A 144179-nucleotide genomic window follows, 5' to 3' on the forward strand; every position below is an offset into this window, starting at 1 on the left:
AATTGCATATACTAGCTGCCTAATGAAGGTGGATTTTTATAAGTTAAATTGAACATAACAGTTCAGTTTGGCTCACACAGAATGTATTTGTTGTTGTTCAGTTGTGTTAGACTCCTCATGAACTCATGGACAATAGTATATCAATATTGTTCATGGGGTTTTCTTGGCAAAGATATTAGGGTGACCTGGAGTTTTCTTTTTCATTTATTAAAAATTTGTTCATTTATTGATGTTTAGTTTTCAACATTCATTTCCACAAGATTTTGAGTCCCAAATTTTCTCCCTAGATCTCCACTCCCCCAACCCCAACACACCGTGCATTTTGATTACCCCTTCCCTCAATCTGCCCTACCTTCTATCACACCCCTCCATCTTTTCTTGTAGGGTAAAATAGATTCCTGTACCCCATTACCTGTATTTCTTATTTTCTAGTTATCTACAAAAACAATTCTCAACATTCATCGCTAAAACTTTGAGTTCCAACTTCCTCTCCCTTCTTCCCTCCCCACCCATCCCCACTGAGAAGTCAAGCAATTCAATATAGACTACACATCTGTAGTTATGCAAAAGACTTCTATGATAGTAATGTTATGAGACTAATTTTATTTCTTTCCAACCTATCCTGCTCTCCATTTGTTCTATTCTGTCTTTTGACCTTGTCCCTCACTAAAAGCTTTTACTTCTAATTACTCCCTCCTCCCATTTGTCTCCCATCTTATCATCCCCCCACATCCCACTTATCTCCTTCTTCTCTACGTTCCTGTAGTGTAAGATAGATTTTCATACCAAATTGAGTGTGCATGTTATTCTCTCCTTAAGCCAAATGTGATGAGAGTAAGCTTCACTTTTTGCCTCTCACCTCCGCTTTTCCTTTCTTTTGAAAAAGCTTTTTCTTGCTTTTTTATGTGAGAGAAAATTTGGCCCATTCTATTTTTCCCTTTCTCTTCCCAATATATTGCTCTTTCACCTCTTAATTTTATTTTTTAGATATCATCCCTTTCTATTCAACTCACCCTGTGCCCTCTGTCTGTGTATATATGTGTGTATAATCCCTCCAACTACCCAGATACTAGAAAAGTATCAAAAGTTACAAATATTATCTTTCCACGTATGAATGTAAACAGTTCAGCTTGAGTAAGTCCCTTATGATTTTTCTTTCCTGTTTCCTTTTACATGCTTCTCTTGATTCTTGTGTTTGAAAGTTATGTTTTCTATTCATCTCTGATCTTTTCATCAAGAATACTTGAAAGTTTTCTATTTCATTGAATGGCCATTTTTTCCCCCTGAAGTATGATACTCAATTTTTCTGGGTAGCTGATTCTTGGCTTTAATCCTTGTTCCTTTGACTTCTGAAACATGATATTCGAAGCCCTGCAAGCTCTTATTGTAGAAACTACTAGATCTTGTGTTATCCTGATTGTATTTCCAAAATAGTCAAATTGTTTCTTTCTGGCTGCTTGCAAAATATTCTCCTTGACCTGAGAACTCTGGAATTTGACTACAATGTTCCTAGCAGCTTTTCTTTTCAGATCTCTCTCAGGAGGTGATTGGTGGTTTATTTCAATGTTTATTTTGCCTTCTGATTCTAGAATTTCAGGGCAGTTTTTCTTGATAATTTCCTGAAAGATGATATTGAGGCTCTTTTTTGAACATGGCTTTCAGGTAGCCCCATAATTTTTAAATTGTCTCTCCTGGGTCTATTTTCTAGGTCAGTTGTTTTTCCATTGAGATATTTCACATTATCTTCTATTTTTTTCATTCTTTTGGTTTTGTTTCGCAATTTCTTGGTTTCTCATAAAGCCATCAGCTTCCATCTGCTTCATTCTAATTTTTAAAGAACTAGTTTCTTCAGTGAGCTTTTGAACCTCGTTTTCCATTTGGCTAATTCTGCTTTTTAAAGCATTCTTCTTCTCATTGGCTTTTTGGACCTCTTTTACCATTTGAGTTAGTCTATTTTTAAAACTATTATTTTCTTTAGCATTTTTTGGGTGTCTTTTAGCAAGTTGTTGACTCACTTTTCATGATTTTCTTGCATTGTTCTCATTTCTCTTCCCATTTTTTCCTCCACCTCTCTTACTTGATTTTCAAAAATTTTTTGAGCTCTTCTATGGCCTGAGACCATTGCATTTTTTTTTTTGAACATTTTGGATGTAGAATCCTTGACTTCGATGTCTTCCTCTGATGGTATGCTTTGTTCTTTCTCATCTGAAAGGATGGAAACAAATAACTGTTCACCAAGAAAGTAACCTTCTATAGTCTGATTTGTTTTCTTTTTTGGGCATTTTCCCAGCCATTTACTTGATTTTTGAGTCCTTTGTCAAGTGGAGGGTATACTCTAGGGACCTTCTAGTTCTCAGTTCCTCCAAGGTGGCACAATCAATGGACAGGAGTTTACTCCTTTCCTGCCCTGCACTCTGATGTGGGAGCAAACATATGCTTTTCTGCCCAGAATCTGAGAGTAGAATTCCTTTTCCTGAGCCTCCACCAGCACAGCACTGCTCCTCCTCACCCCAGGCCTGCCACTCACAACTGAGACCCAGATAAGCTGCTCAATTCCCCCAGGGTCTTTGGGTGGAGGTTTCCAAAAATGGATGCTGCTGCCTCAGTGTCTGCTGCCACCCTGGGGCCAGGGCTGGGGCTGGACCCTGCTATCTTGTCACCCAGATGAAAGAGCTTTTTCACTGAACATTTTTCAAAATTAATTAATTAATTAATTTTTCGTTTTCATCATTCATTTCCACAAGATTTTGAGTTTGAAATTTTCTCCTCATCTCTTCCCTCCCCCCACCCCCAAGGCACCATGGATTCTGATTACCTCTTCTCTCAATCTTCACCTCCCTTCTATCACACCCCTGCCTTCACTTATCCCCATCTTCCCTCTTTTATTGTAGGGCAAGATAGATTTCTATATCCCATTACCTGTATTTCTTATTGCCCATCTACCTGCAAAAACAATTCTCAACATTCCTTTCTAAAACTTTGAGTTTCAACTTCTCTTCCTTTCTCTCTCCCCACCCATCCACACTGAGGCTATACATGTGTAGCTAAGGAAAAGACTTTCATAATAGTCTCCCTAACTACCCAAATACTGAGGAAAGAGAAATCATCATTTGAACTGTTTACATTCCTACATGGAAAGATAATATTTATTTCTCACTAAACTTTGAAACTGAGTTAGGCATTTGTGGGTTGAGAAATATGGGAAACTGCAGCTGTTGCCCATGATTCTGTGCCCTGAAGCCTGTTTCAGTCCTATCCCTGCCATGTTGCATCATCAAGGCTGTACTGCACTCTGTCCTGGGCCTGGTGCAACAGACCTTTCTTGTAGGTCTTCCAGGGTGTCTTGGACTGGAAATCTCTTTCACTCTGTTGTTTTGTGGCTTCTGCTGCTCTAAAATTAGTTTAGAGTTATTTTTACAGGTATTTTATGGACTACGGGGATAGAGCTAGAGCAGGTTGTCCTTCTACTCCACCATTTTGACTCCACCCTCCTGGCCTGCAGTATTCTTCTATAATGATTTAAGGGAAGCATCATTTAAGGGATTTGCCTAACATCACACAGCTAGTAAGTCTCCAAGGCTAGATTTGAACTCAGGTCTTCCTTACTCCAAGTCCAGCACTCTGTGCACTAATATCCAATAAGCAATCTAGCTACTTCCAGAGGACATTTACCTACAGGGGCGTAATTAGAGATAAAGTAAGAAAGTCATACTGGAGTCAGAATATAGAGGGTCTTGCTTGCCCAAATAACTATAGGCATTTTGGGGTGTGACTACATAATCACAAAAGAAAGGAAAACTTTACTTCTCTTTGGGGAAGTAATCCTCTGTGAGAAACAGAGGAAGGAATTCTGTTTCCATAGATGTGACATATACACACAGTCCCAGCCTCAGGATGGAAGTGAGAAGTAACTAGTTCCAACCAGACCTGTCGCTTGGTAGGACCAGGATTCTGACTGGGTTAGAGGTCAAAAATTTGTATGCATTTTTAATGCATATTCGTCAAAATATTAGTCAAAACACCCCCAGGGTTGAGAAAGCTAATTTGAATGCACATGCAATGCATGACAAGGGAGCAGGGACATATCTAGGAGAAAAAAAAAAAAACATGCAATAAGTGGCTCAGGAAGTTCTATCCAGCCAGTGGGGAGCAGAGAATGGACCTCATGGTTGAGAATGTGAATTAAATGTTGGCTGCATCCAGCGCTTAGTGTGCCCCTATGTGTAAGGCATCTACTCTTGCAAGAGCATAATAAACTGCTCTCCTGGCTTCATTGGTTAAGGACTTATTCCTTTCTGAGCACATTTCTCATATCCTGCATTCAAGATCTACCTGTTTTGAATGGCCAAGTTGTCTCCACTCTACAGCTGTCAGTGCTTCCTCAGCAGGCTCTGGTGCCTCTAAGGTAAAACTTCATTGTTACAGTGTAATATTAATGGGAGTTAAAAGTTCTTTCCTGCCCACTAATTGGCCTCTGGTGGAGCCCATTGGGGAAATGATTAGGGGAGGCTTGTTTTGTAGGGAAGTGGACACCTTTTTGTTAATGGTTAATGAGGCACTGGGTCATGAGGGTTGAGATGCCTTCTGACTATGAAAAGTGCATATATACTCTGAGGTGAAGTTTTGCTTTGGGGGCTTACTCTTTTGGAAGAAGATTCATGTGCCAGAGGAGACTCTGGGTAGCCATTAAGGATGCTTCCCAAATAACAGATGTTGGTACTTCTTTCTCTGGTAATTCTGTATGTATGCAACGGTCAGACATTTGGATCTATCTGTTGATCTCTGATGTATGTATTGCTTATGGTTAGACAGTTAGATGCCCTGCCTGTCTTTATTTCTCTACTTGTAGTTTCTGTGTTGGTAAATGTGATTAAAGTAGATTGCTGATCCCTCAAAAGTTGATTTCCTTTTACAAAAGTAGATCTAAGAATCTGTGCTACCAGGGCATCCTGGATGTGTCAGGGTGCTTGTTGCTACATACCCTTGCTCAGTTATATGTAGCTTTGTGATGCAATTTGGGGTTTTGTTGGCGAAGATACTGCAATGGTTTGCCATTTCCTTCTCCAGAACATTTTACAGGTTAGAAAACTGAGGTAAACAGGATTAAGTGACTTGCCTAGAGAAACAGAACTAGTGTCTGAGGTCAGATATGAACCCACAGAGATGAATCCTCTACAATACAATTCCAGCAATCTACCCACTTTGCCACCTAGCTGTCCCCAAGGTAAAACTGAATTTGCAGATGACTTAGCTTGTTCAAGATTGGCTGAACTCTGATATTTTTGGGGGCATTTTAAGCAGTTAACCCTATTTCCCATTAGTAGTTTTATAAAATATATGAAAATCAGGAAAGCAAAAAACAATACTAAAAATCCAGTTGTTTCTGTTTTTGAAAAGAGTTAAAGACATCCATCCTGGACCTGGCAATGGTGAGCCCTGTCAGCAGGATACTTTGTAAATATCAACCTTTTGTCTACTAGAGGAAAGAGAGTCTGATTCTGAAAAAGTTCTATACCATCTCTTTACAAAGCACTGACCTGTTTAGTGCATTATTTATTGAACCTCTTATAGAACTAAGAATTCAGTGTTTATGATTCTCTGTGGTTTGTCACATAAAATATTTGCTCTTTGAATGTTTTCTCTACTCTAAATATAATTCTTCTTCAAAATCTCAAGATGCTTTTGAAGCTTCTGTTTATCCCTGAAACTTTCATCTTCTCTCTGTTCACCAACTTATAATGTCTTCTCTCACTGGAAAGAGAAAAGTGTCAAATGAAGAATTTAATCTTGTTGATGTAAGAACTTTCGTAATTTTGCAAAAGAAAAAATGTGTCAATCATTTATAACACAAGTATTAAATACTCCAAAAGTACCCATTTCTATGCCCATCGCTTGAGAAACCTGGGGTTTTTAACATGAAAACAATAGACAACACTTCAATGTTAAGAGGCTACAATCAAAGACCATCAGCTCTTTTTTATTTGTGTTAACAATGTCAAAAGAGAATAGACGTGGGTTGAGTAACGCATTTACAAGGTCACTTTGTATTGTTCTAGGCTCTTGAGGCCCAAAGATTGGGCAATAACAAAACTTCACCACCCCAAAAAAGCTTATGTTCTACTGGGATATGGTCATGTGCTCATCACCTTTGAGTCATTTATATTCAAATTAGGGATACTGGAGCAACCATTTGGGTCAAAGTTAGGTGAAGTTAATGGTAAAGGCACATGAAACTCTCCAAAAGGTAACATGGTATAATAGAAAAAGTCCTTTGGAGGGTCTGCATTCTAAAGTCTTCATCTCCAATGATGTTTCCCTCAAGAGAATAAATGTATACAAAATTGGATTAAAATTTGATAGATTGAAGGGACCTTTATAATGAACTTATTTAGCTTCATTAACACATATATGGAAACTAAGGTTAAATGAATTGAGATGACTTCACATAGTTATACAAGTTCCAGAATGAAAGGCAAGAGGATCACTCTCATTCCAACCTATCAGGCTGCCTTCTGTAGACTCCACTTGAGACTCATGCGTATCTAAGAGAAAATAAACATCTATAAGAAGACTAGACTTTTTCGTACAGTCATTGAACAATCACGTCCAGTGGTTCATAAATGAATAAAGAATCAAGTGACAGTGTAGAGAAGTTCATGTCTACATAATTTATCTGAATTGGATTTGGGAAGTACAACAAATTCTCTGTGTTACTCTATGATAGCTTTAGCAGCCTTGATTCCATAAATCTTAAAAAACCCAATAATTAATTATTTTTCCCATTATTTAAGACACCTCTTTCTGGGATATCTGCTTACCTATCCATCCACTACTTACTTTTTTTGGTCTGTATCTCTTTAACTAATTGATCCATATTTATATATCTATCTAATCTATCTATATTTGTCTGATCTTTTTGTCATCTGTCTAATCTATCTATTCATCCATTTTTCCATTTCTGTGTGTGTGTGTGTGTGTGTGTGTGTGTGTGTGTGTGTGAGAGAGAGAGAGAGAGAGAGAGAGAGAGAGAGAGAGAGAGAGAGAGAGAGAGAGTCTGCCTCTCCCCTCTTTAGCAAAGGACTCACTAAAACAGTTGTAAGATTTTAGACATAATTTTGATATTTTCAGTGTCAATGGATAAGTTTAAAGCCTACAGTGTACAATGTTCTCTGTATATTCAAATTACTACTGGTTCTCCAAAGGTATAATGCAGAATCAGTCTTTCGGAAGTTAATGTTTCAATCAGGCAGTACAGAATATGCACATCTAAGTAAAAACAAAGTACGTACCAAAAACAAAGGAAAATGAAAACCCTATTAGGGAGAGAATAATAGTGATAAAACTAATAAATAATAATAATAAATAAATAAATAATAATATATATAATAACAATAATAATAATAATAAATAAATAATAATAAATAATAATAAAACTCATCCACTAGGATGAGAGGTTGAGCTTTCCATGCATGGAGGACAAGCTGAGCAAAGACATGGTGTTAGAATAGTGTATACGTGGGGCAGTAAGTAGGCTAGTACGTAGTATATGAAGGAGATTAATATGAAGTAATTCTAGAAATGTGGGAAGCAGAGAGAAATACATTACAGAGAAGCAAAAAAGTGTAATATGAGATGTCTGAGGAGGCTGGACACTGTTGACTAGGGAAATGAGGGAAGACTTTATCAAAGTGATGTCATTTTAAGGATATGTAAAATTCAATAAGCAAAGTAGGAGGTTGAAGATATTTTCACCATGGGAAACATGAGTAAATGTATAAAGCTAGGGAAGTTTATTTTAGAAGCAAAAAGTCGCCCAGTTGTTGAAATATAGAAAGACTATTATGGAATAGGTCACAAAAGGCAAGAAGGTTGGTTCTCCATTTTGTAAGAGCTTTGAATTCCAAAAAAAAAAAAGAACAATTTTAATTCTTCTTGGTCTCTAATGGGGGGTCATGGAAGATTTTTCAGTAGGTGAGGGATATGATCAAGTTTATGAATAAGAAAGCTTATCTATTAATTTTTCACCTGCCCACAGTTTGGGGAATAGACTCCTTTCATATCTTCCTGGTACATATCATAATTCTATATTTAAACATAGATCTTCTCAACCAGTGTTGGTTCCTTGGCAGTTAAGACATTTTCCTAAAGCATTTTTCTGGAAGCAGAAAGTCAGGTCTTTCGTTTCTGTACTTCATATGTTCATAGTAAATGAGGTCACAAAATCAGAGGGATCTCTTCATAAGAGTTTGATAGTCTGGTAAACAGTTTGATGAAACAGTGCAAGCTGGGCATTACATATTTATAACAGCTGCACACTCTTGGGCTGCTATCAATCAGTCATACCTGAGTGAGAGCTTACACACAGACACATGTGTCTTTATTCAGCTGTTTAACTCTTCTTTTGAGACTAATAAAAAAAAAATTTTAAATATGGAAGTGAGGCCAAGTTGGAAGTCAATGAGTCATGTATTTTATTTTTATTCTTGTTGCATAAAATCTAGGATTTCTTTTCCTGAAAACTATTTTTGAAAGTACTATCCTATTTCATTGTTAAATAGCACACACATGTGTATGAAAAATGCAACAGTTTGGTGACCACAGTACAGTGTCCACTTCAGAAAATCACATCAATTATACATCTTTACAGAAAAAAAATCTATATGGGAATTCAATTCATGTACTTCCACAAGCTTCAATTTAACAGAATCTTTAGGGATCTAGAAATAGGAAACGAGATGGGTCCTGGTACCAAGCCATATAGGAAGGACAAAATGTATGAAGAATGCCCATGATTGTTGAGATGGCATGCAGATCAACGAGTGATCCATTGAGTTAGTCCATCACCATCTATATCTCGGACACATGTTACTGACGAATCTTGATTTGGGTCCATAATTAAAAAGGATTAGAATAGGTTCAACTGCATTTGGACAGTTGTATAATTCTTAAAATGAATAGTTTTTATTCATGTCCATCGTTTTAATATCACTTTGATTTTAAAATATATTTCTCTATCTCCCCTGCCCATTTATACTTTTTAACAAAGTTTAAAAAAATAAATTCAGCATAGCAGACACATTTATCAAATCTGATAGCCTATGCAATCAGGAGGTAATTTTTCTCATCTCTTTAGAGGTTATTCTGTCATGATACTTTATCTCCTCCTGATTCTCTTTGACTTTCTAGGATTTGTTACATTGTAACTTACATGACAATCTGAAATGTTTCTTTGTGCATGGTGCCTCATTGCCCTGGAATGTCTTTCTTTCCCTGTGACCTTTCCTGAAACATTTTTTCTTAATGCTAGACCCCTCATCCCACTAACGAGTTTCTCCTATGGGTTCCACTATAGGGGAAGACCAGATTGGTCAAGCTTTCTGCTTCCCCTGACTGTGCTTCTGACTTTTTTGTATAAATACATGGTAACTTCCTTTCCTTCTCCTTCTTCATCCTATTTTTTTTGCCTTTCTTTTGTGTGCACCTTAACAATTGTTATTAGAATGTTAGCTTCTTAAAGGCAGACACTTTTTTTTTTGCTTTTTTTTTTCTAGGACTCAGATAGCACAGAGATTCCAGTAGGTGCTTAAAAACAAATGCTTGTCGCTGTGCTTTACAGTGATTGATTAAAAAGAAAACTTTCCATTTCATTACTGTAGTAATTATGTATAATGTTTTGCCTTTAAATTTACTATGAATTTACTACCCATAATGACATAATTCTTCTTATACTTCTCTTAATTTTTAAGGTTCATCATTTCTTTTGAAAGTGCTGTATTCCACCATATTAATATATAATGTTTTATTTAGTCACTTCCCAATTAATAGCCGACTACTTTATATTCATTTTGATCCCGCAACTGTAATTTATTTTATCTCATTTCAACTTGTTTTACATATAAATATGTTTATATTTGTATGCATGTATTATATATGGGTTGTACACAAGCTTACTCACATGCAGTAAGGAGGTACAGTGCAGGAAGACTCATCTTCCTCAGATACTTACTAGATATATGCTACTTACTAGTGTGACACTGGGCAAGTCAATAAACCCCATCTGTCTCAGTTTCCTCATCTGAAAAGTGAGCTGGACAGGGAAACAGCAAAGCACTTCAGTATCTTTTCCAAGAAAACCTCAAATGGGGCCATGAAGAGCTGACATGGCTGAGACAACTGAACAATATATGTGTGTATACACATAGAGATATATGAACATAAATGATGACTTATCAAGTTTGTTTAGTGTTTCCAAAGCATTTTTTATCATCTATGAAATGGATTATATACAAATGTAACAAAACCTGGTATATTTTCTTATTATTATAATTTTCCCTATCAAGTGGTACTTTTTCTGACTTCATAATTTATTCACTAATTATTTAAAAATTCATCATTGTCTCCATTTAGTTCTGTACCCTTTGCTTGCATTCCTTGTATTAACTGGTATTTTCTTGTTATTTTGTGGAATAAACTAAAAAATTTGCTTAGTATTTCTGCTTTTCTACTTCATAATTTTTTTTCTATGTCCCCTTCACAATTGTCTATTGGTAAACTCATCATATGATGTTAAGCAAATATTTATATTCTATATTGTTACAACTTTCTTTTTTATGTATTTAATTTATTTAAGTGCTATTGTTAAGGATTTCATTTTAAATTTGTTTTCTTATTTAAAAAATAGAAAAAGCTTTTCCACCACCAAGGCAGTAGTAACCTATGAGAAATTTCTAAGATATCGCTTCCATCTTGAATTGGTAAAACTACAAGCTGTTGTAGGCCTGGATTTTCACTGAAGTGTGTTAATTTGATGGTGGGGAGAAATGCTTAAGAACCGCACCAAATGGACTCTGATGGAATTCAGTGCACACAGAAATCACTTAACAACACTGCCATGTGGATTCTGTTGTGGCTCTTCAATTCACAGTACTGGGAGAGGAGTTCCAGTAGAAGACTGAGCAATTTGACCTTCCCAGGGACCCAGAAAAGAGTGCAGAATTAAAGAAAAGTATCAATGTGATTAGAAGTTCCTTGATTTCATTTGCTTTGATATAATAATTTGAATTCATATAATAACTATTTAGCAGGGAAAAGGGTTATATTAAGAGCTTATGACCACGTGAGATATTCTTGAATATAAAATTCCAGCTACTGATTACCTTCTGTCTTTCTGTCTCCTTTTCTGGGCACATTTAAATGATTGTCAATTCTGCAAATGGCTATCGTGATCTGATCACAAAAATCTGAATTGGAGAATTCCTGAGTTTGAGTATTAAACTTTTGCCTCTTTGAATGAGATTTCTTAACAACATGTTTCTTTTGCACTAAAGAATCCTTTAGTGCTAAGGTGCAAAGGAGTGAGAAGATCTGAATCTTGCCAACCTTGCATGATTTCCTAAAAGTGCTCACATGTTAAAGATTTGAAAATAAAAACAAATATCCATTACTTAGACACATAAAGCCACTCTCTTTCTTAGGGGACTATAATGAATATAACTGGCTATTTTGGGAATTTATGTTTTCCTGTGTATCCTTTTCATCTGAAGCATTTTCTGTGGTGGGTTGAATTGAATACTTTCCTTGCCATATTATACGTGATGATATGATTGGGATATAACATGTAATAAAATTAATCCATAAAATTTTACTAAAAAATAAAGACATAACAAATATCTCTTCAACAGAATTAATTTCTTTCATTCAACATTTATTTAATAATTATAATATGAACTTAACTGGGACAATTTTAGTTGTTTCCAGAGCCTAGGAACATGACCTCCAATCTGACAGAGAATGTAAACTACCTCGAGTTAATGTAAATAGCAAAAGAAGCTCCAATTCTCTCATAGGAAAATTTGTATGTGACCTTGGGCCATCTCTGGCAATACACCTACCCTGTTCTGTTTCTATATGATACCTGCACTAGCCTGAGTTTGTTGCAAGGGTCAACAATTTCACTTTGTTCTTCTGCTGCCCAATACTATGGGCCTCTTGTGATTAAACTCCCCAAATGAACCTAACTAACCATAAGCAAACCTAATAATAACGAAGTTAGTTTGAGTGCCTCTTTCTTTGGTATCTCAATAATCTCTCAGAGGGTATGGCACTCTACAATCGGCATAATTAGGGTAGAATAGAATTGTTCTGTTGAAGAAAACTTAATATATGTCATACAAAAATTTTTAAAAGAAGATTTCTCTAGATTTTTACTCTGGCATGAGAGAGTAGTCAGTAAGAGACACCTACTCCTTATGGGTCAGTTCTCCAATAGTAGAATCTGGTCTACATGAGCTCAGAGTTCTTTGAGTACCCTGAACCACCTTGCATTCTAGAGGAAGGTGATAGTTTCCCTTTATTTACATGTGTATATGTCTAACTATAAGTTTACTCATTGTTCTGTGCAATGTAAGGCAAGTTCCTTGAGGGTAAAAATTGATTTTGATTTTATCTGTTGCAATAGCAAGGACCCTGGCATACAGAAAAGGGCCATCTGTACAGGTTCTTAGATTTGCTTTTCTGAAAGGAAAGCAAGTTTTGAGGGGTCAACAATCTATCGTAATCAAGCACATATATTTGCTGCGGATGTGCTGCCAGGGCTGCCAATTGTGAATGCTGAGAGATCATGAAAGAATAGACATGGGCCAGGCAAAGAGTGTAAATAACAGTTCTCATTTATTATACTGAGGGTAAGGGTTTATATAGTGTTTTTACAGGCAAGCAAGGAGGTTTATTCCCATGAGAACATTTTTGTTTACTTCTTATACTTTCCAATCTAGTTCCTCCAGTGAGACAACCTTGGGGTGCACAGGCAAGGTCAGGATATTCTCATCCATGCATATCATGAGTGAGATGGTGAGCCAATTTTCCTGATAATGTCAGCCCTCACGTTAGTACAAGTCTCAAGTAAAACCTGGACCGTACCTCACATCCTGGACTCCATCAGTACTGGCCCTCTACATATATTATTCACTTAGTTCAGGGGGAAAAGTCAGCACCCTGAACATCAGAGAAAATAAACACGGAAATTACAAGCAGAAATTACAAACAGAAAGACCAACAGACGGGGTTTCCAGCTGTTTGACCATAGGCAATATATACATCATTACCAGAGAGAGAAGCACCAACATCTGGGCTTTCAAAGCCTGGGGGTCCTTTCGTGGCTACCCAGAGTCTCATCTGGCACACCATCCTTCTTCAAAAAAATACTCCCAAAAGTAAAGCCTCACCTCAGAGTGTGTGTGTGTGTGTGTGTGTGTGTGTGTGTGTGTGTGTGTGTGTGTGTGTGTATATATATATATATATACTTTTCAGAGGGGGAGAGCAAGACCCTCATGACCCAGTATCTCATTAACAAAAAGTATCTGAGGCCTATTAATGGGTGGGAAAAAACTTTATCTCTTTCCCTCCACCCATCATTAACCTTATATTAACATTACATCTATATATCCTTGGTACCTGCCATCATGTTTCATGTATAAGGACATGAGTTAGATGTAATTTCATTCAAATAGGAAACTCCAGGTTAAGCGGATTCCTTTCACCAAAGTAAAGTGGCACTTTCTATTCAGCTTTTGAGCTTAAGAAGTTACCTAGGATGCTAAGAAGTTAAATTATTTGCCAAGGGCCTCACAGTCATTTAAGCCTCCCTAATAAGATTGTCATGGGAACAGTTAGATGGTGATTTGGATAAAGTACCAGGCCTAGAGTCAGAAAGAATAGTTTCCCTGAGTTTAAATCTTGTCTCAGACATTTTGTAGGCATATGACCCTGGACAACTCAGTCAATCCTGTTCGCCTTAGTTTCTTCATGTATAAAATGAACTATAGAAGGAAATGGCAAACCACTGCAGTGTCTTTGCCAAGAAAATTCAAAAGAGGTCATGAAGAGTTGGACAGGATTGAAAACAACTAAACAATAACAATTAGAATTGTCCCAGTATAATTCATATTGTAAGTACTAAATAAACATTGAATGAAGAAGTTTATTCTATTGAAGAGATACTTGTTCTGTCTGTATTTTATGATAAAATTTTATGGGTGAATTTTATTAAATAGTATATCCTAATCATATCCTCATACCTGTTATCTTGAATACTTTTTCGTAACAAAGTAAAACAGCTACAACAAAGAAAATATGAACTGTTTCTGTGCTTCTCATCCCCTGACTCTTTATGAAGTATGGGAGAACTCAATAAGCCCTTATGTTCAAAGAAGTGTGCTAAATAGAGGGAAAAAGAGAAAAAAATATATAAATAATATTGTCTTCCCTTTCTGGAGTTCATAGTTGTATGGTTTAGGAAAGCACATGTACAAATAATTAGAATAAAAAATGTCTTTATGAGAGATGCACAAATGTTGTAGAAAGATCCCTGTATCTTCAGGTAGAAGCTATGGGATTAATTCAGTCTACTATAATTCCTATATTACTTATGTGACCTTGGGAAAATCCCTCAAATTTTACAGGTCTGAATTAAATCATGTGTAAAATGAGAGCTTTGGGCTCAGTTGTCTCTAGTGTCCACCCCTGCCTTGTAGTCTATGATTCCAAGTGTCTATAAAGTGGGTTATGGGGGTCAAGGAATGACAACTCAATTTCAATTGAGAAGGCAGGAGTCATGTAAAGGAAGCATACGATCTGGGCTCCAAACAGGTGTGATTTGAACAGGTAACGTGAAAGGAGGTGCATTCTAGATATGAGTGATGCTGTGAACAAAGGCTGGGATATAGGAAAGATATGGAGTCAGTTATTTTTCATTGTGGTTGAAGTACATTGTATTTAGAGAGCACAGATAGAAGACACACTTGGAAAAGTAAGGAGGTGCATGATTACGGTGAACCATAAATGTCAGGCTAAGGAGTCTGTACATCATATAACTGATTGCAAATTTCTTAACACTAGCAATAGTTTCACTTCTGTTGTTTTATCCATAGAGCTTAATGTAGTTTGTGTCACATGGTAGGTGCTAGATATTTTATTGTTTATTCAAAGTATAGAGCATTTTAAAAAAAATTCTTCAGTGTCTTAAAGGACACTTGAATGAAAAGCTTGGATAGGAAAAAAAAATTATTGTTGCAATGACCTTGAACAAGATTATGGTAAGACCTTGCACTCTGAAAAATATTTTCTTCTATTTTTTTAAAGTAACATTGAAGCCAAGGGAAAACTATACTTTCAGTTAAAACAATTTTTGAAATAATGCGTTTTTCTTATATGCACATCAGTGAATATGTCCTTATCAAGATGAAGTTCATGTTTATTTTAATTTAGAACTTTGTAATACTGACTGTGGCTGTTGTTTTTTTCTGCCAAGAAAAGAAGGTAAGTGTTTTTTGAGCCTTTATGATCCTAAATGTTAGAAATTGTGTTTCAAAATAAAGCTATGATTGTCATTTGATTCTAACAGCTAATGCTAACGTGTGGATACATATATACATATATGTGGGTTTATATGTGTGTATGTACATGTGATTCTATAATCCTGTAAAGTGGCTTATATACCTATGAACAACCAAAAACTTACAATCCGTATGTAAGATTTATATCCCCCAGTTCTTTACTATTTTTCAATACTGTATTATAACCTTAGTGTTATATCCATTTAAATTAGGACAAGGAACATACCATGTTAGAGGAAGAAGAGATTTCTAAACTCATTTAGTTAAAATGTTCTCATGTTATATATGAGAAAAATGAGACTCAGTGCAATCAATTGTCATAGTAAAGGCCAGAAATAATTTAGGAACCAAGGTGAGACCTTTAATTGTGCTCAGGTCTCCTGATAATCTCATGAAATCAAGAAACAGGGGAAAAATTATATGATAACTATCAAACCATAAAGGAACAATCAAAATGGATTAAATTAGTTGTTAAAAAAGAGTTTATTGCACATGTTGGAGCAACTTCTTTTATGTATTTTTTCTAAAGATAGTCTTAAGAGCCCATTTTATAATTAATTGTGACTTCAATTAGACATTGTATATGTAGGTAGGTAAATAGGGAGAGAGTCATATACACAAAGATTGAAATAGGGACAGAGATAGATACGGTGTATTAACACATTCAAAATTAAGATACCTCTCCCCTCTCCCCCAAAATTAAACTTACTTTTTCTTTTACATATACCAATATGACATGACTGATTCATATTCACTAGGACACATTTTTATTTACCTTGTTGGTAGTGATGATGGATATATGGAAACCTTGCTCACTGTCTCATCTGACTCCAATTTCTGAGATGAATGACTGGCATTTTGGGAATAGTGCATTACTATGGGAAGACTAAAGTTAACTGAACCACATGTGTACCAAATCTGTGATCATGGATTCATTAGCAACGTGCTCTAAACAACCTAGTTTAGCAGTCAAACGCTGTAGAGTAGTTTTCATGTATCTACATCATTGGCGTCATCTAGATCAAATGATCATTACAAAAGCAAAAACACAAGAAAATAGCTAATATATGGCAAGAAATAAGTTGGACAGAAGAAATCTAAATATGTAATGTTTCTTTGAGGAATGGGGCAGAATTCTGATCTGAGGTGAATTTGCCTACTGGAGATCATTTAGTCTTTAGGAGATTTCAGGAACCTAATTCAGGTGTATACCAGCATGGTCACTCTTAGTTCCATATTATGATAATTCTGGGAGTTGATATTTCTTTAATGTGGTTATTCCCTAAGGTGATGTGAATATCAGCCCATTCATGCCACCATATGCTACATGAGGATCCTGACTGTATTTCTACAATACTCAAATTGTTTCTTCCTAGCTGCTTGCAATATTTTTTCCTTGACCTGGGAACTCTGAAATTTATTTTGGAAGCCTCTGATGGTAAGCGTTGTTCTTCATCACCTGAAAGGATAGAAGAAAATACCTGTTCACCAAGAAAGTTATCTCCTATTTTTTCCCTTTCTTGGGTATTTTCCCAGTCAGTTACTTGATTTTTGAGTCCTTTGTCAAGAGGAGGGTATACTCTGGGGACCTGTATGTTCTCAGCTCCTCCAACATGGCTCAATTAAGAAAGAGAAATTTACTCCTCTCCTGGCCTGTACTCTGGTCTGGGAGATAGCATAGATTTTGTGCCCAGGATCTGCAAATACAATTCCCTTTCCAGAGCCTCCACCAGCTCCACCACATCAGTCAGCACTCTTCTTCACCCAAGGATAGCCACTCAGGACTGAGACTCAGATCAGCATCTCAATTCCTCCAGGGGCTTTAGGCTGAGGGTTCCAAAAATGGATGCTGCTGCTGCCACTGCTGTTGCTGCTGCTGCCTGGGGCCAGGGCTAGGGGAGGACCCTGTTTCCTTCTCACCCAGGAGGAAAAGCTCTTTTGCTGACCTTTGAAGTGTCTTTGGTGTTTGTAGAGGGATCTGAGAACCCCCACTGCTGCTGAGGATTCTGTCCCAGATGCCTGTTCCCTTCATGTCCCTGCTGCACCACGTGGCCAAGGTTGGGCTGGGCTCTGTGGGCTGTGCTCCTCTCCACACGTCATGTGATAGACCTTTTCTGTTCTCCTTGTAGGCTACGTTGGGCTGGAAATCTCTTTCACTCTGTCCTTCTGTGCCTTCTGCTACTTTATAATTTGTTTAGAATAATTTTTTACATTTACTTTATGGACTGTGTGGGAAGAGCTAGAGTATGTGTATCTTTCTACTCTGCCATCTTGACTCCACCCCCCAGTAGTTGATTCTTGGTTATAATTCTAGCTTTATTTTCTGTCTGGAATACCAGATTTAAAGCTCTCAGATTATTTAATATAGAAGCTGCTAAATCTTGTTCTATCCTGTCTGTGGCTCCATAATACATGAACTATTTCTTTCTGGCTGCTTGCAATATTTTCTCCTTGACCTGTGAAATCTGGAATTTGGCTTAACATTCCTGGGAGTTTTTCTTTTGGTATCTCTTTCAGTAGATGGTCGATAGATTCTTCTAATTTCTATTTTACCTTCTGGCTTTAGAATGTCAGGGTAGTTTTCCTTGATAATGTCTTGAAAGATGATATCTTGGCTCTTTTTTTCTATCATGACTTGCAGGCATTCCAATAATTTTAAAATTATCTCTTCTGGATCTATTTTCCAGGTCAGTTGTTTTTCCAAATGAGGTAGTTCACATTTTTATTTTTTCTTTCTTTTGGTTTTGTTTGATTGTTTCTTGATTTCTCAAAAGTTATTACCTTCCATTTGCTACCTTCTAATTTTTAAGGAATTATTTTCTTCAGTGAGATATTTTTTTTCATTTGTCTATTTCTGCTTTCTAAAGCATTCTCATCATTGCCTTTGTAGAACACCTTTACCTTTTGGTCTACTCTGTTTTTAAGGTGTTATTTTCTTCAGTATTTCTTAGGTCTCCTCTACCAAGTCATTGACTTATTTTTCATAATTTTGCTGCATTATTTTCATTTCTCTTCCCATTTTTCTTCTACTTCCCTTACTTGATTTTCAAAATCCTTTTTGAGCTCTTCCATGATCTAAGACCAATTCATATTCTTCTTGGAGGCTTTGCATGTAGGAACTTTGACTTTGTGGTGTATTTTCTATGTGTGTTTTATCTTCCTTGTCACCATAATTAACTTTTATAGTCTGAGTTTTTTTTTGCTCACTTCTCCAGTCTATTACTTAAATTTTTGTGAACATCAGGGGTTTCTACAGCTCTTTTTAAAAATACTTCTAGGGGCCTGCAAGTTTTCATTTCTTCCAAGATGGTATGATCCACGGAAAGGGAGGTGTTTATTACTATCTGGTCTCTGCTCAGTGAGTCACCACAAGCACTCTTTTCTGCCCTGGAACTGTGAGGAGGGCACCTCTCCACTGTGGCTTCATGTCTTTCCTCGGTGTTAGCAAAAAGACCCCGGGTAATCTTCTGAATTCTTGTTTGACCCCTTTATCTCCTGTAGGTTGAGAGCCCCAGAAGCAGCTATTGTCACTGCCACTGCTGATTCAATCACTACCAAGACCTGCTTTTGGTTTGCTGTGGCCTGGGCTGTGCTCCATTCTCACACAGGTGGGACAGATTTTCCTCTTGACCTTCTAAGTGGTGCCTGTGGGCAGAAAAGTCTGGAAACCACATTGGTGCCTGTGATTCGGTTGTGCTGATGTCTGATTTTGGTTTGCTGAGATCTGTTCTAGGCTGACACAGCCTGAGATGGACTGCACTCCTCTGTCACCCTGGTACAATAAATGCTTCTTGGTAATATTCCAAGTTATTTTGAACTGGAAATTTGTTTCACTTCATCTTTTTGTGGCTTCTGCTGATCTAGAATTTGTTTAGAGTCATTTTTATAGGTATTTGGAGGGCTCCTGCCTGTACTCTGCCATCTTGGCTAAAAATTATATTTTTTAGAAGGACATCCTGAGACTTCAATGCCTTATCCAAAAGAAAAAAAAAACGTATTCTAATAATAAGCTATCATAGTGACAGAGTCTGGGTCAGCGTTCAGGAAGACTTTTGAATCAGAAGCCTTTCTGGAATGCTTTAAAACCTATGTCATTTTGCCTATTCTCAAGGAAGGCACTCTGTAAACATTCATTGAAGATAAAGTTGTCATTTTTTGCTATAGGCAGCCCACATTGAAAGTCAAAAACAAAGAACCTTCTAATTTTAGATCTTAGTCACATTTTTCCATTTAACTCACTCAATCATTAATTCAATTTGCATTGAGAAATATTGTACCACCAAAAGAATAGCCTTTCAGAGCAGAATTCTTGAGCAGACATAAAAGCTGTGTGGGCAGGCAGGGGAATGATAAGATTTGCAAGCAGCAGATGAGCCATTTAATGAAAACATGAAGTTTGTTCTTTCATTCTGGTGAGAGATAACTACTGAAATCTCCCACTTAATTGCCCCTCTTTCTGTGTTCACTTGGTATGGAGATCATTCTCTAGAGATTTTACATGGTGAGGTTAAGCCAGCAGAACAGAAGTAGGTCTGACTTTTGAATTATTTTAACAACAAGGGATTCTAATCAAAGGGCCAACAGAGGAACAGAAAAATGCCTGCCCCATGAATCTCAAAAAAAAAAAAATGTGGAGCCGCATTCTAAAAATAAAATAAAACAAATAAAGGTGTGAGACCCAAAGAAGAAGAAAAAAGTCACAATTAGCCTGTTTTCCTAATCAGTATATTAGTTTGCCTACTATATGCAATGACCTTGGCAAGGTACTCTCATGTCTCATTTTGTGGTGCAGGTGAATTAGAGATCTCCAAGACCTTGTCTATAGACCTAAAGCTATGGTACAAGTAGTAATGCTTTACAGTATAGTCCTGAATCATTTAGACTGTATGCCTAGTGGAAAAGGATCAACCTCACTCATTTTAGAGAGACACATAAGAATTTCAGCTATAGAGAAATGAATTTTTGTCTAGATTAAGGCATAAAGGTGGTATGCTAATCCATAAAATATGAAAATGAATAAGATAAGATATAGGATATTCAAAAGGAAAATATAGATTTTTGAGTAAGAAGATTTCAAAGAAGAGGAGAAGTTGAGTAAATTTTAAAAGACTGAAAAGATTACAAGATGAGGAAAAATTTTTTTGTGAGCTAGGCAGTGGATCTTTCAGGTGTAGATATGGGGAATTATATTAATGAATTGCTTATGGAGGGTCAAATCCTGGGAGCTTGTGCAATCTGATGTGTGAGAAGGTAAGTTAAGTGGATACTTAGAGAATCTACTTTTGGAAGCAAGTTAATAGAATTATGAAAGGGCAAGAAAACTTTGGGAGGTTAGTCATTTAGATAGGCAAGACCCTAGAGGAGGCAAAATCTATAAGGATAGGGAGAGGATTTGCAATTTTATTTCTATAGGGAACTGCTAGGTGAGCAAACTCCATCTATCAATGTAGATCAGCACCTTCTCTGTAATTTATGCTTAGTGAAGGGCCATGGAAAAATCAGAAGTTAAATAACTTGCTTACAATCACATATATATCAGAAAAAAAATAATTCAAATCTTGGCTCAGAGTGTTCTCCAGCTTTCCTGTCTCTCATTTAAACAGGTATGGAGTGGATAATGAAGCTAAAAAGTAGATGGGAGAAAAATTGTAAAGGTCCAGAATGTCATTGCATGGAGTTTTGACTTTGGCAATGGTGAACAATGGGAGGATTTTTTTTACAACTCCAAGAAGAAATACTTACCTTAGATATCTATCATAATGTTAAGAACACTAGCTCAAGTTAGATTTGAGGCTAAAAGCATCAGCTTACGCTTGGCTCCTTATGACAGCCCTGGGAAGCAGATATTGCATGTATTATTATAGCCATTCAATAAGTGAAGAAATTGTTGGTAGAACAGATTAAATAACTTGTTCATCATTTTACTGCTATAAAGTATAAGGGTTTGCTGACTCAAACTCACACTTTCCCCAAAACTCTGGCCATCTGTGTCTGCTTATAAACAGTACAGTGAATGCCCTCCTCATTACTAGAAAACACATTTGGAGGACAAGAAGATATGTAGACATTCATTAAATCACAAAATATTGGAGTTGCACAGAAACTCAGAGGTCACATAATGCAATTTATCTGACTCCAAGAAAAATGTGCAACCACACCAATCATATTCAGGTTTTGCTTACGTCCTTCTATTGAAGAATAACCCATCCTGCCCCATGCCCCAAGAACCTCATTCTATATGTCGATGTCTTTAACCATTGGAAATTATTTTTCTTAAATAGGGCTGAAATTCACCTCTGAGTAATTTCCAATTATTACTAGTATTGGCAATTTTCACCTAGTAGAACTAGTCTAATCTATCTTCCACATTACATCACTCAGATTGGAGACTCTCACTTTTGATATTGGGTGGCAAAAAGATAATGAATATTAGGAACACCTAGCAGGGTGGGGTGGAGAGAATATATTAAATGAAGAAATTAGAACTGACAAGGAGGGATTTCACCTATTTCCTATTCTACTTATTACTGCTTGAGTAGAAATCCAGGCAGTCAAGTTTATGTCAGCATGAACCTAAGAATAGTGTACATAGGTGATCCATATATGACAAGAAGCCTCATAGTTATTGAGAGTATAACTACATGGAATCATGTCCCCTAAGAAGAAATAGAGATAAAATATTATTCAATGATTTGGTCATGAAATATTTCCACGAGTAGAAAACATTTTATTTTTCCTTTAAAGAGTCCCTAGAAATTCACTAGTTAGATGAAAGTGAAAGGATTTCTGGCAGAACAGGAAAGTTATGGAAACTTAGAATATCATGGTAGGCAAGGAATATAATTCATTTGGGGCATAGAGTAAGTAAAAGTAGAGCCAAGGGAGGCATTATGATAGACAGAGGTGGCATAGGCAAGCATGTATGTAGTATAATTTAAATCAAAGAGATCCAGCCCCCTTCTATGACTTGCCAATCTTGTTTCGTTGATCTGTCAAATTCTCTTAAAGGGTCAAAATTATAATTATGCAGAGAGACCAAAAGTGTTTGGAAGTAGATTGCAGCCCCAAACCAATGATATGGTATGTATATACTATAAAACAACAACAGCGTATATTGCATATGTAATCTATTACAAATATGATTGAAAATTTCATTGTGCTTGTTTTGAAGCACAAAAGATGGATGGAAAATACAAGTATCATATTTATACACATAAAATATTAAAAGACTGAGAGAAATTTCTCTATTACATTGAGTAGACACTCTTGAAGACTAATGGAAGAATATCCATAAGAACTGCACGGGATAAGAAAATGGATTTCAGTCTGACTGGGTAGAAGGATTATGTACAACAATGAGACTTTGAATGATGGAAGTACAGAAGCATGAGGAAAGTGGGACTTTCTAAGAAAAATGTTTCTGTATGGAGTTGTGCATTTTAATTTGTGAAAAAATTGTTTTATGTAGGAGGTGGTATCACATTATTAAGAAGTCCTAAATATGGTACCCTTTCAGCTAGCAGAGTAGAAGGGTATAAAAGCAATGGAATACACCATGGGCAGTCTTGAGAAGTGAAGAGTCAAGACCAAGAGACATTGTCAAGGATCTAGAGCTACAGGGAAGAACCAGTATGACACTTCATTTTTCAGGGGTGTCAAAGTGTAAAAAAGGACAGAGAAAAGTACAAGCACTAAAATAAATGGGGGCCAAATACACATTTTACCAGCTTCTAAATTCACCTCACCCAATATGCTTACAGAAGCAACTTGTATAAGTATCAGAGGGGTGTTCCATACATCTACCTCAATAATTATAGAGGGCCCTCAAGATTCCTCAACTGAAATAATCAGCAAATCAGAAGGATGGACAAAGTGTGAATAAGGTCTAAACACATCTATCGAATCAAAGGTTTTATTCAGAGTGCTAAGTCAAAAGGTAAGTGAAATATCTTAAAACTAATGGATGAAAGCAAATGATGTCACACAGAAAACACCAAGAATCTCTTACATGTGTTTGAGAAGAAACAGTTGTAAAGCTTAGATAAAGACATGAACTGATTTAGAGTTCAGAAAGCCAATGGTAGACCTAGTGATAGAAAAGCTTCAACCAGACCCTGGAGAAGAAATTGCTCAGGGTGAGGGGAAAAGAGAGTCTCTGTCTCCTCTCTCCCATTCAACCTTTACAAGAGAATGACCTTATGAACTTTAGAAGCTAGCAAGACCTGGACTTACCACTGGTGTGCTAGCAACACTCCAAAAACAGTAGCATGTGCACTGCGGGTCCAGGACAAAGTAGAACTATTACAGAAAGGCAGATTCAAGACTCTACAGAGAACCACAAAAAGGTATAACTAAGCAGAAAGTCAGCATGTCTTCATGAAAGGAGAAAAGGAGTTGAGACAATCTAGAGCTGTAGATTTACCCTTTACTACACGAGCTTCCTAAATTGGAGCCCATTTTCCCTTGTATTTCATATATGTAAGTTGGGTAAGGTACGATGCCATTTGAGGAAGAGAGTGTGCAACTGACTATTCTTATAATACCACCACTAAGTACCTATTTTTAAAAAAGCTAATTAAGTTAGATTGGCAGACATTCAATGGGGAACATACCTTTTGGGGTCTGCTGGCTATACTACATGAAAAAATTTCAACACTTTAGAGATCTCTCACATCCTGAAGGGAGAAGTAGTAGCCTCCTTCTGGGTTCCTGACATTCCAGTGTGCATGTAAATTGGGTTATTAACCCAGAACATAGGTTGCTCACATATAGAGCCTACTTTATTCTATATCTATTTTCCTAGGGTAAAAATTGCCTGAATGAGATTCTAGTGCATGAGCTTCATGCTAATCGAGTAACATAAGATAAGCCGAATTACTGATTAATTTTAATGATCTAGTAGGAAACAAAGCGACAAATTCCATTCCTGTGAAACTTCTATTTGGCAATTTTAGCAAAATCAATCAAATCACTTCATACAGTTTTATGTAACAGCTGAAACTTGGCCAAGTCAATCAGCCAATTTTCAGGTGACTTAAGCTGTTTTGATTTTTTTTACATGATGGGCTGCTAAATTTAATTCACCAGAGTCAGGGATATTCAATATTGAATTAGCCAGAAAAAGAGAACTTTCCTGAGAACTTTCACTTTCCTGGACATATCTGGCAATATTGTGCCTGAGCCAAAGTAAATAAAGTTGACACACCTTACTTTCACCTCTGCTTCCCTGTCTTGTCACCTAAATTTCTCTTCTCCCCTTTTTCATCTTGCTTGCCTTCTATTCTGCTACCCAATTTGTACCTGGGCTAATGTTGTTTCCCCTCGTCTAGGCTTATCAGAGAACCAGTTCTTAAATAGTAGAGCCAACAAAAGTGCAAGATGTTCCATGGAATTTTCTTTGAAAGAATCACTTTAAAATATTGAGAATGACAGAGATAACAAATTCACTTGTACTCTGCCTTGGTCCAGAGACTTAGGGGTAGAGCAGCTGGCACTTTCTTCAGGGTCCTGAAAGCAGAACATTCTGATAACATGTGCTGTTACTTGATATTCTATGCTCTAAGAAGATAAATATCTGCTTAAAATAGGACTATAACAGATGGTAGACTCCTTCCTTGTCCTGTACTCCTCCTCCCTTAATAGCATCTTTCTTTAAATAAGTCTCATGCTGATATCCTTTATCCCAACACCCTTCATTCAGTTGAATGTGCACTTGGTGCAAGTTGCCCCAGAGTTTTTGCCCAACTGCAAAAATCCCTAGTCAGAAGTCTATCCTGTCTACTTCTAGAATATCATCATCATTTTTAACAAAGCATTTCATCAAGCGTAGTGCACTTCCTAGAAGACAGGTAACTTGAATTTATCAAGGGCAATTATATGTTCTCTAATTTTCTCTTTACTATCTCAATTATCAGTTCTCCATTAGTTCCTTGTATTTTGCCATTTCCATTGTGAAGGTCATCCTCTTTCGCAGAAAAACAGAATAAAAATAAGAGCTCAGTAGCTCTACCTTCTCGGTTAACCATTATTATGATCCTAACTAAACGAGAAAGACTGTATCCCTTCTTTGGCCCTTTTTATTAAATTTTATTTTATATTTTAAATCAACAAGCATTTTTTTCTCTACCACATAGCTGGGGAAGTAAGGAGGGAGAAAAACAAAAGTATTGAAAAAAATACACATCGTTAAGCAAAACTAGTTCCAACATTGACCATTTCAAAAAGTATGCATTTCACTCTCCACATTAGGTCCATAAATTCTCAGCAACTACATAGCTGTGGCCATACTCAACTTCCCTTCACACTTGTATCAGACACTCTTCTTTTTCATAAATTTTTCCTACTCATCACTATTTCCATTTGTGTAGCCCACTAGCTATTATACTTACTTTCTCTTACTTTTCTTCACTTGATTACCAAATATTTTTTTTCTTTCTAAAGATGACTTCTTGAAGATCTATTCTCTAATTCCTCTTAATCATCCTTATTTCTACTTGGTTATCATATATAAGTTTAATTTTTCTTGATCCCTCTTTTCTTACATGTAGAAGCAGATTTCTTACTAGTGTCTGGACCTAGAATTTTTCCTTCAAATTTTGCTTAGTTTCTCCCAAATTTTGCTAAGTTCCTTTTCTTTATACTCAGTCTCTGATCCCCTTTACTACTCTCAGCTTCTCCAAGTCATATGCTTGGTTTTCTTCTCCTTATTTGGCTCATGTTCTTTTTTGTTCCTCACTCATTTATCTGTCATCTTCTCCCTCCAAAAGCTAGGAAATCATAAAATGATGAGTTCATTTTTAGAAATGTTGTGATTGAGATGCTCTTTATTCAGGAATTAAAAAAGATATTATCAAAAGTCATTTAAAATCTTCACCAGATTAACAGAAGGGTTTATGTCATAAAAATGGTTTATAACTCCCACATAGATCAATATATGAGTAGGAGATAGGACCCCTGCAAAGTTGATAGGCCATGTGTGTGTTTAATTTGAGACTTTCCAATGACAGAAGCATTTACTAGTCACTTGCTCTAAGGTACATAAAATCAAATACATGGGATTACAAAGGAAATTAATCATATTTGAAATATAGATATCAACATATATTTTAAAAAATCTTTGACTCCATGTTGAGAACTTGTGTTCTACAGGATGGACTTTTTAAAAAAAATGATATAATGCTAGGCAGACAAACATATGCTATCTCATCCCATCCCATCATTTCTTATTATGGCATATAATTTCATATATGGTATCATATTATATCACACTGAATCTTTTATCATATATCATGTATATCATATTATCCAATCATATCACATAATATTTTCTATTCTATTCATTTAATCCTTGGCTTCTACCACCTGAAGGTAACTTGCCAGACACAAAAGATTCATTTTTTACTAGAAACTGGATGGAAAAAAAGTAGGATGGACTTGCCTAAGTCATAGTCAGTTTGTCATCAGAATGACTTGCACATAATTGAGGTAACAGGATAGATGAGAAGCATCTGTTTGCCTTGGCCCCAGATTCCTATGTGTCACTTGAGGGATGGAAAAGCAAATATACATATATACATATGTGTGTGTGTGTGTGTGTGTGTGTGTGTGTTTAACTCTAGAAAGCCAAAAGGACATGGAAGCTGCAGAAAATCAGGGGGATTTTTGGAATCCTGAAAAGAGGGACATCCTTGTTCAAATTCAGGGATGCAAGTAGGGTGAAAATAAATAAACAGATGATGTATAGGATGCAGGAGGCTTGCATTAGCCATAATTAATTACTTGGGGATATAGAAAGGGCATTAAAGTTAAAGTTGATTTACTTAACAATTCTTGCTTTTTCATTTTTTCTATGAACAAGCTCTTACAAGGTTAACTGTAGTGATTCCCACCTTTTTATGCAGTAGTCCTGTCCTGATTTTTCTCAAGTGATTTAAATCTGCTGGGCTGAAAATGAAAACACAGTTGTAGCCCTTGCCCCACTGTGAAGATCAGTGCCAAGATGTTGATAAAGTTTTCTTATGCCCTTTGGAATAAACAGTCACACAGATAGGAGGTATTTGAAGGAGAAGAAAAGGAAAGACTATTTTTTGCTAAAGGAATTTAAATCCCTCCCTGGAGTTTAGGTTAAGACACATTTTGTGTAACAATCTGCTTATGATTTAACTTCAAAGTGTGACTTTCCTTTTGAGGTCTGATACATACAGTACAGATGGAGATTTGGAGGAGGGGAATATGAAGACATTCTTTTTTTTTTAACCTCCTCAAATCTACAGTTATTTACTATGAACGCTTAGTTCTAGTGAAATGCTCTTTTACTGGAAGGGGGCAAATTCCCCTCCATTACTATTAAATGTAGTTCATTTAACACAATGCAATAGAACATAATTGAACAGTTGACTACTAGACTCATTTTAACTGAAACTCAGGAAATATATCAGATAAAATACTAGAGATATTTTCTGGTGACGTCTCCTCACTGATAATAAATGTTGCAAATAATTTCAGAAGTGACTTTCTTAATATCCACAGAGAGAAGTAAAAACTTTCAAAATTCTCATTCTTATTCCTTCACTTCCCTTTTCCAATTTAACTTTTTAACTACTGCTGTTCTAAGTACACCTGCCAGTGATCCCCATAGCCACTGCTTAGACTCACTGGGCAAAATTAAGGCTGAAATTATTCTTGAGGCCTCCAGCAATTTAGATTTTAACATACATACATATATACACACATAACCATGTATATGTATATGCATATATGTACATCTATACACATATATACACATACATATTGTGAGCATGCATACTTATGTGTACACACATACACATCCATGCATGCATAGAAACCCCTATATATACAATATGGTGCCATGTGCGTATATATATGTTACCATATATACATGCATTAATTAGATGTATTGTGTGCAAATGTAGCATATATGCATATGCAAATGTGTCCATATGTGACTATACATGTGCATGTATATATATATGTATATATATATATATGTATATATATATATATATATATATATATATATATACATATATATATATATGTATGCCAGACCTAGAGGCCTGTGGGCTACCCGAGTCTTTCTTACCTCACCTCCCGAGGTCTTCGGCTGGCCACGCCGGGTGCGCATATGAGAGAAAGGACGTTCCAGAGTCGAACAAGGGTTGAGCTTTATTTCAGGGTCTCGGTTACAAGTGCAGGGGATTCTTCCTTAGGAGGGAGAGAGAGAAGGATCTCCCAAGGAGGCAAAGATCTTACAATAAGAGATTGGAAGTAGAAGTATAAGTGGGGAGAGAGGGGGAGGGGAGAGAAGAGAGAGGAAAATGGGGAGCCTAGTAAGCTCACACGTGGCCCTCCGCCCAAGAGGCTTTTTCTGGCTTTCCTGGACCTACTTAAGCCCTCTGTCGCATAGTTTACATATCAATATCGAGCCTGTTAGGAGACAACAGGTGTGTCCAATCCGGGACAGCCTCAAGAGCAGGGAGGCTCCACCCATCACGTATCTCCCGGGAAGGGGCGGAAATACCCGAGCTAGCTGAGCTAGCTCGGTCTGACCTTCTCGATTCCCTGCTGTTTTCCTGGGGGGCCTCGTAAGAACTCTAAGATTTAGAAGCTCCCACCTTTACCCACCCGAGACCGTCCACACGGAATTGAACTTCCAACCTTCACATATGTATATATATATATATATATATATATATATATATATATATATATATATATATATATATATATATATATATACACACACACACACACACACACACACACACACACACACACACACACACACACACACACACACACACACAAGTGTGGGCACAGAAGCCAGATTCGTATTCATTGCATCATACTTCCTATCATATTAAAATACTTAAAATGTCATATCATTTTCATGAATGATTTCAAGAGAGACAATGTAGAATGGAGATATCTACTAGTCTTGGAGTCAGATGACCTAACTTTAAGTTTTTCCTGTGACTGTGAGCAAGTTACTTGAACTCCCTATACTCCAAGCAATTCTCTAAGAATAAGTTGTAGACAAGTTGGGATCTTTATCAGAAGATGGAAATTCTTCACAGGAATTTTCTCAGTCTGATGAAATTATATATCAAGATGGGGGAAAAGATTAGGGAAAATAAATCTTTTGACTTTTGTTCTCTGAAATATTTCATACTTATAATAATTTTCATTTCTATAATTCTTTAAAGCTTTCAAAATATTTTCCCCTAAATAAATCCATCATTTATCCCTATTTTATAGGTAAGTAAATTGAGATCGGAAATATTTAAGTGACTTATCCACAGTAAGAAAAGTAGCAAGTGGTAGAGGTAGTACATGAACAACCCAGGTGCTCTGACTCTAAACTTATCATTCTTTTCACTGAACTAGGTTAAATGATTGGCCAATAGCCACATAACTAGAAAAGTTCAGAGCCAGAACTTGGTTCTCATCTCCTCCTCCCTGGATCTTCTAGATTGCTCTTTATTTAAAAAATTGTAGAGCTCACATGACATGGAGGCTATGACATCATTATGTGATGGCACTGTCCCAGATATCCATTTATCATTATGAAATGTTGCTTTACTATCATTTCTATGTTTATTTTTTTCTCAATTTTTCACCTTTAGTTTCCCTTTGCAAAAAAGTCATCCTATTAGTCATTTTCTTTAATAGACAAAACACAATTATCCTCTATTAGCTTGTCTGATGTCTAAAGATTTCCAACAGAAAGAGCCCCTGATATGCTTGGCTTATCAAGACAAGGAACAAAAAACTTCGTGGTTGAGAATTGAAATCTCATCTTTCAAAACTTTCTACAGTTAGCTCTGAGATCCCAGAACTGCAGAATAGAGATAACAAATGTAATTATGGTTCCTGTAACATAAAAGAAAATCTCTGGAATCTTGGGTTTGATTTCTAAATTCTACTACAAATAACTATGACTGAAATGAGGAATGGTTAAATTATCATGCTATCTCTGAAGAAATGATTAAATTAAAATATTTAAAGTTAACATTCACTCCTCAGGGCTGTTGGGAAGTAGGCAGAAAGTCATATTATCTAGAAAAGTCTAAAGGACATAGATGCTACAAGTTCAAATGTAATCTCTTATGCTTACTACATGTGTCACCTTGTATACGTCATTTTATCTCTCTAAGCCTCTGTGCTATTCCTTCATATGTAAAAAGAGAGATTTAGATAAGATAGATACTTAAGGGCCTTATGACTTTAAATCCATGTTCTCTGTGAAGGCAGATTCAAATGTGAGAAGCTGTTAAGAATAAATCAAACCTACACTTTTCAAACCAGAGATTTCAATGAAAGTCACTTGTTTTATGAGGAATTGATTTTCTAGTGTTAAAATGTCATTTTATGCTATAAAATTGTCCCTTTTGTAGCAATAATAATAATGAAACCTTAGGGAAAAGGAATATTTTTTTTTTGCTTTGTTTCAAATGAAGATAATCCTTGAGAAAACAATTTTACCTTTCGATCATAATATACCATATGAAAGAACAATGATACAGAGCAAGTGTCTATATAGAACACTGAAACTTCACTTTATAATGGTGATGTCCTTTTGGTCCTCTTCGAGAATGAAGGACAACCTCCATATATTAATATAAAATGAATACTTAAAGATATTATACCATTTATATATGTGTGTATACTTTAGTGTATATGCATATACATAAATACATATCTCACACACACAGAGTCCAAATTTATAATTTAACCAAGTGAAAAGAAGATTCCAAGTGGAAGCTTCTTCCATCAAGGAAAATCAGCAATTCCTCCTTGTACTATAACTTTAGAAGGATTCCTAAAGAAATGGGGGAAAGAATTGGTAGTTTCAATGTGGTCTTTATGTGGTCCCCATGGTCCTTGAGTCCACAAGTTTGACTTGAACCCAGATCTTCCTGACTCCAATGTGGACTATCTATCTACTATATCATGGCTGCCTCATTTGATCCCTATAGTAGAAATATCTTTCATTGAGAAACAAAACACATTTCAAAAGACTTAAGGTTTATTGTGGGAAAACAAATTCCTAAGTTGTCATTGGGGAGACTGTCAGCTGGTCTTTGAGATCTACTGCTCTTATCTGGATAGATGTGAGGAAAGGTACCTAAGAAAATATTATCATATATATGAACAGGGAATAAATATCTGGATGATTAGGAGTAATAAGTAGTATATTTTCAATACTAATTAGGATCCATATAAGTATTTGGTTCTGGAAGGGAAATGAGAAAGAGAATATACAAAAATATAAGGAATTGATCAGAAGAGCTTCTGAATAAGACCTGGGAATTTCCAAATGGAATAATCTTTAGTTTCATTGTGACTCTTATAGTGTCAGTAGTTTATAACTAATTCCTAGTGAGTTCATTGTTATTATTGGCAGCATTTTAATCATATATTCATTATTATATTTTGGCCATTTAATCATGATGAGGGGCATTTTCTTCAAGAAATTCACTTAGCCAAGCTGATAAAAATGGGTGAAATGTTTATTCAAACATCTTCCTCTTATGCTTCCCTCAATATAACCTCACCTCCCCCCCAAAAAAACAGTTTTCTCTTTACTTGCACTTACATGGAAGAGCTGTCATTTTAGTCCTTCACAAAGTTGTTCAGACTTTTCAATGAACACAAAGATAAACCCTTCTGCTTACAAATACCATCAAAATATTATGAAAATATTACCAAATGTTATATTTGTAAATTATTAAGCACTAAGTCTGGCAAATGGAAGGAACTTAATACATGCTGGCTCCCCATACCCCTCCAAACCTTACTCATATTAAGGTCCTGCTGGGAAGTGAAAATAACAGAGAAAAAATGAGATTCTTTTTTCCTGTTGGTGAACAATTCCAGACTCTCCTCCATGAATAGAGTACTTCACTGCCAATCCAGTGCTGAAAATGAGACTTTCGTTCTAATAGGAATCTTCAGGCTCTAGTCCATATATAATTTTCTACTAAGGAACTGGTAGTATTAATTACCTTGCCTATATTGGTTGCCTTGTAAGGGTATCATCTCTTTGCACATGTAGATAGAAACAAAAACCTTAGTAGATATTTCATTTGCATACTTGTAATTGATTACAAGTGATTTATTTTCTTACCATTTCAACTGTTTTTCAGAACTATCAGTTATTAAGTCCCCTAAAATCCCTTTATCTCTCTCTAGTTTCCTTCTCTTCTTTCCCTAGCTCCTTTTCTGCTATCTCTATACATGTCTAAGTCTCCACATCCTTAAAAAAATTACCTACCCATATTACCTTCCCTGGAAGCTATCATCCTACATCTGTCTTGTTTTTATAAATCAGCTCCTAGAAACTGAAAGGAAAATTCAAACCTTTTTATACTTATGGCTTCCATTCCTTTCATCATTCATTTCTTAATTCCTTGCAATCTGTCTTCAGATTTCATACCAAAACAGAAGCCACTGAAAAACCAGCAATTGCTAAAACTACCAATAATCTTTTAATTGACAAATCTGGTGTTGTTTTGTCTCAGTACTTGTCCTTTTTGAACCGTATATTTGACAGATTTCAAATACAACCTTTACAATTTTTTATTATCTCACTCTTCCTTTTATTACCTCACTCCTGTCTTTCTCCTTGTTAGACTTAGAAGAAAGAAGACCTTGGTTTGAATCATGGCCTCACTTATTAGCTATGTGACATTGGACAAGTTAATTAACCTCTCCCAGTTTCAGTTTCCTGATATTTAAATGGAGATAATAGCACCTATCTTATAGGATTGCTATGATGTTCAAATGAGGTAATACATGTAGAGAGTCTTCATAAATTTAAAGTACTATGCAAATGCTAGCTATTACTACTTTTGCTATTACCAGGAATACAATCATAAATATCATCTCCTGGGTTTTTATGAAACTGTTGCTAATTCTTTTGTTTGCTGGATCATCATTCACTTCCTGCACACTGAGTAGGTATACCCCAAGACTTTGCTCTGAATCCTCTTCTTTTCTTTCTTAACACGTTCTCTGTATCCTACACTTCTGATGTTTCCATAGTTTCTATGTATTCAATAATAATCTCCACGTAGAAGACCCAAAATTTCTATATATCTATCTATAGCCTTCCTCCTAAGCATCAAACTTGTATTATCAAGTGTCAACTGAACATCTTCAACTCAATGTACTATCATCACTCCTCCCTCACTCTCTCTCTCTACACACACACACACACACACACACACAGTTCTGACAAACTTACCCCCTTTTCAGCATTTCCTATTTTTGTTCAAGAAACCATTGTTTTCCTTCCTCCTTTTGTGTGCTCTCTCTCTCTCTCCCCTCCCCCCATTCCATCATCTTAACCCAAACTAATCACTGAGGGTAGAGTGGGAACTGTCTTTCTTCTTATTAATTGTAGCCCCAGCATTTAGTGCAGTGTGTGAAACATGTCAGCTGCTTAATAAAAGCTTAATGTATTGAATTGGACATAGAGAGGCTGTACCACATCTGTTATTATGTTGTTTCCCTGGACTTTACTCCCTGATCATATACTTTCCTCCTCTCCTGAAATGATTTTGTATATTCTTCCTTTATACTTTATATATACTTCTTAATATCAGTAGAATGTAAGCTCCTTGAATTGATAGGCACTATTTTGTTAGCCATATTGTGTAAAACACAGTACTTTGCAAAAACAGTTCTTGAATTGAACGGAATTGATATCAAGACCTTTGAAAAGGTGATCCTGGATGACACCAACCTGGGAAGAGTAAGTATAAGAACTTGGAAATATATGAGTCTTGTTTGAACTCTGACTTTTATGAAATTGTTTATTCCTCATAAAGGTGCTCTTTTATTTTTTTAGTACCTGATTTCTCCTGATTGGACAAAAGCCCCGAATATATTACCAAATTCATTTATCATGGAAAAAAACTGCAGCCTTAGCAAGAATACCTACTGAGTATGAGGATCCTCTTGAATTGAACATGTCTTTTCACTCTGGTTTATTTTTGTCCAAGTGTAATTCTGAGTGTCTAGACCCCCTAGTGCTAGAAGCCATAGACATCCATTGTGAGCCAGATAAGATGGATGCTTAGTCAAAATAGTGACAGCACACACTGGTCCCTGCAGTTGGGGAGCTCTGTAGCAATTATGAATATGCATGTAGATACTGAACTAGGAGCTTGTACTATGATTAATCACAGTTCTAATAGAAGGGGAATCTTCATTTTAGTAGCTGAATTTTTTGCTTTCTCGTTGTCAACGAGAATTTAACTCATATAATGTTCATTTAAAGTGATTGTGTGTGTGTGTTTTCTGTATAGTAGTTTAATAGGAGAGGTATAAGATGAGAAGTTAGAAACATGTATTCTAATCATGGATTAGCCCTGATACCTGTTGAATTCAATAAATCATTTGATCTCTCCATGACTCAGTTTCCTCAATTTAAAGTAGATATAATACTTACCACTCTGACTACCTCACAAAATTTTGCTTTTTAATGGAGGTGATGTTTTATATACTTTATATGAAGTTATAATAATGCCACATATTTTCCATTTGTTTTTCAGAGCAGGAAGAACTTTTTTCTTTGAGATTATTCCCTGACTCCAGACTGCAAAGCTTGCAAACTATTAAATTCTGAGGAAATTACTTACCTAGAAACCATAGATAGATGCTTCAGTGGGTCTTTAATCCAGCTTGGAGATTCTCCTAGGACTCCTTATATTAAGGGATATTCATAGCTTGAATTTTCCCACAATTGTATCCCCTCCTCCCCTTTTAAGGAGAGACAACATCCAAAAACCCTTGCTTAATAAAAATATCTCTTTGGAGGTTCTTTTTCACCTTCAAAATAATTTATTTGGGGGCAAAGCCAAGATGGTTGTGTGAGAGCTCCTACTCACCTAAACTCTAAGACAAACTCCTTCAGACACCTCTAAAAAGAGAATCTGAACAAATTTATAGTGGCAGAATCCAATAGGAGACAGACTGTGGCAGATTTCAAAGCCAGGACAGACTAGAAGGTAGACTGGAAGGATATATTGCATGGGGCTGGAGGAGAGCACAGCACATAGGCTTTACCAGCATGGACCCTGCCATAGCAAAGCTGAGTAGGAAGCTCTGGACAATCTGAAGCATCAGTCTCACTGCAGAATCTCAAACATTTCGGTCCACAATGGCAGACCAGTGGAACTGAGTGAGAGAGAGCCACAGAATCCCAGGTAACTGCAGCAGCTGCTCCTGAGACTATCAACCCACAAATTAAATGTCTGAAAGCCACTTACTTGAACTTCTGGGAGCCAAGATGGTGGTGTGATAGAGAAATGCTCTACCCATCCTCATGTTGACCTTGAAAAACCCATAGAATATTTCCCCAGCAAAAATCCTGGAACAGTCGGATCAACTGAAAGGGTAAACAGCCTCTTAGTCCTTAAGGGTAGGAAAATGGCAAAGGGGGGTCCCTCTTGTTGTGGCTGAAGGGGACTAGTGCAGGAATAGAAATGTCCCAGATAGCCCCACTTCAGCAAACTGGAAGGAGATCCTGAGCCCCAGAGGGATGGAGCCAACAATCATCAACACCAGGACCCCAGGTTTGCCTCACCACAATAAGAGAAATTAGGAAGACACTAGTGTAAATTAGTGATAATTATTTTCTAGAGCTATAAAATTCATCTGGAAGAAAGAAAGGTCCAGAATATTGAGGGAACTAATACAGTGAAATGCTAGGGAAGGTGGCCTAGTCCTACAAGATTTCAAATTGTATTATAAAATAGCAATCTTCAAAACCACTTGGGATGGGCTAAGAAATAGAGGGGTAGACCAGTGGAAAATGGCAGGTACTCAAGACACAGTAGTCAATGAATGTAGCAATTTACTATTTGGTAAACTGAAGGAGCCCAACTTCTGGGATAAGAACTCACTGTTTGACAAAAACTGGTTGGAAAACTCATTAGCTGTGTGGCAGTAACTGGACATGGACCAATGCCTGACAGTGTATGCAAGAATAAAGTCCAAATGGATACATGACCTAGGTATAAAGACTGACACTATAAACAAATTAGTGTATTTGCCAGATTTATGGAGAAATTTTTGACCAAACAAGAGATAGAGAACATTATGAAGCGCAAAATGGATAATTTTGATTACATTAAATTGAAAAGTTTTTGGATAAACAAACCCAATACAACCAGGACTAGGAAGGAAAGGGAAAACTGGGAAAGAATTTTTGCAACATCCCCACAGCCCATAAAATACCTGTAAAGAATGAATCTCAACTAATTCTAGAGCAGCAGAAACCACAGAACAATAGAGTAGAGGAGATTTCCAGCCCAAGGTGACTGAGAAGGCTGACAGGAAAGGTATGTTGTACTGGACGCAGAGCGGAGCACAGCCCAACCTTGACCATGCAGTGCAGGAAGGAGGATTGGAGCAGGCCCCAGGGGCAGAAACTTCAGTGACAGCAGCTGTAGTTCACAGGTCCTTCAACCCACAGGTGCCAAAGGTCAGGGAGAGGGCTTTTTCAGGTGGCTGAGAAGGGAGCAGGGTCCCCCCATAGCTCCTGCCCCAGGTAGCAGGGGCAGAGGCCTCAGCAGGCAGTGGCTCCCACAGCAGGCAGCAGCCAGCATCCATTGTTGGAGGCCTAATCATAAAGCCCCTGGGGAATTGAGGAGCTGATCTGTATCTCAACCCCGAGGGCTGGCATGGCAGAACTGGAGTCAAGGGGTTGTGGAGAGGAAATTCTACCACTCGCAGATTCTGGGCACAAAAGTTTCTGGTTGCTCCCAGACCACTGTGCAAGCTTGACTGTGCCACCTTGGAGGAACTGAGATCTTACAGGTCCCCAGAGTATACTCTGCTCTTGACAAAAAATTCCAAAGTCAAGTAACTGGTTGGGAAAATGTCCCCCAAAAAGGGAAAAATAAGACTATAGAAGGCTACTTTCTTGGTGAACAGGTATTTTATAGTGTCTTTTCAGAAGAGGAAGAACAAAGCTTACTATCAGGGAAAGACATAACAGTCAAGGCTTCTGTATCCCAAACATCCAAAATAAATATTCAGTGGTCTCAGACCATGGAAGAGCTCAAAAAGGATTTTGAAAATCAAGTAAGAGAGGTGGAAGAAAAATTGGGAAGAGAAATGAGAGAGATGCAAGAAAATAATGAAAAGCAAGTCAACAGCTTGCTAAAGGAGAACAGAAAAATGCTGAAGAAAATAACACCATTAAAATAGGCTAACTCAATTGGCAAAAGAGGGACAAAAAGCCAATGGGGAAAAGAATGCTTTAAAAAGTAGAATTAGCCAAATGGAAAACGAGGTTCAAAAGCTCACTGAAGAAAGTAGTTCTTTAAAAATTAGAATGGAGCAGATAGAAGCTGATGACTTTATGAGAAACCAAGAAATTGCAAAACAAAACCAAAAGAATGAAAAAATAGAGACAATGTGAAATATCAAATGGGAAAAACAACTGACCTGGAAGATAGATTCAGAAGAGAAAATTTAAAAATTATGAAACTACCTGAAAGCCATGATCAAAAGAAGAGCCTTGATATCATTTTTCATGAAATTCTCAAGGAAAAGTGCCCTGATATTCTAGAACCAGAGGGCAAAAGAAATATTGAAAGAATCCACCAATCACCTCCTGAGATCCAAAAAAAGAAGCTCTTAGCATCATTGTAGCCAAATTCCAGAATTACCAGGTCAAGGAGAAAATATTACAAGCAACTGGAAACAATTTGAGTACTGTGGAAGTATAATCAGGATAACACAAGATCTAGCATCTTCTACATTAAGGGACTGAAGGGTTTGGAATATGATATTCTAGAAGTGAAAAGAACTCGTATTAAAACCAAGAATCACCTATCCAGAAAAACTGAGTATAATACTTCAGAGGAAAAAATTGTCTTTCAATGAAATAGAGCACTTTCAAGAATTCTTGATGAAAAGAGTGGAGGTGAAAAGAAATTTTGACTTTCAAACACAAGAATCAAGGCATGAATTAAAAGGTAAGGAGGAAAGAGAAATCATAAGGGACTTACTAAAGTTGAACTGTTTATATTTCTACACGGAAAGATAATATTTGTAACTCTTGAAAATTTCTCAGTGTCTGTGTAGCTAGTGAGATTATACATACATACATACATACATACATACACACATATATACACATTTATGGAGAGAGAGAGACAGAGACAGAGCACAGGGTGAGTTGAATAGGAAGGGATCATATCTAAAAAATAAAATTAAGGGGTGAGAGAGGAATGTATTGGGAAGAGAAAGGGAGAAATGGAGTGGGACAAATTTTCTCTCATAAAAGAGGCAAGAAAAATTTTTTCAATCGAGGGAAAAAGGGGAGAGATGAGAGGGAAAAAATGAAGCTTACTCTCCTCACATTTGGATCTAGGAAGGAATAACATGTACACTCAATTTGGCATGAAGACTTGCCTTACAATACAGCAAAGTAGGGGAGAAGGGGATAAGCAGATTTGGGGGAGGATGATGGAAGGGATGGCAAATGGGAGGGAGGAGCAATTAGAAGTAAACACTCTTGGGGAAGGATGAGGTCAAATGAGAGAATAGAAGAAATGGGGGGCAGGATAGGATGGGGGGACATATGATTAGTCTTACACAACATGACTATTATGGAAGTCATTTGCAAAATTACACATATATAGCCCATATTAATTTCTTGCCTTCTCTGTGGGGATGGGTGGGGAGGGAGGAAGGAAGAGAAGTTGGAACTCAAAGTTTTAGGAACAAATGTTGAGTATTGTTCCTATATACAAATGGGAAATAAGAAATACAGGTAACGCAGTATAGAAATTTATCTTGCTCCACAGGACAAAAGAGAAAAAGGGGATAAGGGAAGGGAGGGATATTAGAAGGGAGGGCAGCTTGGTGGAAGGGGTAATAAGAATGCTCAGAGTTTTGGGGTGGGGGAGGGGAGAGATGGGGAGAAAATGTGGAACTTAATTTTGTGGAAATGAATGTTGGAAACAAAAAATAAATTAATGATTTTAAAAAAAGAAGATATCAACTAGAAAAAAATAAGACTGTCAAATTGAAAAAAAACATTAGAATATCCTACTTAACATAAGAGTTTATCTCCTTATTTGATAATCATGAAATAAAATGTATAAATCAATAAAAAAAGAAATTTTGGAACCAGTGTTTGTGATAAAGGCCTCATTTCTAAAATATATACAGAACTGAGAGAAATGTACAAGAATACAAGTCATTTCTCAATTGATAAATGGTCAAATGATATGAACTGGCAGTTTCAGAGGAAGAAATTAAAGCTATTTATAGACATGTGAAAAAATGCTCAAAATCACTATTGATTTTTCAGATGCAAATGAAAACAACTCTGAGGTACCATATCACACCTATCATATTGGCTAACACGATAAAACAGGAAGATAGTAAATTTTGGAGAAGATGTGGGAGAGGTGGAACACTGTTTCATTGTTGGTGGAGCAGGGAGCTGATCTGATCATTCTGGAGAACAATTTGGAACTATGCCCAAAGTGTTACAAATATGTTCATACCCTTTGACCCAGCAATATCATTGCTAGGACTGTATCCCCTAGAGATTATAAGAATAGGAAAGGGTCCCACATGTACAAAAATATTTATAATGGTTCTCTTTTTGATGGTCAAAAACTGGAAATCAGGGGGATGCCCATCAATTGGAGAATGGCTGAACAAATTGTGGTAAATAAATGCAATGGAATACTATTGTGCTATAAGAAATGATGAATAGGAAGAGTTCAGAGAGGCCTGGAAGGACTTATATGAACTGATGCTGAGAGAAACGAGCAAAACCGGAGAACTTTGTATACAGAAACAACCACAATGTATAAGGAATTTTTCTGGTAGACATAGCCCTTCACAGCAATGCAAGGTCCTAAAAAATTCCCAATGGACTCCTGAGGTAAAATGCCTTCCATATTCCAAGAAAGAACTATGGAAGTGGATTGCAGAATGAAGCAGACCATTTTCTCTTGTATTATATTGTGTTTAGTTTTGTTTTGTTTTATGGTTTCTCCTTTTCGTTTTATTTCTTCCATGCAACATGAAGAAGGCAAAAAATACATTTAATAGGAATGTATGGGTAGAAGCTATATAAGTTGCCTGCCGTCTCGAGGAGGGTGTAGGGAGGAAGGGTTAAGGTGGGTGAGGGAGGAGAAAGGAGGGGGAAAATTCTAAGCTATATGAAAGTTATTGTAGAAAACTGAATACAAATAAATTAATTTAAAACAAAAAATAAGTAACTATAAAATAATTTCAAGAGAATGAGGGTACTTACATACTGAGTGCACATAGCACCCCAGCTATTATTTGAAAAATATTACTGATTTAAGAAGCAAGAGTATGTATTACAAATACATGGGACAGATTTGTCAAAGTTTTAGAGGCAGGAAATAAAACATTATTCTTAAGTGCAGCAAAAAAAAGCAAAATTTATTTGAAATTTCCCTACAAATTACAATTCCCTAGAGGAATGGAAATGATTAAATGCATGCTTCATATAGGATGGAGTTCATGAAGGTTATGGTACCATAAAGGTTGTATCTAGGTAAATACTAAATAGTAACTGTTTCTCTTTTACCCAGGAACCCTAAGGGTCTTCACTGTCCAGTTTTATTTATTTTTGTGTAAAGGAGCCATTCATTGAGCAACTACTTAAAGAAGCCTATTCGTTGAATGAGTATATTTCACTCAAACTCAGAATCTGAAAAAATCTTAGCCTACAATGGCCAGGGTCTTACACTGTATCCTAGGCCTTCTTCAGTAGTCTTGATGAATATCTGGTTGCTGGACCTAGATGGCTCAGGAGAAGAAAGTGAGGTTGGTGACCTTGCACTGCTCCCCCTCACTGAAATCAAAGTCAAGTGCAAATCATATCATCTTCTTGATCTCAGGGTCCTCTTCTAGAATGAAGGACAAACACAATCTAGGTATCAAAACCTCATGCAGGTTCTAACATGCTAAAAAATGTCAGGCATGAACTTGGAGATACTTTTCCTGATTTCCAGAGACAAACCTTGCTAATCACATGTTTAAAGGCATTTAAAGATGTTTAAAGGCATAGTTAAAGATATTTAAAAACATTCGTTTATATATTTACTGGCAAATTATTTTGCCATGGAACTTACAAAATAAAGAAAAATACAAAGCAGGCCTGAGGTCTATTTGGATCTTTCCTTCTACTACAGTGATGGTAGCAGAATAAAAGAAAAAGAGATCAGAGAGAATAAGAATCAGAGCAGTTTTAGCCCATAAACACCAACAATGCTTAAATACCCCCATTTTAAAATCCTTTCTCAATGACCAATGAGTGAATATACCACTGCAAAAAATCCTTATTTTATCATCTCCTCACATTGAATGTTTTGTCAATTTCAGTCAATTCTATCATTGAAACATATTTTCTATATGTCCCTTTCTCTCCTCTGACATTGTCAACATTCTATTTTCACAGTTTCAATTGCATGCTAAGCTCTGCAGCAATTCATTTCAAAAAACTGAGTTGCAAATTTTCTCCTTCTCTCAATTCCTTCCTCCTTAATATAATAAGCAATTTGATACAGGTCATATATATATATATGCAATCATGGGAAACATATTTCCATATTAGACATGTTGTCAATGAAGTGACGGAAAGGGAAAAGACTGTGAAAAATATAATGAAAAATAAGATGCCTTGATCTGTATTTATACATTATCTGTTCCTCCTCTGGATGTAGATAGCATTTTTCATCATTAGTCCTTTGGAATTTTCTTGGATCATTGTATTGTTGAGGACAGCTAAATCATTCATAATTGATCATTGTACAATGTTGCTATTGCTACATACAATATTTTTCTGGATCTGTTCACTTCACTTTGCATCACTTCATGTAAGTCTTTCTAGTTTTTTTTTTTTCTGAAATCCAGTTATTGCTAACACTCTCATACAGGACTTCCTCACCTCCATCTTGCTCAATATTTCTAATAGTCAAATGGTTTCTCTCCTTGCCTCAAGAAACTTCTCACTTCAGTTCATTTTCGCCCACAGCAATTAGTCATTTTAAAAAACGTCTGAGCATATCATCACTTCCATCAGTCCCATAAAATCTAGTGACTCCCTATTTCTCTCATGATCAAATATAAAATCCTCCGGCTTTTAAACCTAAAAATAAATCAACCATTTACTATATTCTCAATATCGTTATCATTTATTGCTTTCCACATATTGATAACATAATAATGCTAGCCTTCTTTCTATTTCTCACGAAAGACACCCCCCCAAATCATTACATTTTCACTGCCTGTCTCCTATGACTGAAAGGTTTTTCTACTTCATCACTACTTCTGAGTTTCACAGACTTTCTTCAGGATTAACTATCATGCAAATTTATTTAAGAAGTTTTTCCTAGTACCAAGATAGCAGAGAAAAGTCAGGGACTAGCCTAACCCCTACAAATACTCTTAGAATATTGACTTAAAACAAATTCTGGAGGAGCAGAACCAACAAAAGAATGGGGCAAGACAATTTTTCAGCAAAGAAAATTTGAAAGGCCAGCAAGAAAAGCTGTCTGCAGGAGGTGAGAATAGAACACAGTCCAGTATAGCTCTCAGCAGCAGAGACCAGCCCCAGTAAACCAGCAACAGTATTTGGAATCAACTAAATGAACAGTGGGAGTGGCCACTTTGGGAGATCTCAGCACACAGATGGTAAGGGAGTTGAACAACTAGTCAGAAGGAGATTTCAAGGGTCTCTTTTCTAGCATTAGGGGACAAGACTCTGTTGTTTAGCTATACTCAGCTCCAGGTCACAGTGCTGGATGGCAGTTCCAGCACAAGGGGGAATATTAGCACACCATTTGTGGTTGCAATATAGTGGGGACCCTCTTCATACTTCCAAAACAGAAAAGAGTGATTGTGATTGTTTACAGATCAAAAGAGTTCAGGAGAGTAGGAAATTCTCCTCTCCTTAGGATACCACCTTGGAAGACTTAAAAACTTAAAATTCCTACAAGTGTCTCTGAAAGCAACTGCACAAACCCCTGAATTTGGAGTGGTGCACGCTGCACCCTGGAAGCAGAGCCCTACTTTAACAAAGAATTAAAAGTCAAGAAATAGGCTGGAGAAAGAGCAAACAACAGAAAAAATATCTGAAAACAGAAAGTTACTATAGTGACAAGGAACATCAAAACACACTCAGAAGAAGGTAACAAAGTCAAAACTCCTACATCCAAAGAAAGTAGAATTGGCTAAATGGAAAAAGAGGTACAAAAGTTCACTGAAGAAAATAATTCCTTAAAAATTATAATTGAGCAAGTAGAACCTATTAACTTCATGAGACATCAAGAAACAATAAAACAAAAACCAAAGAATGAAAAAAGACAATGTGAAATATCTCATTGGAAAAGTAACTGACCTGGAAAATGGATTTAGGATATAATTTAAAAATTATTGGAGTAAAAGCTATGATAAAAATAGCCTAGACTTCATCTTTCAAGAAATTATCAAGGAAAATTGTCCTAATATTCTAGTACCAGAGTGTAAAAATAGAAATTACAGGAATCCACTGCTTACCTCCTGAAAAAAATCCCCAAATGAAAACATGCAGGAATATTATAGCCAAATTCCAAAGTTCGCAGGCCAAGGGAAAAATATTTCAAGCAGTCAGAAGAAAAAAAAAAAATCAAGCATTGTGGAACCACAGTCAGAATAACACAAGATTTAACAGCTTCCACATTAAAGAATCAGAGGGTTTGCAATATGATACTCCAGAGGGCAAAGGATCTAGGATTACAACCAAGAATTACCTACACATCAAAATAGACTATAATTCTTCAGGGGGAGGGTGGGATGTATATTCAATGAAATAGAGGACTTTCAAGCATTCCGGATGAAAAAACCAGAGATGAGTAGAAAATTTGACTTCCAAATACAAGACTGGAGAGAAGCATAAAAACATAAACAAAAAGGGAAATCATAAGATTAAGCTATTTATATTCTTCCATGGAAAGATAATGGTTGTCACTCTTAAGAACTTTTTAGTTATTACAGTATACACATGCATATACACACACATTAGAGTATATATACACATGGACACACATATAGACAGAGACAGATAAAGACAGATGGACAGACAGAGAGAAAGAGGCACAGTTATAAGCTGAATATGATTGATGGTATGATGTCTAAAAAATAAAGCATAGAGGTGAGAAAGAGGAGTGCACTGGGACAAAGGGTAAAGGATAGGCAGAATGGGGTAAATTATTTCACAGAAATGAAACAAGAAAGAGCTTTTACAACAGAGAGGAAAATAGAGAAGGTGGTGGGGAACACTTGAAACTTACTCTCATCAGAATTGGGTCTAAGAGGGAATAACAAGTGGATGTAGAAATCTAAATTACACTACAAGGAAGTAGGAGGAAAAGAGGTTGGGAGAAGGAGGTTTCTGGTAGAAGGGACTGTATATTGGAGGACATGGTAATAAAAAGCAAAACTCTTTTGAGGAGCAACAGGGTGAAAGAATAGGGAGAATAGAATAAACAGAGGGAAATAGAATGGAGAAAAATACTGTTAAAATATGTGAATCAAGTTCTTCTAATAAAGGCCTTATTCCTCAAATATATAATGAGTCAAATTTGTTATAATAAAATCCATTCCCCAGATGATAAATAATCAAAAGATATGAACAGTTTTCAGATGAAGAAATCAAAGCTATCTATAATCATACGAAAAAAAAAATACTCAAAATTGATATTGATAAGTGAAATGAAAAATAAAATATTTTTGAGGTACTACCTCATTTATTAGATTGACTAAGAGGATAGATAATGAAAATTGGAACATTAAGGCATTGTTGGTGGAGTTGTGAACTGATGAATTATGTAGAGCAATTGGAACTCTCCCCAAATGGCTATAATGTCATATATACCCTTTGACCTTGTAATACTACTACTAAATTTGTGTCCCCAAAGAGATTTAAAAATAAAAAAAAAACCTATATGTACAAAAAATATTTATAGCAGCTTTTTTCTGGTGGCAAAGAATGAGAAACTGAGGGGATACCCACTAACTGGGGAATGGCTGAACAAGTTGTGGAATATAATTGAGATAAAACACTACTGTAGTATAAAGAAATCTTGAGCCAGATGCCCTCAGAGAAACCTGGAAAGACTTATATGAATTGATGCAAAGTGAAATGAGTAGAACCAGGAGAAAATAATACACAATAATAGCAATAGTGTAAGATGATCAACTGTGAATGACTTAATTAACTCTCAACGACTTAGGAAGACGAATGCTATCAATCCATACAGAAAGAACTGACAGAGTCTGAATATGGATAAAAGCATATTTTTTCTTTCTTTTTCTTGAGTTTTTTTTTTTGTCTATGTTTTCTTTTACAACATGACTAATACAGAATATGTTTTGCATGACTGCACAATATAATCTACATCAAATTGACTGCCTTCTCAATGGGTGAAGAGGGAATTTTGAATTCAAGAAATCAAGAAAGTTAAACTTTGTTTTTACATGTTATTGGGGGAAAATAAAATACCAAATGAAAAAAAGAGACTTTTTTTGCCTTTATTTAAGTCTTTTATTTATTTTTAAATTTTATTTTTCATTTTAAACACAATTTATAACAGATAAAACAATTCAGATTTTTGGTCAGGTGATACTTCTTTTTAAAGCATTTACAATATGGACCACAAAAGAATTTTTTTTTAAACATTAACCAACTGAGACACAAATAATATTTATGTTTGCTAACTTCGCAAGCTCTTGACCTAATTGTCTCTGCAGTATTACTGAAAATTAAAGGACCCTAACTTATTGTTGTTGGTCTAAAGTTCTAAACCTAATAGCTTAATTTTAGACTTAACCTCAGATGTTCTCCTACCAATAATCTATAATTTAATGGATCTGGTATTAAGCTTGCAAACCTTTTGACTATAGGAAATTGCCACCAAGAGTAGGGACATTGCAGGGATACAATATCTCCTCAACTTCATGTCAGTTCCAGGCAGGATTAGATTGTCCACTTATATTCCGTCAGGCTTAAAGTCTTCCAGGTGTCAGTGGGCAAATTCAATCAGGAGAATCCTATCTCAGCCCAGGCTGAACAGCCACCCTCCCACTCTTCCCATAAGATCACCTTTTGCAGTTCATACCAGCATCTCACAGGCTTACTGGCTTCATGTATTGGAGGCTCATATTGGCTTTCTTACTATTCATATCTGGAGTTAGACTCAGAAGAACAGTCACTTAATAGTCCCATGGCATCTAAAAATAGCAAGGTCCAGTAGGCAGGTTTCAAATATGATTATAATTTCACTTTGGCTAAGGAATATCTTTTGAGATAAGTCTTACATGGCTTACATGCCTTTGTATACATGTTCTAGTTCCTGATTAAATAGCAATCATAAAATCAAATTTACCACTTAAACCTTAACTTTTCCATCAATGTCAAATTTTACCCAAGGTTACCTTCCTCTAGGAAATTTAGACTAAAATTCTTTCCCCCAAACTAAAGATTTATATATACATATACATGTATACACACATACAGTCATGTAGATATACATACCTACACATATATAATGTACACACACATACATACCCATACACACCTACTTACATATGCATGCACATGTACACACATGCGCACACACACACACACACACACACACATATATATGTATATATATATATATATACATATATATATATATATATATATATATATGTATATATATATATATATATACACACCCCCTAAGTACCCTAAAAGTAAAAGACTTCTCATGAGTTACAAATAACATCTTTCCATGTGGTAATATAATCACTTCAACTTTTATGAGTTTCTGAAGACTTCTCTTTCCTGTTTACCTTTTCATGTTTCTCTTGATTCTTGTATTTGAAAAACAAATTCTCTACTACATATTTTTTGGAGGTTTTGGATATAGAAAACTTGACTTTGATGTCTTTCTCTGATGGCATGTTTTGCTGTTCCTTATCTGAAATTATGGAAGAAAATACCTTTTCACCAAGAAAGTAACCTTCTATAGTTCTGTTTTTTCTCTTTGGGGGCATTTTTTCTAGGCAGTTCCTTGACTTTTCAGTCCTTTGTCAAGTGGAGGGTGTATTATCCTATGCTTCAAAGGTTTGTGCAACTGTTTTCGGAGATATCTCTAGGGACCTGTTAGTTCTTAGTTCCTCCAAGATGATACAATCAAGGGAAAGGAGTTTACTCCTCTCCTTCACTGTACTCTTGTCTGTGAGCAACCAAAAGCACTGTTTTCAATCCTGTAACTGTGAGTTGAATTCCCTCTACACAGCCACCACCAGCTCCACTATGCCAATTCTCTTCCTCACCCCAGGTCTGCCATTCAGGACTGAGACCAAGATAAGCTGCTCAGTTCCCCCAGAGTTTTTAGACTGAGGGCTCCAAAAGTGGAAGCTGCTGCTTCAGTGGCTGCTGCCACCTGGGCTCAGGGCTGGGTCTCACCTCACTCCCCTCTTCCCCAGGTGAAGGAGTTTTCTTACTGACTTCTGAAGCTGTCTTTGACATTTGTGAGTTGAGAAATCTGAGAAACACAGCTACTGCCTGTGATTCTGTCCCTTGAAGCCTGCTCCAGTCCTGTTCATGCTATGCTCATCCCACACTGGACTGGGCTCTGTTCCCTGTACTATACACCTTTCCTGTCAGACTTCCAGTCTGCTTTGGGCTGGAAATCTCTTTCATTCTGGTGTTTTGTGGCTTCAGCTTTTCTAGAGTTTGTTTAGAGTCATCTTTTACAGGTATTTTATGGGCCATGTGGGTGTGTGGTAGAGAGCTAGAGCAGATCTGTCCTTCTACTCTGCCATCTTGGCTCCCCCCAACTTGAATTTTAAATTTATGCAATAAAAAAAGCTTTTCCATAATACAGTACAATAGCAAAAAGATTGAGTAAAAAAATAAAATTTAAATTTGAATAAAATTAAAATAAAAAATAAATTTAATTTGTACAACTTTCTATTTAAATAAGATGTTACTTTTCAAACTATACCACCTATCCATGATGGGTTTTGTAGTTTTTTTCTGTTCTCTTCTCTATGTAGCTCCATATGTTCTACTCCTTTCTAATTGGTGAAATGAGTCCTCCCAAGCAAAACTACAACTTCCCAGCTGGGTCATAGGTGTATCTGAGAAAGGTTGTATGTGTCATTCTAATGCTATTGGCCAGAGTCCCTTTTCTAGGCTGTTCCCTTCATAATTAAGCGCTGATGGTAATAAACCAACCAGACTTACTTAGGCTTTAGGAAGAGACATTACTAAGGTAGAATAGTAAGAAAAGTTGTTTCATAACACCTATTCCCAAAGTCTGAATACATTCTACCAACATTATATATAGTTCAGAGAAATCTTGGCTCAAGCCTTTGGCACTAATTCCAAAACAGTGACATGGCAAAATGAATAAAAAAAAATCTCACTGACCTTAGAATCAGAAAAACCTGAAGTGTATGACCCTGAGAAGGTCACTTACACTCATTCTGCCTCAGTTTCCTCAACTATAAAATGGGGATTACATTGTACCCACCACCCATGGAAATTGTGAGAATCAACGTAGATATTTACAAAGGATTTAACATTTTTTCCTGCCACTTAGAAGACACTTGAGAAATGCTCATCCTATACTGTTACTGTCTTCAATTTTGTTGTAACTACACAGAAATACTGTTGATTTGTGATTCTATATTCATCCTATAATTCTACTGAAGTTATTGTTTCAATTGCTTTCAATGGCAATCTTGGAGGATAGAACATAATGATTTCAGCAGAAATATAGCTTCATCTCTCCACTTTTATTTCTCTACCCTTCCTTATTGCTAACACTTGCATTTCTAGAGCTATGTGAAATAATGGAAAGGAAAGAAGGTGTGATTCCTTTATTCCTTTCTTCACTGGGAAAGTTTCTGTTACCATTGCACATAAGGCTAGCTTTTGGATTAAGATATTTACTTTCATCACATAAAAAGAAAGGTCTTACTGTGCATGAGCTTGGAACGATTTTTGCATAAACAAATATACTTTGTCAAAGGCTTTTGCTATATCTGTTGACATGATCATGCACTACTGGCTATTTGGGAATTCAATATGATTATGTTAAATGTATTCCTATGGAACTATCCTAGTTTCCTGGATATAAATCTAATTTAAATACAGTGAATGCCTTTATGGACAAATTCTTAGTCTTTTTTCCATGGTTTTCCTTTTAAAAATGAGTTCTTATTCTTTAGTCTTGTTGACTTCTAGTTCTCTCACTTTGCTTTGTCCTCCTCTGCTTTAGTTACTAGGAGTACATTTGTCTCATTAAAGGAGTATGTTAGGGATTACTTTCTCAAGTTTTTAAAAATAATTTCTGAGTAGTTTTCAATTGTTATTTAATGGTTTGATACAATTGTCATACATTAACCTGGATAAGAGTTTTGTTTTCTTTTGTAGTTCCTTTCCAACCCATTCAATTCCCTTTTCTTATCTTTATTTGGAGTTATGTTAATTTTGGAATTTTATGTTTTGGTATGAATAGCACCCTTTCTGGTCTCAATCACCCAAAAGTTACTTGCAGAGGCAGGTTAGGGTATCAGAATACAGCTACCCTCAGTTTTCTAGGTTAAACCTAAAGTGATGGGGTTTTTGGGACTGTTAGAAGTCCCTGTCCAACATTCTCCTTTTGTCAACCAAAAAGTCAAACTCTACTACAAGGGCAATCTTACAAGAATTTCAGTCATCCCTCAATAAAATAAATGGGCAAAGTCCCATTAGAAAGGGAATAAGGTCGGGTAAGTTGTAAACACATGAGAGATTCCCAGTAAAGGTTGTATGCACTCAGATTTGGTTTCCCCCCCTCAATTAACCTTGTCCCTTCTCAAAAGTGTTTACTTCTAGTAATTCCTTTCTCCCATTTGCCCTCCCTTCTATCATTCCCCTCACCCGACTTGTCACCTCCTCCCCTTCTTTTCTGTGGTGTAAGATAGATTTTCATATCAAGTTTAGTGAGCATGTTATTCCCTCCTTCAGCCATACATGGAGAGAGAAGCTTCACTTTTCCCCTCTCCCCTTCTCCTTTTTCTCCTCCATTGAACAATATTTTTCTTATCTCTTTTAGGAGTTATAGACTGCCCCGTTCCATTTCTCCCTTTCTCCTCCCAGTATTTTCCTCCCTCACACCCCAATTTTTTTTTATTTTTATTTTTTGTGTATGGATATCATCTCTTCTGATTTAACACACCCTGTACTCCCTGTCTATATACGTGTGTATGTGTATGTACAATTTCTCCATCTACCCAAATACTGAGAAAAAGATTCAAGAGTTATAAATATTTTCTTTTCATGTAGTAATGTAAACAGTTCAGCTTTAGAAAGTCTTTTATGATTTTTCTTCCCTGTTTACCTTTTCATGCTTCTCTTGATTCTTGTATTGTGAAGTCAAATTTTCTATACAGATCTGGTCTTTTCCTCAATATGAATGATTGAAAGTCCTCTATATCACTGAATGACCATTTATTCCCTTGAAGTATTATACTCAGATTTGCTGGGTAGGTGATTCTTGGTTTCAATCCCAGTTCCTTTGATCTCTGGAATGTCCCACTCCAAGCCCTTCAATCCCTTAATGTTGAAGCTGCCAGATCCTGTGTAATCCTGATTGTATTTCCACAATACTCAAATTGTTTCTTTGTAGCTTGCTTGCAGTATTTTCTCCTTGATCTGGGAACTCTGAAATTTGAGTACAATATTCCTAGGAGTTCCTCTGTTTGGGTCTCTTGGGAGGTGATCAGTGGATTCTTTCAATATTTATTTTGTCTTCTGGTTCTAGAACATCAGGGTAGTTTTCCTTGATAATTTCATGGAAGACAATGTTTAGGCTCCTTTTTTGATCATGGCTTTTAGGTAGTCCCTCAATTTTTAAATTGTTTCTCCTGGAGCTATTTTCTAGGTCAGTTGTTTTTCCAATGAGATGTTTCACATTATCTTCTATTTTTTCAAAATTTTGGTTTTGTCTTCTAATTGCTTGATTTATCTCATAGTCATTCATTTCCCTGAACTCAATTCTCTCTTTCAATGTATTATCTTGTTCAGTGAGTTTTTGACACTTCTCCTCCATTTGGCTAATTCTGCTTTTTAAAGCCTTCTTCTCCTCATTGGCTTTTTGGATGTCTTTTTCCAATTGAGTTAGCCTCTTTTTAAAGCTGTTCTTTTCCTTAGCATTTTTTTGGATCTCCTTTAGTAAACTACTAACTCATTTTTTAAGCTCTTCTACTGCCTGATCCTAGTTTAAGTTCCCTTTGGAGGCCCTGGAGGCAGCGGTCTTGACTTCCTCTGACAAAATACCCTATTCTTTCTCATCTGAAAGGATGGAGGGAGACATCTGTTCCCCAAGAAAGTAACCTTTTATAGTCTTATTTTTTTTCCCCTTTTTTGGGCATTTTCCTAGCCAGTTACTTGACTTCTGAGTTTCCTGTCCACAACCACCTTGCCTCCAGTTCCACCAGGACAGCACTGGGGGCTGAGATTCAGATGAGTTGCTGCAATCCCTCAGGGGCTTTAGGTGGGGTAGGGCCACTATTCAGTGTGAGATTAAGATCAGTTGCTCAGGTGGAAGCAGGGTAGCCACACAGGGTTCAGTTCCCTCAGGGGCTTTACAATGTGACCTTCAACAATGGATGCAGTCTACTGCCTGCCTTGGGAGCCCCCAGTCCACTGCTGCCTCCACTGTTGCCACCTGAGGAGGTTTGAGTTACAGGGACACTCTGCCCCTTTCTCTGCCAGTACCTGAGGAGGTTTGAGTTACAGGGACACTCTGCTCCTTTCTCTGCCAGGCAAAAAAACAGTCTCACTTTAGTGCCTGTGGGTTGAGAGATCTAAGCTGCTGCTGGCCATTCTGTCCCTGAAACCTGCTCGATCATGCTCCACCTGGTGCTGCATGGCCAAAGCTGGGCTGGGCTCTGTTCCAGTGTGACAGAACTTTCCCGTTGGTCTTTCAGGTCACTCTGGGCTAGAAATCTCCTGCACTCTGTTGTTCTGTGGCTTCTGCTGCTCTAGAGTTATTTTATGGGCTGTGGGGCAAGAGCTAGTGTATGTGCATCTTTCTACTCTGCCATCTTAGCTCTGGCCCCAAGACTTTTTCTTAAAACAAAACAAAACTCTTCCTAGTGTCCCTTAATGCTAATAACTTCCCTCTGAGATTGCCTCAAATTTACCCTGATAATACCTTGTTTATTCTTATTTGGCAAGGGCAGGAATGGGAACAAATTTGCACCCATCTATATGTGCATGCACAAAAGGACCTAGAAATAACTTCAGGATCATGTAACCTACAAGATGACAAAACAACCAAGTTCTGAAAATTTCTCCAAATCTAAAAACCTAAAAAACAAATAATTGAATTACTCAACATATAAAAATGATTTTAAAAATGAATCAATAACATAAAATGACAGAATTCCTTTTCAAGGTAAATGTTTCATGATGTAACTCCAGAAAACTGTCACTTTGAGTTCCCATTCAATACCATTACCCCTGAAATGACTTGTTACAAGTATATTAATAGGCTTGAGAATTATGCTCTTCTTTTAGAGATTCCTTGGGGTATTGATTTTTATCAAACCTCTTGACCCTAGAAGATGTGGTAGAGCATGATTTGCACAGTCACAGAAAAGAAAGAAGGAAAAGAATAGATAATGAAGGAAGGAATGGGGGAAAGATTCAGTTTGTTTTCTAGAGAATAATAGTGCTCAAAACCACTTTATAAGGGAAAAATAGAATCAGGTCTGAGGGAAAGGGAGACTGATAGCCATTTGGGACTGTTTGGAGAAATCTTAGTCTAAATAACCCTATTATCCTTCAGTATAAGGAGCCTGAGGCCACAAAACAGCTGACCTTCACAAGTCTGTGCAGTAACTGAAAGGGAACAATGTTTCTCAAAGATAAGCCACAAGGTACATAGGAAAAAATTAAGACATCAAAACATAAATAAGTAAAAGTTTCATTCCCAAGTTGGTGAAGTACTGGAGGCAATATTATATGTAGAAACAAGGATGAATAAAACCTCAAAGAGAAAGTTCATTACTTAAAATCCAAATCATGAATCTTATCTACATTGTAATAAAGGTATTAAGAGGGCAGACAGCAATTTGTCTAAAGAACCAAAAAATGAAATTTTCCATTCTCCCCTAATTTACTTATGACAGTATCCTTTAAGTCTAAATAACTTCCTTCACAATATTCTAATCAACACCCTTGATATTCTTGATGCTTTGTTTTTCCAGATGAATTTTATTATTATTTTCTATATCTATAAAATAATTCTTTGGTAATTTGATTGGAATGGGGCTGAATAAGTAAATAAATTTAGGTAGAAGTATAATTTTGATTACATTGATTGGCTTAGCCAATCCATGAATAATTAATATTTCTCTAATAATTTAGATTTATCTTTTGTGAAAAGTGTTCTGTAATTTTGTTCATAGTACTCCTGGGTATATCTTGAAATGTAGACTCTCAAGCATTTTATGATGATTGCAGTTTTTTGAATGGAAATTCTCTTTCCATCCCTTTCTACTGGGTTTGGTTGGCAAAATATAGAAATGCTGATGGTTTTCTAAGTTAATTTTATATCCTGAAACTTTGCCAAAGTCATTAATTGTTTCAAATACTTTTACAGTTGACTCTCTAGTATTCTTTAAGTATGCCACCATCTTGTTTGTGAAGAGGGATAATTTTGTGTCCTATTTATCTTGTCTTATTTCTCCCATTTCTTTTTCTTGAGATATTGACATACTGACATTTTTAGTACAACAGTAAATAATAGTGATGGCAATCAACATTTTTGTTTTGCTCCTATTCTTATAGGGAAGGCTTCTAGTTTATCCTCATGACTGACATTGCTTGCTCTTGGTTTTAGATAGATACTACTTAACATTTTAAGAAAGACTCCCATGATTCCTATGCTTTCTAGTGTTTTTAATAGAAATGGGTATTGTATTTTGTCCAAGGCATTTTCTGCACTGTTTATATCATGCAATTTTTGTTCTTTTTATTATTGATATGCTCATCAAACATATGAATGATGTTTATAGCTTTCCATATATGTAGCCTGCCCTGCATTTCTTGCATAAATTCCAACTGTTCATGGTGTATGATCTTTGTGATATATTTCTTTAGTATCCTTGATAGTCATTTATTTTGCATTTATTCTCATTAGGGAAATTGGTCTGTAATGATTTTTATCTGACTTTGTTTCTCTTGGTTTAGGAACTAAACCATATTTGTCTAATAAAAGGAATTTGGTAGAATTTCTTCTTTATTTAAAAATACTTTATATGGTAATGGGATTAACTATTCCTTAAATATTTGATTGCATTCATTTGTAAATCTTATCGGGTACTGGGATTTTTTTTTTTCCTTTAGGGAGCTCATTAATGGTTTGTCCAAAATATTTTTTCTAAGATAAAGTTTTTTTAAGTATTCTGTTTCATTTTTTATTAATCTGGACATTTTAATTATCCATCCATTTCACATAGATTTCAGTTTTACTGGCATACAGTTGGGCAAAACAATTCCTAACAATTGCTTTCATTTCATCTTTACTGGTTGTGCTTACATCATTTTCATTTTTGAAATTAGTAATTATGTAATTATGTTTTCTTTCTTTTAAAAATCCAGCTAACCAAAAACTGTCCATTTTGGTGTTTTCCCCAATATGCCATCTCCTACTGTTATGATTGTTTCTTTTTACTTTCAATTTTATTAATATATCCTTTGATTTTTAGTTTTGCCATTTTGATGTTAATTTAGGAATTTTTAATATGTTCCTTTTCCTTTTTCTATTTTTTTAGTTACATGCCCAATTGATTAATTTGCTCTTTTATTGATGTGATGTGTAAATTTGCTCTTTTTCTCTTTTACTGATGTGTAAAAATTTAGAGACATAAATTTTCTCATTGTTGTTATTCTCTTTAATGAAATTATTGATTGTTTCTATATTTTCTTCTTATACCCACTCATACTTTAAAATCAGATTATTTAGCTTCCAATTAATTTTAATATATTTTTCCAAGGTCTTTTACCAAATGCAGTTTTTATTACATTATGACTCTAAAACACAGTCAATTTTTGTGAAGATGAGCTGAGATAACGATTTTCCTTTCTATTCTCAATCAAATTTCAGGTTTATCATATTTAGCTTTTTAAAATTCTGTTTATCTTCTTAACTTTTCTTTTTAATTTATTTTTATGTTAGATTTATCTATCTCACAGAGATGAAAATTGAGGTTCCCCCACTAGTATACTTTACTGTAAATATCCTCCTGTGACTTGTTCAACTTTTCCTTCAAGCATTTGCATGCTATACCACTTAATGTTCATACATTTCATAGTGACAATACTTCATTGTAGAGTGTAGGATGTGTTCAGGGAGGACCAGTACCTTTGGCAGGATGGCTGTCAAGCCCTTTTTGGGGCTCTTTCCACTTTTGCTGTCCACTTGCTCCACCTTTCCACTGCATCCTGAGCCATTGCCAGCTGTCTTGACTCTGTCCTGCTGCTGGAATATGATGACTCTGGAGGAGAGAGTGAGGCTGATGACTTAGTGCAGCTCTTCCTCATTTAAGTCCAATTTAAGCATGAATCAAAAGACATCACCCATACTACCATTTAACTATTATGCCTCAAACTCCTGTGGTGACAGGCAAGTTATGAAGCAGTAGATGTGGATACACTGGGAGCTGCAGTCACAACCCTGCACACAGGTGGCCCAGGTCACACGGTCATTTCTCACTGGAAGTAGCAGTGGAACTTGGCAGCCTCCTGGGGGTCTGAGCAGCCTTTTAAGGATTGCACCACTCACCTCCTGGTGTGAGGAAGGGGGCTAGAAAAGGTGTGCTAAGCATTATCTCCTTACACAGCCCTGGCCTGATTACCATGGAAGGCGGGGAGTCTCACTATCCAGTTGAAACACACACAAAGAAATGTAAAAAATGTATGAAGACATCTGCAAAGATGATTTTACTCACTCTTGGCACATGGAACATGTGTGCACTAATAGACAACACAAAATCCAGTAGACCTGAAAGAAGAACTGCTGTTGTTGCAAGACAACTCAACAAATATTGCATCCAAATAGCAGCCTGAGTGAAACAAGGTTGGTTAAAGAAGGCCAGTTTACTGAAGTTGGACTGGATATACCTTTTTCTGGAGTGGGCACAGTGAAGGGGAGCACCGTGAAGCTGGCATGGGTTTTGCAATTGAAACTAATGTAATTAGCAAGCTGACATGCCTGTCAAAAGGAAAGAATGACAGGCTTATGACAGTGTGATTGCCACTCACATGCCACCATCATCAGTGCCTATGTTCACAGCAAAGAAGAATTTTATGAAGACCTAGAGACCCTTATGGTCAATGTGTCAAAAAAGGACAAGTTTATAATTCTGGGAGACTTTAGTGCTAGAGCAGGCTTAGACTATCAGACTTGGCAGGGAGTCTTATGGAAGAATGAAGTTGGAAACAGCAACAGCAACGGCCATTTACTGCTAAAGACTTGTGCATGGCATGATCTTCTCCTCACCAACATTGTCTTCCATTTACCTAAATGTAATAAAACTCCATGGTTGCACCCTCACAGCAAACATAGGCATTTAATAGACTGTGTGACTGTAAGAAGAGACAGACAAGATGTGAGAGTGACAAAGGCAATGTGTGGTGCAGAATGCTGGACTGCTCATAGACTGATATTTTCCAAGCTAAATATTTGCATTCATTGAAAGCTCCACCCCCAAGGCAAAATGATTACCAAAAGAATTAATGTCAGCAAATTAGAGTTCTTCTCTGAGCATGAACAGTTTGTTGCTGACCTGGAGGGAAAGTTGAACCAACACACAGCTGGCAACAGTAGAGTAGAAAAAGAGTGGGTAACTTTCAGATATTTGGTGTACAGCACTGCATTTGCTCATCTGGATCAGAACCCTCACAAACACCAAGACTGGTTTGATGAAAATGATGAGGAAATTCAGAAGCTGCTAAATGAAAAATGAGAACTCCATAGGATTTACCAGCAGGATAGTTCATCCCCCTCTAAGAAGGCAGCATTTAATTCCATCAAAAGAAAAGTACAAACAAAGTTTAGAGGGATGTAGGATTCCTGGCTCAGTAAGAAGACAGATGAAATTCAGTTTTATGCTGATGGTAACAATCCAAAGCGCTTTTATGATTCCCTGAAAGCTATTTATGAGCCAAAAACCTATGGTGCATCAGAACTACTCACTGCTGATGGAGCCACATTGATTAGTGATAAGTACATGATGCTAGAGGGATGGGTTGAACATTTCCATAGTCTTCTCAACAGACTATCATCAATCAATGTTGAGGCCATTGACCATTTACATCAGGTTGAAGTCAGTCTCTCCTTAGCTGAACTTCCAACTGAAGAAGAGGCTTGGATGGTCATTAGGCTCCTTTCATGTGGCAAAGCACCTGGTGCTGATTCTATTCCAGCTGAGATTTACAAGGTAGGGGGACCATGGCTCATATAAAAGTTGACTGAATTTTTCCAGGTTATATGACAAGAAGAGGTTCAAGGATGCCTCCATTGTCCATCTCTATAAGGGTAAAGGAAATAGATTGTCCTGTGACAATCATAGGGGGATCTCTCTTAGTCATTGCTGGCAAAGTTTTTCCTAGAGTCCTCCTTAATAGACTGACCCTTCACCTGGAAGATGGTCATATACCTGAGAGTCAGTGTGGCTTCAGAATGGACTGAGGAAAAATTGATATGGTGTTTGCTGCCTGACAACTCCAGGAGAAATGCCGGTAACAGAACACAATGGTCTGTATACAACTTTTGTAGATCTGACCAAGGTCTTTGACACTGTTAGTCATAAGGGTTTATGAAAAGATATGTCAAAATTTGGTAGCAGGAGAAGTCCATCAATATTGTACATTAATTTCATGATGGCATGTGTGCTCGGTTTCTGGATAATGGATAATGCTCTATTACCTTCTCAGTCACCAATGGAGTGAAATGGGGCTGTGTGCTTGCTCCCATGCTTTTTAGCATGATGTTTTCAGCCATGCTGATAAATGCTTTCAATAAGGACAGCAATAAACATGGCAAGTTCTTCAATCTGAAAAGGCTACAAGCCAAGACTAAAGTAGAGGGAATGTTGGTGCGTAATTTTCTGTTTTCAGATGATTGTGCACTCAGTGCAGACTCTGAAGCTCAGATGCAACAAAATATGCATCAATCTTCTGTTGCCTGTGCTAATTTTGATTTAATAATTAACACCAAGAAAACACAGATGCTTCATCAGCCACCACCACACCACCCATATGTGGAACCATTGGTTACAACAAATGGAGACATTTTGAATGTTGTGGATAAGTTTCCTTACCTTGGTAGTGTACTTTTCAGGGATATACACATTGACAATGAGGTTGATGCATGAATTGCCAGAGGTAGTTCAGTGTTTGGGAGGCTCTGAAGAAAAGTTTGGGAAAGAAGAGGTATCAGACTGACTGCCAAACTGAAGGTCTACAGAGCCATTGTGCTGACCTCGTTATTATATGCTTCTGAAACATGGACAGTCTCCCAGCTCCATGCCAATAAACTGAATTGCTTCCATTTGAACTGTCTTGGAAAGATTCTGAGGTTCACCTGAAAGGATGAGGTACCAGAAGCTGAAGTCCCTGCTAGAGCTGAACTGCCAAGTATTCAAACTATGCTTCAGAGAGTGCAACTCCAATGGGCTGGCGGCAGTATTCAGATGCAAAATGCACACTTGCCAAAAAGACTATTTTATGGAGAACTCGCATGGAGCAGGCAATCAAATAATGGCCAGAAGAAACAATACAAGGACACTGTCAAAGCCTCTCTCAAGAACTTTGAATTCGACTGTGCAACATGGGAGACACTGACACAGTACTGCTCAGCATGGCATTCCCACATCAGGAAGGGTGCTGTGCTCTTTAAGCAAAGCAGAATTGAGACAGTACAAATTAAATTCAGGTTGCACAAATTTGGGGTATCCACCCCAAATATTCACACAAGCTATCTGTGCCCAACCTGTGGTAGAATATTCCAAGTTCATATTGGTCTGATCAGCCACAGTTGGACACACTGAAATTTCATTTTACCGTGGTGATGTCATTTTGGTCCTCTTCGAAGATGAAGGACAACAACCAACCAACTTCATTGTCCATGGTGCCTTTTAGCAAAATATTATTTCCCTGATATTCCCTTTTAATTATGTTTGTTTTTTCTTTTTGCTTTATTTCATTTCATGATTGCTACCTCTTCTGTTTTTGATTTAGCTGAAGCATAATAGATTCTGCTCCAGCTACCCTATCCTCTCAGTTCTTCAGCTGACTCATTTCCTGTGACCTATCCCACCCCATCTCAGCCACAAAGATGGTTCAACCTTTGATATTTACTTATAAGTGCATCTCTTCTATATACATCACTCTTAATGCCTGTATTCCGTTGCTTGTAGATTGCATCCCATGTTGAATTGTGTTCGTTGTAGCAGGAAGTTTTTTTACATTTATTTGTATCTGCAGTGCTTAGCACAATGAGTAGCATAACATAGGTGTTTGTTTAACAAATGTTTCACTGAGAGATGAGGAACTAAATGACTCAGAAGAAATTTTCTAAGATGAATGAAAATTAATATTTATTAAAAATATGAATTGTGGGGTGGAGCCAAGATGGTGTTATAAAGGAACGAACTTGCTGGTGCTCTGCCCCCAAACACAACCAAATATCTGTTAAAAATGACTCTAAACAAATTCTGGGTCTTCAGAACAGACTGAATAATAGAGTGAAGCAAATCCCCAACCCAAGACAGTCTGCAAAGATGCTTGGAAGTATCTATCAGCCAAGCTGGGAGGAGAGCAAAGACAGAACAGAAGGGACCTGATCAAGTCTTGGGGGAATTGAATCTCAGACACCTATGGTGGTTTCCAGACTTCACAACCCCAAAACACCAATGACAAATTGGAAGGTCAGTGGAAAAAACTTGTGGGACCTGTGTGAGAGAGAAGTGTGGTGAGGCCTCAGCCCCAGGGCTGTAGGGGGAGGGGGGATAGTGAAGGAGAAGTTTGTGGCAGGAGCAACAAGGGTAGGGGCAAGGGCAGTGGCAGCAGCAGGGATTATTTCTAGAGCTCTAGGTCCACAGATTATGGGGGAATTGAGTGACTGACAGTATACCTTCCCCCCCTCCCCTTACTGGAAGGAAAGAATACCTTGAGAAAGAGTCTAAAAGTCAAGTAAATAGCTGGGAAAATGAGCAAAAAACAAAACAAAAAATGAATCAAACTATAGAATCTTACTTTGGCGACAAGGAAGACCAAAGCATACAAACAGAAGACAACAAAGTCAAAGCTCCTACATGTGATGGGGTACTTGGTATGTGTGCTTGGGCCCCAATTCTAAAATCGTATTTTTCTTTAAAAATCCAATTTCTCCCTACCATTAAATTCTATCCCAGGTGGTTTCTCTCTAGTTCACGGACACAGCCTGCCCTAGCAATAACCCTTCCTGACCCAGCAACCAGCTGCCCCTATATAGCTTATTAGTTTGAAACCAGCTATGTGCTGGCTGAACGGGCTGTGCACTGGATCATAAAGGCATTTGCTACTCACTTACACATTCATATTCTCCCTTACATTTATCTTGTCTAACAAGACATTGATGAGAGCAACCTGGTATTTCTGAGCCAGCCCTGACTGTTAGTGATGTAGTGACTTTTCAGGCCTAAAATCACACCTCCAGGTAGCTCCCCCCTCCTTGGGCTATATTTCCCAATTAATTACGGGTAAAATAACTGCACAATAGATACCAAAAGTGCATGTTCCTTTAAAAACTGATCACTCCTTAACCACTCTCTAATCCCACCCCAAAACACCTAGGTAACATTTGGCTCATGCTTTACTGTGGAATATACTACATAAACTTTACTTGTACCTCTCTAAGGTTGCAGGTTCCCTAAGAACTCTTGCCTGCTGAAAAGTGTAATAAATTTTTAGTTTAACCATAATAATTCTTGAATCTGTGAATTCCTTCCAGGTAACTGCCTCTGGCACCCTGGTATTTGTGGGGGGTCTCACCTTTCCTTCCAACCCTCATCATATCCAAAGCCTCCAAGAAAAATATGAATTGGTCTCAGACCATGGAAGAGCTCAACAAGGTTTTTGAAAATCAAATAAGGGGAGAAGAACAAAAATTAGGAAGAGAAATGAGAGTGATGCAAGAAAAGAAAGAACAGAAAATCATGAAAAACACGTCAACTACTTGCTAGGCAAAGATGGTGTAGTGTAATATTACTATAAAAACAATGAAGGTGAGGGATAGAAATTGGTGGAGTAGAAGAGGACATCTCACTCCAGAAGGGGAAAGGAAGTGTACCAGTAAAGTACATAGCAGAAATGCATCCATCTGTCCAAACATACATACTTATACATACATATATGTGTGCAATTATATGGGTATGTAATCAGTCAATAAATAAGCATTACACACACAGACACAGACACACACACAGACACACACACACACACACACACACACACACACACACACACACACCTGATTATGTACCAGAAACTGAGGATACAAATCAATACCTAATTTTAAGGAACTTATATTTCCTAGAGGGAAACGTATACACTGAAAGAAAATACATATTTTCACTGCTTGTCTCTGAATAAAGATTTGCAAACTGCTTAAAAAGAAACAAACACAAAGGTTCCAAATTTATCTTAGTACCAGAAACATTTACCTCCCCTCCATCCCCTGTATAAGTCCACCATACTTTCTTTCTCATCTTTCCACTCTACATTTATATCCTCAGGGCAAGGATTACAAGCTTTTGCCCCAATACTAGAAATTGACTAAGTCTATGGGGTACCATGACAACAAGCTAATCCATGAAATAGTTAATCAATTTTGTATTAGATCCATATGATGCCAATTCCTGAGTATTCTCATCTTTCCCAGTACTAAGGGGATAAGTTCTTTTGCCCTCAGATATACACACAGCTTAAGAGTCTCTTACTGCCACCAGCTTAGACTCCAAATGAAAATCAAATTGGCATCACAAAAGACAAGACGGAATAAATTGTGAAGTATTTCTTTTACATTTAATGTTGACTAAGGGGACACTTTATAAACAGCAGGGAAGTGTAAATTGAGGGAAATTAAGAAATTAACTGGGATATTGCATTTTGTATTTTAATATGAGCAACAATAATAAAGCATATTGCAGGTACTGAATAAAGTGGCTATTATGAACTTTTCTCCTCTCAGGCAATAACAACCTTCCCAGATTATTCTAGCTCCTACCTCCTTGTTAGCTTGGACATTAGCTCAGGAGACATTTCTAAAGCTGTTAAGTATATATCTCAACACCTTGCATAAAACCCATGGAATTACCTTAAGGGAGCTATGTATATTTAAAGAAAGTGCTGAGTACTCATTAACAGCTTGTGTAGAAATCGCCTTCTGCTTTTGGGGGCAATTTTCACAGGAATAATTAGGGACATAAAGCAACTATGTCAGAGAAATGAGTGTGGGTTTGGAGAAAACTAGTGCAAATTGCAGAAATTCAGCAACACAGAAAATGGTGATTCCAAAGAGAAAATGGTCAAAGTTGTAGGAAATATTTTGGTAAAGAATTGGTAAAATGTGAAAAATGAACTGGGGGTGTGATTAGTGCAATGTAAAGCCAATGAATCAACAATGCAGAATGGAAAGCCTGGAAAAGCGAAAATGTTATTAGGCTACACTAACTGAAACAACACTTAGAACAGCAAGATGAATATTTTCTGTCAGAGATTCTTAACCTGGGGTTCACAAAGTTTTTGAAAAATTGATAAATGCTGTCAACATAGTTGGTTTCCTTTTTAATACTCTATATTTATTTTTATACACTTAAAAACAAACCATTCTGAAAAGGCATCCACCATAGATTTCTCCAGACTTTCTAAGGAGTGTGAAAAAACAATAAAAAATTAAAGAACTCCTGATCTATTATATCTGGCTTCCACTGAATCTAGTGCATTACATTCAGTTTTTTTTTTTAATTTTAGGTGATCATTCATAAGTTAAGTGTGTTCAGAAGAGTGTCACCAGGAAAATAAGGGAAGTCAAAATTATATTTATGAATAGGGACTGAAAAAACTATGCCTGCTAAGATCAGAGGAAAGACAATTTATAAGGGAGATTAATTTTGCAGTGACGGTCTTTCATGTTGAAGATGTATTATATTTATTCTGTTAGTTTTCAGAGGTCATAAAAAAGAATACTGGATAAAAGTAAGAGGAAGAATATTTAGGAAATACTTCTACCATTATTGATATTTTGAACTATAGTGAAACTGTGAGGTAGTGATTTTTCTGACATTAAGTATATACAGACAGAAGCAGATTGACAACCTTTGTATTGGATTTTCAAATAGAAGGGCCTGAGTTCAAATCCTGATGAGAGAGTTATTAGCAGTGTGATTTTAGGATAGTCCCTTAACAAGTTATCCTCAGCTTTTATCACTGTAAAATGGGAAGAATATGAATACCACCTGCATCGTAGGTTTGTTGTGTCAAATGAGATAATAAGTAAACTGCTTTGCAATCTCAAAATTATTATATAAATGTCAGCTATTCTTACTGTTCCTTATTTCTATGATTGTTATTGCTGTTGTAACATTGGACTAGATGAACTCAGAAGATCCTTTAAATTCCAGAATTATCTGGAAGAATTCAGACACAGGAAATGTAATGAGTTTAAAAATGTATTCATTAATTTTATATGCACATTTCACAGAGTAAGCCCTGGGCACATAAGGTTAGTGATGGTTTTCATAACTTTTTTTAAAATTTTAGCTTCATAATTATCTTTTTTCATCTAACTCTGTTCCCCAAGGAACCTCTCATAAAATCAGTCTTAGAGACAAAAGAGATCTGTGAGTTGCCTAAGGTCTAAGGTAGCAAACAATAAAGACAAGATGTAAACCCAGGTTCCCTGAGTCTAAATCAGCACTCTTTCTACAGCACCAGCTTGTTGGTTTCAGTAAGGCTCAACGTTTATGTCAAAAGACTCCAAAGAAAGAAAAAAATGGCCTTTTGAATCTTGGAATTTTTTTAGTTTATTGATATTTTAGAAATGGATGTCCCTTTGTAATCCTCTCCTTCTACATGAGTCTGCTCTATCCCTCACTACTATTTCTGGTTGATTCCTTGCCTCCTGCTGGAAGCATTCCTTGGTTGTTTGGAATAAAACTATATGACCTCCTACATGTCATCTATGCAACCTCATGACGTAACAAGAGCAGCAACTACTACTACTACTACTACTACTACTACTACTACTACTACTACTACTACTACTACTACTACTACTACTACTACAGCAGCAGCTAATAGTACTACATAAGCACTGTGATAAGTGCTTTGTAACTAATTGTCTCGTTTGATCCTCAGAACAACCCTAAGAGATAAGTTCCATTATTGTTCCCATTTCACAGATGAGAAACCTGAGGCATGCAGAGGACAAAAAGAAATTTACCCAAGTTCACAGCTAGTAATCATCTGAAGATCTATTGAAGCTTAAGTCTTCCTAACCTTATGCATGGGGCTCCAGTAAAAGGAGAAATTAGAAGTAAAAAGATAATGGAGAAGATAAAAGAGAAGTTGAATGCCATTCTCATAACTTTTTAAAATTATATTTTCTCAATTAACAAAAAGTCATTTTCTCTTCTTCCCAAGTTTTTCTCTCTCATTGAAAAAAAGGGAAAAAAAAGTATAGTAGCAAATATACCAGTCAAGTGATGCAAACTCCCACATTAGCATCTAGATCTAGATTTAGATCTAAATCTATATACACATGAACACACACAAGCATGCATATATACACATACATACACATATGTATATGTGTGTATGCACCTTGAGTTCATTAATTCTCACTTCTTTTGCGGAAAGTATGAAGTCTGCTTTATAGCTGATTGTCTAAATTAATTGCTAGTCATTTCATCCTCTTCCTAAATTGGGTTTCATTCTCTTGCTAGTATAAGAATTATTCTCCTGGTTATGCTCACCTCACTTTACATCACCTTATATAAGTATTCCAAGGTTACTTTTAAACTATCACCATCGTTTCTTATGATATAATAAAATCCCATTATAGTCACATATCATAATTTATTCAGCCCATCTCAGGATGTGTATAAATTATGAAATACACTGATCATTAGTAGGAGCATTTATAAATAGTTGCTTTTTAGAAGACATTTCTAGAAGATATGAAGAGTTAATCTTTTCTATTAAGTCTTGGAATTTCTCCATTTTCATAGGCATCCTGCCCAGAAGTCAACAAAGTGATGTGCATGTGAAACACTTCCTTTGCTCTCAGAAGATTAAATATCTACTGCAACAAAATCCAACTCCTTTTCTCTGCCAAAGTTTAGATGGACCAGATCAATACCTTTTTTCATTCAATGCAATGGAAATAAATTATTTGAAAGTCAATGAACTAGGGTATATCAATAAATATATGAACAGAGACTATCAACAGTTCATTTTAACTTACACTTACAGTTTAAATCCTCTCTAGTAATTTTGTTGTTATCTGAAGTCAAAGACTTAGTTGGATCTCTATTTTGTCTGCAGGGAAGAGAATAAAATAGAACAGAATAGAGATGGGATATAATTACATAGATGATAGAGAGATAGATCGATAAAACATTAAATCCTTACTATGGGTCAGATACCCTGTTAAATGGTAGGGATTCAAATACAAGAAATCAAAATGGTCATTGTTTTCAACGTGGGAAAAACACATAAGGGGGATTGGGAAAGGGGACAATGGATGAATGGTTTGCATTCAGTGGTATAGTAGATGGAGAATTGGTAGGATTCGTCACCAGTGAGATAAGGTAAACAACTATCTGTGAAAGCAAGGAGGTCCAGAGGCAGTGCTTAAATTTCTGGTGGAGATGATGGATCATGATAAAAATTTATCTATAGAGCTCAGTCTATATACTCAATCACGAACAGGACTAGTATGTGACAAAAAATTATAAAGCAGTCAAGTTTATCTTTGGCTCAATTTTGCCCTTTGTCACACAAATCTCAGAAAATGAATGCCCTTGCACTTATATTATTTTCCTCCTTATGAAAAGAAAAACTCTGAAGACTTAGATTACATTTTCATTCAAAATAAGGTACACACAACTGATACAATTTGCTATTTTATTTCTTTTAAGGAAATTTGCTTTTTTATAGATGTGAAAGTTTAAAGACAAATGAATTAACTTCACACCTGTGGGGAAGAATTGTGCTTTGTTTTATTGGGTTTGTATATGTAAAGGATCATAGGGTCAATGCATTTCACAATGGAAAGGAACCTGAGAAAGAATCTCAAATAATATCATTATAATATATGAGGACCATGAAACTCAACTAGGGAAAATGACTTACCCAAATTCATACAAGGGGTATGTGGGCAATCTGGGATTTGAACTCAGATTGTTTGACTCCAGAGCTAGTCTCCTTCATTCTCCATTACAGGGTTGCTGAAATTATATTATCTCTGAAGTCTGATCATTTTAAGATGTCCTCAGATTTTTTTCATTGTTTCACTTCTTCATGAAAAAGCAGTCATCACATGTATTATGACTTGTTGGTAAACAATTTTGAAGCTCAGGCATACACATGTGAAGGATAAAATATTGTAGGTCAGTATAGACCCAATACTTAACACAGAAAAGGTGGCAAATAAGTAGAAATAACAAAAAAATGACTGACTGTTAGTGAATTTATTAGAGAAAACCAACATGACTCTTCTGTTCAGGAAGGAATTATAGCAGAGGAAACTTTTATGATTTTACTTTGATAAAGATACTGACTTATAAATGAGAATGACTCAAAAACAACTTTAATTTCTTCAAAGAAAATAGCTGTCCCAAAAGAAAAATGAGAATTTCTGGAAGAAATGATGCATTTTTTTTGGTTTAAAAATCACATTATAAAAGAAATGGGAGCTATGAAGCAGACACTTGGACAAAGAATTGAAAGTTTAATGTAAGATATAAAACTTTCCTAAAAATAGAGTAAATCAAATAGAAGTCAATCCTAGAGACAAATAGTAATCATTAAAGTAAAGAAATTGAGAAAATATGTGGTATTTAATTTCAAAAACAACTAATCTAGAAAATGAGTAGAAAAGAGGTAACTTACAAATCATTGGAAACCTGAAATTCATGACAGAAAATAACCTGCATATTATAGTACTAGGAATTGTTAAAGAAATTGCAGCCAAATCAATTAGAAGAAGAAAATATTGTGTAAATCCAAACAATTCCCAAAACATCTTCTGAAAAAATACCATAAAATGACATTAAACTGTCAGAAATGTCACTGCAAAAATCAAGAACTCTCTGCTCCCTCTAATCCTCCCCCACCCAAAATAAAACACATTGCAAAGAGTCAGAAATAAAAGAAATAGTTCAATTATTTAGGAACCTCATTCAGGATCATATGAGAGTTAAAAGTTACATATACTATAAAGTAGAAGAGAAAATGAAAATATCTTCCAAAAGGCAAGAGATAAAAGATTTATAACCAAAAACAACTCATCCAAAAAAAGAATATAATCTAATAAAGGAAAAATGTATCTTCAATGAAATGGAGAGCTTTCAAACATTCTTGATTTAAAAAAAAAAACACTACAGCTGAAAATGATTTTTAAATCCAATTCCTGAAGAATGAAAAGGTAAATAGAAGTGAATAATATAATAAAACTTTATAAAGATTCATTGTTCAAATTTTTAATGGAGGAGGATGATGAAAAGTGTCTTTTTAAGAATCCAATCATAATGCATCATTGAGTTTTTAAAATAAAATAGAAAAAACATAGTTTTACTATGTTTGAAGTTGCTAAAGGCAAAAAAAGCAAATGGATGTGAGAAAGACACACTAGAAAGAAAAACTGGAGGAGAGATGTAAACAATATGCACAACTAGAATTATCTATAAACAAGGAAGGAGTGTGAGAGGCATCATTTGAATTTCGCTTTCATCTAAACTGGTCAAAAGAAGGCAGAGTAAATAACACACAGATTTTGTCACAGTAATAGACTCATTTCAACAGAGATATAGATAGGCATAGAAGTAGGGCAAAGAGAAGTATAAAATGGAGTGCACAATCAGAAATAGATTAGACTAGTACACTGGCTTACCCAGCATGGCTGCTACCACAGGTTCCTGGACCTGCTTTACTATGACAGAGAGCTATTTAAGTGGTCAAAAGTCCTTTTTAATTACATTCAGAAAATACAAACAGAGAAAATACAGAGAAATATAGCAGAGAAACAAAGGCCAACAGATAGGACTCTACTGTCCGAATCAAAGCAATATTGCTACATGCTTTACATACACACCTGGATCGAGACAGCTTTTACATCTGAACAATCAGGAGTTCTGGACATATGGCTACTCAGAGTCTTGACCAGAGAATCACAAGATTCTTCTCATAAATGAATGCCCAAAGTAAAATACCAGTCTCCCAGTATATATAACAATGACTAGACTCTGATTGACTCAGAGTCAGTAGGCACAAAACCTACATGACTCAACACAGCTGTGAACTATCAAGGTTGAAAGGTGACGGAGCTGTCAGGTTCTCACAATTTTGCCTGAACCTGGGAAATTGAACTCCAAAAAGAAAACAAACCAAAAAAACCCCCTAAAACCCAGTTTTCTTGCTGTGACAGATAGCACTAAGTAAAGCTTGAAGAAGGGATAGTGAAAAGGGGCTTGAAAGGAAAGAAAGAGTACACAATTATAAGAGAAAAAAAGAATATATAAGAATAAGAAAATAGGATGAAGGGAAATAAACAACCAGCTGTCATACCTGTGAATGTGTATTTTACTCATAAAATGAAAGAGGATAACAGAATATATAAAAAGAAAAAGGTAATAATATGTTCTTTCCAGCAAAAATAATACTTGGAACACAAAGACTTTAACAGAGTTAATAAAAATGGTTGAGGCAAAATGCATTATGTTTCAGTTGAACAGAAAAAATGATGATTTTAGATAAGACAACAAGAAAAAAGTAGAAAATAAGAAGATAATAAATAGGAAAAATACTTTCTACTAAAAAGTGACATAAAATAAATTATTCCTATACTTGACATATACGTACTTAATGACATAACATAAAAATGGTTAAAGAAAGTAAACAACTGAATAAGTAAATGGAGAAAGAGACAATTGAATTACAACACTAGGAAACTTCTGTCCCTTCTTTCAGTCATAGATAAATTTAACATAGAGCGAGACAAAACATGAACGAGATTGAAGTTAATGACCTGATTAGAATTTTTTAAATCATATATTAGGACACAAAAACCTTACAAACAAATCCAGAAAACACATACATTATAAATATACACAAATAAATATAAACATATGTGCAAATACGCACATATGCATGTATGCACACATTTATAATGACAATGTAATAAAATTACATTAATAGAGGACCACTGATAAAAAGTATTACAAATCTTTTGGAGAATAATAACTCAACTCTACAAAATAAGAAGCTAAAAGAACAAATTATAGAAGTAATAGACAATTTACTTTAAGTTAATGAAAACAATAAGACAAGATATCAACATTTTGGGCATAAAATCAAAGCAGTTCTTAGGAAAGACTTTACATCTCTAAAATTGTTTGATTAATAACAGAAGAAGAGGGATGGGACCAAGATAATGGAGTAGAGGAAGCACTACAGATGAGTTCTGTTGATATCCCTTCCAAACAACTTTAAAATAATGATTCAGATTGAATTCTTAAGTGGTAAAGCCAACCAAAAGTCAGGATGAGATATGCTTCTACAGTAAAACAACTTAGGAGGTTGGAAGAAGAGTTTAGTGACACTGGAGCGTGTAGGCCTGAATAAAATGCAGAAGCAGTACCAGCTATGTGCATTGCTATTAACTGTGAAAATAGTGGCAGTTTCAGATCTCTGCTTAGAGACAGCAAGTTGTCAGGAAGATATTTCAAGGGACTGTTATGCTAGAACTCAGAACAGAACTGAGTGCTATTTGGCAACATCATTGCCCACATGTTTGTCTGAGTCATAGTACCAGAGAAGAGAAGAGTGCTAACACTTATGGCTGAAAGGGAGCAAAGACCTGGATGAGGACTATAGTACTTACCAGTAGAGCAGTGGCAATACTTTTCCTTGGATCACACCATCTTGGAAACACCCAAAACTATCAAACTCCCAATACTAGCTTTGAAAACAGAATAGATTTGCACAGGGGAAGGAGCCAAGATGATGAAGTGAGAGCAACTACTCACCTAAGCTCTTAGACAAACTTCTTCAGATACCTCTCAAAAGAGAATCTGACTGGATTTTGGAGTGGCAGGATCCAATAGGAGAAAGACTGTGGAAGATACACTAGCTAGGACAGACTGGAAGGTTGATGGGAAGGATCTGTTCTGCAAGGCTGAAAGAGCACATAGTGTGCAATGCACAGGCTGTACCAGTGCATCCCTGCCATGGCAGGGCTGAGCAGGAAGCCCTGGGTGCTTTGAGGCAGTTGCCTCACTGCGGAATCTCAGGCATATCAGCCCAGGATGGAGTCCAGTGAAACTGAACAAGTGAGAGCCATGGAGGCCCAGGTATCTGCAGTGGCTGCTCCTGAGACTACCAGCCCACAGAATACTTGTCAAATAAAAATACTCGAACTTCTGGAAACCAAGATGTCAGAGTGATTGGTAAATGCTTTCCTCTGCCCTTGTTGAACTTGAAAGAGGCATAAAATATTTCCCTAGAAAAAAAAACCTGTAACAATGGTATCAGAAGAAGGGGCAAACAGTCCCTTAGCATCTGAGGTTAGGAAAATCGCTAAAAAGGGTCCCTCTTGCTGTGACTGAAGGGAGCCAGTGCAGGACCAGAGCTGTCACAGATAGCCCCACATCAGGAAAGTGGGAGCAGATCCTGAGCCCTGGAGGGGTGGAGCCCCACAACTGCCAACACCAGGACCCTAGTTGTGCCTCTGCACCCCAGGGGAATTGGGAAGACACTAGTGCAGACGGAATCACAAACTACTGAGCTTGTGCTGGGGATGGAAGCTCAATTCCAGGTGGACAGTCTCAGGCAGGTAAAGGTGGGAACTTCTAAATCTTAGAGTTCTCACAAGGCCCCCCCAGGAAACGACTGGGAATCGAGGTGAACCGAGCTGTCTCGTGTATTTCCGCCTCTTCCCGTGAGAAACGTGATGGGAGAGAGCTCTCCCCACCCTCGAGATTGTCCCGGATCTGGGCACACTATTGTTATCTAACAGCACGGTATTCAGATGCAAACTATGCTGCTGGAGAGTTTAAGTAGGATCAGGAAAGCCTGAAAGTGCTCTTGGCGGGAGGGGCGCGGAGCGGACAGGACAGAAGGCTCCGCTTTTCTTCTCTCTTCTCTCCCCTCCCCCTCTCTCCCCACTTATACTTCTACTTCCAATCTCTTATTGTAAGATCTTTGCCTCCTTGGGAGATTCTTCGCTCCCTCCTAAGGAAGAATTCCCCTGCACTTGTAACTAGACCCTGAAATAAAGCTCAACCCTTGTTCGACTCTGGAACGTCCTTTCTCTCATACGAGCATCCAGTTTGGCCAACCAAAGACCTCCGATAGTGGTAAGGGAAGACTCGGGTAGCCCTCAGGCCTCTAGGCCTGGCAAGCTTGTCTATGCACTAGCTCAGCAGAGAAGACCTGTTGTAGCCAGACCACCTTCCTCCACACTTAACACACCTAGATCCAGGACAACTGTCTGGACACCCAGAAAGATTTCACCTGGCCCCTGCTTTCTCACACCAGCCAGCTCAGCCTCAGGTAAGCTGCAGAATTTTAGCTTCCAGCTGAAAGAACCAGAGTTCCACAACACACAAAGCCTCAAGTTCAAGGCACAAGAACTGTGGGACAGAGCTCCTTGTGTCCTAGAAGCAGAGATGTACTTTGAAAGCCAGGAAAAGCATGATCATCATCATCATGAGTAAGAAACAAAGCAGAAAAGAAAACACTATATAATCTTTCTATGGGGACAAGGATCAAAACAAGAATACCAAAGAGATCAGCATTGAGACTATACTCTCATCTGAAACCTCAGAAGGGAGTATAAACTGGTTGCAAGCACAAAGAACACTCTGGAAAGTGTTAAAGAAGAATTTTTTTCTTCAACATTTTTTTGGGTCTCCTTTAGCAGGGAGCTGATCTGCTTTTCATGCTTCTCTTTCATCTCTCTCATTTCTCTTCCCAGTTTTTCCTCCACCTCTCTAACTTGATTTTCAAAATTCTTTTTGAGCTCTTCCGTGGCCTGAGCCCATTGGGTGGGCTGGGACACAGAAGCCTTGATTTCTGTGTCTTTGCCTGATGGTAAGCATTGTTCTTCCTTATCAGAAAGGAAGGGAGGAAATGCCTGTTCGCCAAGAAAGTAACCTTCTATGGTCTTATTTCTTTTCCCATTTCTGGGCATTTTCCCAGCCAGTGACTTGACCTCTGAATATTCTCCTCACACCCACTTCACCTCCTGGTCCTCCCAGCCAGTGTTTGGAGTCTGAGATTCAAATGCTGCTTCCAGCCTTAGGGCTTTTGGCGGGGGCAGGGTTGCTATTCAGTATGAGATTATGTTCAGGTGGTCAGGTTGGGGCAGGGCCGCCTCTCAGGCTCAGTTCCCTTCGGGGGGTTTATGCACAGACCTTCCACAATGGATTCAGGCTCCCGCCCGCTTGGGGAGCCCCAATCTGCAGCCGCCTCTCAGCTTCTACCTCCCGGGGGGGGCTGAATCATGGGGATGCCCCACTCCCCTCTCGACCCACCAAAGAGACTCTCTCACTGACCCCCATCACCTGTGGTCACCTGTGGGCAGAGGGACCCGCGCGGCCGCTGGAGATCCCATCCCCGAAGCCTGCTCGGATCTGTATCTCTTGGTGCCGCGGCCGCGGCCGCAGCTGGTCCGGGCTGGGCTCCGCATCTGCAGCGCGATGGACCTTTTGCGAGAGGTTTGCAGGTCCCTCTGTGGGTAGAGGGACCCACGTGGCCCCTGGAGATCCCATCCCCGAAGCCCGCTCGGATCTTTTCCTCTCGGTGTGCGGCCACGGCAGGGCTGCCCTCTGCTCCCAGTCCCGGCGCCCAGTCCGCAGCGTGAAGGCCCCCCCGCGAGAGGTTTGCAGGTCCCTCCGGAACAGAAATCTCCCTTGCTCCAATACTCCGTGGCCTCTGGGTGCAGAATTCGCCGTGAGTTACTCCCCTGTAGCCGTTCTATGGGTTGTGGGTTCGGAGCTATGTGTATGTGCGTCTTTCTACTCCGCCATCTTCTAAAGAAGAATTTTGAAAGAAAAATTAGAGAAAGAAGAAAAATGTCCAATGATTGTAAAAATATATAAAAAATAATTCACTGAAGAGAACAGCTCCTTTAAAAGGAAAAGTGGACAAATGAAAATAGAAGCACAAAACCTAACTGGGAAAATTGGACAAATGGAAAATGAAGTACGGAAACTAACTGAAGAAAATAAGTCCTTAAGAGGAACAATGGGACAGATATATGGTACTAGAAATGTTAGCTTTAACAGTAACAATAATTTGATAAATCTAACTTCAAAATAAATAAGAAAGCAGTTAAGGAGGTGAATAAAACTCTGGATAAAGTTGATATGACAGATCTCTGGAGAAAATTGAATGAGGATGGGAAGGAATATATTTTTTCTCAGTGATACATGGCACACACATCAAAATTGACCATGTATTAGAGCATAAAGGAGTTAGAATAGGCAAAGGAAAAATTAAGCTGTCACTCTTTGCAGATGATATGACAATATACTTAGGGAATCCTAGAGAATCAAGTAAAAAACTACATGAAATAATAAACAACTTTAGCAAAGTTGAAGGATATAAAATAAACTGACATAAAACATAAACGATTATACATTACTAAGAAAGCCCAACAGCAACGAATAGAAAGATAAATTTCACATAAAGTTACTCTAGACATTATGAAATATTTGGGAGTCTACTTGTCAAGCAATATATATGAATATATGAACACATTTACAAAACACTTTTTACAGAAATAAAGTCTTACTCAGCTAAAAAAAATAAAATGAAAATTCATCTAGAAAAAAGAAAGATCCATAATATTAAGGGAATTAATGAAAAAAAATGGTAGGGAAAGCAGCCCAGCCACACCAGATCTTAAATCGTATTATAAGGCAGAAATCACCAAACCTTCTTGGTGTTGGCTAATGAATAGAGGGGTAGATCAATGGAATAGTTTAGGTACACAAGATACAGTAGTAAATGATTATAGAAATCTGCTGTTTGATAAATCTAAAGACCCCAGCTCCTAGGATAAGAACTCACTGTTTGACAAAAACTGCTGGGAAAACTGGGAAATACTATAGCAGAAATTGAACATAGACCACATCTGACACTGTGTACCAAAATGAAATCCAAATGGCTACATGATTTAGGTATAAAGGCTGATACTATAAACAAATTAGGGAAGTAAGGAGTACTCTATCCATCAGATTTATGGAGAACAGAGGGCTTTATGACCCAACGTGATAGAGAACATTATGAAAAACAAAATGGATAATTTTGCTTATATTTAATGGAAAAAGTTTTAGCACAAACGAAGTATATGCAACTAAAACTTGGAGGAAAGGAGAAAACTGAGAAAGAATGTTTAGAACTAATGTTTCTGATAAAAGTTTCATTTCTAAAGTATATAGAGAACAGAGTCAAATTTACAAGAATGCAAATCATTCTCCAATTGATAAATGATCAGAGCATATGTCCAAGCAGTTATCATAGGAAGAAATTAAAGCCATCAATATGCACATAAAATGCTTTGAATCACTGTTGATTAGAGAGGTGCAATTCAAAACAACTCTGAAGTACAATGTCACACCAATCAGATTGGCTAACATGACAAAAGAGGAAAATGATACATGTAGGACAAGATGTGGATGTTGGAAGATGCTGGAATACTAATTCATTGTTGGTGGTGCTGTGAGTTGATCCAACCATTCTGGAGAGCTATTAGGAACTATTCCCAAAAGGCTATAAAATGTGCATACCCTTTAACCCAGCAATATCATTTCTAGGACTGTATACCAAAGAGATTATAGAAATGGGAAAAGGGCCCATGAGTACAAAAATATTTATAGCAGCTCTTTTTGTGGTAGCCAAGAACAAACAACTGAGGGCATGTCCATAAATTAGAGAATGGCTAAATAACTTGTGGTGTATGAATGTAATGGAATATTATTGTGCTATAAGAAATGATGAACAGGAAGACTTCAGAAAATTCTGGAAAGACTTAAATGAACTGATGCTGAGTGAAGTGAGCAGAACTAGGAAAACACTGTTCACAGATACAGCCACAATGTGTAATTACTGATTTTAATAGACTTAGACCTCAGAAATGCAAAAACCTGAAAGAATTACAAAGGACTCATGATGAAAAATGCAATCCAAAACCAGAGAAAGATCGATGAACTTGGAATGCAGAGTAAAACAGACTATTTTTTTGGTTTTATTTTATTTTGTTCTTTCTTTCTCATGATTTCTCCACCTATCTAATAATTCTTCTATGCAACAAGATTAATATGAAAATGAATTTGATATGAATGTATGTGTAGTGCCCATATCATACTGCATGTCATGTTGGAGAGGGAGGGGCAGAAAATTTATTGCTTATTGAAGTGAATGTTGAAAATTAAAAATAAATACATTGAAAAAATTTAAAAATAGAAAATGATTCAGCAAAAATGAATATGAAATAATAGATTTCACTAGGAATTATTCTCTGAGTGTATGTGTGTCAATAAAAGCAATCACTAAAATTTGATAAATGGCTATTTACCAAAATATAAAATGTCCAAACTAACTGAGCAAAAATTGAAAAAAAATAATAATCCAGGAAGAAATTGAATAAGCCATAAATGAACTCTGAAACAGGAATGGGTGGAGACAAGTACAAATAAAATCACAAGAGATGTATATCAAATTTTTACATAACCATTAATTTCAATATTATATAAACTATATGCAAAAATAGTAAAGTAAGGACATTCTAAATTTCTTCTTGACAGAGCATGGTAATGATATATAAAATAGTGAGACTAAAAATAGAAAAAAGAAAAGTGTAGATCAGTATCTAAAATGAACATTGATGTAAAACAGTTAAATAAAAGATTAACAAAGTGCCTAAAACAACACATCACAAAGATTAGACTCTATGACCAGGTTGGATTTATTTGAAGAAAACTATAAACTTAACTCATAATAGTTTGGTCTCCCTACTAAAAGAGGTGAAGGGGATGGAGAATTTCTTCTGTTCTTTGACAAGAAAGGAACCCAAGGAAGCCTGGAGAAATCTAAACTCTTCCTGGTGGCTGGATAGTAGAAGAATGAGTAATAAAACCAAGGGAGTCTCCATTAAACCTTTGGAGTTATAAAATACATTTAAAACTCTCTCAGAGGGGCTATATTGCCTCTCTGGTGAGGATGCATCTTCACATGGTCCACAGATGATGATGAAGATTTGCAAGTTTGCTCAGGAGAAAGGAAATTCTAATGGTAAGCACAGTAACACTAGCTGAATCTTGTTTTTGGTGATCTCCTGAGGGCTATGCTGCTCAGTCATTCAGTCAGCAAACAATTACTATTTACAATAGGCAATAACTTTCCTGTCAATAGTGACTTAAAGGAAGGCAAAATAAACAAACAGTTCCTGTCTTCAAAGTGAATACATAATAATTGAGACAGTATGCAAATAATTAGCTATATATAAGAGCTACACAGAGAAAATCGAAGGTAGTGTCAGAGGGGAAGGTATTATGAGCATGTGATGGAGCAGAAAAAGTCTTTGTGCAGAAGGTGAACTTGGAGATAAGTCTTAAACCAAGGAAACTAAGAAGTAGAAAGGAGGAGGCAGTGGAGCTAAAATGGAGAAGCAGAGACTTGCTAGAACTCTCGCTTCATGCCAAGCCAAATACCTGGAGAAATGACTCTAAAGAAATTCTGGATCTGCAGAACTCACAGAACAATGGAATGAAGCAAATCTCCAGCTTAAGATAGACCAGAAGATTGAGAAGATGCATCTCTCTTGCCAGGCTGGAATCAGAGCATAGTGCACTATGGGCTGTGCCAGCATAGATGGGACTTGAGCAGGCCTCAGGGGGACTGAATTCCTGGAACCTTTGTCAGTTTCCATAATTCACAACCCCAAAACACCAATGGCAGATTAGAAGGTCAGTGGAAAAAACCATGACAGCCACAGCAGCATCAGGGGCAGAGGCAGCAGCTGTTTCTGGAGCTCTAGTCTGATAGTTTGGGGAGTTATCAAGAGACAGATAGTACATTCCCAGCCCCCACCGGAAGCACAGAACTATCTTGACAAAGAGCTCAAAAATCAAGTAAATGGCTGGGGAAATGAGCAAAGACCAGAAAAAAAATTAGACTATAAAATCTTACCTAGGTGACAAAAAAGACCAAAATATACAAACAGAAAAAGACAATGAAGTAACAACTTCTACCTCCAAAGCCTCCAAGAAAAATACGAATTGGTCTCAGGCCATGGAAGAGCTCAAACAGGATTTTGAAAATCAAGTAAGAGAAGTAGAGCAAAAAATTGGAAGAGAAATTGCAGTGAGGCAGAAAAATAATGAAAAATGAGACAACTGCTTGCTAAGGGGGACCAAAAAAAGCTGAAGAAAATAACATCTTAAACATACTCAAATGGCAAAAGAAATCCAAAAAAGCAGATGGAAGCTAATCACTTTATGAGAAATCAAGAAATTGTAAAACAAAACCAAAAGAATGAAAAAATAGCAGACAATGTGAAATATCTCATGGGAAAAAACTGGAAAATAGATCCAGGAAAGGCAATTTAAAAATTTTTGGACAATTTGAAAGTCATGATCAAAAAGAGAGCCTCAACATAATCTTTCAAGAAACTATCAAAGAAAATTGCCCTGCTATCCTAGAACCAGAGGATAAAAGCATATATTGAAAGAATCTATTGATCACCTCCTGAAAGAGATCCCCAAAGGAAAACTCCTAGGAATATTTTAGCCAAATTCCAGAGTTCCCAATACAAGGAAAAAATATTGTAAGGAATCAGAAGGAAGCAATCAGAGTAATGTGGAAACACATTCAGATTAACACAAGATCTAGCAGCTTCTGCATTAAGGGATCATAGGGCTTGGAATATGATATTCCAGAGGTCAAAGAAGCTAGCATTAAAACCAAGAATCACCTACCCAGTGAAACTGAGTATAGTACATCGGGGGAAAATGGGCATTTATTGAAATAGAGGACTTTCACACATTCTTGATGAAAAAACCCTAGCTGAATAGAAATTTTGACTTCACAATACAAGAATCAAGAGAAGCATGGAAAGGTAAACAAGACAGATAAATCATAAGGGACTTACTAAAGTTGAACTGTTTACATTCCTACATGGAAAGATAATATTTGTCACTCTTGAGACTTTTCTCAATATTAAGCTAGTTGAAGGAATTATATACATCTAGAAAGAGGGCAAAGGATGAGTTATACATATCTAAAAAATAAAATTAAGGAATGAGAGAGGAATATATCAGGAGAAAAAGAAAGGGAGAAATGGAATGGAGTAAAATTATCTCACACTTAAATGAGGCAAGAAAAAGCTTTTTCAGTGAAGGGGAAGAGGGGGAGCTGAGAGGGAAAGAGTGAACCTTACTCTCATTAGATTTGGTTTAAGGAGGGAATAACACACACTTAATTTAGTATGAAAATCTATCTTACACTACAGGAAAGTGGAGGGAAGGGGACAAGCAGGGTGTGGGGGCATGATAGAAGGGAGGACAAATGGGAAGAGGGGGCAATTAGAAGAAAACTTTTAAGGAGGGACAGGGTCAAAAGAGAGAATAGAATAAATGAGGGGGCAGGATAGGATGGAGGGAAATACAATTAGTCTTTCACATCATGACTGTTATGGAAGGGTTTTGCATGACTCTACATGTATAACATATATTGAACTGCTTGACTTTTCAGTGAGGATGGATGGGAGGTTGGAAGGGAGAGAAGTTGAAACTCTAAGTTTTAAAAAATAATTGTAAAAATTGCTTTTACATGCAACTTGGAAATAAGACATATATGCAATAGAATATAGAAATCTATCTTGCCCTACCATAGGGGAAGGATATGAGAGAAGGGAGAGGTATGATAGAAGGGATGGCCAGTTGTGGGAAGGGGTAATCAGAAAGCATGATGTCTTGGGGCTGGGCAGAGGAGAGAGAAGGGGAGAAAATGTGGAACTTAAAATCTTGTGGAAGTGAATGTTCAGAACTAAAAATAAATTAATTAACAAAGCAAAGAAGGAGGCAACACAGTTCAGGTGTGGTGGGCAGCCTTTGCAAAGGCATAGAGTTGGAAGATAGAGTATCATGTTCACACAGCTGTCAGTAGGTTAGTGTAGCTATATTGTAGAGTGCTTGGAGGGGAATAAAGACAATGATCAGAAAGGTAGGAAGAAGCCTGGTAATATTGAATTTAAATGCTAGTGAGGGCTTCATAGAGAAATAGACTTGTTTGATCAAGTTTGAATGGGTAGTACGTACTTTGCATTTTCCTAGAGAATGTGTTCTTATTATAAGACATCAGTTCTGATATAATATAACCAATTGTGGGGTATGAGAATTCAGGGTAGGAAAGGAAGACCTTAGGTTCATGAGTGATATTTTATCATTACTATGAAATGAGATGAAGGTCTTTAGAAAAAAAATAGAATATGAGGTTTAATCAGCTGATTTTGATGGCTTGTCAGGGAACATAATTTGTATTTCTAAACCACTGGTTAAGATATTGGCATATCAGGGTCTTGGTCAGAGATGGATGGAATGTAATTAAGGTTGAGCAGAATGTGTTTGCCAACATATATTTATTCCAAAATGAAAAAGGTCTAGAGAATAAAATAAACTAGATATTGTATACCTAGGGGGCAGAAATGACCGCAAATGCAAATTTGGGAATTTGTAGGGTGAATCTGTAATATAGTAGTGGCATTATATAAATTATTAAGAAGGAAAATATTAAATAAAAGGCCATGGTGGAGTAGTGTGTGTCAGAAATATATGCTCTTACATAGGGAACAAAAAATCAGAAAGAGGAGAGACTATGCCTGAAAGGATTTAGGTGAGGAACAAGTAGGGAGAAAGTAAACAATCAACTTAATGAGTTTATTTTTCCATTCATTGGTCTGTGAATAATGATTAAAAATTGATTATGTGCCAGACATTGACAATACAAAGAAAAAAGAAGAAATACAGTCCTTTCCCTTTAGAAGATATCATTCTATTAGAAGACAGCATACATTCATTAGAAAATATAAGTAAATATAATTTATATAGAAGGCAACCTTAGTGGGGAGGAAACTCTCAACTGAGGAAACCAAGAAAAAAACACCTGGACGAGTTGGTCCTTAGTCTGGATCTTAAAGGAATACAGGAACTGAATGAATCAAATGTTGTCAGAAAAATAATTCAATCATGTAGAACAGCTAATGCAAAGGCATAGAGATGGAAGATGGAAGGAGAGTGAGGGACAGGAAGAAGAGTAGGATGGCTAGATCATAGAATGCATAGAGGGAACACAATTTAAGAATGCTTGAAAGGAAGGATAAGACCAAGTTGTGAAGAGCTTTAATTGCCAAAAACTGTAGCTCCCCATCTTGTTGAACTGTTGGAATTTATTGGAAATATATATTTCCAATAAATTCCAACAAATAACTAAATATATATATGTATACGTACATGCAAGATTGTGGAATATATATATATATACATATATATATATACTTATATGTATATTATATATACATATATTTGCAGAAAAGTAATGACCAAATTTGACAAATGACTGTATATATAGAGTGACAGAGAAAGAGAAACTGTGGAAGACACCATGGTTGATATCCTGTGAGACTAGAAGTATGTTGATGCCATCAGTAGTAATAGTAAAATTCAATAATTTGTTATTGAGCCATTTTTATTTTTGTCTGACTCTTTTTGACTCCATTTCAGGTTGTTGTTTTTTTGTGGGGGGGGGGCGGGGCAAAGATACTGGATTGGTTTGCCATTTCCTTTTCCAGCATATTTTACAGATGAGGAAACTGAGACAAACAGGGTTAAGTGACTTGCCCAGGGTCACACTGCTATAAAGTGTCTGAAGTCAGATTTGACCCGATGAAGATGAGTCTTTCTGACTCCAGGCCCACCTTCCACTGTACTACCTAGCTACAAAGTTCAGTAATAGGATTTTTTCTGGGGGGAAAGATGATATGTTCTGTTTTGCACATTATAAGTTTAGATGTTTCTGGAACATCCACTTTAAAATGCCCAACAAGTAACTGGTCATACAAAACTGGAACTCATGAAATAGGCAGAGATGGGACAAATATTTCCATAGAAATCACAAATGAAATGGAAACTAATGTGGTCACTAAGTGGGAGAGTATAGAGCAAAATAAAAGATCAGCTAGGGAAAAGTACCCATACTTATGGGACAGGACTGATACATAAAACGTAAGTGAAAAAGGAGAATTCAGATAAGGAGGAGAACCAAGAGAAAGCTGAATCAAGAAAATCCAGAGAGGAAAGAAGGGTATAAAGGAGGAGAAGATGGCCAACAGTATCAAATGCTATACAAAGCACAAGAAGGATGAGGATTAAAAAGATGAAAAAGGATTTGACAACTAAGACATCATTGCTAAATTTAGAGGGATTATCTTCAGTTAAAGATGATGTAGGGAGGGAAGATTACAAGGGGTTTTAGAAAAGAGTGAGAAGAGAGGAAGCAAAGACACATTTTTCCCCCAATGCAACTATTCTTGGATATATTAAATGCCTAGTTCTAAAAGCAGATGACAAATTAGCATAGGAAAAGGATGGAGAATCACTGAATCTCAGATTTGGAAAGCACCTCTGATAGCATGTAGTCTTGCCAATAGATTTATTCTTTGCAAAGTCCCTCTTACTCCAATCTTCTTTGATCCTTTGCTTTTGTAGTCATAGCCACATCAATTATCCTATTTCATTGTATCATCTGGACTCCATTAAGCATGCTGATAACATTTCCTTTTTTCACAGTGCTAATATAATTCTCAGTGGAAGGCAATAGATTTCATCAAGACATTTTGAAAAAAAAAATGTCTCATGATATTCCTTGAACAAGAAAGAAATGCATTAACTAGATGATAGTACAATTCAGTAGATTCAAAGCTGGTTAAATGATTTCACACAAAGAGAGTTGATTAGTGGACTAAGGTCAATTGGGGAGATCGACACTAATGAAGCACACAAGGCTCTTCTCTCCTTGGATGTATTCTACTCAACATTTTTATCAATGACTTTGATAAAGGGTATAAATGATATTCTCTTCAAATTTATAGATGAGAGGAATCTGGGAGCCAGATGTTGGATGACAGAAACGGGATTAAGAAATATTTTGACCAGCCAGAATGAGGAGTTGAATCTAATGATAATGAAACTTAATGTTGATAAATTTCAAGTCCTTAAAGTGCTTGTATTCAAAATATGAAATGCAAAATGACAGGATGGGCAAAACATGGCAAGTCCTAGACTAAAGTTAATATGAAAAAAAAGTCCTCTTCCCTTTCAGACTCTGAGTTCTATGAGAGCAGGTTTTGTTTCTTTTCATTTCATTGTATTCCTACTGCTTAACACGGTGTCTGGTACATCCTGGGTGCTACTTTAATGTTCATTGATTGACACAGGTAGAGGGTCTGGTGGATTGTAAGCTCAATAAGAATCAAGAGTATGAAGCAGCAATCAAGAATTGTAATAAGATCTTAGATGGTATTGAGAGGCATTCTGTTAAGAAGGAAAGAAGTGACATTGATATAGCATTCTTCCCTGGTCAGGCTACAATTGGAACATGGTTTTCTGTTCTGGCTGCACAGTTCAGGATGGAGGGATAAATATAAAGAAAAAAATCTAGGATGTTAAGTGGACTGCCACACAAGTCACTTTGTGACAATCTAAGAATAAACCGACCGCTGCTTCTGAAGGCACCTGGGCTTTGATTTCATTCATATTTTTTTCATAGACTCAGCCATAAGAGAAAACCGAAGAGATGCCTAGTTTAAAAATAGGAAATCCCAAACCCTCAGAGATACTTGGTGGCTATTGAGAAAATCACTATTAGAACTGAAATTTATCCATTAAACATATTAGTAGTATAGCTAGGTGATGCAGTAGAGTGTGGGTCCTGGACTCAGGAAGATACATTTTCCTAAATTCAAATCTGGCTTCAGACACTCACTAGTTATGTGACATGGGGAAAATTATTTAACTCTTTTTGCCTCAGTTTCCTTATCTGTAAATTGAGCTCTAGAAGAGAATGGCAAACTACTCCAATATCTTTGCCAGGAAATCCCCAACTGGAGTCACAAAGAGCTGGACACCACTGAAATGACTGAACAACAACATTTGCTATAATTTTTTTAACTACTTTTAATGTTTGTAAAATACTTTAGAAACATTCTAACTTGATTTTCATAACAATTCTGGGAGGTCAGAGATTATTATCTCCATTTTATAGATTAAAAAATAAAGAACGAGGCTGAAGGAGGTCTTATGAATTGCCTAAGTTAACAAATAATGTGCTTGAGGGAGAATTTGAACTTCCTGACTATAAATCCAGCATCCCATTGACTATGACACCAAATGCCTCTATTGTGAGGCTTATAGAATATTCATGATTCACTGGACTGGAGTTTCTGATCTAGGGTATCGAATCATAATAAGAGATAGCGTTTACCATGCTCATCAAGGTTTGGAAAATATTATCTATTGGAATCACACAGTATCTAAATACACACCACACAATAATTCTTGGCCACAGAAAAGTTACATTTGCATTTACATTCAACATCAAAAATAAATACAAAATCCCAAGAAATTTCCATGTGACAAAATGCATGGTAAACTTTGCAGTAGTTAATTATTTGAACAGCATTTTTTTAAGATTTGCAAAACCTTTTGTCACAACAAGTTTGTGAAGTACCTACCTAAGTATTAGTATTCCATTTTACAGATGAAGAAATTCAGGCAACAAGTAGGTTTATAATTTTCTTTTGCTAGCTAAGGATGTCATAGTTTAAAATTAAACTTAGTACCCTGGACTCATCTAAGCACTCTCCTTATTGAACCACATTTTATTGTAAGGGGAATTGTTCACGGCAGGTGGGGAGACACATCCAGGATGACCTGCTAGCACAGATTCTTAGATCTGCTCTTTTAAAAGGAAAGCAACTTTTGAGGGGTCAGCAATCTTTTTTGATCACATATACCAATAGAGAAAATACAAGCAGAGGAAATAAAGACCAACAGACAGGGCTTCCAACTGTCTGACCATACGCAATACATACATCACAGATCAACAGAGAGATCAATTGATCATTACATGCATACACAGTTCCCAGAGAAATACTAATATCTGGGTTTTCCAAAGGGAAGAGGGATAGCTCCTTAATGGCTACCCAGAGTCTCCTCTGACACATGAACCTTCTTCTAAAGAGTAAGCTCCCAAAGTAAACCCTCACTTACATACACTTTTCAGAGCCAGAGAGCACAACCCTCCTCACTCAATTCCTCATTAGCAATTAACAAAAGGTATGGGCTTTGCTACAAAACAAACCTCCTCTAATCAAGCTTCCTCTAATGGGCTCCGCCTGAGGCCCATTAATGGGCAAGGAGGATCTTTTAACGCTCATTAACATTACAGTGGTACCACAAAAAGAGGTCCTTAGATTTTGAGGGTGTAGGAAATATGCAGAAAGGTGAGAAATTGTTCTAGTTGCAAGTACTTGAGTCACATAAAAGCCTCTGACACATGGGTTACAATTCTAACGAAGCCTTCACCTTGTCTTTAAAAACTTTTATTCTACTATAAAAAATACAGTTGCATACTTTTCTATTTGTCAGTATCTGAGGAAAGTGAATACCCCCCAATCCCATAGGAACCCCCACCTCCTACCTATGTAATTCCTTCGAATCCCAGCTTAAATGCTATCTTCTTCCATCTTTTTCATGAACCATCCCACAGTCCAGTTTATTTCAGATCTCCCTTGTTCAAACTTCCACTCAATGTATTATTTTGAGACTTTTCCACTGCTTTAAGCATCTCACTTTCCATCTATCTTACAATATCCACTATATGAGGCATTATTTTTTACTTGTTCCTACTTCGTTGTTTCCACAGGATCTATCATAGTCCACACACCTGATGCTCAAATTACAGTCAAATTTATTACTTCATGTCTAATTAATAATTTGACATACAATTGATACTTCAAACAAAAGCTTGTTCAATGACGGAAGAGAAAACTAGATTCTTATATGAATATCCAAATATATAAAGAGTCTTCAATGGCAGAGGGGAACTCCTTATAGGGGAATCTCTCCCCCAACTTCATCCCAGTATGTCTATGAATCAGCAAATAAGACTTCAGGGGATACCTGAGGTTTGTAGAGATTAAAGGAGTGGCCTAGACAGAGTCACACAGTTTTATGTGTTAGAGGTGAGACGTTAAATGTGGGTATTCCTGATTCCAAGCGCAGCACAATCTTTCCTATACTACCTTAAACAGTAGCCCATATTCTTGTTAAGCTTCCTTTTTTAAAAAAGAAATGAAAAATACTTTCTAAATCACAGATCCTTTTGAAGTTGACTTTCTTTTTCTCTTGTGGTAGCTATGATTGTATTGTGTTGTATGGGTTGTCCCTGAGGTTGAATCATACCAAAAAGCAATGCCCTTGTATTTTACTCACCTCAGAAGTATGGGTTTTATACCTGCTTTCCTAGACTGACATCTCCTAGATGAAAAGACAGCCCTATCTCCCTGTACCATATGAAGGCAAAAATGCTGCAGCTTGGGTAATTCACAATAAAGAAGAGTATTTGCTTTCTGGGTAAGGTGGCACTGAAACTTAAGAGATAACTAAAAGCAGGAAACACAACTGCAAAATAGAAGGGGAAAATGTTATTAATGCAGTAATAATCTATGATATATGGTATAACCAAGCCTATTTTTAATATTGCCTAAGAAAATTGTTGCAATGGTTCTATTTTATTTAGTAGGAAAAGTCTCTATTTTTTATTTGCTCACTTTTTTAATTTAAAGTCATCTTGGTCCTCTGAAAGCTCCAAGCACTAGCCAGTAAACTTTGTTTTCTTAACAGCTAAACACCAAACATCTCACAAAAGAGAAGCAGCATGATGCAGTTGAATGAGTCAAGAGGTACATGGTCAAATCCTGGCTCTTCCTTAGAGGCAGCCAGGAGGCATGGTGTATAGGGTGCCAGAGTTAGAGTCAGAAATATCTAAGTTCAAATCTGGCCTAAAACACAAGTTTGTGACCCTACCCAAATCAATTAATCTGTCTCCTATTATTTTCATTGGTAAAAATGGGGATAATAAGAACACCAAACTCCCAGGGTTATTGTGAGGATCAAATGAGATAACATTTGTAAAGTGCTTAGTACTGTGCCTGGCACATAGTTGGTGTTACTATTAAGCTTCTCATCTTTAATCACATCACCTTGTTGCTAATTCAAGGCTTGAATGACAGTATCTCCCTTCTGAACGGCTGTAGGATAGAGGACCAGTGTACTCCCAATGTCTTCATTTATAGAGGGAAGAATTTATATTTTCTATTTACTCCACTCTGCATTGGTTGCCCTGCCTTTTTTTCTTTCCTTTTCTTTTTTTTTTTCCATTCCCTTAATAGTATTTTTTTCAATTACATCTAAAGAGAATTTTCAACATTCATTTTTGAAAAGTTGAGCTCCAAATGTTTCTCCCTCCCTCCCTTCATTCCCCCTTTCCTAAGTCAACAAGCAATCTGGTATAGGTTATACATGCCCAATCATATTAAACACATTTCTGCATTAGTCATGCTGTAAAAGAAAAATCAGAAGAAAAGGGAAAACGATTATAAAGAAAAAAAGGGTATGCCTCAATCCACATTCAGATTCCATTGTTCTTTCTCTGGATATGGATAGCATTTTCCATCATGAGTCTTTTGGAATTATCTGGGATCATTGTATTGCTAAGAAGAGCTAAGCTTATCATAATTGATCATTACACAATGTCGCAATTACTGTGAATAATGTTCTCCTGGTTCTGCTCACTTCACTCAGCATCAGTTCATGTAAGCCTTTTGTGTTTTTTTTTCTGAAATCCACCTACTCATCTTTTCTTATCACACAATAGAATAACATTGCATTTATATACCTCAACTTGTTCAGTCATTCCCCAATTGATGATCATTCCCTCAATGTCCAATTCTTGGTCATCACAAGAAAAGAACTGATTTAAATATTTTTGAACATGTGGGTCCTTTTCCCTTTTTGATGATCTCTTTGGGAAACAGATCTGGTAGTGGTATTGTTGAATCAAAAGGTATGTGCAGTTCCATAGCCCTTTGGGCATAGTTCCAAATTGCTCTCCAGAATGGTTGGAAGACTTCCCAACTCCACCAACAATATATTTTTCCAATTTCCCACATCTTCTCTAAGATTTTTCATTTTTCTTTTCTTTCACATTAACCAGTCTGAAAGATACTTCAGAGCTGCTTTAATTTGTATTTCTCTAATCAATAGTGATTTACAGAATTTTTATATGACTCTAGGTGACTTTAATTTTTTCATCTGAAAACTGCCTCTTCCTATATTTATCAATTGGAGAATGATATGCATTCTTATAAAATTGACTCATTTGTCTATATATTTAAGAAATGAGACCTTTATCAGAAACACTGGCTTTAAAAATTGTTTCCCAGCTTTCTGTTTAACTTCTAATCTTAATTGCATTGATGCTGTTTGCAGAAGAACTATTCAACATGATGGCAATTATCCATTTTGAATTTCATAATGTTCTCTATCTTTTGCTTAGTTTTAAATTCTTCTCTTCTCCATAGATCTGACAGGTTAAGTATTCCTTACTCTCCTAATTTGCTTATGGTTTCACACTTTATCTCAAAATCATGTACCCATTTTGACCTTATCTTTGTATAAGACATAAAATGTTGGTTTATGCCTAGTTTTTGCTGTATTATTTCCTAGTTCACCCAGTAGTTTATCAAAAGATGAGTTCTTATCCAAGAAACTGGAGTCTTTCGATTTATCAAACAGATAACCATAGTCATTGACAATTGTGCCTTGTGTAACTAACCTATTCCACCAATCCACTACTCTTTTTATTAGACAGTACCAAATATTTTTGATAACTGCCACTTTATAACATGGTTTTAGATTTGGTAAAACTAGTCTACCTTTCTTTGTATTTTTCTTCATGAATTCCCTTAATATTCTTGATATTTGTACTTACAGATTGATTTTATTATTTTTTTCTAGATCTACAAAGTAATTTTCTGTAGTTTTATAGAATGGCACAGAATAAGTAAATTAATATAAGTAGAATTGTCTTTTTTATTTCATCAAAGTGGTCTACCCATGGGCAACTAACATCTTCCTAATTATTTAGATTCTGACTTTATTTGTGTGAAAGGTGTCTTATAATTGTGATAATATAGTTCCTGGGTGAGTCTTAGCAGGCAGACTCCCAAATATTTTATATTGGCTACAGTTATTTTAAATGGAATTTCTCTCTTGTTACTTAGCTTTCTTGGTAATATATGGAAATACTCATGATTCATGTGACTTTATCTTATACCCTGCAACTTTCTAAAGCTGTGAATTATTTAAAATAATTTTTATTTGGCTCTCTAGGATTATCTAAGTATGCCATCGTATCATTAGCAGAGTGATAGTTTTATTTCCTCATTGCCTATTCTAATTCCTTCAATTTCTTTTTCTTGTCTTATTGCTAAAGCAAAAATTTCTAATATTGAGTAATAGTGGTGATGATAAGTATCCATGTTTTACCCCTAATCTTACTGGGGATGCTTCTAGTTCATCCGCATTACATGTAATGCTTGCTGAAAGTTTTATATAGATACTGTTTATTATTTTAAGGAAAATTCTACCTATTCCCATGCTTGCTAGTTGTTTTTTTTTAATAGTAGTAAGTGCTTCATTTTGTCTAAAATTTTTCTGTATCTATTGAGATAGTCATATGATTTCTGTTATTGAATAGAGTCTGTAATATTTCCTCAGTATGTAATTTTGTAGCTGTCATGAAAAATTAGCTAATTTCATAGCTACTCTAGCCATGTGAGACATAGATCAGGGAAATTCTGTTATAACCTCAGAAAGTTGTATGTAAAGTTTGCCTAATTCATTATTCCTACAGATGGCAATATAATGATCAAATCAATAAAATAGACAACGAAGAAGACCTTCTTGAAGAACCCACAAAACAACTGTGCTTTCTCAAGGATATGGCATAATTAATTGTGCTTTAGACACAGGACCTCCAAGCCTTAATTCCAAGGCATACCATGAAAACACATTTTAAAAAAATACAATGTGAATCATAAGACCACTGTAGAAGGGAAACCAAGTAATTTTCTAGTGCATTCCATTGAAACTTCTCTGCTGAAATCAATCCAACATATAGTGGAGTATTCCTGGAAAAACTCAGTAATTGGGTGAGAATGTCATTTGTTGATCATGAGTTATGAATATGTAATACATAAAGATGGATTCTTAAAGTTATTATTATAATCTATAAACCCACAGAAACCTTAAGTTGTTCCAAGACTGCTTAGCAGGTACAGCCTATATCATGTCTTCTGTATTCCATATATTCTGTATCATATTCTCTATGTGTTAGTCCTATCATATCACTAGCTCAGATTTTTACATGATTTACTTTAGGAAATGATTATTGTAGAGTCCTAAAATATATTCTGCCATCTAGAATACAAATGCGATTCTTTCAAATCCTTTAAGTACTTGACATTACCAGAGAAGATACGGAGGAAATCTTCTAAATAGAATTCTATACCAATATTCCTTTTACTGCTCAGCAGCTGCTATTTTCTGTCAAGAACACCCCAGTGGTGTCTAGGAGCTGTCCAAACTAAAGTTTAGTTGGAGAAACATGGAGGATCAGGCTAATCGATGCCTGGGAAGAAAAGGAGTTGCTTCTTGAATCTGTCAAGTATATGTGGACTTATTTCAAGTGAAACTTTGTTAGGTATTTACTTCCTTTGAAGATTATCATGGCTGTGGGCTCAGTTTAACAGTTGAATTTGCATCTCATTGTAGATACACTATTGTCATACCTTTCTTGTCATTAGACAATGATCTTGCAATAGGGCTGTAATTTTATTTAGATGTCATTCTCATCACTCTGAATGCCTCTGTTCCACATGGTTCATGCTTCTAGGTCTTTGTGATCTCAGAATTTTCAATAAATCTCTGTAAGAATAAAAAACTTTTTTTGTTGTTTTTAACTGAAATGAACTAAATTATAATGACCCAAACAATGAATTTTACATCTCTGTATGTCCCAAAAATAACTTTTAATATGCAATATAAATTTTACTATAATTACTTGTTTTATCTAATTAACTTAGGTCACACAGGTCAATAGTATTTTGTATATTATTAATAAAATCCATGAGTAAGATATAGAGAAATTCCACTAAAATAATTCCTTAATGTATTTGGGAGCCTACTTCCCAAAATGCTTATAGGAATGCAACTACAAAATACTCTTATTGGAAATAAATACAGAATTAAATAAGTGGAGAAATTAATTGATCCTGGGCAAACCAAGCAAGTATTATAAAAATGAGAATACTGCAGAAATGAATTTACTTATAGAGTATAATACCAGTTAACCCTGAAAAGATTACTTTATAGAGGTAGAAAAGTAAAAACAAAATTCACCTGGAAGAGTCAAAGGGAATCTCAGGGGAAATAACAGGAAAACATAATAGGAAAAATAGTGAATTAAGGAAGTGCAGCAGTACTAGATCACAAACTATACTACAAAGCCTGTTGATACTGGTAAAAGGAAATAGAAATTGATCAGTGGAACAGAATAGGTACATTATACACCGAAGCAGATGAAACTCATATCCTAGTATTCAATAAACCCAAAGACTTTAGCTACTGCCATAAGGATGTACTATTTAACAAAAATTACTGGGAAAATTGGATAATAGTCTGGCAGCAATTAGTTTCAGACAAAGACTTCACATCATATAAGAAAAGGAGCTCCAGATATATAAGAGGTCACCTCATAAGAAAAGTAAAGGAACAAGGAAGAAACAGTTCAGTTTTAGATCTATAGATAGAAAAAGTTCGTTACCAAACAAGAAATAGAGGGTAATATAAAATTAAAACATTTTCCCCTAAACCACTGAGCAGATTAGAAGTTAACTAGGTTCTAGGGAAATTTTTTGCATCAAGTTTCTCCAATAAATGACTCATTGCCAGGATATATAAGGAGCAACTAAAAACACCTACAAATGGGTCACTCTACAATTACCGGGTGGTCAAAGGATAAAAATACGCATTTATGACGGAGGGATCCAAACATACAGAGACATGTGAAGAAAAAATGCTCCAAATCACTAACAATTACAGAAATGCAAATCAAAGCAACTCCAAGACTCCATGTAACACACAATAGTCAGGTGGGGATGACAGCAAAGGTTAAAAAAACATATTGGAGGGGCTACTGGAAAAACAGGCCCATTAATGCACTATTTAGGAAGTTACAAATTGATCTAGCCATTGTATACAGAAATTTTGAACTACATCCAGAAAGTCATCAGAAAGTTCATAACTGTTAATGCAATGATATCCCTACTAAATCCGTATTCAAAAGAGATCAAAAATAATAAAAAAGGATCTTTTTTCATAATGGCAAAGCATTACTTAGTAAGTGTAGTTCAATTGATTGGGGAAAAGCTAAAAAACATGTGTTATGTGAATGTAATGGGATATTACTTTGTTGTGAAAAATTATTAAAGGTAGTCTTCTTGTAACCTTACTGGGAGAGGGTACCTGTCCATTCAGGAGTAATGGACATAAAGATTAATAAAAGCTTTCCTGATTTCATAACAGGTATTGCTCTTTATTTAAGGGGAGCATATTTCTCAATGTTGGGTGCCTGTTAGACAGGCTCACTTCTAACAATTCTTGAGGGCTCATCGCAGGATCTTTAGCATCAGAAAGGTTAGGATAGAATCTTGCTTGTGGGGAATAGGAGCATACCCATTGATTTTTCAGTGACCCACAGGCCTGATTCCTTTCTTTTGACTGCTTACTTCTCCAGGACTGTTTGGAATTGTTGTAAACACAGGAATGGAGCTAAAACAAAGAATTGAATGTCTGGAGGGGCATAAGTAAGGGGCCTGAACAACTGCAGGAAAATAAGTGGCTAAGTACTGCTATGTGTGCCTTGGAATCTTAGGCACAACCAGTCATTTGGGGGTTTTTGGAGTATAAGTCCTAAGATAAGGAGTGAATTGTACCAGGGAAGGGGGGGAGAAATGAATAATCCTCTGGGTATTCCTTCAGAAGCCCATTTGAAGGAATGCTGGCTGTATTCCTTCCTCTGTCTGCTCTGGAGAGAGAGACCAGAGAGAAAGAGGGGATAGGGAGAATCTAGATTCAAGGAAAGATGCTTTAGAAATTGGCTTGAAATCAGTCAGAATAAATTGACATGAATAGTTGGATTTTGACCAGTGTAATATAAAATTAGCTTATTTCCTAAAAAGAGAGGATCTGTATTGCTTTGTCTGTGCTGTGTTTGTCTCTGTGTTTATGAAGTGTTTTGTTAAATTGTAAATGCAGCCATACAGTCAGCCAGAGGACTTTCCCTTGGAATTCTACTGTTTTTTAATCTTCCCCTCTCCTTCCCTCCCTGATTACAGCAGCCTCAGAGGAGTGAGTAGGCAAGAGAGAGAGAGAGAGAGAGAGAGAGAGAGAGAGAGAGAGAGAGAGAGAGAATGCTTTACTGTTTCACCAGATAATGGTGATAATAGAAAGATTGAAAACTGTTTTTTTTAATTAATTTATTTATTTATTTAACTTTTAACATTCATTTTCAAAAAATTTTGGGTTACAAATTTTCTCCCCTTTTATCCCCTCCCCCCCCAAACACCAAGCATTCTAATTGCCCCTATCACCAATCTGCTCTCTCTTCTATCATCCCTCTCTGCCCTTGTCTCCATCTTCTCTTTTGTCCTGTAGGGCCAGATAGCTTTCTATACCCCTTTACCTGTATTTTTTATTTCCTAGTGGCAAGAACATTACTCGACAGTTGATCCTAACACTTTGAGTTCCAGCTTCTTTACCTCCCTCCCTCCCCACCCCTTCCCTTTGGAAGGCAAGCAATTCAATATAGGCCAAATCTGTGTAGTTTTGCAAATGACTTCCATAATAGTTGTGTTGTATAAGACTGACTATATTTCCTTCCATCCTATCCTGTCCCCCATTATTTTTATTCTCTTTTGATCCTATCCCTCTCGATGAGTGTCAACCTCAAATTGCTCCCTCCTCCCCATGCCCTCCCTTCCATCATCCCTCCCACCCTGCTTATCCCCTTATCCCCCACTTTCCTGTATTGTAAGATAGGTTTTCATACCAAAATGAGTGTGCATTTTATTCTTTCCTTTAGTGGAATGTGATGAGAGTAGACTTCATGTTTTTCTCTCACATCCCCTCTTTATCCCTCCACTAATAAGTACTTTGCTTGCCTCTTTTATGAGAGATGATTTGCCCCATTCCATTTCTCCCTTTCTCCTCCCAATATATTTCTCTCTCACTGCTTGATATCATTTTTTTAAGATATGATTCCATCCTCTTCAATTCACTCTGTGCACTCTGTCTCTATGTGTGTGTGCGTGTGTGCATGTGTGTGTGTGTAATCCCACCCAGTACCCAGATACTGAAAAGTTTCAAGAGTTACAAACATTGTCTTTCCATGTAGGAATGGAAACAGTTCAACTTTAGTAAGTCCCTTATGACTTCTCTTTGCTGTTCACCTTTTCATGCTTCTCTTCATTCTTGTGTTTGAAAGTCAAATTTTCTTTTCAGCTCTGGTCTTTTCATCAAGAATGCTTGAAAATCCTCTATTTCATTGAAAGACCAATTTTTCCCCTGAAGTATTATACTCAGTTTTGCTGGGTAGGTGATTCTTGGTTTCAGTCCTAGTTCCTTTGACTTCTGGAATATTTTATTCCATGCCCTTCGATCCCTTAATGTAGAAGCTGCTAGATCTTGTGTTTTCCTGATTGCATTTCCACAGTACTTGAATTGTTTCTTTCTAGCTGCTTGCAATATTTTCTCCTTGACCTAAGAACTCTGGAATTTGGCCACAATGTTCCTAGGAGTTTCTCTTTTTGGTTCCCTTTCAGGCGGTGTTCTGTGGATTCCTTGAATACTTATTTTGCCCTCTGGTTCTAGAATCTCAGGGCAGTTTTCCTTGATAATTTCATGAAAGATGATATCTAGGCTCTTTTTTTGATCATGGCTTTCAGGTAGTCCCATAATTTTTAAATTTTCTCTCCTGGATCTATTTTCCAGGTCAGTTGTTTTTCCAATGAGATGTTTCACATTATCTTCCATTTGTTCATTCTTTTGGCTTTGTTTTGTGATTTCTTGGTTTCTCATAAAGTCATTAGCCTCCATCTGTTCCATTCTAATTTTGAAAGAACTATTTTCTCCAGTGAGCTTTTGAACCTCCTTTTCCATTTGGCTAATTCTGCTTTTGAAAGCATTCTTCTCCTCATTGGCTTTTTGAACCTGTTTTGCCAATTGAGTTAGCCTATTTTTCAAGGTGTTATTTTCTTCAGCATATTTTTGGGTCTCCTTTATCAGGGTGTTTACTTGTTTTTCATGCTTTTCTTGCATGTTTCTCATTTCTCTTCCCAGTTTTTCCTCCACCTCTCTAACTTGATTTTCAAAATCCTTTTTGAGCTCTTCCATGGCCTGAGCCCATTGGGTGGGCTGGGATACAGAAGCCTTGACTTTTGTGTCTTTCCCTGATGGTAAGCATTGTTCTTCTTCATCAGAAAGGAAGGGGGGAAATGCCTGTTCACCAAGAAAGTAACCTTCTATGGTCTTATTTTTTTTTCCCTTTTCTGGGCATTTTCCCAGCCAGTAACTTGACTTCTGAGTATTCTGTTTACACCCACAGGGCCTCCAGATCTGCCCAGCCAGTACTTGGGGTCTGAGATTCAAATGCTGCTTCCCAGCCTCAGGGCTTTGGGCAGGGGTGGGGCTGCTATTCAGTGTGAGATCAAGTTCAGGTGCTCAGGTGGGGGCAGGGCCACCTCACAGGCTCAGTTCCCTCAGGGGGTTTATGCAGAGACCTTCAACAATGGATCCAGGCTCATGCCTGCTTGGGGAGCCTGGGTCTGCTGCCACCCCCACTGCTGCCTCCTGAGTGGGCCTGAGTTATGGGGGCACCCCACTTCCCTCTCAACCCACCAAAGAGACCCTCTCACCGACCCTTGTCACCTGTAGGTGGAGGGACCCGTGCTTGCCACTGGAGATTCTGTTCCTGAAGCCTGCTTGGATCTGCTCCTCCCGGTACCGCGCGGCCATGGCAGGGCTGGGCTCTACTCTGGGTCTGCAGCACGAAGGACCTTTTGCAAGAGGTTTTCAGGCTCTCTGGAGCAGAAATCTCATCTGTTCCATTGTTCTGTGGCTTCTGCTGCTCCAGAATTTGTTCGGAGTTCTTTTTTACAGACATCTTATGGGCTGTGTGTTCGGAACTAGCATGTGTGTGTCTTTCTACTCCGCCGTCTTGGCTCCACCCCAGCTTGTCTCTACTTTTACAAATAATTTGATAGCTTATTAGCAAGGCTCAGCCTCTACTACATAACACTGCCATTTCTTTCCTTGGCTCTATTGGTATTCCCTACAAACATCTTTTGAAGTCTCTGGATTATCCCTTCAGTAGTCTTGGTTCCCAGGTTTCACAGAACCCTGTGTCTTTAGCCCATTCTCTTGCTAGGGAGGAATAAGGCAAATCTTTTCACCCTGGAACATACATTTCTTCCTTTGTCTCCTCTGCCTTTCTGTCTCCAAATACAGGTCTGATATTTTGCAATTGCATCCTTGTTGCCATTTGTAGCACAAATGTGATATTCACAGCACCCATAAATATCCCAGCACAATTCTGAATAATGAAATAAACAGACTCTCCATAAGGAAGACATAACCAAAACTTTATTTAGATACCAGAAAGCCAAATCCACCAGAGTGACAAAAATATATACACAATAACAATGCAGAGGATCACATCAACCCCAACTCTTCCCTCTGTTAGGCTTCCCACAAAGCAGTTCTCTTAAACAAATCACAAGTTGGCTTCTTTTAAACAAAATGTCCTTCTCGCACTCACAACCACCTGCAGCTTTGCCTATGTCATTCAGCTCTAACTGTTTTGATCAAGTTTTTTCTCAACTCCACTTTAGTTCTGACTCTTCCTGTTCCACCCTTCCTTTTCCACCAATTCAGCAAGCTCCTCCCATCACAGGCTCCATGTGGCTCAGACTTCCATGTGACCCAGGCAGGTCACATGGTCCTATTTAATGAATGGGAAAGATCTCCCCATTTAAATTACCATTACAGAAGGAGATGGAAAGAGAAGGAGAGAGAGAAAGGATGGTGGTGGCTGTCATAGATATAAAAGGAAATCTAGGGAAGGAGAGTTTAATATTACATTTTCTCCCCTTCCCTTCCTGCAGAGCTTTATGACAAGATTTTCTTTTGCTTTAAGTTATTCTTAATTTCTTATTTTCATATTAAATGTGTCATGCTACATACAAAATTATGACTGACCAAAACTTTTTTGAGACTTATTGTTTCTTCATTGCAAATAGTTTGACTACAAAATGTTTGCTAACAAGATAGAGTCTTAACAATATGGCAAAATATCTGTTGAAATTGCCATGGCTGGAGCTGAAGGGGTAGTTTTCCTCATAAGAAGTTATTTTACCACTTTTAACCCTAGTTTTCCTATTTGTAAAATTAGGGAGCAAGATTAGCTCATCAATTAATAAAATCCCTTCTAAAATCTCATGATTCCATGAATCTGACTCAAAACCAGTGAAATTTATAAGGGTGATTTTTATCATCAGATCTTTATATGATTTTGCATCCTTAAAGTTCTGGAAATCTACTACACTGTAAGATATATGAAAGGTAAAAGTTTCACCAACCTGTGGTGAAAATGAAATGGATAACCTGTAAGTTCAGAAAAAGGTGTTCCATTCCAATGCAGTCTATTAATAAATTGTGGAGAAAAAAGGTTTTATTATAGAATGTGGTTGTGATCTGACAGTCACTTTTTTATAAATGAAGAGCAAGAAAATAAGGTGGGCAAATAGAGTTGTAGTCAGTTGACCTGACAGAAGGATGGCATGTCACTATGACAGACAAAATATTTCTAAACATAGCATTTTATATCTAGCATTTTTATCATGTGAGAGGCAGAGTGGTCTCTTGTACCTAGGACATTGGGATAGGAATACCTGTATTCACATCTTGCCTTTGACACATGCTAGATATATGACACTGTACTAATCAATTAATTTCTCAGCACTTTAGGTGACTGTAAATGACTAATAGTTACACAGAAAATGCACTTTGCATTAATAGAAATGGTCTCCATATCTGGAGTTCCCAATACTAATGAAATCACAGGTCCAGTCCTTTTCCTTATTCAGTATAAAATATAGAAAAGTAAGATTCATTAGCCTTTGGTTTGTAACAAGTAAGATCATTGTCAATATTGTTTATAAATCAAAATATGAAAAGTATTCATTTTCTTGGCACACTTTGGTCATAAATTGCATCATTCTTAGAAGCCCACATGAAGAGGAACTCTGGATTGGACAAGTATATTGTGAAGCAGAGACACAAATTGTAAACTCTCTTCCCCCTCAAAAAATAAAGCATGAGGAGCTTTTCCAATATGTGACCCATGACCTAGTAATTCTTGGAGGATCAAAGAAAGATTTAGGATCTCCGTTTCAACAAAGAATAATAGTTGTACCAGTTCCAAATGTCTTTCCTTCTTAGATTGCCTTCCATTCACTCTGTAATATAACTTATATATCCCTACTTATTTATATGCAGTCTTCCAAGAGAACAAATAGTCTCTGAGAATATGGACAATTTGTGTGCTCCTTTGCATCCCCAGAACTTAGAATAATTCGTGGTTCAGCATAAATGCCTGTTAAATGTTCATTGCCTGACAATAAATAGAAGAGAAAACAAGGAGTCCTAATCTTATATGAGAAAAGGGACTAGATTTATCTCTTTCCTTTTTTTTTTTAAGGAAAAGAGTGTTGGGATAAGATTGGTACTTGTGGTATACAGATTTCAGTGCCAAGCGTGATAGAAATAACAAATGTTTTCATTTTGCTGCCCAATAACTAGTTTGCAATAGAGAATTCCTGAGTTCAGCTGTTCACTGGAAAGATCTCACAAAAGCATGGCTGAGCTTTCAGTTATCGGTAACACAGAAGAAGAAGACATGCATTTAATATCGAGATTGAACTTTTGGTCTTTTTTTTGTCATTTCAAGATAACCCTTGTTGGACTCTATTTTAGTTTGATGTGGAATTAGTTGAAAATGCTAGCTTCAGAAGTTCATAAATTCTAAATTAATTTACTTCTAGCCTGATAATTCTCAAACTTTCTGTCAAATTCAGTTTTTCTGGAGAAAAAATATATATCTGTTTAAAGATGCTTGGTAATTGGCCATTAAAATACACGTTCAATGTCCACTGCCATTACCACATTTATTAATGTAGTGAGACAAGAAAGACTCTTCTGTGCTCTGTTGCTGAGTGGAAATGTACCAAAGTCATCTTTGTCTCTATTTTAAAAATATTTATTTTAGTTTATAACATTCATTTACATTAGATTTTGAGTTCCAAATTTTCTCCCCATCACTCCCCTCCCCCACCCAAGACACTGTGCATTCTGAATACCCCTTTCCCCAATCTGTCCTCCCTCCTATCACATCCCTGCCTTCCCTTCTTCCCATTTTCTCTTTTTTCTTTTAGGGCACGATAGATTTCTATACCCCAAGACCTGTACCTCTTATTTCCCAGTTGTGTACAAAAATAGTTCTCAACATTCATTCCTAAAACTTTGAGTTTTACTTTCTCTCCCTCCCTCCCTCCCTGTACATCCCCACTTCGAAGGTAAGCAAATCAATATAGGCTATACATGTGTAGCTATGCAATAGACTTCTATAATAGCCATGCTGTGAAAGAATAACATTTCCTTCCATCATATCCTGTCCTGCCAGGCCTAGAGGCCTGTGGGCTACCCGAGTCTTCTTACCTCACCTCTCGAGGTCTTCGGCTGGCCAAGCCGGATGCTCATATGAGAGAAAGGACGTTCCAGAGTCAAACAAGCATTGAGCTTTATTCAGGGTTCCGGTTACAAGTGCAGGGGAATTCTTCCTTAGGAGGGAGCGAAGAATCTCCCAAGGAGGCAAAGATCTTACAATAAGAGATTGGAAGTAGAAGTGTAAGTGCGGAGAGAGGGGGAGGGGAGAGAAGAAAGAGGAAATGCGGAGCCTTCTGTCCACACACGTGGCCCCTCCGCCCAAGAGAGCTTTCAGGCTTTCCTGATCCTACTTAAGCTCTCCAGCAGCATAGTTTGCATCTGAATACCGTGCTGTTAGATAACAATAGTGTGCCCAGATCCGGGACAATTTCGAGGGCGGGGAGAGCTCTCTCCCATCACGTTTCTCACGGGAAGAGGTGGAAATACACGAGATAGCTCGGTTCACCTCAATTCCCAGTCGTTTCCTGGGGGGCCTCGTGAGAACTCTAAGATTTAGAAGTTCCCACCTTTACCTGCCCGAGACTGTCCACATGGAATTGAGCTTCGATCCCCAGGACTGTCCCACATTTATTTTATTCTCTTTTGATCTTGTCCCTTCCCAAAAGTGTTTGCTTCTAATTACTCCATCCTTCCATTTGCCCTCCCTTGTATCATCTCTCCTATACCCCACTTATCTCCTTCTCTCTCTCTACATATATATATACATATATATAGATAGATAGATATAGATATATAGATATATCTATATCTATCTGTCTATTTATCTGTCTGTCTGTCTATCTATATATTATATATATATATATCATATATGTATATATATATATATACATATATGATATATATATATATATATATATATATATATATATATATATATATATATATATATATATATTCCCTCCAATTACCCAAATACTGAGAAAAGTTTCAAGAGTTACAAATATTATCTTTCCATTGAGGAATGTAAACAGCTCAACTTTATTAAGTTCCTTATGATTTCTCTTTTCTGTTTATCTTTTCATGTTTCTCTTGATTCTTGGGTTTGAAAGTCAAATTTTCTATTCAGCTCTGGTCTTTCATCTAGAATACTTGAAAGTCTTCTATTTCATTGAATGACTATTTTTTCTCCTGAAGTATTATAGTCAATTTTGCTAGGTAGGTAATTCTTGGTTTTAATTCTAGTCCCTTTGACTTCTGGAATATCACATTCCAAGTCCTTTGATCCCTTAATATAGGAGCAGCTAGATCTTGTGTTATCCTGAGTGTATTTCCATAATATTCAAATTGTTTCTTTCTAGTTGCTTGCAATATTTTCTCCTTGACCTGGGAACTCTGGAATTTGGGTACAATATTCCTAGGAGTTTTTCTTTTCAGATGTCTTTCAGGAGGCAATTGGTGGATTCTTTCAATATTTATTTTATCCCCTGGGTCTAGAAAATCAGGACAGTTTTCCTTGATAATTTCATGAAAGATAATTTCTAGGCTCTTTTTTTTCACCATGACTTTCAGGTAGCTGCACAATTTTTAAATTGTCTCTCCTGGATCTATTTTCCAATTGAGTTGTTTTTCCAATGAGATATTTCACATTATCTTGATTTTTGTCATTCTTTTGGTTTCTTTTGTAACTTCTTGGTTTCCCATAAAGTCATTAGCTTCTATCTTCTCCATTCTAATTTTTAAAGAACTATTTTCTTCAGTGAGCTTTTCAATTCCCTTTTCTATTTGACTAATTCTGATTTTTAAAGCATTTTTCTCCTCATTGCTTTTTGCACCTCTTTTGCCATTTGAGTTAGTCTATTTTTAAAGGTATTATTTTCTTCAGTATTTTTTGTGTCTCCTTTAGCAAGCTGTTGACTCGTCTTTCCTGATTTTCTTGTATTGCTCTCATTTCTCTTCCCAATTTTTCTTCCACCTCTCTTTCTTGATTTTAAAAATCCTTTTTGAGCTCTTTCATGACCTGAGACCATTGCAAATTTATTTTGGAGGTTTGGGATGAAGAAGTCTTGACTTTGATGTCCTCCTCTACTGGTATGTTTTGTTCTTCCTCATCCAAAATGATGGAGAAAAATACCTGTTCACCAAAAAAGTAATCTTCTATAGTCTTATTTTTTTCCCCTTTCTGGGCATTTTCCCAACCAGTTACTTGACTTTTGATTTCTTTGTCAAGTGAAGTGTATACTCTAGGGACCTATAAATTCTCAGTTCTTCCAAGATGGTACAATCAAGGCAGAGGAGTTTAACTCCTCTCCTGGACTGTGCTCTGGTCTGGGAGGAACCACAGGCTTTTCTGCCAGGATCTGCAAGTAGGGTTCCCTCTCCACAGCTGCCTCCATCTCCACCATGCCAGCACTCCTCCTCATCCCAGGACCATCCCTCAATGCAGAGATCTAGGGCAGTGGCTCAGTTCTCCCAGGGTCTTTTGGCTGGTGGCTCCAAAAATGGATACTATGCTGCAATGACTTTTGCTACCCTGGGCCTGAGGCTAATGCTGAACCCTGCTCCCTTCTTACCCAGGTGAAAGAGCTTTCTCATTGAACTTTGAAGCTGTCTTTGGCATTTGTGGGGTGAGAAATCTTGGATTCACAGCTGATGCCCAGCATTCTGCCTGCTCCCCTCCTGTCCCTGCCACATCATGTGGCCAAGGTTGAGCTGCATGCTCAAGGTTGCCCTGCATTCCACTCCCAGCCTGATGCGATAGACCTTTCCTGTCAACCTTCCAGGCTCTCTTGGACTGGAAATCTCTTTCCCTTTGTTGTTTTCTGGCTTCTTCACCTTTAGAATTTAATTAGAGTCATTGTTTACAGATATTTTATGGGCTTTGGGGGTAGGGCTAAGAGTAGGTCCATCTTTCTTCTTTGCCATCTTGACTCTACACCCTCCATTTTTCTTTAGGAGGTCTAGTCCTTATTATTTGCATAAAGTAAAAGAAAATTATATGGAAGGTTAAAATAGTTTTCACACAACTTCCTTTCCATTTGAGTAAATTGAACCATTGTGCTAAGTCCAGAGCATATGATATGCATTAAGAACTAAATGGATTCCTGGTCAATTCAACAGAGGTAAACTGAGAGAATCAGATAATATATTAGAGGATAATGAGGTAAAAACAAATAAATACATTATCCTACCCTGGGAAGCTTCACCTCTGCATGAGTAACCAGTCTGATTAAAGAACTTCATAGCCATTAAGTGAGAGTATCAAATAAGGAGAACTTTATTTTTTCCCCTTCAGTGGGAGGAGAGGCTTCCAAACTTCAACTTTCCCAGGGAATAAAGAACAGATGAGTAAGCATATAGTGCTGAAGATAACACCTCAACTGCAAATTATAAGTAAAGCACATAAGAATATTTAAAGAGCTGGTTGAAAGACCATTTGTCTTCTGTACTAAGCACAGTAACCCTTATCCTCCATCTTATAAACAGTGGATGTAGGTGAAATAAATGGTTGACAGCACCTTATCTTCTGTAGATGGGAGCAGTCACTAACCACCACATCTACAGTAGAAGGTGGGCAGGGTCTTAAATGACATTGCAAAAGCAGGATAGCTGAACAGCTGCTGAAATAGAGTTCTAAGACTCAGCTGCAATAAAGTGAGAGGCAAAATCTAGAGGGGAGCAGAATAGATCAATTGTCAGGAGGAAGAAAACATAGTGAACCATTGTTATAACATCACAAAAAAGATATTGGTAGCTCTTCAATGCCAAAGATAGGAATATATCACCATATATTAGGTTTACTCGTATGCGTTTCCTGTATGTGCACATCTCCCCAAAGTTCCTCTATTACATGTTCCAGAGGTATGCATTGTCCAAGAATTGCTACTGTGACTATTATCACTCCCACTGGGAATGTGTGTATTTGTGGGACATGAGAGGAAAGAAGAAGGGAACAATGATTTATGAAATGTCTAGTATATGTCAAACACTATGACACATATTTAGAAGTATCCCACTGAGTCTCATAACAAACTTAAAAGATAGATTCTATTATTATCTTCATTTTACAGTTGGGGAAACTGAGACACATAGAGGTTAAATAACTTGCCTGGGGTGTCTACTAAGTGTCTGAGGCCAGACTTGAACTCATCTTTCTGACTCTACGTACAAGACTATTTGTTCTGCCACTTGACTGTCTTGAAGTTTATGAGAGAAATAAGATAAAGCATTTACATTTATGATCACTGTATTATTACATTTAGTGATACTGCTTTAAATTGTATCCTGTGGCCAGCTAATCAAATTTGTCATTGATAGGGGCTACTTAGTTTCATATGGAGAGAATTTTGACTCACAAAGTACCTAGAAACTGGAAGTGTTTTCTTTAGAGTGATAGTGTATGTGTGTGTGCCTGTAATGTGATATAACGAAATACAAGAGGGTTATATTTTTAGAAGAATATCCATCTCTCTATCTAGATATAGATACGTAGATAGATACAGATATTTTCACTTTCTGCTCTCTTATATTTTGAAATAAATCAAATTACTTTCAAATAGTTTTCCACAAGTCCCATAGCTTTCCATGTGGTCAACATAAGCTTGTTAATAAAATCCATGATAACATTTAACCTACATAGTAAATAAAGAAACCGACCATTCTTGTCTTTAATTCAAAAACAGTTGGAAAGTTCAGAGCCTATGAATTCCTATCATTTTGCTTGTGGGGAAGGATCCCTGTGAAATATGACACATGACTATAGGATACAACTAGAGAAGGAAAATATACTGGCACAGAAATTGAACCAAACAAACAAAAACTTTCTTTTATCCTCATTAGAGGAGAGACTTCATTTAAATTCTTAGATTATCTGGATTTTGCCTTCCTTTAGCTTTATCCTTACCTAATAAGGTGCCCAGATTGGAGAGGGTATCTACAAAAGAAAAACAAACAAAATTCTGACCCAAGGCTCCTGTTTATGCTTTCATATCCTTGAAGGCAGCCATCAATCCCTTCACTTCACATTCTGTAGCTTGAACATATACAAAAGGACAGTTGTTGCCCCATACCCAGTGTTGATGTGAGTAGATATAGACTGGGGAAAGGTGTGGAAACCTTTTCCTTTCATTGCAGACATTATCATGACCCCACTTATTTCTCTATTCCTCTGTTGATTACTCCAAGAATGGAGACATACTTGAACTGACCGGCAAAATAATAGAAATTCCAAACGGTCATCATTAATCCTGACAAGGCATTCAGTAAACACTGTACTTATCAGAGATACTTTCATATGGGGATGAAAATTGTGACTGGGATAAAATGAGTCTTCTCTGATGTGGAATGTATGCTTAAGCCTTACTATTTAGCCTGGTACATTTGTGCCTTGTAATGTATATATGACTATGCACTTATTTTACTTATCTTTCTCTGGGGTTCTTTTAACACACTATTTAGTAAGATGGTCCCATTTTGCCTGGGAGTATCTGGGTCAAGGTCTCAGAGTGATTATTATCTATAGCCAATACAGTAATTTCTATGGACTTTGTTCAAATCCATAAAGGTAATTGAGGCCATGGTAGTATTTTGGAAGCATGATAAAGCTCTCTTTGATTGATCCTGAATCAGAAGGGCATACCCAAACAAACTCTCCAGCATAGTGGAGGTAAGAGTAGGATTCCAGGAGAAAAGTAAGTTTCTTGAGGACAAGAAATATTTTTTGTTGTGTTTTGTCTATGTACATCCTATGGTTACCACAAAATCTTGTGCATAGTTGGCAATTATAATTAAATGCTCATCAAATTTGTAATGGATATTACACTAGAAAGAAGGAGGGAGGGAAATAGATTTTCTTTTCTTCCTCCTCCTTAATAAGAGATCTCATTAAATATTTTGGTTACTTTTCTAAGTACTTTCATTAGTGCAAGGCATTACGATGGACATCAGAGAGAAAAACAATCAATAATATAGAGTGTTTGTTTTCACAGAACTTTGTTACATCCCCTGTTATATAAGACAGTTAGATCCCACTTAGTAAGAATAATAAATCTCCCAAAGAAAATTTTAAATTTGTAGTATTCAAAGTTAAAATTATGCAAAATATGATCACTGGTTTTGTTTCAAGGGAAAAATGCTATGTAAATTTGAAAACTATAACCACTTCATGGAATTCCTTATTTGTTTTACTATGAATGTAGTTATATTATCACAACAAATATGTCTTTATCAGCACATAGGAGAGAGATAAGGTAGCATGAAAATTCATAGAAAGAAAAGATAATTTCTGGCAGGGGTGATCCATGGAAATTAAGGAGGAATTCATTGAAGAAATGTTGTTAGGCTGATGTCTTTTAATGGATTTGTTTTCCTAATTTAGGAGTAACTAGTCTAATTTGTTTTATCAAATGACATGCTATGCCACAAATTTTATAGCATTTCAATCTTTGGTATAACCCAAGTGAAGACCAGTTATATAGTGTGCACAACATATGTAACTTAATTCATTTCTACTTTAATTTATCAGATTACCAAAATGAGTTCAGAAAGTTCCTTGGTTTTCATATGAAAAGTAATTTGGGAAACTAATGCATTCTGAGATTAGTAATTAAAAAAGAAAGAAATAATATTATGCACATTTTACAATGAAAAAGAATGTCATTAATATACATTATAGCTTAAGTCAATTTACATTTCTGGGCATATAGAGCATATTATTTGAGAATGTCAAAAATAAAGAGCTCATTTATCCTAAGCAAGGCTAAATTACTCATCAAAATGGTAAATGTGAGCATGTGCATGTTCAGAAAAGCTAATTATAAGAGAAATGTCCAAAGCAGATGACACAATGAATTGATATCCCATTCATAATTTTTAAAGACAACCCAATTCTTTTAGTTTTGCCTGAATTCAGGAAAATTTTAATGAATTGTAAAGACAAAATCTTAAGACACATTGAATTTCAAGACCTGTAAAGAAATACTTGACAATCTGTTTTGTGGAAGAAGGTTTTCATTTATCATTCTCCTTTGGCATGAACCATAACCTTAAACTGAGATTCATTGATCAGACTTTATTCACAGAAAGATGAGCAAGATGACAAGGGGAAGTGAAACTGTGCCATGAGAATAGGAATTTAGTAATTTTCCTCTTCACATAATGGGACTTGAACTTGATTTGCTTGGCTCTGGAGTACAGAGGTAGGAGCAAAGAATGGAAATTATAGAAGCATTTTTTAGCTCAGTATAAGGAAAAAATAAACAAATAACAACAAAAAGTCTTGTTACCAAGTGAAGCTGCCCAAAGTAGAATGAATTTTCAAAGTCTAGGCAAAAACAGCTCCCAGTTTAATTAGATTTAGTTCAATTTGATTCCCAAAACTTTTATTAAGCAATTATATGTGCAAGAGACTGTAGTAGACACTTCAGAGGTAAAGATAAAATCCAAAAATTAAACCATTTCTGCCCTCAAGAAATTTATATTCTATTGAAGGGCTACATAAATACTGCAGTATAGATATAGTGACAACTTTTAAGTGATATCACAGGGGAATTCTTGTATGGATGTACGTTGAACTATAAGATCTCAATAGTCTTTTGCAACTCTTAGATTACATTGTTAACTGTTTTTTTGTAGCACAGGTCATGGCTTCCTACAGAATGCATGGATAATAAATTTGATCACTGAATCAGAAAATAAAAATCATTGCATCCAAATAATCTTAGAATGTCATCTTAATCTGCTGGATAATTGCTTTTCCATCTTATAATCACATGATTATATCAGTAAACTGCTTGTCGTCATGTATTTGAAAGTACTGGAAAAAGCTTCTGGCTAGGAAGCTTTCTTAGAAAAAAAAGAAAAAAAGAAATTATTTCAGCCTAAGGAAAAGTTGGTTCAAGTAAATAAGGGATTTAACTATGAGAATAAAATAAGAAAGAATAATGATTTGAGTTTTTGAAACACATCCAAGGGAAATCTCAGACTATTTGTGTGGTAAAGAGACTTGCAGATCACCTGGTTCAGGGACTTGACCTTTTTTGTTCCATGGGTTCCTTTGGAGACAGTCTGATCAAACTTATGAATGTCTTCTCAGAATTTTTGTAATGAATTAATTATGATAAAATATAATGATAATAATAATTTAAGTTTAAAGATCCCAGTTTAAGAATTATATTCAATTTCAAACCTTTTATTAATGCTACAAATGAAGAAACAGAGGTCTGGAGATTTAGTGTGTCACACCTTTATAGTCCATAGAGGGAAGGGAGGGGAAACAAGCACTTATTAACACCTGCAACCCTAAGTGGTACCCATTTATAAAGGAGAAAACTGAGGCAGATCATGGTTAAGCTACTTTTTTGGGGTCACACAGTTTGTAAATGTTTAAGTGCAGATTTGATAGTAGTAACAAAATATGAATTGGGATATGGATCTCTTACATTACAAGTTAGTCTCTTGCCTCAACAGCATAGAGTCTATGCCATATTGGTTTTGGATTCTAAATTCTGATTCTCATTAAACCTCTAATATTTGGAGTGTGTTCCAATACTAGACATATTGATTTGCTTCCATATTTTAGCCTCTGTGGGTAATTTAATTCAATTTTGAAATGCATCCATTCAGTACTTATTACTTGACAGACGGTGTCCCAGCTACTTAAGGATATAAGATGAAGAAAAGGTGTCTCTGTTTTCAAGGAATGTATATTCTATTTCTGGGGAAAATCATGAAAATAGTTCAGTGAATATAAATTATGTACAAAGTAACAATTTTTGTTTGAAGGTCAAAAGCAATAAGAGTTTGAGCATCAAAATAACTGGTAGAGGGGGACAAGAATAGGAAACACCAGTGCTTCTTAAACTGTGGGTCCTGACCCCATATAGGGTCACATAACTGAATGTGAGGATCCCAAAAGATTTGGCAACAGTAAAAAGGTTTCTCAATGTGCAATGACCAAACATAAATTCAAAATCAAGAGCATCACACAACTTCACTGCAGCATTGGGTATGGAGGCACAAGAAGCACACTTTGTACTGTGTGTATCATCATGCCATGCAATGTCAAGGAATGCTGACATAAACACTTTAACTCAGATTCCAGACTATACTATGTTAATGAATTGCAGTGATTTTTTACTCTATATACAAAATTTTCTGCTCTTACAGCAACATAATAGTTTAATTATAGAAAATAAAAACTTTTCATATTTTTCTACTCTCATTTCTCAGCATGCAAGCATCAGATTAATATATCTTTGAATTGTATTGTGTTAAAACATTTAATTTAAAAATTGCTACTATCTCCTTGTTTTACATAAACTTGTTTAATTGCAGCAAGTAAAGAGAAAAAACCCTTTAATAATATTTCTTCATCATCACCACTGTGTGTATGAAGTGTGAATATCATTTTTTAAATTAAGGCCAAGCAAATATAATTTCATACACTAAAGGTAGTTTTTGAAATTATTAGCAATATTTATTTATATTTTAAGACAAAAAATTTTTGTTATTGATAAGTGGATAAATTTAGACAGAAGAGGTAAAACTGCTGATGACACTGTGATATAATGACTTGAGGCTTTCTAAACTGCTATTTGTCAGATATTTTTGAAAAACTCATAATATCACTTCAAGAGGAAAAGTGTAATATATTTATGTTAAAAGATGTTAACAAAAGAAGATTAAAAAAAGTTTTACTCTGTTGAGCAAGGACAGGGAAACGATTAGTCAATCAATAAGCATTTATTAAGCACCCATTATGTGCTTGATTCTGAAGGTACCAAGGTAAAAAAGATACTCTTTATGCCCTCAGTGAGCTTATATTTGGGTCAAAGACATGAGCATACAGATATAAATATATAAAAGTGATTTAGTAAACCCTAGAGCCTACTGCTTGTCTTTCTCTGATTTCTTCAGGAGTATTTCTTTTGATATCTGAGAGGCCGTTACTTTATGATATGTAACAGTTTGGGGGTATTAGAAACCTGGGGGGTATTTGTGAATGTATAAAGAAATTACCAGAGTTATGAGACAGTGAGGAAATTGGTGTAGTTCACAGATATAACCCAATGGGCCTACAAAATGGTTTCATTGTTTTTGTCTTTAACTGACAACTTACATTTACAGCAGGCTTTCAACCAATTAAATCTCATCTCTTGGGAAAGAAATTGAAATTGGTATATGGTGAGAATGGGAAAAGAATATTTAATTATAGTGGCAGGATCTACATTCCAGTTCAGGTGCATTACATATAATCCCAGTTTCAATGCCCATTGGCATGGGACTTTTTCTTCATTGGTGGAGATCATAATCTTCCTCGCATGAGTGGCAGGGCAAAGTTGGCAAGAGGAAGAGAGTTCTAATTTCTTTGAGTATTCTTGGATTGAACTGATTTACTTCAAAGTCTATTCTAGTTTCAAATTGCTTTAAAGCCTGTGGTCATAAGGGCACTTCCGGCTTCCAGTTTCAAGAGGGAAGATGGAAGAGGTCAACTCCACTTCAGCTTGCTGAAGGAAAAGACTGGGATAACATGAGAGGAGTTGGGATCCTCCATTGTATTCCCATTCCCTACCTTGCTACACTAGAGACTTCAGACAACTTCCCCTTCGGGAAGATCTAAGAGTATTTCTCTCCTTTGAGATGAGTTAGTTGACTCACATTGGGGAAATTCCTTCACTGTGTTTTGTCTGACATGCATCCTGTTCTTCATACTTTCTCTCGTTTCTGTTTTACTACTAATTTAAATAAATTACACTGTGTATTCACTGTGGAACTGGTATTTCTAGGGAAAGGGATCAAGTCTTGGTTAGAAACCTTGAGGTTCTCTTTTCTCACAATGATGAACAGTGATTAGAAGCAAGATTGAACCTGAAACTGACATTTGTTGGATTAATTATATCGAATGGGAATAGACAGATGTAGTTCTAGCCTGGTACCTCCTATCTTGGATGATAACAGAATGATAGTATGTGACCCCTGACAGTTTGTTTCTCCTCCTGGCAGGAAGCAAAGTCTCCCTTGTAGAAAGAGGGGTGGTGGAGAAAAATATGATATATCTATTCTGCTTCTCTTCAAGGCACACAAATGGCATACACCCCCATACTACAAGGTGGTCAGGACAGATAACCTCTTGACATGTGTGGGCCCCACAACACATATATAAAATATCATTTCCACCTGAGAATATAATATTAAATAGTAGCATTCCCCATCAGGTGCATTCTCTAAGGTGAATCTGAGGAGATACACTTGAGTTTAGAAAACCAGGAAGGTCAATAAGTTGTTTATAAATAGCCAAATCCAGCTTTCAGTAGTTCTATTCTGAGGTAAGAAAAATAAAGAAAATGTACCTCACACTCTCTTTTTAAATCGTCAAGCTTAAAGCTGATTTTAGATGGTGACCATCCTGCCAGTATTTCCTCCCACACACTTTGTGTCTCCTCCCAGAGGGGAATAGTATTTGTGTTTTTTCTGTAACACATTTTATGGCTCTTCTGTGACATAATCATTCCCTGCTTGAATACAGTGGAAGTCTTTTGAGGAGAAAATAAGTATAGCTAAATACTCCATTATCAAGAAAGGACTGAACTATATTCTCTGCTCCCTTCTCCCTGGAAAATAAGATTATCACTCAAGCAAGACCTACTGAATGCAGAGTAGTCCCTAGACTTGCATAACGATGTTGCTTCTCCTCCTTCTCCTTCCCCCTGATTCATCTTTGTTATCCACCTCTTTCTTTAAAGTTATGCAGCATTATTTTTCTTTTCCTTCTAGGTTTCATGAATAAAGTTGGATTTCTAATATAATGCCTTGCAACTACATAACTATGTTGATTAATAACTAATATTTATTTAATTGTATACATATTATCTCATTTTATCCTCAAAACAACTCCAAAAGGGAGGTGCTATTATTACTCATTTTGTAGCTAAGGAAACTGAGGCAAACAGAGGTAAAATGATTTGACCAGGGACACACAGTATATATCCAAAGTGCGATTTGAACTCATGTTTTCCTAATTCTAGTCCCAGAGCTCTATCTGTTCCACCATCTATCTGCCAACTGAATAAGAATAAGAGTTTCTTACTATGTGAGTTATTTTATGGAAATGTGCCATGCTCTCTTGCAAATGTAATAATCTCTTTTAGACTGTTAGGGCATGACTTAACCAACTATTCCTTAGTACAATTAAATGATATCAAAAGACAGATGTTCTTAACAGAGTTTAACTGTTAACAAAATGCTTAACATACATTAATTCATTTGATGTTCATGATGACACCCTGAATGTAAAACAATGTACTATTTTAGGCAATGTGCTTCAGACAACTGAGGCACTGATTAGTTAACAAATTTTTTTAAATATCATATTACTAGTATCTCAGGTGGGATTTGAACTCACACCCTCTGACTCCAATCCAATGCCTCATCTATCACTTCAAGATGCTCCCAGGATATAATATGGTACACTTCTACAATATCTTTGACTTTTTTCTTGCTGATTTCTAATCTCACCTTAGAATACTTTGATTTATGTCAAGAAATAGAATTAATCTAAGGGAAATTGCTTCAGATTCTGAAATTCATGGTAGTATCATCAGCTTGGTAGATTTTTACTATGAATATTCTTATGAACGTAACAGAAATATTTTCTTCAGAATTGTTTTTTCTATCATTCTCACACTTCAGAGAGTTTTAAAATCTAGGATTTCAAATTCTTTTCCTGCTCTCTCTCTCTCTCTCTCTCTCTCTCTCTCTCTCTCTCTCTCTCTCTCAAAATGGAAGAAAACAACATGCTAAACTCAATCAAGTGAAACATTTAAAAACATTAGTTTATCACATGCATGGTGAACTTTATGAAGGTTAGCTACATCTACTAAATTCAATTTGATTTAGTTCAAGTCAGCAATTATTTGTTAATTGCTTAATAGAGGTAAAGTATCTGGCTCTCAGATTACATAAATGAGCTCCCCAAAAAAGTACAACCTCAGTTTTCTAGGAGCTCAGAATCTAGTGAGGAGCAAGGATTGACATGATATGAGTGAAAAAAAAAACATGAAAAGGGTAGAATGTGATGAAGAAGATATCAAGATAAAGAGCTTTAGGAAATTTTGAAGAGGGAGAGTTTATATTTAGCTGAGGATACTGGGATTAAATCATACCTCCTCAAAGAGAAAAAAATAGCCAAGAATTAGTTTAGTTGGAAATTTCAAAATAGAATTTCAGAGACATAACTACAAAAATCAACATTTATAGCATGAGTCATATAATTGAGCTATTTGAGATTTATATTTTTTCTACATTTGATTCCACATTTTATTCCATGTTTGATATGTGTATGTGTGCAAACTTTCATAAAAATGTTTCCACAATATACATATAGTTTTGTGCATGTATAATAACATATGTGATCCAAATTCTACATATCATCTTATATTTCAGTGTTTGATATAGTCAACACTATGTTACATGGAATAAAGAGCATAGGGGAAGGCAGAAATATGTTTTGACTGTGAAACATCAAACCAATGCCTAAAATTATATAGATTTGTTTGTGGCAATGGAGGCATTTTAAAAGATAATTAAAAATCAGGTCATTTTCACCATAAATAATTAATAGCTAAAATTATGAGGTTAATTGGACCAATAGATAAATTCAGTGCCGACATATATGTGATGGTCTTCTCAGACACATCTCCTACTACATGAAATTGTGCTGAACACATTCAACCATAGAAAAATGTGGTGAAGAATAAAATTCAGAACACTCGTGTTCAATCCCCAGTTCTCATCAACTGTGTAATTTAGGGTCTTTATCTTCATATTAAAGGGATTCTCTTGAAGTCCTTCCAATTTTAAATATATAAACAACCACCATAAATATGCCATAAAAAAAATTCATGCTTGCTCAAAAAGTTATCTTTATAATCCACTCACAAGAAAGTAAATGAAGAAGGAATATGGTCCTCACTAAGAGCTGGCAAACTATAATATGTGGGTCAGATTCAGTCCACTATCTGAATTTGTGCAGCCCATGCATTACTTTGTTTTATATTTTTAAATAAAGTGTTCTTGAAATTTAGAAAAGATATAATATATTCTTAACTTACGACCCATACAAATACAAGAGGCAAATTCTTTGGCCAATGGTTTACCAATCTTTTGACCATACAATAACATGTGGTTGGATGGGTAGTGAACTGAATTAGTCCACCAGTACTTCCAGAAACAAGGGATTTCAACATTGATGCCTGAACTGAATAGACAAGAGAGTTGGTTCAATCAGATTTCAGAAATTATATATAACTTCTGAGATATTTTTCTAGTGATGTCATATGTCTAGAGTTTATGGAACACTGCAATCTATGTTGAATAAAAAAATAAGTCATGAAAAGAGCAAAAGAGAAACACACTGTGGTCCTAATTAGGTTGAAATAAATTATTAATAATTACTTTCAAAGTAGTGGTGATTGTGGTCCTCCATGTTTCAAGAGGACCAAAATGATATCATTATGATGAGGACAAGATAAAATGTGTCTGACTGTGGCTGATCAGACTAATATTAGCTCAGAATGTTCTACTACAAATTAGGCACAAATACCTCATATAAACTTTTACAGTGTAGATTTCTCAAAATTTGTGCATTTCATGTCTTTTTTTTTTCAATTCTGCTTTGCTTAAAGAGCACAGTGCCTTGTTTGATGTGAGCATGCCCTTTGTAAGGCAGTCCTGGGTCAGTAATTTGTATGTCTCACAATTGATTCCAAAGTTCTTAAGAGAGACCTTGAGAGTGTTATTCTATCACTTCTGAGCATTTTACCTTATGTGAATAAAATAGTCTTTTAAGCAAATGTACATTCAGCATGTGAACACGGCTAGCCCATCAGAGTCATGTTCTCCACAGTAGAATTTGAATGCTTAATAGTTCAGGCAGAGAAAGGACCTCAGTGTCTAGTATCTTATCTTGTCAGATAATCTTCAGAATCTTCACAAGACAATTCAAATGGAATGAATCAGTTTCCTTTCATGGCACTGGTATATTGTCCAGGTTTCACAGGCCTACAACAATGAAGTCAGCACAGTGTCTCTATACACCTTCAGCTTGGAAAGCAACCTAATAACTCTCCTACCCTTTCATTCAGACCCTCCCAAACACTGAGCTGGCTCTGATGATGCATGCATCAACCTCATCATATCTGTGGACAACCCTGGAAAGTATACTGTCAAGATAAATGAACTTATCCACAGCATTACAAATTTCTCCATTTGCTGTAACTGATGATTCTATATATGGATGATGCAGTGCTGGCTGTTGGAGAACCACTATCTTCTTGGTGTTAACTGTTAGGCTAAAAGTAGAATAGAAAATTGATCCAAACTCTATTGCATCTCAGCCTCAGAGGTTGCATTGAGAGTGCAATCATCTGTGAACAAAAAGTCATTCAGTAAACTCTCCCTTTACTTTAGTGTAGATAGTTTATTTTTAGTGTAGAAGTAGATAAATGTGTCAATTGTATGCCTGGGAAAGGAGGTGGGTCTCTTGTGCTAGGTCCCTAGCAAATATTGCTACCTTCTACATTGGTTGCCATGCAATATTAAAAGAGAAGGCCTATTAGATTATCTGATGAGAGTATGTGAGAAGTCAAATAAGAATCAAAAAGGATGAGGACATATGTATGGGTTATAATCAGTCACTGGAAGGAGTACTTACTGTAAATAAGGTCATGGATTCATTGAAACATTGAAGTACTTGGCATGTTGAAGTTTGAGAACACCCTTCTGTGAGGATTGGAAGATCAAATCCTTGTGGATGGTCTCGGGCGGGTAAAAGTGGGACTTCTAAATCTTAGAGTCTTACTAGGCCTTCCATGAACAGCGGGGATTCGAGAAGGTCAGACTGAGCTAGCTCGGCTAGCTCGGGTATTTCCGCCTCTCCCCGGGAGATACGTGATGGGTGGAGTCTCCCTGCCCTCGAGGTCATCCCGGATCTGGGCACACTATTGTTATCTAACAGCACGGTATTTAGATGCAAACTATGCTGCTGGAGAGTTAAGTAGGATTGAGGAAGCCTGAAAGCTCTCTTAGCACGAGAGGAGCCAAGAGGACAGTAGGCTCCGTTTCTCTTCTCTTCTCTCTCCCCTCCCCCTCTCTCCCCGCTTGTACTTCTACTTCCAAGCCCTTAAGATCCTAGCCTCCTTAGGAAATCTCCCCCTCTTCCTCCTAAGGAAGACCCCCCCTGCACTTGTAACTAGACCCTGTAATAAAGCTCAACCCTTGTTCGACTCTGGAACGTCCTTTCTCTCATATGTGCATCCGGCGTGGCCAGCCGAAGACCTCGGGAGGTGAGGTAAGAAAGACTCGGGTAGCCCACACAGGCCTCTAGGCCTGGCACCCTTCTACTTCTATCTCAATTATGAAACTTCTGCCACAACCCATGCTATTTCTCTAGACCACACCACCTTGCATTGTATCCTATCAGCATGCACTAAGTATATTATTGTTCCAGTGAGCCTCTCAATGATCCTCTCTTCTCTCTTTTCTAGGAAACAAGAGTCATATGATACCGATACTCAGTATGATTTTGCTCTGTATTGTACCTGCTATCTACCTCCACCTTTCAATTGTGCTTAAGGTGAAAATAATGCTACTTATGTATCTTTTTTTATTTGTAAGTAGAAGTAAACTTTATTCAAAACAATAACAAATTGAAATTATGAAAATAAATTGAATCTATACTTTTTAATCAGCTAAAGACAGACGCCCATCTAATTTCAAATCTCAGCATATTCTTTTTACTTTTAATTATTTATTTTTAATGTTCAACGCTTCCACAAGATTTTGAGTTCTAAAATTTTTCCTACCTCTGCCATCTCCCAACCCCAAGATGTCATGCATTCTGATTACCCTTTCCCCCAGCCTGCCCTCCTTTATATCATACCCCTTTTATCCCCTTCCCCTTTACTTTCTTGTACAGCAAGATAAATCTCTATACCACATTGCCTGGATATCTTATTTTCCAGCTGCATGTAAGAACGATTTTTAGCATTTGTTTTTGAAACTTTGAGTTCCAAATTCTCTCCCTCTTCCCTCCACATCAACTGTCATTGAGAAGGCAAGCAAGTCAATATAGGTTATACATGTGTATTTATGCAAAACACTTACATAATAGTCATGTTGTGAAAGAATAACCTTATTTCCCTCCATACTATCCAATCCCCCACTTACTCTATTTTCTCCTTTGACCCTGTCCCTTTTCAAAATTGTTTGCAAAAGTGGGAGAGAAGAGTTATTAGGTTGTCTACCAAAGGTAGTAACGGTACTATTTCTCCCAATTAGCTTTCACTTCTATCATTCTCTCCCTTATTCCTTCACCCTTTACTTTCCTATAGGGTAAGATACCTGATTGAATGTGTATGTTATTCCTTCCTTAAGCCAAATCTGATGAGAGTAAGGTTCGCTCATTCCCTCTCACCTCCTCCTTCTTGCCCTCCACTGTGAAACATTTTCTTGCCTCTTTTATCCTAGTTGATCTCTCTCTTTCTCCTCCCAATATATTCCTCACTAACAGCTAATTTTGTTTTTTAGATATCATCCCTTCATATGCAATTCACCCTGTGCCATCTCTCTCTCTCTCTCTCTCTCTCTCTCTCTCTCTCTCTCTCTCTCTCTCTCTCTCTCTCTCTCTCTCTCTCTCCATCTACTTCCTACAACTACCCTAATACTGAGAAGACTTGTGAGTTATAAATATCATCTTTGAACATAAGAATGTAAATAATTCAACTTTAATAAGTCTCATACAATTTCTCTTTTAATGTTTCTCTCAATTCTTTTCTTTGACAGTCAAATTTTCTATTTGACTCTGATCTTTTAATCAAGAATACTTGAAAGTCCTCTATTTCACTCAATATCCACTTTTCCCCAGAAGTTTTATATTCAGTACGGCTCAAGAGGTGATTCTTGCTTGTAGTCCTAACTCCTCTGACTTCTGGAATATCATATTCCAAGCCCTCATATCCCTTAACATAGATGCTTGTGATACACTGATTTTATTTCCACAATACTTGAATTGTTTCTTTCTGATTGCTTGCAATATTTTGTCCTTGACTTAGGAACTCTGGAATTTGGCTACAATATTCATAGGTTCTAGAATATCAGGGAAGTTTTTCTTGAAAATTTCTTGAAAGATGATGTCTGGACTCCTTTTTTGATTGTGACTTTCAGGTAGTCCAATTATTTTTACATTATCTGTCCTGGATGTATTTTTTAGGTCAGTTGTTTTTCCAATGAGACATTTCACAATTTTCTATTTTTTTTCATTTTTTTGACTCTGTTTTATGATTTCTTGATTTCTCATGAAGTCATTAGTTTCCATCTGCTCCATTCTAATTTTGAAAAAATTATTTTCTTCAGTGAGCTTTTGGACCTCCTTTTCCATTTTCCATTTGTCCAATTCTGCTTTTTAAAGCATTCTTCTTCCCATTGACTTTTTGGAGTTCTTTTGCCATTTGGGTTAGTCTATTTTTTAAGGTGGTATTTTCTTCAGTATGTTTTGGGATCTCCTTTCATAAGTGGTTGACTCATTTTTCATGATATTCTTTTCATCACTCTCATTTCTCTTCCCAATTTTTCCTCTACTTCTCTTACTTGATCTTCAAAATCCTTTTTGAACTCTTCTATGACCTGTGACCAATTCATACTTTTCTTGGAGGCGTTTGCTATAGGAGCTTTGATTTTGTTGTCTTCTTCTAGTTGTTATGTTTTGATCTTTGTCACCAAAGTAAGATTCTATAGTCTGAGTTTTTTATGCTGTCTGCTCATTTTCTTAGTCAAATACATGACCTTTTAACTTTTTGTCAAGGTAGGACTCTACTTCCTGTGGGGTAGGGTTAGGCGTGGGTATACTGTCTCAGGCTTCAGAGTTTTTGTATCAGCAGCTTGATCCCTTGGTGTCTGTTGGCCTAGAGCTCCAGAAGCAGCTGCAAGTACTGCTGCAGCCACTGAAGACACCTCCACTGCCCTGGGACTGGGTTGGAACGCAACCCTCCCTGGCCCTTGTCTGACAGAATTTTCCCACTGACCTTCTAAGCTGTCTTTCCTGTTTGTGAGCTAAAACATCTAGAAACCACCACAGCTGCCAGTAATTTGTCCCCTGAGGCCTGCTCCAGCATGTGTGACTGCACTTCACTCCCAGTCTGATGTGATATACCCTTCCTGTTGACCCTTCAGACTGTCTTGGGCTAGAGATTTGTTTCACTCTATCATTTTGTGAGTTCTGTATCTCTAGAATTTCTTTAGAGTCATTTTTACAGCCATTTGGAGGTATTTGGGGGAGAGGTCAACGGGTCCCTGCTTTTACTCCACCATCTTGGCTTGTCTCCCTCCCACTTATGAGCTCTACTCAGAAGTTTCCATGTTTCTGTACAAATCACATCCTATTGCAAACCAAATTACTTACATCAATTATTTTAATTTTACTCTGTAGTTATAAATTATTTACTAAAGTTTACTGAAGACATTTTAAATATCTTTACCAACTTTACATAACTTGAAATAAGAGCTTTCTACTGGCCACATAGACAAAAAAAAGTCAGTTCTTCTATTCATTTCTTCAAGTGTACCAATGAAGTCCAAAGAATACTAAAATAAATATTATCAGGAAAAATTTCCAAGTATTAGATTGCTCTCCCAATGAAAAATGCATTGGTTAGTAGGCAACAAAGTAGGAAATATGTATTTGAATTTCTTTAATTGAGCTGACACTTTTTAAATCTAAATACACAGCTTGGTAGTTCAGCTACTATAATGGAAAATTTTAATGGTATTTTCGATGAAATAGACATAGTGAATGATTATTACACATTAATAGGTTTCTTTTTATGATAATCATTATTTTAGCACTGCTTCACATACTGATATAGATATGATATTTATCTCTATCTGTATCTATTTATTGACCATTTGTCTGTCTAAACTGTCTGCATACATGCATATATAAGAGCTTCTATAGTTTTATGAGTGGAAAATACTGAGACTTCATTTTTCTTATTTCCTGTTTTTTTTCCTTTATTCCTCTGGGGAAAGGGAGTATTATTTTTCTATCCTTATTTGAATCTATGTGTCACTTTATATTTTTTTTCAATCTAATGACAATCATTCTATTTTTTAATTTTCAAAATGAAAATAAGACTTTGAATATTTAATCTTTCTCTCATTTTCTCCCTCTCTCCCCTCTTCATAAAATGGTAGGAAGTTTTGATATAGTTTATACATTTGCTATCATGTGAAAAAAATTTCCATATTTATTGTAGTTATGGAAGAAGAAACAGATCAAAAGACAACCCATTCACAGTTATGATTACTACTTGTGCATTTCCCTCCATCATATTCTTCCTCCTGTTTGTCCTCTCTCTCCTTTCACCCTTCCCCAACTCCCCAGAGTTTTGCTTCTGTCTACCACTTGCCCCGGCCTGTCTTCTGTTAGTCCCTACATTGTGAGGCCAATCAATGTAGAATCTTTGACTGTTTTTGTTTCACTATAATCAAGAAGTCAATTTCATGATGGCATGTTTGCCTGGGTTCTGGAGAGTGGACAATACTCTTTTGCTTTCCCAATCACCAATGAAGTGAAACAGGGTTGTGTGTTTGCTCTCATGCTTTTTAGTTTAATTCTGGTCTTCTCTTTATGAAGGCTTGAAATCTTTCTATTTCATTGAAGGACTATTTTATCCCTTGATATATTATGTTTAATTTTGCATTCTTGGTTCTAGATCTATCCGTTGCCCTCCAGAATTTTATGTTCCATGACCTCCAGTACTTTAATGTTGTATCTGCTAGGTCTTGTGTGATTCTGATTGCTATTCAACCATATTTGAATTGTTTCTGTCTTGCCATTTGAAGAATATTTCCCTTGATCTGATAGTTCTGAAATTTGGCTATAATGTTCCTTGGGGCTCATATTTTGAGATATCTTTCCTGAGGCAATTGCTGGATTCTTTCAATGCCTATTTTGCCTTCTGGTTCAATGACATTTGTTCAGTTTTCTTTGATAATTTATTGAAAGATGCTGTCCCGGTCTTTCTTTTGATTATGACTTTCAGGTAATCCCATGATTCTAATATTGTTTCTCCTCAATCTATTTTCCAAGTCAGTTGCTTTTCCCTTGAAGCAATTTACATTTTCATCCTTTTTTTTTTTATTCTTTTGAATTTGTTTGATTAATTCTTTATAATTCATAATGTCATTAACTTCCACTGGTTCAATTCTATCTCTTAAGGTATTGTTTTCCTCACTTAGCTTTTGTACTTTCTTTTCCATTTGACCAATAGTACTTTTAAGGAATTGTTTTCTTCAGTGGATTTTTGTGTCTCCCATTCCATTTGGCCAATTCTACTTTTTAAACATTTTCCAGCCTGTTGACTTTTTCATAATTCTCTTACATCACTCTCATTTCTTTTCCCAGTTTTTCTTCCACTTCTCTTATATGATTTTTAAGCTTCTTTTTGAGCACTTGCATGAGATCTTTCTGGACTTAAGACCACTTCTCATTTTTCTTTGGACTTTTGCCCATAAATGCTTTCACCTTGCTGTACTTTTCTGAATTTATGCCTTGTTCTTCCTAGTCATAATTTTGTTGTTGGTTTTTGTGCATCCTTTTTTAAAAATTATTTTTGGCCTTTTCCTCCTTTTTTGAGCTCTGCTCCCAGGGTGGTAATGGCATTGTCTTAGGCTTCTGGTGCTAGTGATAATAGGCCCTGGCTGTTTACACTGGTACTGCGCTGATGTTTGCCTGAAGCCCATAGGGATCGTCATGTCTAGTGCTGCACTGAAGGCCACTTACCTGGTGTTGAACTGGTGTCCTAGTGGTGGTATATGGCCTGTGCTGAGGGCCTGAGGGAAGTTTCTGAGTGTCCCCATATCTACACTTAAGCATGTGGTGGTCAGGACTCTCTGCAGGCTGACTGTTTGCCTGGGGCTATGCTGAAGCCAGGCTAGATGGTTCTGGCAGAGAGATGCCTGTTTGCTTATGCACCTGTAGGGTTGATGTTTATCTCTTTGACTGGGACTCTGCTGAAGCACATGGTGGTCTGGTCATTTGTGGCTGTCTATTTCCCCAGGGCTACTCTGAAAAACTTGGTCGTTCTCAGAACTTGGGTCTACCAGTTTCCCCAACTCTGTTAACTGAACAGAGTGCCAAGGCTAAGAGGAGAGTCCTGGTGTTCTTGTTTGCCCACTCTAGCACACTGGGGATAAAGATTACCCACTGATTTGGTAAGGTGTGGCTTGCTTCTGTTAACTGGGACACATATTCCTAGACTGCATTCCCCTTTCACTCAAATAAGATGGACTTTTCTTGCTGATCCTCCAGGTTTCTTGGGCTACAATATTTCTTTGTCCCGTCTTTTTGCTGGTTCTGTTGTTCTAGGATTTGTTAAGGGGCTCTTTGTTTTGTTTGAAGGTAACAGAAATCTTTTGAGTGACAAACTAAGTTTGTCAGAAGATGATATGAACTCATGTCATATTAACTCCGAGTTCATCTCTCTATGTGTTATATGTACATTCTTTCTCCCTCACACCCACACCCACATACACTGCCCCCACACACAAACACACACACAGTGAAAATAATACTGTAATAAATCCCACCAATTTTTAGACAAATTAATTTTGGTTGAAGAATTTAGTTTCTATTTTGAATACTATAAAAACAATCCTGACCTTCTCTTTCTCTCTTCTGACTGAATTCTTATAATGATCAATTCATGACTCTTTTGTTTTTTCTTCTTTATTTTTTCATACACTATGAGTATTTAATATTGTATGGATCACTAATTTTATTGTCATTTGGAAAGCATCACTTTGGATTCACATTTGGTGACAAATAACCAAAACTTGCTTCTATTATCAGTGCTATGTATCCATAATACTAAACTAAAAATAAGTAAGAGAGGAACATTTTCAGCTTATATTACTTCAAATAATCTATAAAGAACAAAAGTGGTATGCCAAAATTCTTACAGTGTTAAAAGCAAAAGATTAATTCAGTAATAATTTAAGTGTCCAAAGTTTTCTTAAACCATATATACTTTCTTTTTTAATTATTACAGAACTTTGTACTCAATTCAACATTCATGACCTAATTTCCTGCAAATATGTAAGATAGACCAAGTATAGAAAAAATGCTAAAGTATTTGAAGTTCATATGGACAACTTTATACTATATGACCAACAAAATAAATGAAGAAAATTAATATAAAATCTGAGATTTTCAATGAAATATTTTTACCCTATTTTAATGTTGTTTCATCTTTTTTCCTAAATGGAAGAAAGCATGGTTTCCAGGTTAGGAGAGAAATTGCACCTACTTGCTCCATGTGCTAGCTTCTTCATTCCTATCTGTCCTAAGCTCTCAGAGAAGAACCATCATCTCATTATTATTATATACAAATCTGAGCATTTTTGGAGTAATATTGATGTGAGGGAATGTGTTTCTATTACTTACCGTTTTTGTACTTCAGCCTCTTCAGTGAGGCTGAATTAAATCGTTTCATTTAGACAACCAGTTTCTCACAACAGTGATAACTGCTCATCTCAAGTATAACCACTTACTTAACAATAGGTGAAATTAACAGTAAAATTACATTACAAATTCATACATATATTAAGGCAAATGCATAAATGAAATGTATATAATAATCCACAGATAAACAGGTTATACTGTTCCATCAATGCTCTCAGCATCTATGGAAAGAGTAGATATACACAGTACATCTACCCAGCATATCTAGATATACACAGAAACCTGGCAAGAAGGTACATGAGTGAAAACAAAGGGAAAAATGTATACATATATACACACATACACACATACATACATACATACATACATATATATATGTATGTACACACTCAATGAAATTTAGATCTCTGTAATTATGAACTTCTGTATTATAAGAATAATATTGATAGTCCTATTCAATTTCATCTGCATCTACTTAGCTCATTGTGATTTATGAGTATCAGTGATTGTCTACAAATAAGAAAAATAGGATATAATTAGGTTTAAATGCTAGAATAAGAATCCTGGAGATTGGGATTAATTGCCTAAAATATATTAATGATAGTATTCATTTAGTAATGATTATATTGTTTTTAAATGATTTATAAAGTAGGTTTATACTATAAGGATTTATAGACCTGTAATAATCTATGTTAACATAGATTTGCTGTGCTCTAAGAGATGTTGTGTTCTAGAATACACGTTTTTAATTTTGTTATTTTTTGCAAATAGGAAGTCCTAGAATTCGTTGCCTTAGTCATTGACTAAACAATTGTGATTGATGACATGTGGAAAGTCTGATGTTTAAACTTTGATGATTAATGGACATTTTCCTTTGACCAGTCTTGTGGACTTCCTCCTTTTGGAATTGACCAATCAAAGAATTCTACCACTTCGTTCTATTTTTAGTGCTCTCTCATTTGCAGAGGGGGTCTATGACTTCAGGGAAGTCTTGGATCCAGTTTCTTAGGGATCGTTGATCTTCCTAATAAATTAAAACAGCTGAGTCTCTCTCAGTTTTCCTTTATTACAGACTGGAATTTGGGGATCAGAGTAACCTCTTCCTGTTCAAAAATTGTTCATTGAAGTTCCTAGCTCTTGTGTTGAATCAATGTTTTCACTTATGAGATTAATAGAGTGACATTCTGCAGAAATCACTAAGGCACAAACTTACAGTCAACCTAATCAACCTGCTGGGTGATTTCTCTGATTCTTTCCTCTCAATCTGTTCCTTTGTTCAATTGAAATTATTCCTCAACAGCATCTATATTATCTGTCACTTCCTGCTTCAGTTAGACAATTAAAACATCAGATATTGTGTTGAATATCAGAGATTCAAAAAAACAAAGACAATCTCTGATCTCTAGAAGGTTTCAATCTAATGGAGAAGACAACCTGCAAACATTTATGTACAAATAAGATATCTACAGAACAAACTGCCGAAAAGAACAATGAAAAGGCACTACAAGAAAGGAGGGTTCCAGAAAAGTTGTTTTTGTTTTTGTTGTTTCTAGAAGCTGAGATTTCATGTGAGCCTTAAAGAAAGTCAGGAATTCAGGAAGCTCACAGGAAGAGGAAAAGAATTCTTGGCATGTGTGACAGCTATTAAAAATCCATATAATCAAGAGATGGAGTGTCTTGTGTTATAAATACCAACGCAGTCAGTATCAATGGATTACAGAGTACATGGAGATAAGTAAAGTATAAGAAGACTGGAAAGATAAAATGGGGCTAGAGTATGAATGGCTTTGAATGTAAAGAGATAGTTTTACATTTAATCATGGAAGTAATAAGGAACCATTGGAGTTTATTGGATTGGAGAGGAAGAGGCTGATATGGGCAAGCTTTTGAGAAGATCCATTTAACTGAGGAGCAAACAATGACCTGGAGTTGAGAGAGTCCTGTGGCAGGGAAACCAGCTATCAGGCTATTACAATAATTTAGGCATGAAGTAATGAGGGTTTGCACCAGGTTAATGGCAGAGACAGAGGAGAGAAAAAGGCCCATATGAGAGATATTACAGAAGTGAAATTAATAGGACTTGGTAACATATTGAATATAGATAGGGGAAGAGACTGAGGAGTTGAGAATGACACCTAGATTGTAAGCCTAGGTGACAGGGAAAGATGGTTGCATCTTTGACAGCAGTATACTGTAAATATTTACAGTGTGCAAGGATGTTTTCATACTTTCCACCATTTTTTCTGTAATGTACTAAGGTCATGAACTACTTGCAATCTAGCCTCAGATTCTAGTTTAAGAATCTGGACTTTAACATTTGTGTCCTGAGTCAAATTTGTTAAGAACTCTGATTTAATAAGAAGGTTAATTTTGGAGGAGGTATTTTGAATGTTAAGTTTTAGATGTTTATGCAATATTAAGCTCAAGATTTTCCATCATCCACTGAAGATTGAAGTTTGGAGGTTGATAGAGAGGTTTGGATTGGATAATAAAATCTGAGAATCATCAGTATTGTAATGATTGAGTCTATGAGATATAAGCAAAATGGCATAAAGAAAGAGAAAACACAATATCCCAGAAAGAACCCTGAGGAATATCCATGGTAGTCAGATATAATCTGAATGAAGATACAGCAAAAAAGACCAAATTAAACAAAATTTTCATCTTCTTTCTCTACTCAGATAAATTATATTTGTCTCAAAATGATACAATAGTTTTGATATCCACATCCGTCAGTCAACAAATATTAATTGAGCCCTTACTATGTGTGAGGGACCACAGCTAGTGCTAGGGGGCAGATATAAATTAAAGAAGAGAAAAAAATTGTGCCTGTTCACAAGGAGCTCATTGACTAATGGAGGTGAATACATCCAAAGTATCATGGGTAAACAAAATAAATTTGAAATAATAATTTTCCCACTTTACTATAGCTTATCATATTGAAAACTCAGCAATAAATCTCTTAGAAATCTAAGTCAGAGTTCTTAACAAGCTAGACTCAGGACACAAAAGCTAAAGCCCAGATTCTTCATCTGGAGTCTGAGGACAGATTGCAAGTTGTACATAACCTCAATACATTACAAAAAATAAATGGTGGAAAGTATGAAAACTTGCCCATTGCAAATATTTAGCATGTACCAAAGGCTTAGCAAGGCACCACCTGGTGGCTAGAATTTTGTATGAAAAGTTCCCAATCTTATGAGCTGAGAGAGGAGAAATTTCTACACTAGAAATACTGAAAGTAAAATATCTTGGAGAATTGAACCAAAATAACCTTTTTGGAAAAAAACAAAACAAAACAAAACATTTGCCCAGACCAAAATGCTGTCCACTATCATATGGAAATAACATTGATTCATAAAAGTTGAAGAATATATAAGTACCACCATAAAAATACTTATAATATCGCAAGCTACATCAAATAAAAGGCTTTAAAAATATAGAGGACTGCAAAAGGGAAAAAATTTGGGAACTGGATGAGGTGCATATCCCTAGAATATATTTTTGCTTCTGGAATGTGAAAATGATTTCCAGCAATTATATATAGAATATGAATTGATATTCTATTATCTTGATTCAAATATCATTTTTACAAAAGTCATCTCTCTTTGAAATAGCCCATGTACTGTTAAAAAAAAATATAACAGCACTAGTGTTAATATTGCTCAGAGCATTCTAATTAGATTTGGTAGAACAAATTGCTTGACAAGATGTCTCTACAATGATGATATGATAGGTCCATGCAATGATTGAGCACAAGTCCAGAAGATGAATGATGAAACGTGCTACTTTTTTCCTTTCAAAGGGGGAATGATAAATCTAAGATTCAGAAAGAGACATGTATTTTTAAACATGGCAAGTGTAGGAATTTGTTTTGGTTGATTATATATATTTATTATAAAATTGTTTTACATTTCTTTTCCATGGAGGTGGAAAGGGAGGGAGACAAAATGAATTGTTCATTGAGAAACATACAAAAACAAGTAAATGAAGAAGATATATTAATAAATAAAATCGCAGTCCATTATCCTCTTTCCCCAAAAAAGTAGCTTGAAAGAAAATTGAGGAACTCTATGAAACTCAGATAAAATAATAATGAGATAATAAAAACTAATAATACTGCAATTCTAAGTTTGCAAATAACTTTACATGTATCATCTGATTTGATCATCACAATTCTCTGAGGTAAATATTAGTACTTACATTTTAAAGATGAAGAAACAATAATTTTATGAGATGATGAGACTTGTCCAAAATCACACAGCTAGTGTGTGAAGCAAGAATTGAGCCTTGCACTTTCTGATTCTTAGTCCAATCCCCCATGTTCTACACCTAAAGGGAGGGAGGTAAATAGTTCTTAGAATATGAAAAATACCAGGAGAGGGAACACTTTTGATACTGGAAACATACATCTGACAAAAATATTTTGAAATTGTTTCAAATTATGTTTACTGTTATTACTCTAGTGACTGTTGAGTTAGCCATTTGTATTTTAAGAAGTGACTGGTTGTGCTAAAGACAACAGAATTTTAGGAAAAACTCTAAAATAACATTTCCTAATCTTTGCCAGTCACTTACAAAGTGATGAACTCCTAAAATGTGCTTTGTTTAAAAAATATGTTAATCAGGGAAATTTTTTCTTCTGACTGTGAAGTTGGTTCCAGCGCACTTTGGAAACCATTTTTTTCTAACATATTTGCACCTTGATAATGATATAAATAATGTTACTTTTTAACTTGACTAGCACCTCGAAGCGCTGGGCTCAGAAATTAGAATAATAATAAAAAAAAAAAACACGTACAAGCATCATTTCACAGTTTACTTGTGGGAAGAAGTACACGTTGTTCTAATTCTAATCCTTAAAAAGCATCCCACACCAACAGAGAAAAATCTTCAAAGATCATAGTTCAAGTAAGCACCTGCCTTGTTTTGTGCTTTCCTGATTTTTCACAGCATCAAACAACTTATAAATTACATCACCAACCCTGTTTCCCGAAACTGGGGTTATTGTCATGACCTGACTTCTAAGGAGGTTTTTCTTTTCCATCTTTCTATAACTTTCTGCCTCAACAAGATATCCAGAGATCTGTGCTCACAAACCTTATTTACCATTTGGTAATTTAATCATTTAGCTGTCTGACTACTAATCTTATCCTAATGGGAATGCTGATTCTTTCCGATGTCCTGTCAACAAGAAAAGATGATGGGAGGAATGAGTATGTTTTACATGATTGCACAAATATAACTTATATCAGATTACCTGCCATCTTAGGGAGGGGGAAAGTGAGGGAGAAAGGGAAAAATTTGGAACTCATATTTTTAAATATATGTTAAAATTGTATTTATAGGTAATTGGGAAAATAATATATTATTAAAAAGGTGGGAAGAATAACATTGGCCATGCTGTGAGATTTTAGTACATACAATTAAACAAACAGACCATAAAGAAATCAGGAACATGGAACCTTATTGGCTTCCTTACGGTAAAGTTAAATTGCCAAAATGAAAAGGGCAAGGTCAGCAGGGAAGCTAGCTGAATCATCAAAATTCTAAGAGTTGAAATTAATACAGAGAATGGAAACATACATAAAATATGTCTTTTTGTATTTGACTATATAAAGATCCCCCTTTCCTTACCATTGGTTGTCTAACAGGTTAATATTTATATTTCCTATAAAACTCATACTTGCTGTTATGGTCAGATTTTTGCTGAGCTATTTATATGAAATCTAACAAATATAGGGAACTTGCTTATGGCTGGCTAGTGACTCATCTACGTGTGCTGTCTTATTGAACAATGGGCCCTAGGCTCCATTGAGCCATCCATTGAGCTCCCCCTTTATATTGCTAACATAAAAAGCTAAACAAATAAAAGGGCATCATTGAATCAAATTTAATAAATGCTCATATTCTGGAAGAAAATTATAGGTAAGAATGTATTTTTTAAAGTTTGTCCCATAAAATCATCTAAATGTATCTGAAGACCATGCAAAAAAAATCTCATTTACCATAAGAAGTCACTAAGGTGTCATTAAGACATTATTATTGCAATTGTCCAAATTGTACCTTAGTTGCCTGAATGAGTTCACTCACTGAACTTATTACCAAATAACAACTCACATGCTTGGAAGATCATACTGATGACAAAACACTGGATATTGCAAATTCATCACAATATTTTGTATGAATCTAGACTAGCACCTAGATTTTCAAGTTGGCATTTGTGGGAGTGATATAGACCAGAGAAGTGGATTTCCAATATATTCCTCTCTAATTTTAATTTCGACCTGATAGTGTCCACCCCTACTAAAACAAAACAAACAAGTAATAAATGCATAAAAACAATTTAATAGATCCCTAATGCCTTGTAGATAAAACATAAACTCTATTTAGTCTGGCATTCAAGCTCCACTCATGTTTTGATTATCACAGATTTTCATATTAATTCACCTTAGGGCCTTACTTTACTCTATATTCCAGAAAAATTGTACTACTAGCTCTTCTTTGATCTTGTGGTGCCTTTGGTTATCTTATCTTGAACTTTCTCTAGTTGGAATGCTCCACATCTTCATCATCTACAACTCTGATAATTTTTCTTTTAGTGGTGAGGGAATGAGAGACAGGAGAGCCATGTGGTATGAATTGGGTAAGAACCACCTCACTTCTGAATCTCTGTGATTTCTACAGCTGAATCTTCTCCCACCTTCTTCCAAACTGTCAAGGAACATTTGGATTCCTCCTTTGCATCTTTCACTTTTTTGTATTAATCTGTATTAAATTCATTTGTATATAGTCATATTTTCCCTAGAAGACAATTAGCTCCTTTAGGTCAGAAAGTATTGCTTTTCCTTGTTTTATCCTGAGTACCTAGTACAATGCCTTGTAACTAATGAGGCATTTAATAATGTTTGTTGAATTGAATTATAAATTGTTATGTATCCAATATTCTCTCCTCCATATGAATAAAAAATATGATCAAATTCAACATTGTTATGGCTATTTTTACAGAAATATTGCAAGATTTGAAGGTTTTAGGCTTTTCAGAATAGTACCTATATACAAATTGAATCCTACCAAACACTTTATGTAGTTTTGCTCAGTCTTTCCCATCTTTATATTTTGTTTACTTGACTTAGGCTCTTAACTCAAAGAACAATCTGGTTCTGTTTCTGTCTTGTGGTTCTCTCTGTTGCTCCCTTAGCAGCCATGATCCCAGTCCTTGTAGGTAACAAAAGGCAGCCAGAGTGAGTCCATTTGTTTATGCATGCAAGTTTGCATGTATATACACATACACATGCACACATACACATGTGTGTTATACATGTATATATACATACACATATATATGAATCGATAATATAGATCAATATCCTGTCATGTACAGAAGACATTAATTATCATAAGTATTTCATGTTGGAAGAGAAATTAATTAGGCTGCAAATTTAGCTCTATTCTAATAGGCGTATGGATTCTCCTCTGAAGCTTACTTGCACATGAATTTCTTAAATGTCCAATGGAGAGTTTCTTGTGATCTTTTTACTTTCTCTCTACTTGGATGCTTCAAAGAGATTTCTTGAAACACCTTGTAATCACTTCTTTTCTCTTGACTTCTTCATTGATCTATCCTTTGGTTGAGGAATCAGATTCTGGAAAGAGGCTATGGAGATTATTTGTTATGAAAATGTGTGTGTGTGTGTGTGTGTGTATGTGTGTGTGTGTGTGTGTGAAAGGGAGGAGGGGAAATATCTATTTGAGATTTTAGTGAAGATGGAAATCTTTCTTTGAACAGATTTCTCCACCCTAAATGAGATATACACAAAAAATAATTGGCAAGGAGTAACATCACAAGGAGTTAAATTTCAGTACATCAATAATATCCAGAACATGGCAAGGTATATTGAATTTTAGTTTTCCCCCTTAAATTACTAGAAAATTATAAGTAAATGATGTCATCCTAATTCCTTATATGTGGGATTTAGGTTCTAATTAGGTATCTAGGCAGGAATGACATAAGGAATGAAGACAATTGCAAAAACCTTGGAAAATGAAATCATGGGCAATAGACATGCACAGCAATAGCAATATCTTTATAACTTTCCTAGGAATAAAATAAGAAAAGTAGGATTTTTCTTTTAGTATTGAATAATTATTTTAATTTGACATTTTATTTTCCTCAAACTACATGTAAAATGATTTCATTATTTTTTCAAAGTTTTGCGTTCGAAATTCTCCCCTTCTTTGCCTCTTCTCCCCTCCTTGTTGATAACACAAAAGCTTTGCTATAGGTCATACATGTGTAGTCATATAAAACACATTTCCATGTAAATCATATTGTGAAAGAAAACACATAGAAAAAAAGAAAATAAGTAATGAAAAAGTATCTTTGATTTGCTTTCAAGCTTCATCAGTTCTTTTTCTGGAGATGGACAGTACCTTTCATCATAAGTCCTTCAAAATTGTCTTGGATCATTGTATTACTGAGAACAGCTAAGTTATTAATGGTAGATCATCATGCAGTATTGTTGTTACTGTGTGCAATGTTTCTCTGTTTCTGATATTTTCACATTGCATTAGTTCATGTATGTTTTTCCAGGCTTTTTCTGAGAGCACCTTGCTCATCATTTCTTATAGCACAATAGTATTCTGTCACAATCATATATAACAACTTGTTCAGCCTTTCCCCATTTGATGGATGGAAAGAAGTCTTCTCTGACAAGGTTGTTTTTAGAAATGAAGTGTTTATTCATTTCTTTTCAAATCTCTATCCAAAATTCTTCATTGACTTCCCATTTTTTAAAAATTAAAAATAATAGAACATGTTTTGGCATGACAGTGAAAGATCATTCACAGTCCTCAACTTAAATTTTCTAACTTCTCTCCTATGTGTAATAGACAGAGTGCTAGATAACAAGTCAAAAGACCTGAATTCATATCCTGTTTCTGACATTTTTATATCTGTGTGCTTATGAATAAACAATGTTGACTCTCAGTTTCCTTATCTATAAAATGGAGAATACATCTATGGTACCTTTCTCACAGGATATTTATGAGACCCAATTTAAATAAAAAGTAATTATCAAGCCTTAAAGTGTTACATAAAAATCAGCTAATATCACTTTACTAGACACATACTGTAGCCTCACCTCTAAAGTGGAGTACTTGACTCAATAAGTTAATCAAGAAGAATTAATTAAGCATTTACTATGTGTGAGGCAATGTTCTAAGCACTTGGAATAGAGAAAAAAAGTGAAATCATCAATACAGTTTCCTGAGGGAAGATATAGAATTCTACTACCTGAAGGCCTTCATATTCTCTTAATCATTTTGAAGAACAAATTCCTATTGGGTGGACTATATGTCCAGAATTGCTTTTCTTGGATAGTCAATGCCAGGGACAGTTCCTCTATAGGAACAGATTGAATGATATATGAAGCACCTTCCACTCTGGATGCTTACTCCATTTTACAAGTTCTCACATTTTCTATTACCTTTGAGTCCATGAAAGAGATCTAAATTCTTCATACCACTGATGCTATATATCTCTGCACTTATTGCTCACTATTTCTCAAGAAGTCACTTCCTATCCCTGGGTCTTAATTCTCTCAACTATACAATGAAAGGCTTGAATTATGCAATAAAGCTCTAAGGTTCCTTCCTACTCAAACTTTACTCAATTCTGAATGGAGTCCCCAAATCCCTGTTTGTTTACAGAAGTGTTACCAATGCTTGGGAGGCTCCATTCTAAGACAAATAAAATCATTCCTTAACCTAGCTTACCAGGACTTTCATTATCAAGGATATCCATTTTCAATCTTCCCTGAACTAGGTAACTTTGATTTAGATTTTATTTTAGTAAATAAAGCGCAATGAACTTCATATTTCTCAGCAGTTTGCTCATAGCTCTGGCTTTATTGTTCTGCTGAGTTCTAAGGTTCTTGATAGAGAAAAAAGATCTTTTTTCTTAACAAAAAAGCTCATCTTCATAAGCAAATAAAAGTTTGTTTTTGTCAAAGCCCAGTTGCTCTTGTCAAAATATCAAACTGTGACTAAAGTGCTAGCTTTGTCTGGTCTAGCCTCATTCTAACTCCTTCCAATGAAGCTTTCTTAGCACTCATGAAAACAAGAGGATTCTTCCAGGAGAGCCCTGTTGTAAAGCATATGCTTGAAAAATAGTTTCCCTAATTGTGACAATAAAAATTGAAAAGCCAACTGGCTAACAGCAACACTCAAACTCAAGGAAACAGAAACCGTGCGAGTAACTGAAGTAGGCACCTACAGTTTAAAAATAATAATAAACTACAACAAAACTGTTTTCCTTCTAAGGTAACTTTTATCACACAGGTCAGGCTAATTGTTTTGCAAAGGAATAATCTCTTCATACATAAAAATGAACATATTTCTATAGATCTGTAAGATTAATAAAGTACTCTCATATATATTATTAGCTCCTTTTATTTATAGGGAAATTGTGGTTAAAAGAGGCTATGTGACTTTCAAAGGGTTATAAAAACTAGGATCAGGATCATACATTTAAAGCTGGAAGGGCACCTCAGAGACCATGTGGAAAAATACCCTTATTTACCTCAATTATGGGAGGTGAGTTATGAATTTGAGTTTTCATTGCCTTTTAAACTGGAGCTTTTTCTGTTCAAGTGTCTCACATAGCATTCTGTTGATTCTTCTAATACTGTGTGTAATTTTCATATAACTGATATATTTTACCTGCTGGATCATAAGATCCTCTCATGCAGTGGTTGTGGCATTTTTCAATTTTATATTCCAAGACAGAAGCTCAGTATTGATTTATTAATTGGATAGGTCAGAAAAAAATTTCTAATGCAATTTCAATTTTGGGGTAAAATGTTGGAATTCAAAAGCAATCTTCTATGAACTCAATAAGAAATTAATCTTTTCAAAAGAACTCAAACAGAGAAACTCTGGAGCGGAGCCAAGATGGCAGAGTGAGAGCAACGACTCACCTAATCTCTTGGACAAACTCCTTTGGATACCTGTGAAAGGAGAACCTGACTAAATTTTGGAGGTGTGAAATCCAGTGGGAGACAGACTGTGACAGTTTTAGAGCCCAGGTTAGACTGGAAGGTCCACGGGAAGGATCAGTTTTGCAAGGGTGAGACCCCAGCACACAATGCAGTGCAGTCAGTGATGTGGAAGGGACCTGAGAAACCTAAGAGCAGCAGGTGGAACTGGCAGAGCAGCACTGAGGGTGGGAGACAAGCTGAACAGAGTCAGTGAGAGCTGCTGCTCACCAGATATCAGCACAGCAGCTCCTGAGACCTTCAGCCTAAAGATTAAACATCGGTAAGTCACCTACTTGAACTTCCGGGAGCCAGGATGGCGGAGTGATCAGTAAATGCTCTCTCCTCCCCCCTTGATGACCGTGAAAGAACCATCAAATATTTCCCCAGAAAAATCTGAATCAGTGGGAACAGCAGAAGGGGGCAAGTAGTCTCATAATACCTGAGGCTAGGAAAATAGCTAAGGGGGATTCCTCCTACCGTAGTGGAGGCGAACCAGAAGGACAGAGGATCCAGGGCAGAGAAAACTCACACTAGGACCCAGGCAAACCTCAGCACCAGGAGAGGAGCCAGGAGGGGTGGGAACACGCATTAATATCTAGGCATGCCTCAGCCCTCCAGGGGAAAAGGGAAGACAATAGGGAAGCTGGGATCACCATTCCCTGAGCTTACCTTTGCTTCAGTTCAGCTGAGAAGATCTCCTGTGACCACACCACTCCTCCCACACACTTAACAAGCTAACCCCAGGGTTGATCTGGGAAACAAAAAACAAAAAAAACCTGCTTTTAGCTTTTTCACACATCAGCTCAACACAAAGTTCTGTAGCTTCTGACTGACAGAACCAGAAGTTCCAACACTCAGCCAACATCATGAACAAGAAAAGGCAGATGAAGGATGAAAAAAACCATAGACTCTTTCTATGGGGATAAGGACCAAAACACAAACCCCGAAGAGGTCAGAGCTGAGACTGTACTTCCATCTGAAACTTCAGAAGGGATTATGAACTTCTTGCAAGCACAAGCAGCTCTCTTGGAACAGCTGAAGAAGGAAACAGAAGAAAAACTGGCCAATGATTTTAAAATTATAAAAAAGAATTCGCTGATGAGAACATCACTTTGAAAATGAAAATTGAACAAATGGAAAAAGAAGTTCAAAAATTAACTGGAGAAAATAATTCCCTACAAGGAACAGTTGATCAAATGGAAAAGGAAACCCAAAACCTAATTGGGAAAATTGATCAAATGGAAAAGGAAGCACAAAACCTAAGTGGGAAAATTGGTTGAATGGGAAAAGAAGTACAAAAATTAACTGGAGAAAATGGCTCCTTAAAGGGAAAAATTGGTCAGATGGAAAAGGAGATGCAAAAGTTAACTGAAGAAAACAATAAGATAAAGATTAGAATTGGGCAAGTAGAAACTAATGACTCAATGAGATAGCAAGAATCAGTCAAACAAAATCTAAAGAATGAAAAGATAGAAGAAAATGTAAAATATTTAATTGGAAAAACAACTGACCTGGAAAATAGATCCAGGAGAGAAAATTTAAGAATTATTGGCCTGCCAGAAACCCATGATGAAGAAAAGAGTCTGGACAATATCTTCCAGGAAATCATCAAGGAAAACTGCCCAGAAGTGCTAGATTCAGAGGGCAAAATAGTCATCAAAAGAATCCACTGTTCCCCTCCCGAAAGGGATCCCAAACTCAAAACCCCAAGAAATATTGTTGCCAAATTCCAGAGCTATCAAGTGAAGGGGAAAATACTACAAGCAGCCAGAAAGAAACAATTCAAATATCAAGGAGATACAGTCAGGATCACACAGGACCTTGCAGCTTCTACATTAAAAGAGCAAAAGAATTGGAACCCAATATTCTGTAAGGCAAAGGAGTTGGGACTACAACCAAGGATCAACTACCCAGCAAAGTTCAGCATAACATTTCTGGCAAGCAGAAAGTCATTCAACGAAATAAGGGATTTCCAAAGCTTCCTGACCAAAACGCCAGAACCCAATAGACAATTTGATCTTCAAATGCAGGTCTCAAGAGAATGATAAAAAGGTAAACTGGGGGGAAAAAACAAAAACAAAAACAAAAACTTGTTACTCAATTAAGGCAAACTGTTTACCTCCCTATAAGGGAAGATGATACCTGCTAATCTTGAGAATTGTGCAGCTATTATGATAAAAGGGATTTACATAGAGGGAACGGGTATAAAGTAAATGATGTCATATCAAAAATATGACTTAAGTATGAGAAAGGATTGTAATAGGAGGTGTGAAAAGGAGGAAGCAGAAAATGGCAAATTACATCACAGGAAGAAGTACAAAATTATAGTAGAAGGAAAGAGGGGAGGGAGATGAGCATTGTTTGAGAAGTACTGTCATCTGATTTGTTTAAAGGAGGGAAGAATAAATTTAAGTAGATAATACTAACTAGTTCTATAGGCAGTAGGAGGGGAAGGGGGAAGAAAGGGGAGGGAGGCTAAAAGGGAGGGAAGAGGCAATAAGAGTAAAAGGGAATAAAAGGGAGGGGGGCTAAAAGAAGGAGGGGAAGGCTGCAGGAGGAGGTGGTGAAAAGTGAATACTATTGAGGAGGGAAAGGGAGATGGGAGAGCTAAAAGCACAAATGGTGGGAAGGAGGATGGAGGGAAATAAACAGATTGTAATCATAACTGTGAATGTGAATGGAATGAACTCTCCAATAAAACGGAGATGGATAGCAGAATGGATTAAATGTCATAATCCAACAATATGCTGCTGACAAGAAACACATTTGAAATGGGGGGATACACATAGGATAAAGGTCAAAGGATGGAGCAGAATATATTGTGCTTCAGCTCATGTAAGAAAGGCAGGAGTAGCAATCCTAATCTCAGACAAAGCAAAAGCAGAAATAGATCAAATCAAAAGGGATAGGGTTGGAAACTATATCCTGCTAAAAAGCACCACAGACAATGAAGCAATATCATTACTAAACATGTATGCTCCAAGTGGTATAGCATCCAGATTCTTAGAGGAGAGATTGGGGGAGTTGAAGGAAGAAATTGTCAGCAAAACTATACTAGTGTGGGACCTCAAACTCCCCCTCTCTGAACTCGATAAATCTAACCTCAAAATAAAAAAGAAAGAGGTTAAGGAGATAAATAAAACTCTGGATAAGGTAGATATGATAGATCTTTGGAGAAAATTGAATGGGAATAGAAAGGAATATATCTTTTTCTCAGTGGTACATGGAACATTTACAAAAATTGACCATGTACTAGGACATAAAAATCTCACAATCCAGTGCAGAAAGGTAGAGATAATCAATACATCCTTCTTAGATCATAATGCAATAAAAATTAGATGTAATAAAAGGCCATGGAAAGATAAACCAAAAATCAATTAGAAACTAAATAATCTAATCCTAAAGAAGGGTTGGGTTAAAGAAGAAATCATAGAAACAATCAACAATTTCATTCAAGAGAATGACAATAATGAGACAACATACCAAATCTTATCGGATACTGCAAAAGCAGTTCTTAGGGGAAGTTATATATCTTTGAATGCCTACATAAATAAAATAGGGAAAGCGGAGTTCAATGACTTGGGCATGCAGCTGAAAAAGCTGGAAAAAGAACAAACTGAAAATCCCCAAGTAAATACCAAATTGGAAATACTGAAAACCAAAGGAGAGATTAATAAAACTGAAATTAAGAAAACTATTGAATTATTAAATAAAAGCAGTAGTTGCTTTTATGAAAAAACTAATAAAATTGATAAACCTTTGGTCAATCTGATTAAAAAAAAGAAAGAAGAAAATCAAATTACTAATATTAAAAATGAAAGGGGTGAACTCACCTCCAATGAGGAGGAAATTAAAGCAATAATTAGAAACTACTTTGCCCAACTTTATGCCCACAAATTCGATAATCTAAACGAGATGGATGAATACTTTAAAAAATACAAATTGCCCAGATTAACAGAAGAAGAAGTTAAATACTTAAACAACCCCATCTCAGAAAAAGAAATTGAAGAAGCCATCAGTGAACCCCCTAGGAAGAAATCTCCAGGGCCAGATGGATTCACAAGTGAATTCTATCAAACATTTAAAGAACAATTAATTCCAATACTATATAGACTATTTTTGAAAATTGGCGAAGAAGGAGTCCTCCCTTTTTTCTATGATACAAATATGGTTTTGATACCCAAACCAGGAAGAGACAAAACAGAGAAAGAAAATTATAGACCAATTTCCCTAATGAATATAGATGCAAAAGTTTTGAATAAGATTTTAGCAAAACGAATACAGCATCTTTTCACTAGATTAATTCATTACGATCAGGTAGGATTCATACCAGGATTACAGGGCTGGTTCAATATTAGGAAAACTATTAGCATTATTGATCATATCAACAACAAAGCTAACAAAAAACACATGATTATCTCAATAGATGCAGAAAAAGCTTTTGACAAAATATGACACCCATTCCTATTAAAAACAGTGGAGAACATAGGAATAAAGGGAACTTTCCCTAAAATAATAAGCAGTATCTATCTAAAACCTTCAGCAAGCATTATATGCAATGGGTATAAGCTAGATGTATTCCCAATAAGATCAGGGGTGAAACAAGGATGTCCATTATCACCACTATTATTCATTATGGTACTAGAAATGTTAGCTGTAGCAATTAGACAAGATAAAGATATTCAAGGAATAAGAATAACCAAAGAAGAAACTAAGTTATCACTCTTTGATTTATTTAGAGAATCCCAGAGATTCAAGTAAAAAACTACTTGAAATAATAAACAACTTTGGCAAAGTTTCAGGTTACAAAATAAACCCACTCAAATCTTCTGCATTCCTATATATTAGCAACAAAGTCCAACAGCAAGAGATAGAAAAAGAAATCCCATTTAAAGCTAGGGTAGACACTATAAAATACTTAGGAGTCTACCTGCCAAAACAAACCCAGGGATTATATGAACACAATTACAAGACACTTTTTGCACAAATGAAGTCAGATTTAAGTAAGTGGAAAAACATCAGTTGCTCATGGGTAGGCCGTGCTAATATAATAAAAATGACAATTCTACCTAAATTAATTTACTTATTTAGTGCCATACCAATTAAACTATCAGATAATTGTTTCCAGACCTGGGTAAAATAATATCTAAATTCATTTGGAAGAACAAAAGGTCCAAAATATCAAAGGGACTAATGAAAAGAAATGCTTGAGATGGTGGCCTAGCGCTACCAGACTTCAAATTGTACTATAAAGCAGCAATTATCAAAACCACTTGGTATTGGCTAAGAAACAGAGAGGTAGACAAGTGGAATAGACTTGGCACTCAAGACACAGTAGGCAAGGAATATAGCAACCTCCTGTTTGATAAACCCAAGGACCCCAGCTTCTGGGATAAGAACTCATTGTTCGACAAAAATTGCTGGGAAAACTGGATAACAGTGTGGCAGAAATTAGACATAGACCCATGCCTAACACCATATACAAGAATAAAGTCCAAATGGGTACATGATTTAGGTATAAAGATTGATACCATGAGTAAACTGGAGAAGCAAAGGAATAGTGTATTTATCAGATTTATGGACAAGGGAAGAATTTTTTACTAAAGAAGAGGTAGAAAGCATTATGAAATACAAGATGGATAATTTTGATTACATTAAACTGAGCAGTTTTTGCACAACCAAACCCAATGCAACCAAAATTCAGAGGGATGTAATAAATTGGGAAAGAATTTTTACAGCAAAGCTCGGGGATAAAGGCCTCATTTCTAGAATATATAGAGAACTGACTCAAATGTATAACCATACAAGTCATTCCCCAATTGATAAATGGTCAAAGGATACGAACAGGCAATTTTCAGAGGAAGAAATTAAAGCTATCTATAATCATATGAAAAAATGCTCTAAATCACTATTGATCAGAGAGATGCAAATCAAAACAACTCTGAGGTACCACATCACACCTATAAGATTGGCAAACATGGCAGAACAAGAAAATGATAAATGCTGGAGAGGATGTGGGAGAGTTGGAACACTAATTCATTGTTGGTGGAGCTGTGAGCTCATCCAACCATTCTGGAGAGCAATTTGGAACTATGCCCAAAGGGCTACAAAAATGTGCATACCCTTTGACCCAGCAATATCTCTACTAGGACTGTATCCCCAAGAGATCATAAAAATGGGAAAGGGTCACACATGTACAAAAATATTTACAGCAGCACTCTTTGTGGTTGCCAAAAACTGGAAGTCAAGGGAATGCCCATCAATTGGGTAATGGCTGAATAAATTATGGTATATGAATGTAATGAAGTACTATTGCACCATAAGAAATGATGAACAAGAAGACTTCAGAGAGACTTGGAAGGCCTTTTATGATCTGATACTGAGTGAAAGGAGCAGAACTAGGAGAACTTTGTGCATAGCAATGACCACAGTGTGCGAGAGTTTTTTCTGGTAGACTTGGAATTTCATAATAATGCAAGAACTTATTAAAAAAAAAAAAAAAAGAAATCTGCCCCCCCCCCAAAAAAAACCTCATCCCTTTTTTGACTCAGTATCTTTTTTTAAATATTAAAATGAAGTCCACAATAAAGAGGCAACACAGTTTGCAGATATAATTCACTATTGAGATTCTAAATTAATTAATGCTTGTTTTCATTAAGAAGGAAATAGATTTAAGTGTAAGTCTAAGGGTCAAAGTGGAATAATCAAGACCTTGTTTGCCAAGCAGAGAACAGAAATTATCAGTGTTCATGAGCAACTTTCATGTACTTTCTATTGATGACAAGAAAACTATGCTGTGATCTATGTCATTATTGTAAACTATTTTGAATTTCCTAGTTTAACGAAGCACATGTTCATTGGTCAGGGACTGACTAAAGAAACTCTGGTTCCTGAATATAATGGAATGTTACTGAACCTTAAGAAGAAATGAATATGAAGAGTACGAAGAAGTGTGAGATTAATTGTATGAACTGATAACAAGGTGAGGTAAACAATACCAAGAAAATAATATACAGAATTACTGCAAAACAATGGAAATAGAAAAACAAAAGAAATTAAATTAAATTAAACATGACCTAATTATAATAATCAATTTTGCACTGAAAGAAAAGAAATTTGACCTTCCTCACTTCATTAAAGAAGCAGCAGCCTCTAGCTACGGAACATTGTATTTATTGTCAGACTTGACTGATGTATCAATATATTTTTCTTATGCTTTTTTACTCTTTGTTTCAAAGAATTGTTTGTACAGTAAGGGAAGTCAGAGAGATATTTTTGAAAATTAAGATTATGTAAAAGCAAAATAAGTCAATAAAAAATTAAAATAATGTCATTAACATGATAATGGTTATAAATGACCTTCATAAACTAAACATTTCTCACTCAGGTTACCAAGACCCTTGTGGTATTGAGGAGGTTTATCAATGCAAATATGAACTAATGAATGACCTAGATTTAAATATGGTAGTATATGAAAACAGTCCCTTGAACCATCTATTCTCTTTTCAAAGGGAACAAAACTCAAATAATACAAATATATCCTACTGGTTTGATAGGTCAAAAATATCTCTGTGCAAGTCCTTAGGTTCAATCAGAATCAAAGTAGGAAGAAATAAATACTCTCTTAATTCTACTATAAAGGATATCATGTATAAATAGATCAAAACAAATTGCTGTTGGTATCAGGTACCTATACCTGATACCTCTTTTCTCTTCAGTGATGGTGAGCAAATTTTCCAAAGCTAGATGAGTCCTCATGCAGACAGATGGAAACTAAAATCTTCCTTCAGTAACTCAATTACATTTTAATTCAAGGCAAATAAAATTAAGAAGTTAAATCTGTTATGAAAAGAGATATTATGTATACTCAAGCCAATATTTTTGAATTTTCATAGGACTACTCAACTTTTTAAATGTTTCCCATTTGTATTCATAGCACTTAGCATGGTGCTTTTCAAACAGCAATGCTTAATAAACGTCTTGTCATTTGTTCACCATTTATGATGATGGATGGATGATACAAATTTGATTTTCTCTATGAATATATTTATGATCATGCATGTGCCAAAGAAGAGGTTATAACAGTTTTGGTATGTCTTAAGCTTTGAGCAAGTTGCTAATATGGGAATAGGGGAAATTTATTTGTAGGGGGTGCATTTTTCTCTTAGGTGATTTGAAGACTGCCATGCCCAGATCTTTCAGTACTCCATGAGATTATGTTCCCATCTTTTTTGCTAGGAACAAGAATGTGCATCCTAGGAAGTTGTGAGGGAGTGGAGTTCCAGACAGGTGGAGATAAGCAAATAATTTCCAATACCTTAACCACATTCTCTTCTTGAATTACAGTGGAAACCATATCTCAGAGGATTTGTAGGACCCTTAGATGATTGGTTTTGCTTCCAGTCAAGCCTTTATATCCATCATTAAATGATACAGCCTCAAAGAGAAAGAACCTGCCATCTCAACCACAACAAACCCCAACCCATGACCAACTGCCACAACAGAGTGAACCCTTGAGACTCAGGAATATTAGCTTTCCCCCTTCTCGATCTTCTTTTTGATATTAGCCAGGCCCCATACAGCCATTGTCAGGAAAGAAGGCAAGTAGGGAGAGATGAATGTGACAATACTTTGTGTATATGGAACTGGACAGTTCCTTTTGCAGGTGTTATAACCTCTGCCTCCTCAGTGGGCATAGCTATTGCAAACCAGAAAAAAGGCACCTTTTAAGGGGGCACCCAGAATTGAACTGGGGACCTCTTGATCTGCAGCATGCAGCTCTCCCACTGAACATTTGTACATCCTGTACAACATTTTTAGATCTGACCAAGACATTGATACTGCTAGTCATGAGGGCTAATGGAAAATTATGTCAAAATTTTGTTGCCCAGAGAAGTTCATCAGCATTATATGTCAATTTCATGATGTCATGCTTTTGTGGGTTCTCTCGTGCCTTTTAAATCACAAGTGGAGTGAAACAAGGTTGTATGCTTGCTCCCATGTTTTTTAGTATGATGTTTTCAGCCATGTTGTCAAGTGTTTTCAATAAGGATGAAGATGGCATCAAGGTCAGCTACCCCACTGACAGTAAATTCTTCAATGTGAAAAGGCTACAAGTCAAGATCAAAGTGGAGGGAGTGTTGATGCATGATTTTCTGTTTGCACATGATTGTGCACTCAGTAAAGTAGGGATGAGTTCTCTGCTGCTTATGCTAATTTTGGTCTAACAGTTAACACTAAAAAAACACATTGGCTACCACCACATCATCCATACATGGAACCATGGGTTACAGCAAATGGAGAAGTTTTGAATGTTGTGGATAAGCTCACTTGCCTTGAGAGTATTCTTTCCAGGGATGTACACATTGATAATGAGGTTGATAGACATATTGCCAGAGCTATCTTAGTGTTTGGGAGGCTTCAAAGGAAAGCATGGGAGAAAGAGGTATTAGATTGACTACCAAACTGAAAGTCTACAGAGCTGTTGTGCTGACCTCATTGTTGTGTGTCTGTGACACTTGGACAGTCTACCAGCACCATGTCAGGAAACTGAATCATTTCCTTTTGAATTGTCTTAGGAAGATTCTGAAGATCACCTGGTAGGATAAGGTACCAGATACTTGAGGTCCTTATTATAACAAAACTACCTAGCATTCAAATTCTGCTTCAGAGAGTACAACTCCAATGGGTTGGCCAGATTGTTTGAATGCAAAATCTACACTTGCCAGAAAGACTATTTTATGCAGAACTCACACAGGGTAAGCAATCACATGGTGGTCAGGAGAAGTGATAGAAGGACACTTTCAAGGTCTCTCTCAAGAACTTTGGAATTGATTATGTGACCTGGGAGACACTGGCACAGGACCACTCAGTATG

Source organism: Notamacropus eugenii, chromosome 1 (assembly GCF_028372415.1).
Source record: "Notamacropus eugenii isolate mMacEug1 chromosome 1, mMacEug1.pri_v2, whole genome shotgun sequence".
In the NCBI taxonomy this organism is placed as follows: Eukaryota; Metazoa; Chordata; class Mammalia; order Diprotodontia; family Macropodidae; genus Notamacropus; species Notamacropus eugenii.